The sequence below is a fragment of the Cryptomeria japonica genome, chromosome 9 (assembly GCF_030272615.1).
Source record: "Cryptomeria japonica chromosome 9, Sugi_1.0, whole genome shotgun sequence".
Classification (NCBI taxonomy): domain Eukaryota; kingdom Viridiplantae; phylum Streptophyta; class Pinopsida; order Cupressales; family Cupressaceae; genus Cryptomeria; species Cryptomeria japonica.
In genome coordinates, this window is record NC_081413.1 from 323,064,931 (window position 1) to 323,209,109 (window position 144,179).

Genomic DNA, 144,179 nt, shown 5'->3' on the forward strand with positions numbered 1-144,179 from the left:
TTCAAAATCAATTCATCACGCATCCACATTTTCCTTTACCATCTTGTGTGCACAGTAGATACAAGAACTAGAAATAGAGTTCAATTGGTTGGATTGAGTTACCTTGTATCGGATCACCATGCTTGCGAATTGAACATCTTTATCCTTAATGGTTCTAATCCGCATCGACCAGTTGTCAAAGGTGGCACCGGTTAGCTTGTTCACTTCATTATTTGGAATCTTCCTCTTGCCCGGTGTTTTTCCAACCTGGGGTAAACCGGTGATAGCATGAATTGCCTCCTTGGTAATTTTGTAGGGCCGGTCAAGCCACATGAACTCGCCATGGACTCGGCTCAACACATACCGAATCATCTCATCCTCAAACTCAGGCATCTCTAGAATATCGGTGAAACCCTGATCCTTCAGAATTTGAAATTCTGATTTGATCAATCCATCCTTGTTCAGAAAAGTGGACAAGTACATTGACTTAATATCTAATGATCAGAGATCCTCCAGAGTATAGCGACTATATGCTCTCACATCTTCCACATAGATAACTTCGTCATGAACCCTAGAAAATGTGTCGATTGAATCATTGACCTTTGCAATTTGAGGGCATTGCTTGAATTCCGAATGTGGAAATGTCCACAACAATAGGGGTATCCACATCTGCCAGAGCGGGAGCAGATCCAAAAGCCATCATGATTTCAAAAAAGTAGTATGAAAATAGAGAAAATGCCTCTCAACCTAAGCCGATGAAAACCTTTGAAAATTCACTCAAAAAAAATTAGAAATCGCTGGAAAATGCTCTTAATCGCATTGATCACCTTAAACTCGCTCTTCTTCACTTTGAGTGTTGTGTGATCAAAAATGAAGCAACTTTTCCCTTTTATCCTGTGAAACCCTAATTTCTTATTGACGTTAATGCATGTCAACATATCATACTGGATTCAAAATCCAATATCTCAGCGCGGGTTATCCTCCAAACTGACTTCGCCAAGATTTGAAACAAGCTTATAGACCTCTACCAAGGGTAATGCAAAATCTGTCATTAATTTGCCTCCCCCTAAGGCTAATGCCTTAGTTAGCGGATGTGTTTCCTGTCGGTGCAAGAACATTCTACTCTACCTGTTGAGTAACCGAGGAATTTGCCTTTGTCGATTGATCTTCAGACTTCCTAACCCACTGTTTAGCATGAGCTTGTTGGATTTCATCAATCTTTTTCTTTCCCTTCTTATTGGATGTGTCATTCCCTTCTAGTGTATTCTTTCTTCTGCAATATTTGGCAATGTGTCCTATTTTATTACATGCATAGCAAGTAACATTGTTCTTTTGAATTGCCTTGTTATATCCTTGACCATTCTTTGACCTACATTGATTAGCCATATGTCCAAACTTTCTACATGCATGAAATCTCACATTCATTCTACAATCTTTTGTCCTATGACCATACTTTTTACAATCTGAACACTGACTGGGAACTGCATTATTATTCTAATTTGCTCCATTCCTACATTGACTTTCTCTATGACCAAACTTATTATAAACAAAGCATATACCATTAAATCTATGTGCATTGGGTTGTCTTACCAGTAATTTCCGATTCTGGTTGTCTGGTAGATTCCCCTGATTTGCAGTACCGAAGCTTTCTCCATGCTAAAATCCAAGACCTCTAGTGTCTCCAGTGTCTCTTTCATCCTTTAGTAATTCATCAAGCCTTGTAGAACTAACCTTGAAATTTTCTTTGTATTCATTTGCAACATCCAGATCACTTCTTAGGACTGTCACCATTCTTTCCAACTCTTGCTCATTGTTCTATGATTGCACCAATTCAGTTCTCAACACATCATTCTCATGCGCCAACCTAATGCATTCCTCAAATCTATCTTTTAGAGATATAGTAAGATTTTCTTCATTCTTCTTTTGGTCTTCAATCTCCTTGGACATCCTCATGGTCATGGCTTGCATTTCATTCTTCATGACATTGTTCTCCTGACTCAGCTTCTGACATAATTCCTTAAGTGCATTCTTCTCTCCATCATCCGGATTTTATAAGATTTCCTTTCTTTTAGCTTGAGCAGATGATAATCTCTCCTGCAGGGTAAGGATGAATTCCTTTGCAGAATTTAACTCATCTTGCAGCTTCAAATTCTTCAACCTTTCAGCATCATAGTCTTCAAGTTCCTTCTGTAGAATCATCTCCATGGATTATGAATTCAGGATCTTCCTCAAGTTGTTAGACTTGTTAAGAGGCACCAATCTCTAATACCAATCATTGGAATCCAAGAACACTGAGAGAGGGGGTGAATCAGTGTTCTACTGGTTATAATAATTTTAACCTTATTAACAAATCCACTTATTACCCTATAGATGATAACCTCTCCTACGGGGTAGGGATGAATTCCTTTGCAGAATTTAACTCATCTTCCAGCTTCAAGTTCTTCAACCTTTCAGCATCATAGTGTTCAAGTTCTACTTCAAGTTCCTTTTGTAGACTCATCTCCATGGATTCCAGGTTGAGGATCTTCCTCAAGTTGTTAGACTTACTCTGAGGCACCAAGCTCTAATACCAATTGTTGGAATCCAAGAACACTGAGAGGGGGGGGTGAATCAATGTTCTATCGGTTATAATATTTTTAACCTTATAAACAAATCTACTTATTAATCGATATGCATAAAAGAAAGTAACATCAAGTAATATTAATGCAACCACATGAATCAACACCGTAACACAGAGATTTATATGTGGAAAACCTCAAAGAGGAAAAACCACGGTGGGATTGGTGACCCACAAAATCTATCCACTGGCCAACTGAATAAATATTACAAGAGGGGTTTGCACATGTAGGAAGGCACATTGCTCATCACAAAAGGAGCCTCACTAAGTACAGATCCAATGTACTCGATTACAAAAAAAACTGAACTCAAAATGTGCATCTGCTATGCTGAATGAGTTCTGGTTTAAGCATTGTCTGTATCAGTTTATACTGTAACCTCCCTTACGGGTAACTTAGATCACTTCCCAAAACTCTAGACAAATAATCAAGACCAATTGTAATTCTTTGCATTCGCATTCTATCGATCAATATCTTGCTCGCATAACATCACATAACCTATTGCATCTCTTATCTGTCATATCTCCAAAATGATCTAACACGGACTAACTTATATACCCATTTACATGAATAAACACAAATGCCTTATGTTGGCTTATAATCATATTACAAAATATATGAGAGCATGAAACAATATGACCGTTGTCGCTTCCATGCTTGTCGGATCAATCTCCTATGTCGGCCTTAGAATACTGGTCCAAGTTTGCCAGTTACATGCCTGTCAGTTTCCTGAATGTTGGTGAAGTGAATGTCGGTTACAATGATTGTCAGATCTACCATGAAGTGTGTTGCCATCAATGAAAACACCTATAACCTAGATGAGTGTCAATTGCCAACAATTCATACCCATTGATATTGCAATGTTGGAGGTATTGGTATTCCTATATTAGTAGAAATGGAGAGAGATTAGACACAAACATCCTAATAGATTCTCAAAGGGGTGAAAATTTATGGGCCATAGAGAAGCATACCAAGATGATTCTATGTTATGATGATAATGAATATTGTATTGATGGCACATATAGGCATATTCATTGCAAGAGGGCTTCTAAGACAGAGATCCCATTTGAATCATTGACATGCAGCTTTTGTAAGATGATTCTAGAACGTGATGATTTTAGGATGCATTTATATCTTGACTCAAAATGTGCCAATAAAAGACATGAGAGGGATACAGGGAAAGGGAGAAGATTGGACTATTTGACTCAAAATGAATTTAGAATAGTTGCTAGGGTTTCAAATGCTAATAAAAGATCAACAATGCGAGCTCTTTGGTGGAAAAAGACAAAGGTTTCTATACTCTCTATTAGAATGAGATCACTAAAGGAGAATTTGTTTGGATCAACTGAAAGGAAGGATGTCTTTAGGTTTTACAATAATATGTGTGAGGCACATAAACAAGGAGAATTACAAGGTAAAGATGCAATTTGGGATTTTGTCAAGGATATCATTCACAACTTGATTCATCCAAAGGCAGAGAGAAGATATAGTACATCCACTAAATCACTTTATGAGATGATCAAGTTATGGGGAGGTCCTAGATTGCATAGCTTTATTAGCTTGAATCTGGATGGTCCTTCAATTTCTATAACTTTGAGGAAAGTTAGAAATTCATTGGCATACATCCTGGGGGAGCACAACTACATTTTTGAGGCAGTAGGAAAAGTGTATGCTTCTTATAAAACCAAACATGGTATAGATGGTCCAATTCCTATCTACCTTGCTGAATATGAAACTGTTGTGAGAAAGTATATTAGGTGGGTAGTAAAAATTGATACATTGGTGGGTTTTTGTGGTAATAAAGATGAACATCAATGCTAATCGCATTTCTTGGTGATAGTTGGTGAGGGAGTTGCGGGCTTTGATATCATAACAGATTGTTTTAAGAATAATGTTATTGGCCACTATGCACGTGTTATTATTGAAAAGCCATTACATGAAAATCTTCCTCATTTGGTTGTGGTTGCTCATCTAACATGCAATAGGTTCAATGCAAATTTTTTTCATCAACAATGGGAAAGAATAGAATTTTTATGGAAGAGACATGTGGAAAATAATTTGGGACCTATTGTTGGTCATTCCTCATATGGGAATAGTAGAAGAAGACAACTTATGTTGATGGACTATTGTTCAATAGAAGGTATTCGATATCAAATTCCTTGGGAAGGGCAAAGACTAAATGGGTTGTCCAATGGTTACAATGTAATAGGATTGCATGACCAGGACTATATCCACAGCAGTAAAAAGCTAGTGAATCCTTTATTTAGTGATTGATGAGATTTGATTTTAGGAGAAGAGTTGATAAGTATCATGTTAGGATGGTTTATAACACTTTTAAAGTGGATGATCCCAAGCTTGAAAGTGAAGATATAGAGAGAATAGAATGACAGAATTGGGGTTTGGCACAACGAATTGATTCGAGGCATGTTCAGAACTATTTCAAAGAGATGAGAATCACATCCACTTGAAGGGTAGAGAGGACACTAGGTAAAGAGACATATCTAATGATTGTTGCCAACCACATTGACATTTTTATGTCTCAGAGTTTGACTCTTTGGGAAAGAGTGTGAAACACTTCATGAGTTAATCATTTCTTCATGTTATGGTTATGTTAGCTACAAAAAGAATCTAATAATAATGTCAAAATAAATTTCATCAGCAAAGAGGCATATCAAGACGTGAAAATTTCTTGCCACTTTGTAGTTTTGTTGTTGAGATTGTTTCAAGATCAATACTCTCACTTGCCATGTGTTTTGCCTCTGACTGGGTCAGATGTATGTGAGAACTTCTTTAGAAAATTTGGTGGGATGGTTGGAGCACAAAGGGCCTATGATTTCATCGACTTGCTTCATGTCATTGGAACCCTAAATAGAGTTGCAGAAGAAGAATAAAATCCCCAAGGGCTTCATTTTAATAAATCTCATAAGAAGCAAGAAAGTATCTAGAATAGATTGCACCAAGAAAGTATACTAAACATTAACATATTACCATAGTATGATTCAATATCTACAAATGATAAAATTATAGAAGCCCTAAAGATAGGATTGAAGGATGCACGAGATATTTTATCATCTCTTGGCATGCGATTGGAGAATCCCACATAATCTTCTTGGTGGGTTAAACCATGGACAGAGGATCAAAATTATCCAAAATTCCAAGTTGTGGATGAATTAGCTGATGACTCTACACCAACTCATTCCAGCTCTCTATTCCAATCTATGTCTTCAATGGCACACAATCATGGTGAATTGCAAGTAATGGAAAGTGAGTGGAGGCATGAGTTAGATGAAATTTTAGATTCCATTGATGAAAATGTAAGAAAAAACTATAAAACTAGTGGTAGAGATTGATGGTAAGGATATGTTCAAAGCTTGCTTGGTTAGTCAGTTGAATAGAAATCCGACGTTATCCAAAGATAGGTTGACTAAAGTAAGGAATGGGGTCTACCTTAGGCAAGATGAGAGGGCCACAGTAAAAGGGTGTTTCAATTAGCTTTGTAATTGGATCAGATTGTGGGGTGTTGTTTTAGAGAAATTCAATACCTCCCACTGAGCGTGCTACAAGAAAAGGTGTTTCTTGTGGAACTTGGTATATTGGAAGGGTTCAAATATTATGAAGGAAGGATGGTAATAGGGTGTTTGATTACCATAATGACATTGACCTTTTCGATAGGCTAGAAGGCTTCGAGCTTCAATTATGTTGGTACAATAGAATAAAGGGGCAATGCATGTACAAGTATGATTTGATAGATCATGCTTTTGTGGAACTTGATTATGTCATAGCAACAACCAACTTATCTTACAATGCTAGGAATGATACATACAAATTAGAAGAAAGAGATCACAAAAAAATTTCAGATTTTATTAAAAATATGAACAAGGTGTATTTTCAAAACATTCTACTTTCTTCTTCACTATGTAATCCCATATGTTAGATTGTTTAAAAAAAAAATTATCAAATCTAGTATCAGTTTTATACTTTTTGACTTCAGGTGCAATGAATATTCTTGATGGTGAATGTTCAGGATAACTCAACCAATTTGTTGCTACCTCCTTCTTGGTGTAAGTTTCTTTCACCAGCCATTAATATTTTGCAGTGAAATGAAATTGGAGAAAAGATCAAATATGTTCTAAATGAAATTTCAAAAAAAAAATTCGGGTCTCACATGGTGATCCAAATGTGCAGGTACATGGGTTGATGAAAAATTCATGGCATTCATGATGTCAATGGGGTTATAAAATCAAATTTAAAGGTGCTAGAAGGTCATCAATCAAGTAGCTTGTCACAGTGCATGCTCTATACAACTATATAGGCATTATATTTGTATTATTTAAATCAGGGCAATGCCTTCTATGAACTTGAATGAGACCAATTAGGTTGTCCCATTACAAGTGGATTGTTGGTGTTAATTGTTGAAGATAGACAAGAGTTTGTCTAGCCCTCTATTACACCATTAATTTGTATCTTATTTCAACTTTCCATAATAATAAAGAAATTGATAAATTGTAGAAGCTTCCTCGTGGATTTGTTGTCTTTACTTAAGAATCACTATAAGTTTTGTCTACCTTGCTACAATATATTTACAGAATTCATTTGTTTTCCTTGAAACAAATATGCAATTTGTTTGTGTTTCCAACTAATTGCTCAAACAAATCTCTATCAGGTAGATATGATGCTACAACAGACGTGTTCTCAAACTACTATGTGAATCAATGATCTTTAAACTCTATAGGATGTGGCCTTCATCCATATGTAATTCTAATTACAATGAGAACTAAATTTTCTTAAAAAACTTAAAAGTAAAAGAACTTATGAAATACAATGATTATTTGAAGTGTTTTGATGAATTTTTTACCTCTATTATAGTTAGCAGCACAATAGTATGACTAGTGCCTTGTCCATTGGGCTATGCATTAAATGAACCATTATCACAATGAAAAAATATGTATTTTCTATAGTGCCTTGGGCCTAGTGTGGTTAATACTTGGTATTATTCACAACAAATGATGAATTTCTCAATTGCAACTCAATACTTGCTCTCTACATAGAATCCTTTTGAACAGAAATTAGCAAATTTTAATATCCTACTTTAGAAGAAACCAATATCCACTCAAAACTCATTCAACATAGTGAAGAGATATGAATTTAAAATCCTTGATTCTATTAAATCATATAAGATTTTGGATCACAAGTGAAGAGAAACAACTTTGAAATTATTAAGTTGGATTTCAAGATGTTTTATATATGAAAATCTCATATATATGATCCTTTAGAAGATTTACTGCAAATAGGACACATATGGTCATAGTACTATATTGCAAAAAACTCCTAAAACATATTGCAGACTATTCACCCTTGGTGAAAATGAGCATACAAGCTTCTCACAGAATTAGTGTTCTATATTTATTGTTTGCTCGAAGAAGAAGAAAAACAAGGCCTTGAGTATCCTTTTATAAAACAACGATGCAACAAGCTTCGGGCCTTTTACAACTTCAAAATGTAGGTAACCGACTGACAAGAAAAAGACAAAAAACCTTTAGCTCTCTGATAGGAACAGACATTCCTTTATCCTCTTCCTCAAGTAGTATATGCTAGAGATGATATGGAATCCTTCTTTTCTATGTGCAAGCTCCCTTATCAAGTTGGAAGATGTGATATCCCAGCAGACTTATTTAATACCTAGTGACAGAGAGAAGCTTGTGAGCCTTTTCCCAAAGATATGCAATAAATATGCAAGACATGATTAAATATTTGAAATAAAAGAAAATACTAGTGATTAAATCAAAGATACATGATCAGATACTTTGCCACCGAGAAAAAGAAAGAGAAACTTGAGATAACAAAAAAGAGCGGGAAACTATGAATTCAAAATTTTAAAATTTTAAAATTCAAAAAAACATAGAAAGAAGAAGACGAAGGGATTAGAATTCTCCAAATCCATGCTTCTTGAGGTACTGAAGAGACTTGAGGTATTGTTGATACTCTTTGTCTGCAATTTCTGATCTAGCAACCTCCATTCTTCGTACCACTATCAAGTCTTGAGAGGGCATCCATGTATGACCCTAGATTTTTTCTAAGTAGTGCATCATCAGAAGTAGCATCAGGAAACATCTAACTTTGGAGTGTTCTGATGTCAGCTACCCATTCTATTTTAGACCTTAAGATCTTCTCTCCCTCTACCCTGCTTCTTTCTCTATCAAACAAGGTGGGCATATGGCTAGTGACTAGGCAATGGAAGCCTTTGAGTTCATTGTTGATCTTCTATGTGTACATCCTATGAATGGTGAAGATTTTTTCTGTCACTTCAAACTTGGCCTTAAAATTCTCCACTATAATATGTAGAAAATATGGAAAAGGTCTAATCAATGAAATTTCCAATACTGCAATCATCTTGCTCATGTGTGATAATGAGAAAGCTATAAAGTGTTTCCACATCAAATGCTCCTGAGAAAAACTTAACAACTCCCTATGCTCATCCCATGTTGCATCAGCATGATCCAATATTTCATTGATTTTTTATTACAGTAGTGTTCTTGCCATATTCACCTTCACTTTCCTTTTTGTCTACAAAGAATCTACCAACAGATTATTTCTTTTATTTATGAGATCAACAATTTCCAATCTACCTTGAGCTAGATCATCTCTCAGTCCAATTCTTTCATCAAATACATGCTCAATTCTACCCGAGGGTGTGTATGTAGGTACTATTTTTAATTGTTCTTCTAGAGCAATTACCTTTTCTCTCAAAAGTGTGACTTCTTCTTCTATCTTCAGGAATACCTTATGAGAAAACTTTGCCACGTTCAAATTGAGGCATGTTGCCTCTGTGATGGAAGTGTCAGCCACTCTCTTGACTAACAGACCTCCAAATAATTGATCACGCTTTTCTCATGCTAGGCTTCTTTGTGACCCTGTGCAGGCACCAAATGACAAGTTGATCAAGATGATCATCAAATAATACTCTTGAAAGTATCGTATCCCTTTGTGTTGGATCCATTGAATCCAAATCTATGTCATGTCTCCTTCTCAATTCATCAAAGACAATGGTAGAGGAGATGTCACATCCTCCAAAAGGAGTACTCCACTTTTCTTTACAATTTATCTACGTATCTTTGGGGTCATAATAGTAAGTTGTTGATTTGTAGCCCTAGGGACCTCATCTTTTAACCTTGTCCTTTCTTCATACCCTAGTTCATCAAAATTGATGCCTCTAGTCCTTTCAATCCTATCTATCAAATTTTTGATAACAAACCGTTTGAACTCCCTTGTATGGATGAAATCATCATCACTCATAAATTGTTCACAAGCAGTTAATCTTACATCTTCACTCAAATCTCCTCCAAGTTTGAATGCCTCTAGGGCCCATTCTTTAGAAGGTTCCTAAATAGTGACCCTTGTTCTAGTGTCAAACATGTGAGCAGGTAGCTACTCATCCCCTTGGAACTCAAAACCCTGATATGACTAATAAGGGATTTCTCTTCCTGGTGATAATGTGTGCAAAGGAGTAACAGCTCTAAGGCTCTCTGGTATTTGGTAGAGAGGGCCACTGGAGGATGAGGCATCCATGGTCTTCTTCTTGGCTTCTTCTACAAGCAATCTCTCTAAAGGGGAGGGGTGTGATGATTCAGGGTCAATAACACCTACAGGGGGAGGCACTTGAGGACTCAATGGAGGAAAAGCAAGGCCAATGGGGGAATCAATTGATTCAGGGGATTGAGGTATTTCTTCCTCCACCTGCACCAGAGGTACAACATCCTAGCAGAGGCTTTCATGAGGTAGAGGCATTATATCAACATCTATGTAGGTGGAAAAGATTACTCTCATCCTGACCTCTACAATTAGTAGTGCTTCCCAAGAAGGAGAATATGAGTTGTCCTATTCCTTTGTATTCTCATAATGAATTTTGCATCACCTTTCTTTTCTCTTCAACACCTCCTAATAATTTGTTGCATTTCTTATGAGGTCTTCATCATCTTCTTCATCCCATTGATGCTCTTGTGCCTTGGCTTTTCCAAGGCCCTTGACAAACCATTCTTAATCATAGTACCTATACTTAGCCCAAGGAAGCCTATACATATTTAGCATTAAGTCTAAGATGTCATATACTTTCCTATTTAGAAAGTGATACATCCCAATCATAACTTATGATGGGATCATGGACCCTTTCTTGTGTGACCCCCCTACCAAAGACTTATCTACCTCTACCAATTCATGCATAATTTCAAGGAAAGCCACCTTATCCTGAATAGTAATGGGCAAACACCTAGGAGTAACTAGACTACCAAAAATTCTTATGATAGTATGGTCCTTGAAATAAAACCATGACCTCCAATTATGAGTGATTCCCAGTTCAGGCCTAAGAAACTCTTTAGCCTCCTGGGTTAATCCTCACCTAAACTTCTTCTGCAAAATGCTAAGAAGCTTCCTTACACAAATATTTTCAAAAGTCAAATAAATAGACTTATCACTGTGTGAATTCCAAATATAGGTTCACTCCTAAACCAGAAGAGGTTCCCCTCTAATCTTAGTAATAACCTTCAAATCGGGATACCATACTTTAAGACCTTTGTACAAGAATATATGCATCAAAAGAGAGTAATACCTTAAAATATTTGATTTTGCAATCTTGAAATCGAACAGGGCATTGTGTAAACTCTCAGCCACGAAAGAAGCATAATCAAAGGGTATGTTGATATCCTTGTTTTGGATATCCATGCAAACCATCAGCATCTAGGTTGTTATCAAGTTTCTGGCATCCGCAGCACATACTTGACAAAGGGCATAGTATGTGTCCACAATTTGGCTAGCAAACAGTTCCACACTATAAGGGGTTGTTTGTTTTGGTGTTAACTACATATCTTCCCCTTCAATCTTGGATGCAATAATCACACCAACTTTCTTGTGTATATGTGCTCATTCTTCTCATACTCCAATTTCAATTCCTCTAGATTGATAGCCCAATCAGTATTGGGGTTGAGCATAAATACTTCGTTGATTACATCTGTATTGATCTCTATTAGTCTTCCACCTTCACTGGCCAAAATCTCCCTAGTAGCAGGCTTATAGTTCACTTCAATTGCAGGAATCAATTTTGTATTCATATATACATTTGGTACAACAAGCCTCCTCAAATTATAATTTTGGATATTGGATACTGGAACTCTTTATTTCTTCTTGTTGTATCCCTTCTTCCAAAGACTAAAACCCCTTGGTGGGATTAGTGCATCTCTAATGCATGTAGTTTAGTTGACAATGAATTCATCTGGCCTTGATCCAAGCTTCAACCTTTTTTGAGTCTCAGTTGACCTAGAAAGTTGGATTATAATCTCCTCAGAGAATTTTCTCTTTCCTAGACTAGAGGGTTCTGCCATTTTCAGGGTTAGGGTTTTTACGAGCGAAGTGAATGAAATGGTAACAAAAACTTGAAAATTTAGCACAGGCTAAATTTTATGTGTTTAGATGACTGCTAGAAACTAAGAATTTCACATGAAAGAGTACAAAACTAAGGCGAGTGCAATTAAAAATGCAATTGACAATCATTTTCAGAAACCCTAATTATGAAAGTAGAAGCATGAAAGAAAATTAAGAGCATGTACAGAGCACTATAAGAATGAATTGGAGAAATATTGGTGCTAAAATAGACAAATAAATTGGATCATAATGGGCAAATTTATGAAATTAATTGCAGGCACGTATACTAGTGTGATGGCAGGAGATAGTCGTTGCATTTCATATTTGAGCATTGGGGCCCCAACAACAAGTTCTCGGTCAGTCGATGATGAATCAGAGCTTGACACATCAGTAGTTTTATTCTATTTTATTTTTCATCATCGTTAGTCAGGAAAAACCCATCATGTTGCATAGTCATCAATGTTACGTGGCTCACTTATCCACATATATGTGCTTTTATTGTCTAGAGTATTCACCATTGTCGCTTGCAGATCCTAAATGCCACATCTGCTGCGGTATTGTGGAATTAGCCTGTGGGCGCACTTTGAAACAATCGCGCAATCACATAGTAACCAAAACCATTGATTTGATCAAAGGTGAGTGCATATTACCTATGTTGGGTCCATTTAAGAGGTGAGTCATCTTTGTGGGAGCCTCGTGTCAGGTCATCGGCAGAGTTGCAGATTTCACTTCTGCCTACATCTTTATTTAGTCATGTAGTTACGCATTCATCCTGTACCATTTATCTTGATCAAAATGATCATCATTTACCTCCCCTTTATGAGACAGGGTGTTGGGCCCGTGTCATTGCTTCGTGGCATATGATCCACATGGAAACCATTCATAAGTCTACCTAGGGCATGACTCACTCAGGTGGGACCCTTCTTTCTTCATCAGCATTTGACTCTTTCAAATAGGGTCGACTGACATGTGAATTCCAGCTCAAACCATTCAATGACCTCCAGCTTTGTGTTTTAGAACCTTGTCACCTCTTTACACGTCCGCAGTGGCATTGTGGAGCTAGCTTTGTCGTGCATGTTGAAGCAATCATGTGGCTCTTACGATCGTTGATCTAGGCAGAGGTGCTTGGTGAATATGGAGCCCAAGGGGAAAGATAATCTAGATTGTTAATGTCAAGGGGACAGTAACCGACACGAGGTAAAAGGCTTAAGAGATAACTTAAGCGATCGGAAACGAGAAATCAATAGTCACCATCAAAATAGAACAAAAACAAAACAAAACAAATAGGACTCAGGGTTTACAGTTTTAGACCTAAAAGCCTACAAGATGCAGCAGATAAACCCTAAAGCTATTAGCCAAAAAAAATCAAAAAAGCACTCCAACACATTGGGCTATGCACTAGATGAACCATTATTACAATAGAAAGATATGTATTCTCTATAGTGCCTTGGGCCTGGTGTGGTTAATACTTGGTATTATTCATAGCAAAAGATGAATTTCTAAATTGCAACTCAATACTTTCTTTCTACATAGAATCCTTTTGAACATAAATTAGCAAATTTTAATCTCCTACTTTAGAAGAAGCCAATATCCACTCAATCTCTTTCAACACAGTGAAGAGATATGAATTTAAAATCCTTGATTCTATTAACTCATATAAGATTCTGGATCACATGCAAGATATTATAAAATCTTTGAGATAGAAGAAAAGACTAATGATTTAATCAAGAAATACATCATCAGATATTTTTTAACCAAGAAGAAGAAAAAGAAAATTAAGATTACAAAAAAAGGGCGGGAAGCTGAGAATTCAAAAATTCAAAATTTCAAGTTTGGAAAGACACAAAAAGGAAGAAGAATGGATTAGAATTCTCCAAATCCATGCACCGTAGACACATCCATTCATATAAGTAAACACATAAAATAGGAGACAATCTGAATTTGCTTGTAGTCATTTCATTCAACTCAATTGTGTATGCAATTTCGTAAAGCAGTAAAGAGTCTGCAACTATCTTCTATTATCAAAAATCTCAAACATAATACATACTACCCGCCCAAGTGAATTTCCAAAACAATTTGCAGATGGCCTTGAATTCCTTTTTATAATAGAAAAGGAGCCAAAGAGGCTTCAGGCCATCTGCACCTATTTCAAAATCTCATTAGCCTCAACCAGAATATGGTCTTTATGAGAAATTACTTCTCCTTTTGCAAGAATTTAGTGCAAGTCTTTATATGCTTTTCCTAAGCTTCAGCAGCCACCGAAGCATTTTTTTATTCAATAACCTCACACTAAACTCCATTTATGACATTCCTTCTAGCTACTTATGAAGGTTTTCTTCTACTTTGTCAGCATCATCAAACAATTCATTCATTGTGTCATGCAGAAATACTTTCCCAAGATCTTCTTTCCACTCAGCTTCATTAATATCTTCTCTTGTGTCCTTCAAAAATGTTGGTGGTTGTGTTCCTTGCAGTTTATTGAAATTTTTCAAAGCTTACCCTAGGTGCCCATGATATTTATGATGTTCATTCAACAATAGATCGACCTCTGACAATATAGTCTTTGTCACATCCATTGTAGTTACTAATTGCAATTGAACATCATTATCAAAATGACTTCCATTTTGCTCAAAAAATTGTAACAATTATTGTTTTCTCTTTATGTATATCTCAGTCAATTTCAATCCAAACTCTACCTTCCTCTATCTTTTGATAAGACCAGCAATATCTTGGCACCTATTCCACATTCTTTGGAAATGAGGTAGCAACTGCACAAATTTACCTTCGATCAACTTTTGAGCCATTTTGAACTTATAAATTACAAGATCATTACTAAGCCTTTAAGTTTCCTCTTGAGCCTTGGCCAGTTGTCTTTTTGCTTCAATCCTCTTTTCCTTCTCAATGGCTAGGTCAATCTTCAATTGAGTAGCATGATGCTCTGCAGATAATAGAAGACCTTGTTGTGTAGAGCTACTTAATCTCTCATTTAGATCATGATTCTTCTAATCCAGCTCCTTGTTCTTAGTTGTGAGCTTCTCTACTACATCCCTGGTAAATAATGCAGTATTTACATTCAAATCTGCAGGCTATTTTGTAGTGGTATCTTACACCCTGTGCCCCAAAATATGTTGTGGATCTGCAATGGTGATAGGCCTCTTTCCAGGTGGATACAAACACTTTGTCACTAGACCTAAAATATGAACCATAGCACAACTTATCTATTCCTTCATCACTTAACTTCAGATCCAAACCGTCATATCTCCTAAGATTGTCAAATGCAATGGAAGAGGAAATATCTATCCCTGGAAGGAGCATACATCTCGCTTCTTTTAGCAATTGTCTTCCCTTCTCTGGGGTCATGTCCTTGGTTTCTTCATGGACCTCTGCCCAAAATTGTTTGACAACCTCATCTATATTCTCTGAGGGTGTATCATGAGTTCTTTCATTCAATTTACTTCCCATGAATTTATTAATAAAAACTTCGAACTCACTTGTATTGATGAAATCATCATCAAATACAAACTTCTTGGAAGACAGATCTCTAACTTCATCTATTAAGAAAACGGCAATTTCAACAATGTTGTCATCTTGATCATTTGGGGACTAGTAAGTTGGCACATGCACTTGCATTTGTTGCATAACCTCTTCCTCTTCTTCATGGGGTGTTGCACTTTCTCCCACATCTTCTGATACTTCCAATCCTTTTCATGGAGTGGGAGACATTTGAGCGAAAAGAGAAACATCCCTATATCATTGCACCATGATGGATGAGATAGTGAATGAAGATGGGGAAATGATTGGAACATTTGATGTCAACCTAGATTCATGTTGGAGTAACAACTCCAATCTTTTGACTTTATCATCGACATCTGCAAATGCACCCTTGTATGTAGCATCAGCCAGCTTTCTTGCTTTCTCGGCTTGTCAGATTCTTATCTATGCTTTAACCCTTTCCACAGTGGCTTCATAAGTGGGGAAACTCCTTGTTAATTCCTCTTTGAGCACAAATGTGTGATTGTATGCACCCAAACTTACACAAATTCTTGAAAATGTGGTGTATCCTTCTGGATCAAATTTTCGGCCCTCTAAATGTAGGGGTAGCTTATAGCTATCCAAGAGATTGATGGCTTTTGCAAAGCCAGATGATGAAGAAACCTGAAAATCTCCAATATGAAGATAAGAAGGGAGAAAAGAGGCCTTATGTGACTTATCAAAAAGAATATCTGCCCAACACATTTGTCCCTCAAATCCATAGATTCTTATGTAAGTATGCTTCTCTATGATGTACCAATCACCCCAATATGGTTTATTTTAACCTTTATCTCATGTTCCCTTCCTTTAGGCCTTAAGAACTTCATGATCTTATCTGACAGCCTTGGAGGGTTATGACCAAATAAACCATACTTTTTTTGAACAAAATGCTCCTCAAAACATAAATATTGGGTAGGCATAAAACCATGGTCCCAAATAGATGTCCACAACTGTACGAGATGGGGTGCCTTGTTCCATCATCATCAAATTCCTTAATGTATAAATCATTACTCTAGAATATATTTGTCTGTCCAAAAAATAGCAGCATATGCATCAATAAGGAATACCATTTGAATGTGACAGTTGAACTATCTCTTGGATGCAGATTAGGGCATTGTGAATCCCTTCTGCCTCAAAGCAAGGAAAGTCAAAAGGTCTATTTTCAACACTGCTTTGGACATCACAAATCAAACACTGTAAATACCTCAGGCATGTGTAACTATCCCTCAAAACTAAGCACTTGACACATAGCATAATAATTCATCTAAAAATATGTGTGAAATAACTCAACACTATAAGGCGGTAGGTATGTTTTGTCAAACTTTTGAAAAAATTTACCCAACTTGGGCCTGTGAAGTGGTAGCCACTTTCTCCTATAAATCCACTCGACACTCTGGTATTCTACTTTAAAGCTACCTAGGTTGATAACCATGTCATTACCTACTACATCCTCCATGCCAAACACTTTACAAATAGTGGCTTTACTGATTTCAATCAAGTTCCCGTAAATTGATTGAATGCAGCTTGTATTGGGATTGTATTGATTTGCAGCTACTCTAATCAAGTCCACATTTACAAAGACATTTGGGACTACAAATTGAACCAACCCTAGCCTCCAAGGATTACACTGAAGCACTTCTCTATTTGATTTCATGTAGACATATTTGAAAATGTTATGGCCTCTAAATGACATATAAGCTTCTCTACAATTCCTCTGAGTCATGAAATCTATTTTCATGCCTTGCAATTCTTGGTCTTTGAGAAGACCCTGGCAATTGAGCAATTAGGTCATCGCAGAGGTTCTTCTCCTTCTTTTGTCTTTTGGGTTTAGGTCCCTCTACCCTATAGGCTTTGGATGAGGTTGACATGTTTTCTGGTTTCTTAATTTTACAAAAGAACCCTAAAGATTGTTTTCTGGTTTTCTGCTTCCTATGGCTATGGTTTCTAATTTTTTTAGCCTCTAAAATTTCGCAAATTATAGAGTAATACAAGAAAATGGGAAAGAAGGAAACTCACTGTCCAAATTCCCTTGTCTACAACTCTTCTTTAGCTTCTCTGTAACACAATCTCCAAAACTTGATCTTGCATTTTCTTTCACCTTCAATCAAGTTTTTTCTCAAAATTCAAAAAAATCTCTCGAATCGGTGCTTTCATTCCTTGCAACGAGCAGTTGGGCAACTTTAAAACTTCATTGTTAATTTGATTTGATCGATGTTCGTCAACAAATTTTAAATCGATGGTCAGTTTTGCAACACTTGGCATCATTGGGTAGTTGAAACATTTTAAAACCATCACCAATGAGTTTTGATTGTACCGAAAACCAATCCGTTGCACCCTGAACTTTCCCATATGTGTCATCATCTCCCTCTCGGTATCATTTTCTTGATTGCACTATCTAATGACGTGGACACCACATATCTATCATGGTTTAGCACCCTCCTCCATCGCAAAGTCATTGGGATGTGTAAGAAGATTCTATCGATGGTCATTTCTTCTTATGTGTACATCCATGTATGCATTAGCGAGTCGGCAAGATGATATTTAAATGTCACCGGGACATACAATCTCACCAACAAGATTTATCTTTTTGCATGTCCATCCACATGTGCATAGGTGAGTCGGCAAGATAGAATCAGAGCCTCTCCTAACCACAAGATCTCACCAATCTATCCACATTGGTATCGTCAAGTCGCTAGGACTGATGATCTCTTGGTGGGACCATGACAGGAGTGACTTAAAGCACATGCAACCGAGTGGCTAGCAAGAATAGGCCTGTCACAAAAATGATGTGAAAGTCTTATGTTATGACTTAAGTGACTAAAAACTAGCTACAAGAAGTCACTGCGAGATTATAACAAAAAGAGACAAGGATTGCATGGGTAACTTTAGGGTTTATAGGGAGGTCTTTGAGCTTAAACCAAAAAGATGATGACTCTGATCTCTCCTCAAAATTCATTTTTTCTCATTTAATAGTGACTTAATATTTGGTTGAACTCATTGCATTCTTACCTTCCCCTCACACATGTTGATGGACAAATGATGTATGGCATGATTGAGAATATTTTGCAATGGATATGTTTTCGAATTTTTAGGACCTCTACTCATATCACATTTATTCTGCATTTATGATCTCCCTCTCTCTCGATTATTTAGTTTTCTAGATATATTTAAGTATTTGCAACTTCTCTTTTTGGTGTCTTTTTGCATTCCATTTAAATCCATGTTTCAATTCCTTCATTTGCCTATGATTTGCCCATCATTTGCCTTGTTGCTTTTTTTGAGCTTTGCATCTATGGATTGTCTTATCTGATTAATTTCTACTAGACAACAAATGGATTTTCTTGGGGAAATTTCAGATAGGTGTCTCCTAGGAGTTTTAAATTATTCTAGCCCCCTCATCATTCATTCAGTCAACAAAATCCTAGAGGAGGATTTCATCACGGCTTGTCATAGGTATAGAGTGAATACAGACATCCATGTTGTATTCCTAGCTTCGATTATCAGGGCAGGAGAAGCAAAGGTGACAGCCATGTGCTTGTGTCGGAAGTTTTTCGACAGTGCTTTTTTGGGAGAAATTAAAATAGTCGATGATAATATTGACAATTGTTTCACCATTCCACTCCCAAAGGACTATAATGCAACTCGTCGTGGGAATTGGAAAGTTCGCAGGATGCCTATTCTTTATGGGCTATTGGTGGTTGTGTTTGTAGAAAGAATAGAATAAATTCTCAAGCATGTGAAATTTGTGCAGAGAGCTTTAGGTCTAAAGTTCAACAAAGGCAGGGATTAGTTCAAGGAATACATCAATGAGGAAGGGTTTAGCACAAACTATGAACCAGAGCATCATGGACTGGTTATTCAAGATGAAGTTAGGCCTTCTAGTTCTGATGATAAACCATAGTTGGGACTCCAGGTGTGGCAGGGGTAGACATTCCAGGACCAATCCATTTCGGGTCTAAGGATTGCTTTGCCCATTCATTTCTTCTTCTTGCATGTCACTGCTCCAACAATTTCAAGATTTGATTTTTTATTCTATAATTTGAACAATGTATAAGCCTGTGGGCTATATTTTGTAAGAGACTTTTCTTGTTTTGCTTTTCTTTTATAATCTGAAGAATGTATATGGGTTTTACAATGATTCTACTAAATTGTTGTTTTTGACATGATAGTTTGGATTCCTGAGGTCTTTCCAGAATCCTTACAAATTTTGTAATACTTTTAAATCATTAGTAATATATATCTTTTCGATCAAAAATAAGTGAAAAATTACAGAGATTTGAATACTTTTTTTTTACTTCGACAATTCAGCCCTAAAATTATTGTTGACGACGTCAATTTTATTAAAATTATTTAAATGTTTAAAAAAATGGAAACTATAGGAATACTAGAGTAATGAAAAAATTATCTACAATAACCGGTTGATTGAAAAATAAAATCTATTGATGGTCATTCATTCTGATGTTTCCATCCACATGTGCATCAGTGAGTAAGCAAGATGAATTTTTAACGTTTTGGGGACATAGAATTTCACCAACATGTGGACATGTGGATGGACACGTGGACACCATCGGGTCGTTGAAGCTTCAAGAAAGGTATCACTGAAAAGCTACTTCTATTACAAATTGCCTATGCAGCACCCAAACTGTACCATTGACCGTAATTTTTAATTAATTAAAAATTCAAATATAACAAGTTTTGGTTTTTCAATTATTTATTAAGCATAGCCAATGGTACAGTTTGTTGGCAAAATGGTCAGTGCTCCCCTCGGAATTCATGACAAGGGACTAACCGCCTCTCGTGTGATCCATATATCTACAGTTTGTATTGGACATTGATAGATCGTTCTTTTGACGCAACAACAAACTGGGCCAACAAATGGTATCAGAGTATTGGGTCACGGGTTTGAATCCCCTTGGGTAACCCTAAGGGGGAGATTGTTGGCAAAATGATCAGCACTCCCCTCAGGATTAGTGACAAGGGACTAACCGCTTCCCGTGCGATCCATATCTCTACAGTTTGTATCGAGCATTGATAGATTGGTCTTTTGATGCAACGACAAACTAGGCCAACACAGTTTGGGTGCTAGATAGCCTATATCGTGGACTTCCACATCAATTTGGTGGATCGGATGAACGTGATATAGACTTCAACGACAACCCAATGACTCCCAAGTGGGACCATCACGTAAGAGTGACTTAAAGCACGTGCTTTAAATACGAAGTTACTAGGACATATGAGGGGACTTACAAGCACTAACACATGACTTAGCCAAATAAAAACGTGTGTGAAGACTAAGGAAAAAATATATCAATCGATAAAATAACAAAAGCCTAAGCACGGGGCCGGTTAACGCAATGAGATAAAACCCTTAGAGACAACTTAAGAGGAGATTTTACTAGTTGAATCGGTCAACTGAAAATTAAAACAAAAGCCTACCTAAAGTTATTTGAAAATTTTAACCCAAAACATTTTATGCAACCCATCAATTAATATTAGTACCTTCTACAAAATCTAGGATTATGCTTAAAACCCAACCAGCTCTTTATCATAACATAAGATAGAAATATAAAGGGGCGTGGAAAATGTTAAAGAAAAAATTGATACATACAATATCTGGTGAAAATAAGGGGGGGGGGGGGTTAATTTGGGCTATGTATTGGGAGGGGTTGACAACAAAGGAGTTAAGGGCAATATTTTTTGAAAATAGGGGGATTCTTTAATATGCCATGAACACACGTGATATAACCCAAGTTCATTGAGTGAATCCCCTGTGGTATAAATGTGCCGTCCAACTCGAATTCCAAGGTTGGAGAGTGATTGAATTGAAAAAAACTTCATTTTGGCATGTTAAACTTGTTTGTTTTTAGTGCAGCAGTCTGAAATTCACTTTCTACATACTTGTACGGATATATACATGCATGAAACCAATGGGAAAAATTGGGGAAAATTTTTTAGGTTCAAATTCTTTTTGTTTGAGTTGATTTTATTGTGTTTTGCAAAATTTATGGCAATTTTACTAAGTGCAACCCTGTTATTGACTTAGGGTTACCAGTTTTGGAAACAAATCCATAACTTTCTTTTCCACTGTTGGATCTCTAATGAATTATTGATGAAAAGCCTGTATCTATGTTATCTTCAATCTCACCGAAGCGATTGGCTTATTTATTTGTTGTGTGAAAGTTATTAATGATTGTTCTTTGCATTTCACAGTGGGACGGCCTTAAAAACCTAGTTTCATGTGGGTTTGATGAAATAATGCATTGTTTTGAATTGTCCAATAGGAGTAATGGTTAGGGAACCTTCAAATTGCTTGAGAAAGGTCTTGGAAAGCCATCATTTGCATAATATTGATCAAGATGAATGATTGTGCATCTATTAGGCTCAAGGAGTATTGTGCCTAGAATGATGAACTAGGCTTGAATGTGTGGATCCATTGTGATAGAACTTGATTATTTTCTTTCTCTACATCAGCTTCACATGTAAAAGGCAAGAAACTAAAACACAAGAATTTTGAGTCACATGAGCAACCCAAAGACACACAATCACATGATTCTTCTGTTTCTTCTTCCTCTTCCAAGAGGTGATCATCAAAGAAGAATAAACTGAAGTGTGCATATTTCACTAATCTAGGACATAATGAGCATCAATGTTATGCAAACAAGATTGATGAGCTAACGCATCTTCTACAAAAGCACAATTTTCAACCACCTTCATCTAGTACATCTTCTTCTACCACTTCAAGATCTGGACATTATGGATCTTCTTCTATGCACGTGGTGAAGACAAGATGAAGGGCCATGCTCTCTTTGCGTCGACACATTCTTAGTTCTCTAGGTGGCTTCTTGATTCAAGAGCCTCGTATCATATGGGATCATTAGAGGGCATGTTCTCTTCTTTTGAGCATCATTCATTTCCACATATATTGATGGGCAATAACACTTACATGAGTGTTAATGGGAGTGGTTCTATTGAGGTTGATGGTGGTACATTCAATAATGTTCTTTGTGTCCATGTACTATCTTCTGATTTACCAGGTTGCTCACAGTGAGACAGGCAAGACATTTGAGTTCACCCCTGATTCAATGCTCATCAAAGACCTTCATAGTGGAGAGCTTGTTGCAATTGGTGGTGTTGATCATGCATCTCAATTGTATGAGTTCTCTCATTTTGCTTCCATTGAGAATCCATCTAGTCCTATCTCTCATGCATCGAGAGTGAATCAGAAATTTGAAGAGTGGTTTGGTCACTTGAACCTATGTGTGCTTCAGTCATCCACAATGGTTCCTGGGACTTGTGTTTATCCTCCTCCACCTCTTGCTTCTTCTAAGATTTGTTCAATCCAGCAAGTTGATTGTTCCATTTCAATTTCAATAGAGTGGGATGCGAACTTGCCAAACATTGTAGCATTGTTTGATACATCACACACTCCAGACATTGGGGACATGATTGAGGATATTCTAGTCCTCTTTGATGGCAGCTTGAGCATTCTTGTCATCTCATCTTCAGTGCCTTCAGAGGTTGTTTATCAGGTATATTCACAATTGGTTGGATTTTATTTAGTTGATATGGTACATCATGATTCAAATAGTTGGACAGTTGAACAATCTTCCATGACACACATCATGAGACTTTTCCTTCCATCTCCTTTCATGGAGTTACTTCAGCCTTGGCCACTTGATTTATTTCTTCCCAAGGGGAGAAATTTGATTGGCCGCTCTTGGATCTTCATTAGCATTCATCCTCGAGCCTACATCTTCGACATTGGGGCTTCTTCATTATGGGGGGATGCAACATCTCTTATTTTCTCTCTTAAGGGAGAAATATTCATTGTACTTATGTGACCAATTCAATACTTGGGGGGTACATCTTGAGTCCTTCATTCTTGTCACATGTATTTTCTTTTTCATTTATTTTTCTCTCTTTTGGAGGGGTATTTAAGCACTGGATTTTTCTCTTTTCCTCTGTTGCGAGAGTTACAATTGGTGTGAGTTGCATTGATTTGCATAGGTTTGTATATGAGTACCTTATCAAACCTAGTTGTCAGGATTCATTCATGCATTTGCATTCCTATTAGCTCTTTAGTTTATCTCTAACTTAATCTTAAGGGGAGTGCGGTGTTGGAGTAATTAGGACATTTATCTAATTATTTATTAATTGGGTCCTTTATTACTTTTTCACTTAAGCTAAACTTAGATGCTTTTTGTTACCTAGAATTTGTTTTTCTAGTTGTAATTTAGCTTAATTTAGCTCCTCTTTGTATTGCTTTAGTTCTCCTAATTTTAGCATTAGGGTTTTTACCTAGTGTTTCACTCATCCTTTATAAGGATTCATTCATTTATTGTAATTGTATCTCCAATATTTTTGTGCAATAATACAGAATACTATGATTGTTATAGAGCATAAAATCTTTGCTTGATCTCTTTTGTATGATAGCTATTTTGCTTGAAGATGATTCTTAGCTCCTGCGATTGATAATCAACTCATATAACCTTCACTTTGTTTTTAGCATGTTAAGAATTTCACTTTTCTTTTCAAGATCAAATTTAACTTAACTAGAAGAGATAAAGCTACCACTTGAAATGCTCCTTCCTCTTTCCACAATTTTAAGATATTTTGCTTCATACTAAACCATTAGGAATAAGGTGTCTCAACCTTTGCAAATCCTAGCATTGATTATTGCAATATTTGATATATTCATTTATTATTTTGTTAAATTGATTACTTACAAATGTCTAGTCATCTAGCAGGACTCGCGGATTTGGTGGTATCCTACTCGGTGATGATTGTAAGACACATATGTTGGACATGTGGAAGCGTCTCATTTTGAGAATCTTGTATTTAGTATATATAGGTGACAAGTGACATGTTATATGATCTATGACACTTACATATGACAGATTCTATGACAAAATAGACAAAGTGATAGGAGATACCATTGCATGCAAAAGGTAGGCGCCCAAGTTGGGATTGGACAAGTTGTAAGAGAATGTTCTATTTATCATCAATTATGACAGATTCTCTTATAGTTGTAAGTTAATGACAATATTTATGACAGTTGTAAGATGTGTACGAGCATCTCGAGATAGTAGATTTTGGGCACCCAACTTAGGAGGTACAAATGGTGAGTCATTTGGAGATGTACATGTGTTATTTGCATGCTTTTAGGTGGCTAGAATATTATGCCAAGTGTTTTGCACGATCCCATCTTCTTGCTTCATCTAGAAGCTTCCTTCTTTATTGTATTTTTCTATATAGCATAGCCTTAGAAAATATTAGTCATGTTTTGCAAATGAATGCTATGCTGCCAAAATCGATTCGAAGTGTGGTTGGATTGATTGTTGAAGACTCTTGTTGAAGAAATAGTGTATCGCTAATGTATTGTAACTATTGTTTTAATAATACAAAGTATTGTACTTTTGGAATGTAGGGTTCTTCTCTTGAAAGGGTTTTCCCCACAATATATCTTGTGCTTATTGTGTTTATCTATTTGCATGTTGTATATCTCCTTTTGTATGTATTTCTTATTATGTAGCTATTTAATATTTGTAAGAAAAATTGTATTACCTCCCCCACTAGATTAGCGTTAAAAAGTGTTTTCTACATCTTATTATCAATGCATAAATGGATTACATTACAATTATATTGCCAAGTCCTACCAAACAAATAACATGCATCTATTAACACATTGCAAAGTACTTCATCGACATATGGACCAATTTTGAAGGCTACAAGGAAAGCTAACTCTTTTTAAAGTAATAAATCTCATAGTTGTTAGCTTTTGGAATACAAACAAGTTGTAATTTAACAAGCATTTATGTAGTCACCACATTGTCAATAGATCCATCGTCTCACCAAACACACCTTGTCCTTACATTTGCATTTTATTTGGAAGACGCTCTTCCTCTACCAACCAACTTTGGGGGTTTCTTTATCCCCAAATATTAAGGTTCTTCTCAACATCAAGTTCTTCCTTAACTTAGCTTCAACTTCTTCCAAACAAAGATTTTCTTCTTTTTAATCTCTTATTACCCTTTCAAGACTTTGAGGGCAATCGATGGCCTTATGGGCTTCATCACAAATAAAACACTTCAAGGGTTTTCACTCTCTAGAAGGCAATCATCCTTGTCTTCCACATTTGAAGCCTCCCCTTCCTCTAAAGTCAAACTTCACATTCTTGCCTTCTTCCAACTATTTATTCATGATAGGTTCTAAAGAAACCTTTATCCTTTTATTTTGATTTCTATCACTCCTTTTACTCACTATTTTAATTTTCAAAGTCAACTTCTCCTTTGCCTTTAAGGCGTATTCATAAGCCTTATTTATAGCAAGAACTTTGAACAATAGAAGTCTTGAAGTTGAAACTTTAGTCCACATTGATTGATACATTTGTATTAAATTTTGAATTCTTTAAACAAATTTTGTTGCCGACTTGAGGGCAAAAATAGATCTCTTTGATGTTTTAACATCTTAGGCCAATGTTTAAGTTTTATTTTCCCTATCTTCTTCTCAAACTCTGCACATACCCATCATAGTGCTTCATGCAACTTTATCTTGGTATCAACAATTTTCTCTTTTTGGATCACCTTCATCCATGTCTTCCCTCTCAAAGAACTTATCCAACTTCTAGATCCAATCTAATAATAAAACAAGATTGATTTCACCTTTGAAATCTAAAATATCCACCTTCACTTTGAAACTTTTGTTTAGCAGACTTTTGTTTAGTCAATGCTTCAATAAGCCTCTTCATTGAGTCTAATAACCTAGCAACATTTACTTTGGTTCCTCGTATAACTCATTCAATTGTAATCTAGCCTCAAGGGCCTCTAACCTTCTAAGAAGTGTTTCTTAAAGGCCTACATTCCTCCTACCCCTCCCTTTGGGCAATTCATGCAGACTCTAATACCAAAAAGTAATGCAGGTAATGCTCCTGCAAATCAGCATTTACAAAATAAACAAGAACTTATTACAAATATGAATTCAGAAATATAAACTGAATAATGAATAAAGCCATTTTTTTCATAGTAGAGAACTGAAAACAAATGAAAGGTAAAACTGTCAAACAATAATTTTATTATTGTTCAAAACAAAATATAATAAACTATCACAAAATTTGTATAGTCAATTTCTTTGAGTTGGTCTAGTGGTTGAGTTGGTCTAGTGGTGGAGAACTTGTGCTCTTGAAAGAGAGGTCACAAATTCAAATCCCACAAGGAGGTAAGGTATGTACGCCTCGTTTGTGATGCAGTTAGGTACCTCTTACAAGGAGTACAAGGTAGTCTCATACTGCTCTAACCCATCTGTAGACCCATACACAGATGACTGGCATCGTGGACTATAAAAGCCCCTTTCCTTTCTTTTTTTTCCATCTCCAACCCCTCCCCACCAATCACCTCTAAATCCACCAGGACTAATAAAAAAAAAAAAAACTGACAGCCAACAAGTGGCATCCACAACACTGCGAAAACGGGTCTTGCTGGAAACTAAATCTAATTTGCAATAAAGGCTAACCACCATCTCACCATAAATAATAGCAGCAGCAGCAAAACACCTATTATCAATTAGATTGGTTTGTAACTGCCAAACACTTAAGGGGGCAAAAATAGTAAAACACCAGATCGAAGCGGTTCACATCAATTTTCTACTCTAGAATAACACTTAACCGAAAGGAACTGATGAAACATACAAAGATTTGCATGTTCATGCAATGTACTTTATTCAAAATAAATACAAAGCAAATAACTTAAGTTAAAAAATTAAAAAGGCAATCCAAGCAAGCTCTAAATATAAAATTTGTTTAAAACAAAACATGAAAGAGAAGAAATCTTCAAACAGATTTCGTCTAAATATAGCCTAATATAGATCTTCCCAAAGGTTGTTTGAAAGCACATATCCTCTAAAAATAGGAATTACTGTCAGGGGGCCTTTCAGTGAATCTAATGTAGGAGGAGCAACTTTCTTGATTTGAAAATGATTTGCCATCAGAGGAAGCAACTCACTGTAATGGCACGTTCTTTAATTACACCTGACAGCTTTTACATAGACAATGCTTTTGACATCTTTTTGTCATAGCGTGTGCTTTTCGGATGTTTGAACATTTATATATTTTGCCTTTTGCGTGTGCTTTTCGGATTTTTGAACATTTATATATTTTGCCTTTTGCCAACTTTTGAAATCCCTAGGAATAAGACACGTACTTTTGGAGTCTTGGCGTTTTACATTTAAAGCTTAATTTGACAGCCTAATGGAAGGGCACACGCATCACCATTAGATTGTCATTTACAATACCTTTGACAACTTTTGTCTTATTACTTGCACCCAAGCTCCAACGTTAGTCTTGTTTAACACATCCGAACGCATTTTCTATTTGGTTATGCAATGGCATCGATTAGAGCTTAAAAGCAAGGACATTCGTCAACTTGTGAGAAAAGGATTCTACAAAGACTCAACATACAAGAAGTGACTTCCGTAAACTTATTTGGTAGTACAACACTTCACAGGCCAATCATGTACTATCTTTATCATATATATTATAAATAAACCTGCATAGCGACAAGCCACTTTGTACAATTTTGATCAAAACAAAATTAAAATTTCTTACCCAGATTCAAATTAAGGTCGACCATTGGGAACAGGCCTTAAGCAAAATCTTCAAAACAAGTATTTAGATAGCGAATTCACATTTCAGGGACCCCAAGGTATCAAAATTCAGGGATCCTGCCAGACAACTAATTTAAAAATCCAAGGTTTGCAATACAGAAAAACAATGGGAATCTAGACAAAATGATGACTAAAGCAAGGTCGGTCACATATGCATTCTGCTATCGTGTTAAATATACATGCAAATTTAAGGGAGATGGCAGTTAGCATTTTAATACAAAATATAAATTAAATTGAACAATCTAATGCAGTATGAAAAATGAGTTCGGCTTCCCAATAAATCAATAAGGGTATATGCTACAAGTACAGATGGGAGGACCACTTTCTGAATCTAGGTGTCATCTCTGACAAGACAACTCATTTAACCAGTCCTGTGAAAACACCAATAGCACTGGCGTTTACAGATTTAGTTTTTGTTCCAATCCCAAGAATTAAAAATAACATTTAAAATACATCCTTTAAATTTTATCTCGATTTGCATCAGCCAAGACTACATAGATATGAGATTGTAATTATGCAAAAACAGTTGAATCAGCATTGCGATTGTATTTCAACACAAAAAATCAGTGCATTGAATGAAAAGAAACTCTAAACTTTACGTTTGAAAAAAATCCTCTCCAGGCAAACATCCTAGAAGAGCATAAAAATAATATATATTGTTTAAAAGAAAAATTGGACACATGGATTCAGAAAAATGCAGAACCAAGGGTTAGAAATTTGCTCCAGTCAAAAGAATTACATATGATATTTTTACCTTGTGTTTCTGCAACTTATCCCTAGCAAGGAACAACCCAAGTTCAGTCTGTTGAACATTTTTAAGAATATTGTCTATCTTTGAAGGAAAGAAAATCTTGTACCAGATATAAGAATCTGTACACCAGCCAAAAAAAAAGATGCTCACCCATAAACCATGTTTCACTGGAGTAGAGCAATAAAAGAAAAAAGTGACTCGCAAAACTATTTTAGTAGATCCCAAGCTACTCAACCCATATCAAACAAAATTAATCCCTGTTTTATTATTAAATTAAAAAAATTATAATACATAGGCAGGAGGTTTAATCTGCCCTTGTATAGATTATTATCTCTAGCTATAAGGATTTATCAAATCAATTTGGGCAGAGTTGCTGAATCAAGCAGGAGCTGGTGCTGATTCAGGAGGAGAGGGTAGTGGTGGAAGAGCCTTCAGAGGATTCATAATGACAGAATCAACAAGACCATATTCTTTTGCTTCCTTTGGACTCATAAAGTAGTCACGGTCAGTATCAGTGTTAATCCTCTCAATTGTCTGCCCCGAAAAGTAAGCTAGATAACCAGCTAGATTAGCCTTGTGATACAATATTTCATTTGCCTGCAACCTCCAAGCATTATTTGGTTACTAACAAGCACCGTCTCAAAAGAAATTGCAGCTTCTATGCCTAGGACTTCAACATAACAAGCTTTTAAGAAACATAATCCAAAAACTGTCAATCATCACCTGAATCTCCACATCCGTTTGCTGACCCTGTGTACCTCCAAGAGGTTGATGAATCATTATCCTGGAATTTGGCAAACTATATCTTTTACCTTCAACAATCAAATGACAAACTCATCAGATTCATAAGACCACAGCTAATTAGAAAAACTCAAACAAAAGCATCCATTTCAAAGGAGAAACCGATGAAATTTCTGAGTCAAATAAATTGAGTATATAAAATATCTACCTTTTGTCCCAGCTGCAAGAAGAAATGCACCCATACTGCCAGAAAGCAAAAACCAGCTTGGATGTTAGTGACAATTGCAACTATTATCTTCACCTTCAAGGTCTACACAGCAGGCCTCTAGAATTAAGCAGTCTACTTTTCTACCAGGTATCTTTGAAAAGCCTAAAATACTAGACTACAAAAATCAATTTATCAGTAAACCATCCATGCAACAAGATAATATAGGTTTATAAAGCTGCGGAATGAAATGTACAAAAATGGGCTGAATCCAAACCTTAGAATCTCTCTTTCACTGAAAATGTTAATATTAACAAACAGCACTAATAACAGCATGCAAGTTCAACATATTTTGTCTCCGAATAAAAACCATTAATGATCTTTATGTACATCCAAATAGAGGGCTCATAGTACAGACTGTGACAACCTTTTTATGCACAGATTTCAATGTAAGCTTGAAAACAGAGCATCTTCACAATAAACAACTAGCATATCCTCCTCCTTTGACATGAACAAAATGACTCTCAACAGAATCTAGATTATTCCTCAAAGAGATGCTTGTAATTTTTTTCTCAACTTGTTCTCTAGGTTTATAGTTTGATCTTTATAATGTCAATTTACACAACCACAACCACTCACTTCAAATCATATTCCTCCAAATTCAATTCTATAAAAGATACAAGATTTTGGCCGATGTTGGAATTAACTAAGTACCTTTGGGAAGACTGATGGTGCCATGGGAACACTTCTACTACATTATAAATTAAGATTAGTTGAATGCAAACTATGATTCAACTCCTTGCAACCATTCACGGTACTCCGTTATCAATATATATTTAGCTTTTGCAGTCCTTTCTTAGGATAATTGATAATCCATACTGAAGAAAACTACAAGCTTATGTTTCAATGAATTCTATGCACAATACCTTTTCCAGAGAATACTCAATATTGGTCTGGTTTTTTACTGGTGTCAGAACCCATTTAAAGTCTGTTTAGCCCAAGCCAATGAAGGTTGAGTTGAATCCCATGTATCTACAAAAAATATGAAAGTAGGTAGTGCTGGAAACAGAAGCATTCACTAATTCAGGTAGAAACTGCTGTAACCATCGACAATAATTGACCAAAATACCACCAATCCAGCAGGTTGAAGGAGATGTTCCTTCACTTTTTCATAAAACAAGAAAACAAGTCATATTTGTTCCATCAGTTATTCATCCACCAATATAGAACCATTGCAGCCACAATCAATTTGAGAATTGGAAGGCCACACCAAAAGTACAAAACCAAAGTTCAATATTACTCTGAGAAACCTACCAAAGTACCAATTTAAAAACAGTGGAAAACATCCATATGAAAATTTCTTTGCTAATGAACTATCTACTAGACTTCAGTCCGATAAACTATAATTACCCTCAAATATGAAATTAAAAACTTAAGTCATGTGGCTTTTCTCCTTGGGACAGCACCAAATCTTTCATTAGAAAGCATGTACTTCATGAGACTGAATTTTCTTGGTAGGTTCTAATTGGTGATTTCCATTACAATAAACAGTCAACACTTCTCAGGCAGTGATCTCATCCATAGAATATTTCCCCAGATGGCTTACCTATTGACTGTTGGCATTTTTCTATTCAACAATGAATAGATCATTTTTTTGTCAGTCCATTACAGGAAATGGTGTGCGCTTGTTATGTCAGCAACAGATTTCATTGTCAATCGGGCGGTAATCTCATCCATAGAATATTTCTCCAGAATCACTTAGCTGATGACTGTCAGAATTTTTTCTAGTCAACACTTTCTCAATCGACTTTTTGCCAGATTATTTGCCTATGACAAATTTCTTTGAAGAAATATTATCTTTCTGTAAGAAAAACAGATCTTGCTATCTCATCTCATTGCTATGATAACAATGGACTAAGAGATATGGAGCCTGCTGTTCTGAGATCTGAGTGTTATCTTCAAAAAAATGACTATAAGTAGAGTATGGACAAACGTTTCCTTTGAGAAACAAGCCATGGAGAGTTTTGCTCCTGACCCAGACATTTTATAGTATTTCTTTTTGGATGGTTGTCTTGTAGTATTGTCATTCTTTTGTCTGCAATCTCCTTTTGACTGTTGGCATTTTTCTAGTCAACACTGACTAGATCAATTTTTTGTCAGTCCATTACGGAAAATGGTGTGTGCTTGTTCTCTCAGTAACAGATTTCATCGTCGACATCTTCTCAGGCAGTAATCTCATCCATAGAATATTTTCCAGAAACACTTAGCTAATGACTGTCAGAATTTTTTCTAGTCAACACTTTCTCGATCGACTTAATATCAGATTATTTGCCTATGACAAATTTCTTTGAAGAAATATTTCTTTCTGTAAGAAAAACAGATATTGCTATCTAATCTCATTGCTATGGAAACAATGGACTAAGAGATGTGGAGCCTGCTATTCTGGGATCTGAGTGTGATCTTTAAAAAATGAATATAATTAGAGTATGGACAAACGTTTCCTTTGACAAACAAGCTGTGGAAAGTTTTGCTCCTGACCCAGATATTTTAAAGTATTTCTTTTTGGATGGTTGTCTTGTAGTATTGTCATTCTTTTGTCTGCAATGTCCTTCAAATGTGATTTTTGCAATGAGCATAGATTCTAAAGGGCTGAAATCTTTTTAATTTGTCTATTCGAGTCTATCCAAATCTCACAACCTTAAATATAGTTACTCTGTAGTGACCCAGAGAGAATGTTGAAGACAAAGAATCTTTCAAAACTGAGTGTTAATATTAACAAATAGATTCTGGCATCATCATATCTATAAACAAATTATCAGGTGTGCAGTGCTTCAAAAACCTTTAGGCTAAGTGATGAAGTACATGTTGGCATTCTTGTCATTGATGTCAACTGATACGTAGTATTGTTTAGAAACACTTTGTTCCGTATTGTCTGGAAATACATTGTTCAGTATTGTTTAATGGAAACACAAAGTATTTGTTCAATCTGGAAACACAAAGTATATTAGACAAGAACAGAATTAAATCTGGAAACAGAATGAAGTCTGAAATAATTCAATAAAGTCATACCAAAATAATATTCTGGAATCATATTGATATCATATCTGCAATACTGTGGAGAGAAGGTTGTGATCAGAATTTGTTTTGTGTTTTGTTCAAGCATGCATTCGAACTTGTGTTGTGTTTTTAAAGACATCGTACAGTTGTTGTGGAGTGCAGTTGTAGCTGTCCTTGAAAACTGAAAGATAACATAAGTTTTAAATGCAGATATTAATTGGAAACAAAGTTAAAAATATTTTGAAAGCTTTTAATGAAGCATATAGATTGGTTATTGAATTAGAGATTAGTTATTAGTTAAGACAATAACTGATAATTTATTCTAACCCATTTGCAACTGAAGATGCTTTATTTTAAAAGCATTCAAGTCGATATTCTTTTGAGAAGTGTGTTGCACATGTTTTGAAAATGGTGTATTGTATATGAATTTTTTGAGGAGTCTGGGAAACCTCGAACAGGAAAATAGAAGATAGTTTGTAACGTGTGTTGCTTAAATTTGATCACAGTCTGTAGTATTTCGAAGGTGGTGATTTAAGGGTTCGAAGATTTGATGTCTTTTGTGTTATGAGAGGGTAATGTGAGACATAATGAATTGATTATATTTTCAGATGTTCAAAGATTCAAAGAGAGTACAAACTGAATGTTAAATGCTGCTAGTATTTTACTCCACATGAAGAGTACAGTGATCTTGCCACGTGAGTTTCCAGATACAATAATTATTCCAGATTTAGATGATAAGAGGTATTACTTGTGATGTGTTTCAGGTATAAATGCACATAAGTAGTTTTTGACACTTCAATCTCTGCGATTCACATCTATCTTTACTCTTGGGTTGTGACAAATTTAATGATGATTTGAATTCACTGTGAGTTTTTATTTCTGATCTGTTGGGTTTTATGCATACTGTGATTCAAAATACCAGAATAAGGAGTGTTCCAGATACATAATGTTCACTTAATTTAACAAGTCAATCTCAGACTTTTATGTAGCAGATTTGATTCAGTTTCAGAACATTCTATTGTGCAGATTTGTTTCAGAGATACAGAGACATCTGACTGTGTTAATTCATCAGCATACTTTGTAACTAAAATATAAACTTTCTGTATGTTGTAATGCTGCGATTCAGTAGGAGTTGGTTTTCAGATTTGACAAAAACTTTCAGTTAATTTGACTTCAAGAAAAGGATATTGGTTATCATTCAATTTGTAATTATTTTGAGTTTATATTTGACTTGGTGCTCAAAAGAGGAGTTGATTTGTTGTAAGAGTTGGTGCTATTATAGATAGGGGTTTGGTGACACCTTAGGGTTGGTGCCCTTATAGCTTGTAATTGGAGTTTCAATTGTCAGACCAGATTAGGACGGTAAATCCTAGCGGCATTTCTCACCGTGGTTTTCCCACATTGGGTTTCCATGTAAAATCTTGTGTGGTGTGTTTATATTGTTGCATCTTTTAAATCTTTCAATTTTAGATAAAAGATTGGTAAAAGGTTAAAAGGTGTGTTTTTTAGCTTTATTTAGTTTTTTAAGTTGTTTAGCTTTTTAGTTATTCACTTAAACGATTTGTTTTTTTATAGAACATTGTCTTGTAAACTCTATATATACAGTTGTATATCGATGAATAAACTATCCAATTATTTTTCATGGTATCAGAGCATGAAAATTAAAAAAATTCGAAAGGTTTCTTAAGTGAAAAAATTCGAAAGTTTTTTTAAGAGATTTTTCGAATTCTCTTTTCCTGGGCAAAATTTCTTTTGCAGGTCAAGGGTTCGGCTAGGGTTTTCGCGGGTCTGGCACAGAGTATATTCTTGGGAGGTTTTAAGTTTTTTTTTCAGGGTTTCGCCAAGAGACTGTGTGGAAATTTCGCGTCACTTTTAGCACCCCTTCTGCGATTTTCGCAACTAGAAAAAATCGTGAATTCTTGCAGTGGTCGCAAATTCTGGCTCAAGGGTTTCGGTTTTTGGCTGGCCGCGTTTTTTTCATGCCCGTATTCTCGCGATTTTTCGGGTCTGCTAAAAACGCAAAAGTTTTTTTTGCAACGCATCTACACATTTCGATTTTCGCAGTTTTTCTGTGTTCTCCCGGCGGCGCGATTTTTTCCTGCATAGCGACAACGGCGGGAATTTTCCCTGGAAGCCCTCGATTTTCTGGGTCAAGGTTGTGCTAGGATTTTCGGGGCGGCGGCTAGGGTTTTTACCCTAATTTCCTTTTACGATTTTTTATCTAAAAAAATCTCTATTTCCTGTGGATTATCTTTCTGTTCTTTTACAGAACGTTAAGGTTTTGCAGATTTTTACCAGAAAAATCAGATTTTTTTCTCTACAGAATTTAATTTTTTTGCAGATTATTATATTCTGATTTTTTTCAGGGTTCAAATTTGCAGAAAATTTCAATTTCTGGTTTTTCAACAAACCTCAAAATTTGTGCATTGGGATTCGTGCCTCGAATTCCACTCCAGGGTTTCACATTCATTTCGTAGCTGCTTCTATTCTGATTTTTTAATTAGATTCTTCTGTCTCCTGCCTTCACTAGGTTGACCACATTCGACCTCGATTTCCGTGATGGCATCTTTGATCAACATCGTGTTGGAATACAATCAGAAGTTCAACGGCCGCAACTACAACGCCTGGAAACAGCGCATGCTTTACCATTTTTTAGTACCGTTGCTTTGATCACATTATTTTGGGCAAGGCTACTCGACCTACAGCAGCAGGCCCAGACCAAGATAAATATGATAAGCACACTCGAGAGGAGATTTGGTAACTCTTGAAAGATCTTCATGAAACGTCTGACGATAGCCGAGCTTTCTTTCTGAAGAATATGTTGTTTTCTATCATGATGGATGAAAAGACATCTATCCAGGCACATATTTCGAAGATCAAGGACATCCGTGACCAGTTGGAAGCTATAGGCCGAACCATAGTGGAAGAGGATATGGTAGTGATCACGCTGAAAAGCCTTCCTAGATCCTACGATCATTTCATTGATACGCTCAATATCTCTTCTACTAGTGTTGATCTGAAATTTCCAGATCTTTGCACCAAGCTTCTACAACAGGATCGATGGAAGCAGCAGTTTGGAAGCAATGCTAGTTCATCCACTGAACAGGCCTTCACAACCACAGCTTCAAATAAGAACAAGGGTAAAGCTCCATCCTTTCAGCAGAAAGGACAAGGTCAAGGTCAACCTCGGCAGTCTTCGAAGAAGATGAGCTTACAGTGTAACTATTGTCATATGTTTGGCCATTTGGTGAAATTTTGCAGGAAGTTGATAGCATCCCAGCAATCCAAACAGGGAGGGTCCAAGCAGAAAGACAACTCTGCCACACATCCTGATCAAAAGGAATATGCCTTCTATGCGTCCATGGACCAAACCCCATCTAATGATGTTCAATCATCAGCCTGGTACATTGACTCTGGAGCCTCTCGGCATTTCACACATCGTCGGGATTGGTTTACATATTACATGCCTTTCACTGATTTAGTGATCTTTGGAGGAGGCGAAGAGTATACTATTGTCGGCAAGGGCAACATTTAGATTTCATCTGGTGAGAGGGATTTGCTATTCCTCAAAGTATACTTTGTACCTGGTATGAAGCTCAATCTACTGTTAGTCAGTCAGATTATGGAGCATTCTCCACAGTTGGATGTCGTCTTCGGGTTGCACAAGTGCAGCGTTGTTGACAAGGAGACTCGCACTATAGTTCCAGTTGGCAATGAGGATCATGGTCTTTATAGACTTGTTGATACTAGTAATTCTCAGAAGCTCGCCATGGCAGCTAAGAGTACTTCCATCAGCACTCTTTGGCATCAGCGATATGGGCACCTGAATATCCACTATCTCTCTCAGTTAGTTCGAGACGATCTAGTTGTAGGATTACCTGAGATTCAAACTCAGAATCATGGAGTTTGCGGAGCGTGTCAAGCTGGAAAGCAGCATAAGACTTCATTTTCAGATGGAGACACTTGGAGAGCATCCAAGGTCTCGCAACTCGTTCATGCGGATATCTGTGGTCCCATGAACACTCCATCAGTCACTAGATGCAAGTATTTTCAATTGTTTGTTGATGATTTCAACAGACGCATGTGGGTGTATTTTCTCAAGCAGAAATCAAAGGTGTTCACCATGTTTCAGAAGTTTAAGGCCTTAGTGGAGAAAGAGTCTGGCTGTCCGATAGACACTCTTCGATCCAACAATGGAGGGGAATTTTGTTCTACAAAGTTCACCAACTTTTGTGCATCACATGGAATTAAGCATCAGCTTACCACACCTTACCCACCTTAGCAAAACAGTGTTGTTGAGGGCGGGAACCGTAGTCACTGAGATGGCTCAATCTATGTTGGAGCATAGAAGTGTTCCAAAGCAGTTTTGGGCAAAAGCAACCTTCACTACAGTCTACCTTCTGAACTTGTCTCCCTCAAAGGCCATTAAGAAGATGACTCCAGAAGAAGCTTGGTCTCGTAGGAAGCCCAAAATCAGTCATTTGAAAGTTTTTGGCTCTACAACTTATGTTTGGATACCAAACTGGATTCCAAGAGTCAGAAACCAATGTTCACTGGCTACAGTGACAACCATAAGGCTTATCGGCCGATTGATGTAGACACTGCTCGTCTCATATTCAATCGAGATGTAGTATTTGATGAAGAACGAGGGCCTTGAAATCTCAGAATAAACATCAAATCCAGCAGTAACCAAGATAAATATTATCTTACATTCTATTTTCAAGAGGAACAATGTCAAGGACAACCCTTTGCACCTGAATGGGAATTCACTATGTGAAGCAAGCTACAAAAGATGGATAGGCATTGATTCATTAATAAGGATATGTCAAAAAACCTGAGTTACCAGGTTCGGCACTCTTGTACCCCATTCCCAGACAACGTCCGCCAGGGTTTAGGTTCACAACTGGGTCAGGGTCGGGTTCACCATTCGCCAAATATAATATATAAAAAAAAAATTATAGATTTGGTGAAAGTTTTCGGTTAAGTTTTTTAATTAATTCATTAATTATTATATATATTATTATTATATAATGTAAAAGATATTATATTATATTATATAATAACATTGTATATTAATATATAATACTATTAATTTATTATATTATATTATATTATATAATAGGCATTATATTATATTATATAGTAACAAATATAATATTATTAATTTATTTATTTTTTGGTACTTTCAACACTTTTTTGACTTGGAGCGATTAACCAATGAGGCCACAAACGGGGGACCTCATCCCTGGCATTAATGAAACAACAGCAGCCAAGACCTGCGAGCGCCCAACAGGGGACTTGGCATAGGCCTTAACACCTGTCAACTGGAATTAATGCAGCTAGGGTTCACAATCAGACCAGAGAGGATTTGAACCTTGGTGGCACCATTAACAATGCCACAATTAACCATCACATTGCGGGATCAAACAATGCAGCGCATAAAAGACGTTGCACCCTACTCCCTGATTGAATGGAAACCCATATGATCTATAAAAATTGCACACAAAAATAGTAGTCAAAGCTACATTGCTGAAAACTCTCCTTCCCAACTTGCCCCATTATTTCCAAGGGCCACAGAGATCGAAAAAATCCAAGTACACCCTGCAACCTAACCAGAAATGTGTACTGTTTAACAGGCCATTAACTTCTACAAGAATGAAAAGTGAATATGAATAAAAGAAAATGGCAGGAAGAAATAACAATCTGAAATCGGAACAAAAATTACCATAAACCAATGGAAAAACATAGCATACCTTTGTCGCTTCATTTTTCATATACTAGCCTTGCTTGGTCACTGAATTCGGCATAGTAAGAAGACTACACGGAAATTTCAGTCTTACTGCATGCATACTCATAGTAATGATGAAAAAGGGACCATCTAGAAGAAAGAAGGGCATCCGTTCAATAAATATGGAGAGGGCATTTATGCACAACAAATATGGAGAGAGCATTTATGCACTCGAGTCGAGAGATCAAGAGAGAAGAAGTGCAAGGAGAAATAGTGAATATATTTAACTCACTCTTGATTTGCATAAATAAGAAGCAACAAGGATTTTGCACAGAGCAAGGACGCCATTCTTTATCAAGTACTAAGGTAATTGAAATGATTTTCTTCAGCAAGAAGAACAATCTTCATCCAAAGCTTCGATTTATCTTTCATAAGCTGCTCTAACTTCAACTCCATCAAGATCCACATCCAAAAATATTAATAGTGAATAATATCCTTTGTAGATGCATAAAGAGAAAAAGAACATTCATGGATGCTAGGAAACTTTTTACCCCAAATGTACATAAGTATGAAAAGGCTGTGTAAATTGAGAAAATGACAAAAGGGATTAATAATTATTGAATCCTATAATTTGCAATTTGTTATGAACATGTGTCTTGGTTGTTCTCAAGCTCTCAAACACCTTGGAAAACCATATATGGCATTGCATTTGGAAATCATGGAATAAGAATCTCTTGCATGATAGTAAAAGGCAGGCAGTGAGCATTGGAGAAGCACACAATGTATGTCCAATCAAGAATACAACGTATACCTTGGACAGTTCTTGGCCACGGCTTAGAAAGGTTGTTCTCAAGCTCTCAACCACCTTGGAAAACCATATATGGCATAGCATTTAGAAATCTTGGCATAAGAATCTCTTGCATGATAGTAAAAGGCAGGCAGTGAGCATTGGAGAAGAAGCACACAATGCATGCCCAATCAAGAATACAATGTATACCTTGGACAGTTCTTGGCTGCAGCTCAGAAGGTTATACATGATATTTTCCTCCTTGCAGTCAATTAGCTTAAGGGCCTCTCTGGTTGATCACCAAGAGAGGGGAGCCAATTTCCAATTTTCATATATATATATATATATATATATATATATATATATTCAAACCTTTGGAATAAAATAGATATTTTTCAATAATTATTTCAATTACTTCATTTTTATTCTGGAAAGTAATTTTTCATGGATTCATTTCCATGCTACTCATAAAATTAAAAACTATGTATGAAAATATGGACAATTGGTTGTTGAGGATACGGTTGAATCAGTATAACAACAAACTTTTACTTTTTCATACTTAATATCATAAGCATATAACTTAATCTCGAAGCATACTCATTGCATATTAACATTTGCATGAGATCTAACTATTCTAGAACACAAGATATATGCGATAACCCTAACAGGAGAAAACCATGGCAAATTACTGCTTTTATATCAAATCTTCTTTTACAAAGTGCATAGGCTCGACCTACTAGAGGCACCAACCCCTCATTCTATTCATGAGCACCAACTCACTAGAGGCACCAAACCCTCATTCAAATTTCCACCTTATCAATGTTGCTTCTTCAAAGGATGATGTATGGTCTTTTCTCCGCAACTTTCCTTCTTCAAACTGCTATTATGGTGACAATAACTTTGCCACACAACTGATCACAATCTCTCATAAGACTCATTATAAATCTGCCATACTACACCTCAAAAAACTCTCTTTAATATGCTTCACGGTCTTCTTTAACTTTGCATGGAACCCTCTTCAAAAGTCTTTACTAATGGCTCTTCATCAACTTGTATATATGCTTGATTCTCTTCTTTTAATTTGCTATAATTTCCTAACTCAAATCTGATATAGTCTTATCTTCAAACTACTATAGTTTCCCTCTCAATTCTGTGTTAAGTCTGATCATAGATCTCTCACAAATGATCTTAACTTGCTCTTCAAAATCTAAATTTTGTCTTCACATATTCCTCTTACCAAATCTGATACAATCTTCTTATATACTGCCTTGGGTGCATATCTGATTTGTATATTTAAGGGACATATCTTTTAAATGAAACATGTCTTTAAGACATCGCACATCTTGAGAAGAAAAACATTAATCACATCTCTTCTAAATCGTACCTTTTGAAGAAAACTTTCTTTAACACAATTTTCTTATTTTCTTTATGAACCGCACAATTTGGAGATGCAAATTGATTAGCATAATGACCACGTCCTTTCACTATCTAAATCTCTATTTCTTTTAATTAATGTTATTTAACATAGAACATAGTCCTCCTTTATGAATAGTCATGTTTCCTCCTTCACAAGTTCATTGCCTTTTATGTTTATAAAAAACACTAGTTTTATCTTTTTTATAGTCAATCTAATCGCTGTCTTAAGCATATTAATTGTTTCTTATTAAATGTTATCTAATACACTCATATCCTTTAATCACTGTTTTGAACCAAGTGACGTTATTTCTTAAGTCATTGTTGCCATAATATTTGCTGTGCATTCTTAAGTCGCTGCTCTTCAGGCTTGATTTATCACTACCTTTATTTGTCTTAACTATAATAAGTCACTAACTTGTCCTTTCAACCGCTGCATACAAATACATGGATCGATACAGATGCTATTTGATATTATCCATGTTACCCGAGTTTCCGGGATGGGGATGGGGACGGGGACAATGGGGCAAGTTTCCGGGACAGCAATTTTTTTTGCCAATTTTGGGGACGGCCGGAGTACGACAAAGGGGACGGCCATATAAAATATAAGGAAAATTAAAAATATATAGGGAAATTTTAAATGTTGGTATGAAAAATAGATAAAGCATGTATATATACATTATATTCATATGAAAACATGGATATAGCAGCTAATATGTACATTATAGAACATTAACATACCACATTTGTGTTCAGAATTCATTGTCAATACTCAATATGCATTCATAATTCAGAATTCATTGTCAATAATCAATTTGCATTCATAATTGAAAAATCATTGTAAATATGCCAGCACTCGTTTGCATGTAGTTCATTGTTTCTTTCTGGTTGGAGGATATTTTGATAGTCTTCCATTACTATTATGACCTACAACCACTTCTTTATGCACTACAAAGTTTTGGGTGTTTGTGAAATTCATTACCAAGCTGTTATTCATATTTCTGAGTGCTTTTGGCTATGATTCAGACCTGTTTACCTTCCACATCAGTGAAAAGTCCAATATTGCAGACCTGCAACCACTTTTTTACGCATTACCGAGTTCTAAGTGTTTGTGAAATTTATTACCAGGCTGCTGCTCATTATTTCTAAGTGCTTTTGGAAGTGATTCAGACATGTTTACCCATCATATTAGTGAAAATCCAATTTTACAAACCTATAATGAAATTAAAAAATGTTTTTCTGGGGCGTTTGAGTCTTTTTTCTTAAATGTGCTGGGAAAAGGGGGACGGCTGGCCATCTCCGGGATGGTTAGGGGGCGTCACAAACATCCCCAACCATATAGGGGACGAGGGGACGTCCCCATTGAGAATCAGTGCTATCCCCAAGTTTCCGGAACGTTTCCCACATGCTGTTTTGGGGACAGCGGGGGGGCATCAAAGTCTCCGAAATGTCCCCAGTATGGGGACGGGGGATTTTAGCCCGGGGACGCGTCCCCGGTTAACATAGGATATTATGGATCGCTGCATACATGGAGATCGGCTGTCTTTGTCATTATGTATTCGTTGTCTAAAACTCTTTGTAATTGCTTCACTGCTGCACATTATGATGCTGTCTTTAGAGATATTAGTATTGTTGTTTACAATTTTTGTCTTGTCTAACATGATCGCTACCAAGTATATTGCTACGACATGAAGTAGGATTTATCATGAATATGCAGAGTCTTATTGGTGTGTCTTACAAAACGATCAGCATCTCTTAATGTTTACTAACATTTTGATCATGTTCTAATACTGGATTCCAACAACTTGTAACATAGTCATTGTGCATGTGACCTAAATCGAATTGCATTCAATCAAATATATTAGAAATTTGGCTGCCTCCGTACTGATTATATTCCCTCAAGTCACTGCTCCACATATGTCTCCATTGACTTCAAATGCCACCTCTTGATTGCTTTCTTGTCCTTGTGACTTGTTCCATGATTTAGTGGTTTTTGGCCTTAACAAGATATATATCACTTTTCCTTTGACATTGACGATACTTAATCTAACAATCTTGTCCATCCTTGTTTGAAATTACTGACAAGAATGAATCCAATGGTCAATATACCTTTGACATCAAACTCAAACAACAAATTCCTTCCACAATGGCTTTGACATCAATGACAACTTGTCTATGACATTGTCTTTTTACCTACTTGACATCAATGACAACATTTCCAATGTCAGTTTCTACAATTAAGGTTGGCTCTAAAAAAAAACAAGGTACTAATTATAATACAGTGGTCAGTTATTAGAAGCATAGTTAGAAGGTTCGCACATCTGGATTCATATAGAAAGGAAAAGAAAGCTTAAAGTTCAGAACTCCTATAAAATCAGGAAGTCCAGTCAAGCAAAAATGTGTGTATATTTAAATAGATATGTGCATCCAAGCAGAGTCCACAGATAGTTCAAAGACAAATTACACTGTAAAATGTTCAGCTTATTATAATCTCATTCGATGCCATCTCTTTTCCTCTAAGCAGCTTCCAGGATTTCAGGCTTGATAGATTAATCATTATTGAGTAAACTGTGGACAAGTCTGAGGTTTTAGGGTTGTTCCCAGCTACGAGGACATCCTGTGTGTGGAAGGGCAATTACAGACATCCCCTATCACATCTCGTCTTTTTGCTCGCTTTAATAATGCAATCAACTGGATGAGACTATTGGTCAATTATCTTATGATTGTTTGATTTATAAGTAAATGTGTTTGAAATTAGATGTTATTCTAAAATGAATGAAATTGAAGTGATGATGAAATATTATGTTGCACATGCTTCAGCTATGGTTTTATGGACTAACCTATTGATGAGAATTTGAGTTATTATTTATTTTTGTGATATAATTAAAGGGTTGGGAACCTTACATCCCCCCACCATCCCTAACATCTAGGTTCTGTTGTGACCATTTCACACATCGCCCCATTAGAATGGGGACCCCCTCTTTTCGCTTCGTTTTTTGCTTTCTCTCTGCTTGTTCTTCTCTCTGTTTTAGGGTTTTGAGTGAGTGAGTTGTCTGCCTGGGCTAGGGCTAAACCTTAGGGGTTCTTTTGGATGTTATTCAGGCTGAGTCCAGTCAAATTTTGAAGAATTGTTAAGTGTCCTCCCGAAGAAGAGGATGATTGAAATAAGGTAAGCCTTTCAGGGGAGTCAAATAGGTCTTAGGTCAAGTCTAATCAGGGTTTTTAGGGTGAAATCCAATTTTGACTAGGTGTTAGCATTTTTGAAGGAGAAATTGTGTGTTCTTGCCTGGGTAAGTTTTGATCCATTTTTTGAAGTGAGATGATGCCTGAAACAGAGAAGTCGCTCCTGACCCTTGCTGAGGGCCCAGGGCAAATTTTATCCTAAGTGCAATTTCTTATTTTTGATGGACTTGCTAACTGGTTCCTGGCCTTGAAAATGACCTGATTTTGCCTTGTGAAGTGATTTGAGGCTTAAGTTTGAAGCAGTTTGGCCTAAAGAGGTAAAATCGCTCCTGACCCTTGCTGAGGGTCCAGGGCGAAAATATTGTTTAAGTCAGTCATATTTGTCACTGACTTTTCTAATGTGTTTTGTGCAGGGTCTCCCGGAAGGATGATTGAACGTCACTGAAGGTGATTGAAGTTTTGAAGGCAAGAAAAGTGATGATTTTTGGCCTAAGAGGGAAAAATCGCTCCTAACCCTCAGAGAGGGCCCAGGGCGAGATTTTGATTTCCTTCATTTTGCAATGGAAAGAGACCAAGTTTTGATCATGAATGGAAAATAAATGACTTTCTCCAGCCACCTGAAGAATTTTTGACTTGAAATGATGAAGGACCTTGTTGAAAACAGAAAAATCGCTCCTGACCCTCAAAGAGGGCCCAGAGCGAAAAATCTTATAGGGGTCATTGCCAACCTTATTTGGTCGATTTGAGATGTCAAAGGCATGGTGGAGGATGAAGTGAGCATGATAAAGTATCCAGACTCGATTAAAGAGGATGAGATGAAGGAGTTTTGCCCAGGAAAGGTAAAATCGCTCCTGACCCTCAGAGAGGGCCCAGAGCAATTTTCTTTATGTGCACATTTTTTGACCTTTCTTGGACATGAGAACTTATTCATAGCATGAAGCAAGGCGACATCTTCCTTGGCAAAGAAATTTCGAGATGAAAAGTGAAGCATTTTGGTCCAGGTAGCAAAAATCGCTCCTGACCCTCAGAGAGGGTCCAGAGCGAGATTTTCAAAAGTGCACTATTCTTGCAAGATCAAAATGATTTTTATGATTGGAAGGGATGAGGGAAAGCATGTTCTACCCGTTGAATATAATTTGGATGATCAACAAAAGAGGAAATCAACCCAAAATCAAAAAATCGCTCCTGACCTTCAGAGAGGGTCCAGGGCGAAAAACCTAATATAGGAACTTTTCATCCAAGTTTGAGAAAAGACAAGTCTAGACATAAGCTCGAAATGATGTTTAAATTGCCTTGAAGTGAAAAGAGATTGTTGAGAGTTAGTATTTTGAAGGTAATTACAAAAATCGCTCCTGACCCTCAGAGAGGGCCCATAGCGATTTTCTAGGATTCTCTCCTTTGTTTGAGGAATTGAGACAAAATCTTGTGTGGATAGGAAGAGGAGATGATGTTTTATGCCTTAGAAGCAATTTGGAGTCCAAAGGATGGAGAAATATGCCTAAAACCAAAAAGTTGCTCCTGACCCTTGCTGAGGGTCCACGGCGAAAATCACAAAAACTGCATGTTTTCTTCAAAAGGGTGCTAAGGCAAGGTTAGGCTAAGGTGAAGAGACCTCCAAAAGCATGATGAATGAGGTTTTGCTTTTGAAACTTGATGATTTTGGTCAGAAAGTGAAAAATCGCTCCTAACCCTCAGAGAGGGCCCAGATCGAAAATGTTGGAAATCCTCATTTTTCCTTACAACAACGAAGCAAATTTGGATGGAGTGGATAAAGGAAGGATGTTGCTTAATGACGAATGAAGTTTCAATGAAAAATGATAGAGAATCAAGCCCAGTTTGCAAAAATCGCTCCTGACCCTCAGAGAGGGTCCAGGGCGAAAAACCTCAAAATCACACCTTTTCCCCAAAATTTGATAATGCTAAGTTTGCAAGTCAGTGAGAAGGCCTAGTTGAAATGTCTTGAAGAGGTTTTGGACGTTGAAAAATGCTAATCTTGAGTAGAAAATGAAAAATCGCTCCTGACCCTCAGTAGAAAATGAAAAATCGCTCCTGACCCTTGCTGAGGGTCCAGAGCGAAATTGACATTTCCACCTATTTTTCCTCACACAAAATGCCAAATTTGAAGTGCAACACGTTAACTGGATATCAATTTACCCTCCAGGAGATTTTCAAGTCAAGATGCTAAGTATTCAAGGCTAAAATTCAAAAAAGGCTCCTGACCCTTAGAGAGGGTCCAGGGCGAAATCATCATGAAGTTTAATCAAGCCTTGTTTTAAAAATTAACATTCTCCAATTTGCATTAGATCGCCAAAATTGCTAATTTTGAGGCATTTGGAAAATTAAAATTAAATTAGCATTAAATTAAAGGCATTTTGGCATTTAATAATTTGATTTTTAGCCTTAGAAAATCAAACTTTTATTTTGAAGGCATTTAAAATTAATTTTTATTAAATTAAAATTAAATATAAAGCGCTCAAGGCACTATTTTGATTTATTTTGCCAAGTCAGCCCCCCTTTTTTGGAATTTTATTTATTTTTAACCTCCATTTTGCCAAGTCGGCCTAGAGGGAGCAAAGGGGTGAGTGCTCTATATATTGGAGGAGTTTTTTCACATTTCAAATCATTCAATCATTGCCTTAAGTGCGAAATTGGAGAGCTAATTGGAGGTGCGAAATCTGGTTTGCTTGGAGCGAATTTCTTTGAAGTGTTGAAGACTAGAAGGAGGTGGAGTTTATTCTTTTCCAAACTAGAGGAGGCGCAATTCATTCAAGAGAAGGCTTTGATCTACACTTTGCCTAGCGAAATTCATCTATTTTTGCATCATTTCTTAGAGTTTAATACTCAAGAGGAGGTATGGCGAAATCATCTTAACACCATTGTTGAAGATTTGAATTTTGAACATTTGTTTTGAGAAATCTAAGTATTGCATAGTTAATTAGGAAATGATAACTCAAGATTTATCATGAAGTTTCCTAATTAAAATCTTAAATCTTCTTTTTTAGTCTATATTTCTACACTTCAAGATATATTACTAATTGTGAAATGTTGTGTAGGTGTCAAGATGGCGACTCCAAAGGCAGGAGCATCCACTAGTCGTCCAGCTCTCATCAAAGAAGATCAGAAGAACGACGAATTGGAGACCAGGATCGTGTCCAAATGGAGTAATATCGGAGATACCAACTTGGGAAACTTCAGTGTGAAGAAGTTTCGAGAGGTCCCCTACATTGGCAAGCCATCACTTGTTGCGAAGAAGATAATTGAAAGTGGCATCATCAAGGCGGCAGGGTTCCCTCCAGCAGTCAAGTATCATGAGCTAATGATCGAGTGTGCCCGCCATTATGACTCACAATCAAGATCGATCGTATCCAAGGAGGGGAACACCTTAGCTTACCTTTCAGAGGAGGCTATAAGTGAGACTCTTCATCTTCCAGAGCATAAAGATATGATTTACAAAAGTTTAGAAGGAGCCAAGTCAATGTATGAAGATGATCCTGACACCTGTCTGAACCTCATCAACAAGAATTGGTTGCTCAAAAGTCGTCCTCGCCTGAACAAGATTCCCAACACACCGCATAGGATCGACTTCCAGGAGGAGTACAGAGATTTGATAACTTTGCTCAATCGAGTTACAGGGGCTCCTCAAGCCTTCTACTTCGAAAAGTGGATGTTCTTCTTCATTCAAGTGATAGTCCAAGGAAAAGGAATGCTTCATTGGGCCAGAATTATTAGCAATAGCCTGGATGTGCAGTTGAGAAGACTAAGGCCTACCAAATCATTTCATATGAGCTCATATGTTATATACGCCTTGATCAGGAGTTTCGAGTATGCAGGGCTACCTCACAGAGGAGTGATCGGAAGAGGACCCGGAGAAGTGAGAGTTTGTGACTCTTATGTTCATCTACATCATCCACCTGGAAGTGACTACAAGTTAGTCAATGATACCTTCACGATGAACATCACTAGGATATTGCAAGGCGGGATTCACAATCGACTATCTCTGGATGCACAAGAGCTTGTGAAGAAGTATGGTGCATGGTTCATCCAGTTTCAAAAGTTTACATACATCAAAGTTCATGGGTGTCCTTCACCTCCCTACATGTTGCCGAGATATCCGACAGACAAGATAGTGCTACTTGAGGTAACCAGACAGTTGGCAGCTTGTGCAAAGGTATCCAGACACAAGCATGGAAATGGAGTTCCCGTACCTATCATATTGGGGAATTCAGTTGAGGTATGTCCTAATACTCAAGCTTCGGAGGATGCAGAGAAGGAATTAGCCTTGTATTCATTCACCTTCTTTGCCCCGTGAGAGAATTTTGATCTGTATGGCTATATAGAGGAGACAATTGCTAGGAAGTACGGACATGAGTTTCAGGTGGAAGACTTTTGGATGAATCTCTCAAGTGATTTAGAGGTTAAAAGGAAGATGCATTCCAGATTGCCTTTAGATTTCATCAGGAAATGCAAGGTTACAGAGTAGCCGATCAGGCCCAGGACAATGGCAAATACCTCCAGTCATCCTATGACAAAGAAGACAAAAGAGTGAAGATAGATTGGAACGAGCCTGAGATTTTAGACTTGAGAGCTTTAATGGCTTCGGTTTTATCATATACTCGCAGATGGGTGGATGTACAACATCAGAAGTTGAGAGAGCAGAACGTACCAATGACTTTTACTTTGGAGGCAAGACCAGAGGAAGGAGAAGCAAGCGTGAGTGAAGACACTTCTCATCCTAGAGGCGCAAAGAGGAAAGAAAGACCTGAGAAAAGAGAATCCTCCAAGAAGAAGCAAGAGGCCAATCGAGATCGCCCATCAAGCACATCTTCTCGACATGGAAAGAAGGCAAGTCAGGCTGAAGGTCAAGAGAAGATGGTACTTGAGGTTGATGAATCTATGGAATCCATGGTGCAAAATGATAAGCCAGACAAGGGACAGACACCTCAGCATTCATCAAGTCAATCTCCCCGAATTAATGAGCTACAAGAAGATCAGGGAAATGATGATGAAGTGACATCTCCCCTCCGAGAGGATGAACCACTGCCGAAGGAAATACAAGTTAGAGAAACAAGATCCGCCATCCCAGATTGGTTGAAAGAGAGACTGACAAGGGTGATTGTGATTGAAGAAGAAGAAAATGTAATTGATTTGGAGAGCCTTATAGGAAATTCTCAAGAGATAACAGAAAAGAGGAAGGCCATCAAGATGTCCAAGGTGATAAGAGATGAAGCAGGATCAAGGAAATTGCAAATAGCTACACCAGTGGTGGACAAGTATGAAGGTGAAATTCTTGCAGATGAGTATGACGTAGAAACATTTGAGCTTGGTCCACTCACTACTGAACAGGCAATGGATGAGGCAACCGATTCATTTGAAGCACTTAAGGACAAACTCAAGGAAGAAGTGGAAAAGAATAGGAAGCTTGAGAGAGAGAGAGGTGCTTGAAGAGGCTACTTTAGTCATCTCAATCAGCCCTTGAGACGTCAGGATCCAGCAGTGTATCCTTTACAAGCACTTCCTATTGAATCGGTTGGCGAAGCAAAAAGGGTCAAAAGCTTGGTTCAACTTATGAGTTCCTAGATTGATAAATCCCACACGGTAGCCGTTGAATTTGCAACAAGAATGATGAAGACAATTCATCGAGCTATCCAGGTCCTTGAGATTATTCATAATCTAATGATAACAGTAGCCGCTTTTGCTCACACTAGAGATGTTATCATTCCTGTCTTGCAAGTAATAAGGCAAACACCAAGACGGACCCTAGCACAAGAAAAGATAATGGATAGAGGAACTCATAACCTCCTACAGTGGTCAGCCCTGCTCCAGATGAAAGAGGTCCTTTTTGAAGACATCAGCACCAAATGCGGTCAAGTTGAAGGTATCATCCATCCAATTCAGGATAAGATGTTCGAAGTATTGTGTACCATCCTTGGTCGACGGATCGAGATTGAGACAGATGTGGACATCCAAGAGTTGGAGGATAGAGTCAAGGTCATCTTTTGCAAAGAGGAGAATGTCATCACAGATGAGCAACGAGACCTGATGTTCACTACCATGCCCCTGATTGAGAAGATCAAAGAACTTGAACCTGGATGGGAAACAGCTCTTCTCACTGCTTTTGATCATGTTATTCACTTGGAGGAACGAATGAAGAATCTTCCGGAGATTCCTATTGCTGAGATTGAAGGAATTGTGTCCAGATTAGTTGGATATGCTAAGAAAGAGCATAGGAAAGGGAACAAGGTTCTAGAAGAAAGGTTGTTATAGGATGATGTGGCATCTTAATTATCATTGGTCTATGTTTCCTCGACTTTTGTGCCAATTAAATATTTGACTATGCATTTAATAATGTTCATCTAAAAGGGGAACTTTTTGTAACCAACCCTAATTAGGGTTTAGGTGTCAAAATCTCAGCCATTGATCTTCTTTCGATCTGGGACGTTCATTGTAATTGAGGATGCTATATATACCCTCACTCATTTTCATTTTGTCATTAGATCAGATTAGAAAATTAGAAGAAGATATGAGAGATTAGAAGAGCTTAGAGAGAAAGTTATTGTGTAGCAAGATTGAGTAGTGAAGAAAGAATTTTGAACAATTGTTGTCCATTTGGCTTTGAGATCAATAAAATATTGAAGTTCTAGTGTTTTATTGCAATACTTGTGGCTATCTTCATGGTTGTTTATCTTCTTGAATCATTCTCAGTCGAAGTAGTATTTAAGTTTGAAGGACTAAGTGTTGTGCTTGATCTTAGGTGAGATTCGTATCCAAACCACTAGCTTCTTACTGATTGTAAGGACGCCTTGTGTGGTCAACTGGAGATATTGAAATTGCTTGAACATTCAGTTATCATTGAAATATTGATATGTATCTTTATGATAGTATCTATAATCCTTGATGATTTGAAAATCACTAATCACCTTAGAAGATCGCATCAATTCCAGTAGAGTTGTAATTCATTGGCAATACTGAAATTGGTAGAATCCTACCAAGTCTAGCCTACATTGAGTCATTCTTAGGATTAGAGTAGAATTCATCTCTTGAAACCCTTATCTTTTGATCTTTTTTGAGAATTGATTAGTATTAGGAAAAATCTTGTTACTACAATCGAGTGAGAGCAACACAGACCAGCTTTCAAAGTGCGTAAGACCCCTTGAAGAAACAGCATTCACAACGACCACTGGTGCTTATCCACACGTAGAGATCCTACAGCGAAGAACCTTGAAGTCACCCTGATTGATCCTTTTCGCGATATCTTCAGCATTCAAAGGCTTTACTCAAGAGAGGATAAGGTACCCTTGGGTATTTTATTCTGTGTTTGATAGTGTACAAAATACACGTCAACAGGTTCCCATAAGGAGGAGTTCCTAAGATGCCCCTATACAAAAAGGGGCATTCTACTATCCCACGGATGGCAAGACATACTCTATAGCCACAAAATAAAACAAACATTTAAACATTAAAAAAACTTAAAAACAAAAAAAAGATTTGGAGCTTACAATAAAAGGCTAAAAGCGATAAAATTATGAAAGTGGGCATCCACCATGAAGATCCCTATGACTTTGAATCCTTAATTTGGACTTGGTGCCAGTGACTAGAACCCTCACCCACCCACCCCCACTCTCCCCCCTCGCCCCATATATAATAACAGTGAGTGTGCAAGGGATGCTGCCTCTAAACACCCTTGGGAACTGCTGCAACTAGGCCGCTGCTCTGGTTCTAAAAAGCAAAAAAAAATTAAAAATTAAAATTGGGCTCTACCAAATAGAAAAGCAGCTTTCTTCCCTGTCTTTATATATATTTCAACATTTTTTAGTTTTCCAAATCTTTTAGCATTAAATCTCAATTGACTTCCATTCATGCTTGCCAAGTCAAGCCTGATTCTATGTAATCCTACTATGTTGCAACTTACAATCAAATGATTCAGGAAGTAATTATAATGATCTAAGTGAAGATGCTTATAATTCTGACATGTGCATTGGAACTGCAACTTGTGGACCTTCTTGTCAACTTCTATTCTCTAATGAATCCCTTAGGAACATGCTGAAGATCATAACTGATATTATAAAAGGCCCATTCAAAATTTAGCTTATTTACTTTTATTTATTTTATGAATAATACTGAAGCTTGGCACTCTTTCTTCAAATGACTAGTGGCAACAAAATTGGTCATCTTTGAAAACATAACTACAGAAATAGTGCTAGAATTTGCACAGATTGTTTAAAGCATGGCTGACTGAGACATCAATCAGTGCAAAATATGATCCTGCAAAGTTAACAGTGGAGTCTTGGTCAATAGCAAATTTTTACTCAAGGTGATTAAGATGGGGGATAACATATTAAGACTCATTGTCTCTAATCCAAAATGGCATACACTGATACAAATTTGTGTAAATTTCGACTTCTTTTACTCATTGTTTACATAAATTATAAATTGCAACTTCTTTTATTATTTTTTTAACTAAGTTCTCAAATATTGTTTTGTATAGATTATAATTTATTTTAATAGTTGTCCCCACTGCCGTCCTGAAAATCTCTTAAAAGAATTGATGTCCCTGAAACCCATCCCTGTATAGTCCTCAAAATCCAGAAAAAAAATTGTCATACCATGAACCTATCTACCCATCCCCAAAACTCAGATAAAAGCGGATCTTTTAAGTGGTCATTAAGGAAATTATTCGTGGAAATCACATTCCGAACAATCAATGCCTAACCAAAAACTTTAAACATAACTAACATTCAAACCTATGCGACCAGTTCGGGGCCGGGCCCCTAGACCTGCCAAATTCAGGTCCAATTTGGCCCAGACACAGGTCCTGGTTTTGTATGCAGGGGGGGCTTCAGGGTTCTACTCCTGCATTGTGGTTCTGTCCAAGACAAACTCAGGTGAACCCATGACAAATTTAAAGCCCGCCAGTCCTGCCGCAACAAACCCCTCAAGCTTTTTGAGCTTTTTTAACTTATTTTATTCTAATTTGACATTTACCTTTGACTACATACCTAAAAATGCCCCACCCAACCCTAAAAAGTGGATTCCAATACATTTTGAAGAGAAAAACAAACTGATTTCCCTTACTGTTAATGCAAAACAAAAATATCATTCATCCTTACTCAAGTTTCATTGTTGCTTGCCATTGCACGAATAGAGAAGACTGATCAAAGAATGTTCCAAAGTATTTGGTTTGTTATTCCTATGCATTTGCAAAAGCCTATTTGTTGCCAAGGAGATTGTAGAGGGAGATTTTGCAAAAGAGGTGATTTTTACTTAAGTTTTTTTTTTCAACATTTCTTTTTTTAACAAATGAACTCTTTTGTTCTATTTTGCAATTCTTCGATGAATTTATAGCACACGCTTAATTTATTAAAAGAGGTAAGTTTTATATATTTTTTTTGCTTACATTTTTTTCAAATGTGTTGCTTATTGAGCTTGTTCTCATAGAAATTAAAATGGCAACCAGTTCTAACTCCATGGGCCAACCTTTCTTCAAAACAAACCCAAATTCTCCCCTTTGGAAGTATATTGATAGTGGGGGTTATATTTGGATTGGCAATGAGTATGATGTCAAGTATTAAAACTCGTACAATCCAAAGAAAGCCAATGTGTGCTGGACTGAGCATCAAAGTTTGCTTCGGAAAAAATGGTGCATCCATTCTAGAAGCGCAAATCATAGCTTATATTAATGAGCAAGAAAAAGTATCAAGCAACAATCTACAAATTAAATCACCTTTTTTTCAAGAAACAATCTCAAGAAATGAAGCCCCCTCCACCACCATCTAATCTTCAACCTCTAGAAAGCCAGCCATTTTTTGCCACACTTGAAGAAAAACCCACAGCCTTTACACATATGAGATCAATGGGACCATTCAAAATGGCATTTTAGAACAAGTCTCAAAGATTGTCAATCAACACATAGCGAGATGTCTCTATGCAAATTGATTGGCTTTCAATGTTGTTCACTCACCATATCAACAAATGGTGAAAACAATTAATAAAGCTCCAAAAGGGTACAAGTGCTTAGGTTTTGAGAAAGTGCATAGCACCTTATTGAAAAAAAAAGGTGAAGTTCATAGAGGAGTCATTGAAGCCCATTAGAGATTCATGGGCCAAGACAAGGGTGTCCATCATTTCTGATGGATAGAGCATCAGCAATAAATTGGCCATTGATCAATATTATTGCAATGTCCCCTAACAAAGAAATGTTTTTGAGAGAAATAAATTGTAAGGGGAGGTGAAAGATGGTGCATTTATTGCTAACATTCTCATGACAGCCGTTGAGTAAGTGGGGCCTCGAAATATTGTTCAAATCATTACAAACAATGTCAAAAATTGTAGAGCAGTTGGTTTATTGATTGAAGAGTGTTATTCACACATCTTTTGGACAGCAACTACTTTCCACTCCCTCAACCTTACGCTCCAAAAAATTGGCACCAAAATTGATTGGATCAAACAAGGGTATGCCAAGGCCAAAGAGATTCAGATGTTCATTATTGTAATGTCCCCTTCCGGGGACTAGTCGGTGGTGGCCACTTGGCCTATTTTATTCACATAGGCTAAAATCCGACTGTAAGAGAATAAATTACATTAAAAATTTAATGTTATCCAATAAAGCACATTTTACGGGTGACTAATTAATTCAATAAAGTGACATAAAGGGACTAAAGTGAAAACTTAAAAGGAGATATTAAAGTCACTTTATTAAATGGGCTTTAGTGAATTATTTAAAAGTGAGAAATTAAGAATTTTAGGAAAGTTCTATAGGTTTTTATAGAAGGAGATTTTGGAGCTCATTTCTTCATGCTTGGTTTATTTTCTAAGTCGTCGATTCGGGTACAGATACAGATACAGGTTTCAAGTACGTCGATATGGGAAATTAAAAAATAAAAAAATGCACTTAATACCGATAATAAAATATTTATATAAATAGTAAAATAATATAATATATTAAAAATTTAATTTAAAATATTATTAATATATAATAATATAAAGAATAACCGATCAAAAAAAATAATATAAAGAATAGATATATTATAATATAAGTTTAAACTTTAATTTAATTATAAAAAAAAATTTAAATAAGGGGTAAACGCTTTTGACCTGGAGCTATGAACCAATGAGGCCACAAACGGCGGACCTCATCCCCACACTTCACTTGTTCAAATCCGCAAGCACAACGACCCAACGAAGGCACAAGGCCTTGCGAGCACAAAGGCCCAGCATGGATTTGAACCATGGTGGCCGCTTCACCAACAAAGTGTTTTAACCGCGGCACTACATGTCCGAAGACAGCTTTAATTTAATAAATTTAAAATATTACTAAACTTTAATATGTAGACATTAAACTATATACATTTATAAATCCCATAAATTTAATAAATTATAAATTTGAACCAGATTCAATTGCTTCCCAAAGCATGCTACATCTCCTCTATCGAATACGGATGGAATAGGTTTAACAAGACACAGAGGCTTTGGTGATGGCAGAGGCACTGACAGAGGCAAGAAAGACAAGTGAAATATAAACTGCAAATTTTTGTTGAATCTGTCAAACCTAGTATCAAAGTTTACTTTCTTATTTCTGGATTTTGGAGTGCCTATGGAGCAAAAACCCTAAGACAAAAACCCGGGCAATCGATTTCAGTGGTAAAAGATCTACCCTAGCTGGTTAATGGTGGAGCCACTCAAGTTTCATAGGTGGATTCAACGATTAAAGTTTATGAAAATTGTGAAGTCTTGTTCAAAGACAAATTTTACAGTTTGCAGAAAAAATGTTTGTAGGAAATCATGGACGCCGTGTTAGATTGAAGGGCTGAGTTTGGGTGATTCTGAACTTGTTTTGTGGTGATAGTATTGCTTGGGGTGGTGTGAGTATGAGAGATTGACAAGAGGTGTTGGGGTGAAAAGTATTTCATTGTTATTTCCTTTGTAACCTTGGCGTATGGAAGAGTAAGTTGGACAACAGAAAAATATATGTGCTGGGAGAACATAAAGGACATTAGCATCCAGATTTATAGTTGCTGACCAAGGAATAAGGACTCTAATCGAAGGGGTGGACTCATATGAATGCTGGATGTGAAGGAGCAGGAGCTGGGTGTGGGTTATTGCCATCATTAAATTGGCCATCCTTGAGTGAACTCACCTCATACCTTGGCATGAAGTTTTGAGTTTGCTGGAAGTGGGGTTTAGAGGACAGTTTCCAAGCATAGGAAGATCTTCAAGCAAGTCAATTTCCTTGAGGAGAGAGGTGTGGGAAGCTGGCAGTGACATGCACACTTTGGGCAGCGATTTCGGTTATTTTTGTGAAGAGTAAAAACTTGTTGAGTCTTCTTAGAGTCATCACTCATTCAAGCTTCAGTCAAGTTGCTGCTATTGCTGACTCCTTGGCAGCCAGTCTTGAGGTTAGAAATCAGTAAACCTGTCTATGTAATTGTATAGCTGAATAATATTCAAACATCTCCATAATCAGATTTACATCAGCAAGCCTCATTGGAAATAGATTTAATTTTCAGTTGGATAAAATATTGTAATTTATTTTGTATATGAGTACCATGCATTGTGTCTATTGTATGAAACTGATGCAAACTCAAAACACACAAATGTGCTAACAAACCTTATCAGAAGCCAGGAAACTGTTTGACAAAATGAACATTGGAAAAAGCTGCACATTTTTTATGAAAAATTTGTGAGGAATTTTACAATTACCAACCACCATATGTCACAAGGCATATTCAAAACATTCTCAAAATTGGATCTGTTGAAGGTAAGTGAAGCAATAAGATTGATTTTAATAAACATGTTTCACTTTACAGTAAATTTTTTAATTTTAATTTTAATAAATTTTTCATTTTCAAAAAGGTTGTGGAGACCCATTTTGCCTCCAACACAATTGTCTTGAAACACCTTGTAAAAGTTCAGGAAGCAATTTCTAACATGATCATCTGCCAAAATTGGTCCATATGGAGGCAGTCTAGCACTAAAAGGATAACAAATATTAAGCCAATTATCCTAGATGACATTTGGTGGGATCATGTTGAATATCTCCTCAGTTTACCGGATCCATAATAAGTATGATTAGTTATAACAACATGGATAGGCCTTGTTGGGAGAGATATATGATGGCCTTAACTCAATGATTGAGAAAATGAAGACCATCAGAAATAAGAAAGAGCAAGATCTTGAAGAAACTTTCTTCAAACAACTACATAAAATTATTAAAGAGAGATAGATGGAACAAAATGACCACATGATATAAAGACTTGCATTTGCATTGAGTCTGAAATATTATAGTGCTGAGATCCTGTTTGTGTCAACAAGGATTGCCCCATATAGAAATGTTGAAGCTATAGCCATGGGTACATAGCATCACTTTGTAGACTAGTCATTGACCCTGACATACAAGATGTAGTTAGAATTGAGCTCATGGATTTTGTATGCTCCAAAGACTTTAGTATTAATGCTCTTTGTAACAAGTTTAAGGTTGATGCTCACAATTAAAATCACACACCTACAACCTCTTGGAATTAAAATTGTATTCCAAGTTTTATAAACACAATCTTTTATCTTTTAAGTTTCATTTATAATTTAATTTTTTCAATTTTAAAACTTTTGAACTCTTTAATTTTGTCTTAATAGGTTGTTAGTACATTTACATCTAAGAAATTGGAGCACAAACTCCATCCACTCAATAAACTCAAAGAAGGTAGGACTTAGTGTATTTGCATTCCAACTTGTGTCTCCTTTCACACAAACAAAGTGGCTACGAGGAAGGGAATACAACGAAATGGGATATCGAGCGACAAAATACTAACTTGGATGCTTTCAATTCCCATCTTGCTAAACTTGATGCTAAGTTTCCATACTTGGTATTGATTCAAGTTCGGGTTTGGGGATATGACTTGCAAGTTCAATAAAAAAAATTGGGGGTTTGGTTTGCTTTGGGTTCATCCATATAAAAATAAAAAATATATACATATTTGCAACAATAATTAACTTCAAAATACCACATAGCATCATATGTTGTATTATAATCAAACCCACCATTAAAATTAAAAACATTACAATGTCAATTAGTCAAGTGTCAACATGCAGCAATCACTGATCAAACGACAACATTATATGGGTCTTCAAAAATTTCATCATCACCATCCATATTTGATGATGTAGGTAATGGTATATTTGAATTACCACAAAAAGTGCCAATAGCACTAATACTAGCACTGACACTCTCATACTCGCTAGCTCATCTTCCAAATCAAGTGCAACAATTTGGGAAATAGAAGCATCCAAGTCAATATACTCTCACTCAATATCTCACTTCCTTGTGTCCCCTTGTAGCCACTTTGTTTGTGTGCAAGAAGATGCAAGTTTGAATGCACATATGCTCAATCCTCTACCTTTTTTGAGTGTAGTCAATTGCACTTATCTAAGTAGATGGAGTATGTGCTCCAATTTCTCTTAGATGTAGATGAACTAGCAACCTATTAAGACAAAATTAGAGAGTTAAAGAGTTTAAAATTTACTTGAAGTTAAAAGATAAATTATTTTTTCTATTAAACATGATAAAATTTTGATTGCAAAAGGTTGTAGTTATGCAAATGATTGAGCATCGACCTTAGACTTGTCGCATAGAGCATCAATACTAAAGTCTTTGGAACATACAATATCCATTAACTCAATCCTAACTACATCCCACATGTAAAGATCAATTAAGAGTCTACTAAGTGCTAACTTGTCTTCAACATCTCTATATGGGGCAATCCTTGTCAACATAAAAAGGATTTCAACACTATAATATTTCGGACTCAATGCAAAGGCAAGAATATCTAGTAGGATAGTCATTTTGTTCCATCTCTCTTCAATAATTTCATGTAGTTGTTTAATGAAAGTTTCTTCAAGACCTTGCTCTTTCTCATTTATGATGTTCTTCATCCTCTCAGCCATTAATTCAACGCCATCATATCTCTCTTCCAAACAAAGCCTATCCATGTCAACATAACAAATCATATTCAATATTGGCTTAGTGAAACTAACAAGACATTCAACAATATCTCACCAAATGTCATCTACGATCATCAACTTAACATTTGCTACCCTTGCAATGCTAGATTGCCTCCATATGGACTAATTTTGGTTGATGGCCATGTTAGAAAGTACATCACAAACCTTCACAAGTCATCTCAAAACAATTGTGTTGGAAGCAAAATGGGTCTCAGCAACCTATTTGAAAATGAAAAATTAAAAAATTAAAATTTAATAAAATTAAAATATAAACATTTACTAAAGTGAAACATATTAAAATAAATCTTATCGCTTCACTTAACTTCAATAGGTCCAATTTCGAGAATGTTTTGAACATGCCTTGTGACATATATAGGTTGGTGATGAATAATTGGAGCTCTTCGGCCTCAACATACCCTTGTTTGTTCCAATCAATTTTGATGCCAATTTATTGTAGCATAAGGTTGAGGGAGTGGACAACACAAGGTGTCCAAAAGATGTGCGAATAACACTCCTCAACCAATAAACCAACTGTTATGACTTAAACAACATTTCAAGGCCCCACTTCCTCAATGGTTGTTATCAAAATGTTAGCACTAAATGCACCTTCACCTTCCCTTCACAATCTGCTAATCTCAAATATATTACCCCTTTAGGGGACAAAGCAATAACATTAAATCAATGGCTAATTTCTTTCTTCCTTCCATCCATCAAAAATGATAAACACCCCTATCTTGACCCATAAATCCCTCCCTAATGAGCTTCAATTACTTCTCTCTAAACTTTATCTCTTTTTCCAATTAGACGCTATGCACTTTCTCAAAATCCAAGGGCTTGTACCCTCTTGGAGCCTCATTAATTGCTTTCACCATTTGTTGTCAATATGGTGAGCGAACAACAAAGCCATTCCATTTGTGTAAAGACATCTCACTCTATGTTGACCAACAATTTCTCAAGACTTATTCTGAAATGTCGTTTCCAGCAGTTCTTTTAATCTCTTATGTGTAAATCCATATGTTTTTTCTTCACATGTGGCCAAGAGTGGGTGCCTCTCTACAAGTTGAATATTAGGTGGTGGTGGAGGGGGCTTCATTTGTAAAAATCCTCTCTTTAACAAAAGATGATTTCTGCTTTGCATTCGCAATAAGAGAAATCATTTTGATCTTGTCTTCAAAATGTCTTGGAATCACGTTTTAGAGTTAGGGGGATAATTTTAAGCATGTAGTCAAAGTCAAATTCTAAATTAGAAAAATATTATAAAAGCACTAAAATCCTGACTGGTGCAATGCAACAGAACCGGCTAGGCATGAAACTTGCCCCAGGCTCGCCTAAGTTCATCCCTTTCAAAACCACAAGGCTTGAGCAGTACCCTGGATGTTCCCTCTTGCATACCAAAGCCAAACGCAAATAAACAACATCAGGGTCCCGAACTAATAATAGACTTGACATTGAAGGCAAGCCAGCTAGTGCCAATGCCACTGGCCATTTTTGTAGGTTCTTCTAATATACCAATACCTACATCATCTAGCATACATGGTTATGATGATATTTTTGAAGACCCATATGACAATTTTGATCAATGATGGTTGACTATTGACACTAGACATTATTATTTTTTAATTTTAATATATATCATGACATTCAAGTTTGACTAATTGACATAGAAACATTTTTTAACTATAGTCGGCATAGAATGCGTATCATTATGTTTGATAATTTTGGTTACCCGACAGTGTATTAATTAATTGTATTAAGTGGGTTGTCACTCTCGGGTAGTTATGTGTCGGTTGGTTGACGGTTGTGTACCTCTCGGCAACTGTCAGATCCTTTAAATATGTCGTGTACCGCCAAGGAAGTAGTACGGTATTGTCGGGTCTATTGTAATCCTTGGCCAACCATCTCTGGTCTTCTTCTCTGTAATAATTGCATGTGTGAATAAAGTTATATTTTACTGCCGTGTCTGGTATGCATTGTCATGTACATTATTGTTTCCTGTATTTAATTATCAGTTGTAGCGGTAAACATTAACTTTTTATGGTGATTTTTTAATTATATAATATATTATGCTGTGCTACTCTGAACTTAATTACTGCTACAAACATTTCTGATTTTTATATGTTTTTGTATCGAAACACACAACAACCAAATTTTTTTGACTAAACCAACAAATCAAACCCTTAAACCCAAACTCAACCAGTACTAGGACCAGTAACTTAGATTCAAACTATAAAGACCACCCAAATGTATCTCCATTACCAATTATCAAAAGAATAAAGGCCAACCGATACCACCCAGGGTTTTGCCATGTCTTTAAATAAATTATTCAAAAAAATGAGACTGACAAATTTTAAAATTTTCCTATCCTCCTCAAACAAGATATATAAATGTGGGATCATACTTGGAGTTGTTCACCAAGATTCCCAATAAATTACAGACAAGAAATTACAGAATCACACAATTCATGATCTATATTAGTATTTTAACTGGTAAAATGAATGTGTAACAATCCTTTAAAAAAAATTGATCAAAAAAACTTGCTAAGAACGATTAACAAGGTATACAGTTTTGCTCTAATTAATTGTAAACTAAAAGCAAGAAAACTAGAATGATGCTCATTACAAATCATTAATAAACAATTTAAAATTCTTTGATATCAAAGCCTCATTTTTAAAAGAAGGCACTACCTTGCTGCAAGCCCAACACAAACTGTAGCTACATCTGGGCGAACATGCCTCATGGTGTCAAATATGGCCATACCTGACATAAATTACGAAAAAACAAAGGCAGAACACCCTAGAATAAGTAAGAGAAAGAGTAATACAAATAAAAAGCAATTCATAGAACTCAGCACTTCGGAATGTGATGCACAATTTCTGACACTCTAAAAATGCTCTCAAATTCAGTCAATTAACTCATCTGTACATACCAGCAGTAACTGACCCTCCAGGTGAATTGATATACATTATGATATCCTGTGGGAAAATGTAACAGCTCAAAATTAGTCCAGTTTTCAATTTAGGTGCTCATGTTTGAAAAGCATAAATGCTCATCAGGCAGCCCTAACTGCTTATGGTCAAACACTATTTTGTGCAATAAATATCATCACAGATTCAAAGATTTTCCCTCAGAAGCTATAAATCAAAAGATTCATATGATTTAAGCATTACATTCTTAAGTAAATGCAAACAAATGATAAAGTTCAATGATTCCATGCCAAAATCACTTAAGAGCATAGTATTCGTCACTAAAATATCTTCTTGTAGATATTTCTTTTGTTCATAGCATCTCCTCCCTCAAAATGGTGAGAGTTTCAATAAGCCCATCTACATCAAAAATAACTGGACAGAACAATTCTCCAAGAATTCATCATTAAACAAGTATAAACAAATAATACAAATTATTCCCATGGAAACCCTTCTCTACAACGAATTTCTTTAGCCAAAAAAATGTAAATTTGACAGCAAATACTAAAGAGAAATTAGTTTAGTAAGCCAGGAAACAATATCATTAAATTTTGATCCTGAACCAAAGACACTTTGAGCCTAAAGAAATCTGAAAGCAAGCAGAGAATTCAAATGAGTCTTTGAAAAAAGAGAGCAGCACAGGAAATGAAATGGAACAGATATTTCCAATATTCAAAGGATTTTACTTTTTAAATCAATATGACTCAAAAGTGCACAAAATTCCAACAGAAAAAGTACTAGAACCTTTAAAAGTAATTAATTACTAAATCAATAAAAACATAATTAGAGGAGATTGACTCCTACCATGTCTGTTGAGTACAAGTACAAATAGCCATGTCAGGGATTGCTGGAGTGGGTTGAAAGATGGATATATTCAAGGAAACAAGAAGCAAATGAAAGCCAAAGCTGGAGAACAGTGCCATCACATGTAAGATCGGTGAATTGCTGAAGGTAGGGAAAAAACTAGTCATATATGACAGACGACAGAGATATCCTACTAGCAGCACACGGCAAATTGTCTCACTAAATTAGCACCATTTATTTGAAACAACTGCATCCAAATGATGCTTAGCATCCCCAACATTTGCAGTGGCATGAAAATAACTAATAAGTAATCTTTCCAGTACCCCAAGAGATAATACCTTACATCTAAGAGTAAAAAATGCCCAAAGGAAAAAAGGTAACCATAACTGGTAAGACTAAGGACAATGAAACAGCTGAAAAGAGAACTTCTTGAATCTCATTACAAACAGTAACAACTACCCTCCCACCAAACCTCATGGCAGTTGGGACATGAGAAATATTTATAAAGATGAAAATCAATTATGTTATTTGAAACTCAAACTGAATTCAAAGAATGTTAACAAATGATTAAGGATCAAAATGAGACTAAAAGATGATCTGAACAAAGTGATTGTGTCTGAATAAATATTCTCAAGAAGAATAGACTTCATGATGAGGTAAAGGAAGCTATTTCTTCTATGCGCCTTTAAAATCTTGTTGGTATTTTTCAACCGGTTTCTCCTAAAACCCTCTAAAGATTAGCCATTTCTTATTCTTGAGGATTTTTAAGCCAGTTGCCAACAAACAAGGTTTAATTCTAAGGCTAACACCTTCTACACTTTTGGTCCTGCAAAACCAAGGGGGGTAGCTCTACCACAATGCCTCCTGATCCTAACACTTGAAGTGGTATTGTCTTAGCAGAAATATTCTCTAAACTTAACCAAGATTTGACAATATAATCCATATTTGGCTAGATTCTTGGATTATTAAACTTTTTAAATTTGAGAATATTGAAAGCCTAACTACACTAGCAAATAGAAAGTAAATTTTGTTCTTTTTTATTTAAAATTTTCTAAAACCCTAACTTCAGAGGTTCAATTAGATCAATGCCTCATCAGGGCCATAGAGTCAGATTAGATCTTAACATTCACACTTGCTTAGCAAATATTTCTCAAAACCCTTGGGCTAAATGAAATTAATGCATTACATTAATCTCCCCTCCACTGATTTATTGTAGTTCTTTTTGAGATCCTTGAAACCATATTCAAACCCTTATATTCTGATTAAAGCAGTTTAAGCTTCCCCTTAGAAAGAAGCGTGAACCAGAACACACACCATGATAACTCACAGAAATGAAATACAAAAAGTTGTTCATTATATTTCAAAGAGATCTAAACGCAATCCCATGGAGAAAACTACAGAAAATAGATTTCAAACTCCATTGTATTATCTGGTTTTAGATACTTACTTTACAATTGCAAAATGCTTATTTTGTCTTTCAACTATAAACACCTAACCATGAAACAATACAAAATTGTTCTCCAAAATTCAAAAGTTGCAAAAGAAGGTACAATGGCTCTAATTTCCCTTTTATAAGAACAAGGGAGCAAACAAGCTTCAAGCCAATTGCACAAGTAACATATTTTCATTTGAAAATCAATTCTTACAAATTATCCTAAAAGATAGGATATCAGAAATTAGAAGAGAAGAAAAATAGAAAGATGGAAGAAAAAGAGAAAAATCAATTACCGCCCCAATACATCCGAAGTTTTGCTAACAAAACTCCACCTTTTAGGGATTATCAGAAATCATGAAGCAAACAAAATGGAGTTGATGTTGCTGCAAGGAAGGCATTAGAATCTGCTCATCTTCAAAACAAAATCACTTAACTAAACTCTGATTGACCAACTTAAAAGACACAAGTGCCTTTAATCTTCTCCATATTTTGTCTCCCATACTCCAAAAATTATGTTACTGGGCCATGGTTATTTCAATATTTTAGCAGCATTTTCATTAAATTCTATCACTTTGAATCCAGGACTGCCCTTGAGTCCTTCTGATAGCTTTCACAAATTACATCGAAAGTATGCATCTCATCCAGCAATTGATTCGACTGACTTGCATTCAACTCTCCATCCTTATACACCTAAGTTGCCAATTTGGGTGCAGCAATTATATATATATATATATATATAAGGATATTATTTTAAAAATGAGTAATAAAATAAGATTTATATACTAATATGTTTGAATATTTAATAAACTAAACACAAAACTTTATTTTATAATATAAGTTAAATTTAAATATACAAAATGAGTGATATTTTAAAATAGTTTAGTATAAGCTTAATTTAAATATTTTAAAATATTAAATTTTAACATTGAATAAAGAACAAAATTAAATACCAAATGACTGATTTAAAACATATAGTGTAAATAATAAAATTTTATTTGGAAAGAAAAAAATTAAATTAAAAACAACACTTCAAAAATAGTTTTTGAAGGCAGAAGCTTTTGCAAACGGAGGCAAGATCGTGGATGGAAGCTAATTTAATTTTCTTTTCAAAAATTCATGCACACAAAGTCTGCCGATTCCAAGGCAAGCCGAGGGCTGCACCGAGACCGGACCCAAACCCGGATTGAACCCAGCTCAACACCCGAGTCCCAAACCCGTAGTCGGTATCAGAGTTATACACCAGGGAAATGACCTTTGAAATTGAATAACTAAACTCAAATTTCCATTCATCAAGTATTTTTGGTTTCTCTAGCTCATCCTTAATACTTGATAACACTTTACACTCCATTTAATCAATGATCTTCAATTTTTGCTCAAGTTGTTTTTCTAACTTCATACAAGAAACCATTTCCTCAATCTATACAACATTATCAAATACAACTTGAAGCTCAGATGGCTTATTATAATCAAATTTCAATCTCTTTATCATATCTCTCAAATTTGTGTCCTGGTAAGCCACCTTTGTTTTATAGGCTTCAAACTTTCTGCATCCTGCTCATACTTCATCCTTGCAGCTCCAAGTTCACGATAACCCTTATATGCTTCATCAATCCTCAAATTGGTCTTAGTTAATCTAGGATCAACTAAGCTAATGGCAATTCCATTTGTAGCCTGCATTTTAGAATCCTTTTCTTTTTGAAGCTCTGCTTTCAAATTCTCAATTTCACTTAACAATGCATCTTTGTCAAAGAAACTCTAGAACTAAAGCTGAGGTGGAAGGAGTTGACACAATTGGCACTAGAACACTTTTCAAAACTTCAATCTAATTGTTCAGCTCCTTATTTTCTACCACTAACTGCATATACTTCTCTTTTAAGGCCCCGTGATCTTCATAAAGTTTATCAGTAGTGGCCTTACTAAGCATTGCAGTATTAACAGCTAGATCTACAACCTCTGGAGCAGGAGTATCTGAGACTCTTATTATTAATGCAGTTCCCTTTAAATCTTCAAAATTTTGCACCACATCTGGCTTATCAGTATTTAGTGCTAAACCCCACATAGCAAAAATTTCATAGCTAGGACTAAAACAAATCCAAAGAAATCTTTCTATACCTCTTCCTTTGATGCATAAATTTGTTTCTTCTGCTTCCTTGCTGTATGAAAGGCCAAAGCAGTGCAAATATCCCACTGTGGCGACAGGAGAATTCTAGCATCTTTTCCCATTTGCCTTCCCTCATCTGGTGTCATATTATCAACTCTAAAATCAAACTCGCTTACGAGTTCTTTACCAATCCTATCCCATTGTAAAGTCAAAGTTTTATTCCTCTCCTCTGTTACCCTTCTTTGATACTCATCCCTTCTCCTAGACAAAGCAAAATCTTTGAATTCTTTTGACTTCAAAAAATTATCATCATCAATAAATTGATTGCAAGCCAATGCTCTAACATCACCAGTTTGATCATCTGCAATCTTCAAACTATCCAAAGTTCTACTCAATGGCAATGTAGGAATTATCATTCTTGATGTTGAACCTGGTGGTGAAGGAGGAGGTGAAGGAGGATATGGAATAAGGGGAGATGATGGAGACTGTTGTACCTCTAGCTCAACCTTTTGAGCTTCTTCCTCCAAGTCAATGATTTTCACTCATTTTCCCTTCCCTTGTTGTTCAATGGCCACTTTCATGGTTCACCTTTTTCACAGGTAGCTCTTCTTGCCTTATTTCTTCACCAACAACCTGATGTTCCTTTCCTTGTTTAACAATTTGCCTTTTGGGCAAAGCCTCAGCACTCTCTATCAACTTTTCAATTCTTGCAAAATGATTCTGCTCATCACTAAAGAAAATAGGAAAATTTGGTTTCATTTGTTTTCTCAATTCCTCTGCCTTCATTGCCATGTTCCATCTTCTTCTATCATTGATCTCTTCAATAGTGGTACAAAATCTAATCACGTCGTCTTCATAAACCATGACATGATTAAATCCTTTCTTTCCATATGCCATAAAACCCTCTGGATCAAAATCTCTCTCTCTTCCATACCTCATTCTATATGATTGCAATATAAAATAGATTCTGTCAACACCATCTTTGTTTGCAGCAATGAAGTCTGCAAATTTAACTTTAGTAGGAAAAAATCACCCTTTCCTATTCTTCTTAAAATGTATCTTATCAGCTTCATTCAATTGCCAAATTATCTCCATATAAGCTAACCTCCTTCACACACACTTTGGTAGCACAAAGGGCTGCACAAATGTCCCTTAGACTCTAATTGTTGTAGTATTTGTATGGAGAAACCAATCTCCCCAATAATGTGAAATCCCAAGATACTTTCTTCTAGTAGCTGGTCTAAGAAAATCCATCACATCTCTGGGGATTCCCACCTCAGGTTCACCAAAGTAACTCAAAATCTTTTGAAAAAAATATTGCTCAAAGATAACAAAATCTGCATTTTCAGAGTTCCTATCACAGATCTTGTCCAACGCTGGACTGGAAGCCACTTTCCTTCATTATCATGCATTCTGACTTGCAATTTATTATCTCACAACCCCTTCCCTCTCCATAGAAACATGTGACAAAATAGGGAGTACCACTTGAACTCAAATCTCTTAGGGTGTGCTTTAGCTTTCACAAGCTGTTCATACATTCCTTCTTCCAAAAACATTGCAAAATCAAATTTTGTGTTGACCATTGGATCCTGAATGTCAACAGCCATAAACATTACAGGAATTCGCATCCAATGCATAGCATCATGGCCAAGAAATTGGCAGAGAGTAAAATAAGTTTTCACAAAATAATCCTAAAAGTATGCAAGGCAAAAGGCTCTGTTTCAAACTTAGAAATTGGGATAATTTGCTTCCTTGGTCTCTTAATTCTGAACCTAGGGATTACCGCACCCCTGTATGGATGAATGTGTTTTATAATTATCCTCAAACTTCTGCAAAATTATTGGTTTTGAGGCTTCTCTATTCAAACCAAAAACTTCAGCAATACCTAATCTAGATACATTAGTCATGTCTTTGCCAGTGGCTATCAACACATCTCTCTTCCCAACATCATATCACTACACTACTGCTCTCAAGAAACCAGCATCTACAAACACATTAGGGACTGCTACCTTTCCCATATCCAATATTCATGCATTACTCATGGGAATCTTTGCCTCTCTCTTGTGATACCAGTGCTCAAACAAATTCCTACAGCGGAGCAGCCAGCAGATATTCTCACCAAGCCCCTCAGTCCAGATAAGTTTGTAAAATTCAGGGGGTCTATTGGTGTAGTTGATAGATTGAGCATTAAGGGAGGGTATTAGAATAATACTTTATTATTTATTTAATTCTCAATTATGTAATATTATGTAAATATTTCTAATAAGATCTTTCTGATCTTATTCGCAGTTTCTTTTTAGAAACTTGCTGTTTTGTACATTTTGTAAATCTTTTTATTGAGCGTATTTGCTCATTGTTAATACAACAATCATTTTTTACCAATTATGTGTTTACATAATATCATTCTCGTGCATGTGATGGCAAAACCATCAGCTAGCGTCACTTTGAAACCATCAACATCTTCAATCTTGAGCCCTCCACAAGTAACCACTCCACCAATAAAATTATGTGTAGCTCCAGTATCAATTAAAGCAACTACTCGCTGCCCACAAAGGACTCCATGAACTCTGAAAGCCTCATTTTTTTTAAACTAAAAAGTTGGGCAATTCACTTTCCTTCTCTTCCTTTTCCTATGAATCACATCGTTGTTCTCATTTTTCTGATGCTGACTAATCAGCTAAATAGATCTCCAATGATGAGCTTTGCCTTTCTTGAAGCACTTATGGCTTGAGGCCAATGGCTCCTTGCAAGTGAAGCACAATTTCTTTCTTAGCTCATCGCGAAGGTCATTGTCCGTTCTTGATGGGAACTTCTTGCACTGATTTGAATCTTTATGGAAATGGTTCTTGTCCTTCTTATGCTGAAAGGTCCTAGACTAAAATTTGTTTCTTGGGGCAGCAAGGTTCATACTCCAGGCCTTCCTTATAGCTTCCTATAGAGTTCGTGACTCAAAGGCCTTTACCCATCCTTTAATTGGCTCCATTAGTCCTTCACTAAAAAGGAGCAGAAGTCTGTGTAAATTTGGAGCCATAACTGAAAGTCATTGGAATTCTAAGATATAGGTATCAAGGGTACCATGTTGTCTTAATTGTGCAAGCTCTGTTAACTACATTTCAAGCTCCTTCTTGTCAAATATTTCTATGAGCTTGTTTCCAAACTCATCATAGGTGGTGATCAAATTGTGGCCTAGTGTCACTGAGCCATAGTATGACCACTTCTGCATAGCTCCATCCAAATGCAACGTAGCAAGCTTAGTTGCATCCTCCTCTGGCATGGGTCTTAGAGACAGCTAATTATCCAACTTTTGAAACCAAGCACGAATTGTGCACTGATCACTACCATCATAATATTCCAAAGTCACCTTCACAAGGCTTGTTGGTAGTCCCTCTGCACAACAAGACCTTTGTTCTCAACTCTTTTGCCACCCCTCTCTTCCTCTAATTCAGGAATCGATCCAGGGTGAATATGTCTCGGATCTCAACTGGAAGTGTTGCATACTCAACATAGCCAACCCTCACTTCATCTGCCAAAGGAATTTGGGCTTCTAGAACAACATGAGCCTCCTCCCTATGTGGGAGTGTAAGCTGAAGTGGTCTAGGAACAGACCCAGAAGCTACACCAACAATGCACCCATTAGTGTTCTGCTGATGTTGGTGTCAGAGGAACTAGTTTCACCATTCTGAGTTTAAATAACTTGGGGTATATTCTACTTGAATTTAACCAACATCTAAGACATCATATCCAACATAGCATCAAACTTCCTCTATGCTCTGGAATTAGGACTCTCTGAATGGGCTACTCCCTTATCCCTTTCTGCCATGATTCTAGGTGGGTTTTGGCTTGTGGACTCTAATAAACTGTCACTGTCACTAGTAACACCCCACTGCACTTTTTGAACTTCTATAAAAGGATCTTCAACTGGGATTTGTGGGTTTTGAGGATTTATCTTTTTCTATTCTCCGATGTATATCTGAGCTCTCTATCACTCGGAGATAATTGCAGCTGCAAAAAGGATTAAGGAACAAGTTGACAAGATCTCTAGCTTTGATACCACTCTAATAACCACCTGTTGTGACCATTTCACACATCGCCCCATTAAAATGGGGGCCCCCTCTTTTTGCTCATTTTTGCTCGCCTTTCGCTTTGCTTTTTAGGGTTTTGGTTTTGTATGCCAGTTGTCTGGACTAGGGTCAAGCCTTAGGGTTTCTGTTACTGTGTTTTCAGGCCAGAGTCCAGTCCAATTTTGAATTTTTTGAGCTTCCTCTCGTAGGATGCAATTTTGAATAAAGTGAATTCGCCAGAGGCTAAGTGAGTTGGTCTAGTTTCAGTCGGAATTTTGAATGCAGAAACCAATTTTTTGTCTAAGTATTGGTGATGAGATTTTGATTTTTGCCCGATTGAGTAATTTTGACCAAATTTTGAAAATTTTGATAATTGATCCCGGGCATTGGAAATGACTTGTTTTCGCCTTGTGAAGTGATTAAAATCCTAGAATCTTGATATTTTGGCCTGTGGAAGCAAAATCGCTCCTGTCCCTCAGTGAAGGACCGGAGCTTGTTTCTCAAAATTTTACTATCTCTGCAGGATCAAGATGAATTTCGGATTGGAAATGATAAAGGGAGGCATGTTCTTTCCGTTGAATATAATTTGAAGAATTTTACAAACACGGAAATGTGCCAGGAGCAAAAATCGCTCCTGTCCCTCAGTGAAGGACCGGAGCTCAAAATCAAACATTGCCTTGTCCTTGCAGGATTTGAACAATTTGACGATTTGAGGTGATCAAAGGAGATATGTTTCATCAGTTGAATATAATTTGGAAGTGCCTTCGTGAAGAAAATTGGACCTAGAAGCTAAATCGCTCCTGTCCTTCAGTCAGGGACCAGGGCGAAATTCAGTGGTAGCTCCTGTCCCTCTCCCAGGGACCAGAGCGATTTTCCTTGTAAGGCAAAAGTTGAGCAAAGAGCAAGTAAGTTTTAAGTTTGAGGTAAGCAAAGAAGGTGTAATGAACCCGTTGAAGACGAATTGAAGATTACAAGACATCAAAGTGAACCCCATATTGGCCTGGGCGCTCCTGTCCCTCAGCCAGGGACCAAAGCGATTTTTGCCTTAGACCAATTTCTCACCAAGTTAGAACAAACTCCAGGCCAAGGATGAATGAAAGGGGGTACAACGAGTCCATTGAATATAATTTTGGAAGTTGGCAAAGTGTGATTGAGCTTGAAAATGAAAATTCGCTCCTGTCCTTCAGCCAGGGACCAGGGCGAAATATTGGTTATGTTGCCTTCCTCCCAAGTTTAAATCACTCCAAGTCAAAAGTACAAAGTGGCAATGACGTTTGAGGTGTCTCGACAAAGAATGAAGTTGCAAAGATCGCCAAGGATGAAGGATTTGCACTAAATGCCCAGATTCGCTCCTGTCCCTCTCCAAGGGACAAGAGCGAAATATTCAAATATGTCCAAATTTAGGTTGCCGCTCACGTCTCAAGTGTTCGAAAGGGAGTAAAGAACATCATTTTGCACCTTGGAGACAATTGCAAGTCAATATGATGAAGGATTTACACTATATGCTCAAATTCGCTCCTGTCCCTCAGTCAAGGACCAGAGCGAAATCTCTATAAAGGCTTAAGTTTTGGATGTTGATCACGTTTCAAGTGTTCAAGAAGGACCAAAGGACATCGTTTTATATTGTGAAGGCAATTGCAAGTTGATAAGAACAAGGATGCGCCCAAGACACCAAAGTTCGCTCCTGTCCTTCAGGCAAGGACCAGGGCGATATTCACTATATTGGCCATTTCTTTCGAAACTTACGACAAACCAAGGTCGTACAAGGTTGCAAAGTGTCAAAGTGTTCTTAAGAAGATGATATACGAGGAAGTCAAACATCAAAAAGTGAGCAACTAGAGCATGGAGACAAAATCGCTCTTGTCCTTCAGGCAAGGACCAGGGCGATTTTCACAAAAACACTCATTTTCCTTCGAAGATCATGTCAAAGCAAGATTATATAAGATCGAAAACATCATTTGGAACGCAACAAGTAAGAAGCTAAGATTAAAAGATGATGAATTTTGGCTAGAGCATAAAATTCGCTCCTGTCCCTCACCAAGGGACCAGGGCGAAAACCATTCAAACATCAAAATGCCTTGTTAAGGACGAATAAAGTAAGCGTGGAACCAAGGGATAACGTCATTGCTTGCCACATGATGAAGATTGGTAATCGAAGAAGTTAGGATCAAGGAGAAAACACAAGGTTCGCTCCTGTCCCTCACCAAGGGACCAGGGCGATAATGGTCACAAAGGGCATTCGTCTACGAAATCAAATCAATCAAGCACAAGGTTCTTGTCAGAAATGCCAGTTTCAACGTAAAGATGAAGATTTTGAACGTAAAAGGTAAAAGAATCAAGGCTAAGATGATAATTCGCTCCTGTCCCTCTCCCAGGGACCAGAGCGATATGGTTTGTATCTTTCCACCTCTCCAAATTTTGGCGCTAAAACATTTTCTTTGAACTTTATTAAATGCTAAAAATCGATAAATATCCAATCAAGTTAGCATTTAAAAAATAGCGCAAAACATTTATTAATTAATTTTGCCTATTAAAAAATCGAAAAAAATTAATTATAAAGGCATTAAATTAATTAATTATTAATAAAAAGTGGGGCGCTTGGGGTTTATTTGTTTTATTTTACAAAAGTCGGCCTTTAAATTTATTTAAAATTTGCTTTTAATTACCAAGTCGGCCTAGAGTTAATGAAGAGGGTGAGCGCCTATAAAAAGGAAGTGGTTTATTTCATTTTCAAATCATCATTTAAACCTTCATTCATATGCGATTTTGGAGAAGTGCGAATTGTGTTCAAAGTGGAGCGAATTTCCATTCCAAGCAAGGTGCGAACATCATCCAAAGGAGTGCGAGTTTGAGTTGAGCGAACTTGCCAAAGACCACGTCAAAGACCCCCAAAGGTGGCGAAATTGCTAAGGAGGACATTCGCTAAAGGAAGATCACGTGGAAAAGTTTCAAATTCTAAATTTTGCCTAGGCAAATTTCCTTGTTTTGCATTTTAGAGTTAAACTCTCAAGTAAGGTATGGCGATGTGATCCCTTGCCTTAATTTTGAATTTTGATCGTCATAGCCTTAAATTTTGAATTTTCAGTAGCTCGATCATATTTAGGAAATGATAACTCAAAGACTTATCATGAAGTTTCCTAAATTTAATCTCTAATCTATAGTTATACCTTGCAAAATCTAGTTACTTATTGTGAAATGTTGTGTAGGTGTTACAATGGCGACTCCCACGCTCGAAAGATCTACAAGTCGAAAAACTCTTCTCAAGGAAAGTCAAGCCAGATCAAGGACGGTCTCATCAAGGACGATCAAGCATCGACAAGGGCAACCTCCTCCAGTCTAACGTTGACAAGACGACCTCTTCCAATCCAGCATTCCAAGGCGAGGTACATCAATCATCCTGCAAATCAAGGACAGAAGGAGTTAGAACAAGAGTTAATTAAAGATAGCTTCTCAACGACATCAAATTGAATATCTACCAAGCTGCAAGTGTCAGACGAGGTGGCATCCTAGTCATCACTCCTCCAATCGGATTGGTCCACCTCCACAATGTCCAGGTTCAATGTACCTAATTCATAGAAGGTGGCACAAACTCCGATGTACCTACCCTAGCTATCCATTGGTGGAAATTTCTAGAGAGGACATGTGTCCAAGCAATACAAATTTATCATTGGTCAAGCATTAAATGTTATGTAATGGTTGTAACAAACCCTAATTAGGGTTTAGGTGTCATGATCCAGACCATTGATCTTCTTTTCGATCTGGACCATTCATTGTAATTGAGGATGCTATTTATACCCTCATTTCATTTCATTTTGAAATTAGAAGAAGGAGATTAGAAATAAGAGAGTAACTAGAAATTAGAGAGAGTTAGAAATTATTGATGCATTAGAGATTAGAGTTTAGAAGCAATTTACTTTTGTAGCAAGATTGAGTTTTGAGAAAGGAATTCAAACAATTGTTGTACATGATGGCTTTGAGATCAATGAAATATTGAAGTTATGGTGTTTTGTTGCAATTCTCTTGGTTATCTTCATGGTTGTTCATTTTTCTTGAATCACTCTCAATCAAAGTAGTGTGTTAATTCGAAGGACAAAGTGTTGGACTTGATCTTTGGTAGGATTCGCTTTCCAAACCACTAGCTTCTTGCTGATTGTAGGAACGCCTTGCGTGGTCGACTGGAGATATTGGAATCACTCAAACCTTCAATCATTGTTGTATCTTGGATATGTACCTTCGTGGTAGTGTCTTTGATCTTTGATGTATTGAAAAATCATTTGTTACCTTAGAAGATCGCATCAATTTCAATTGAGTTGTTAATTTATGGCAAAATTGAAGTTGGTAGAATCTCACCAAGTCTTGTCCACATTAAGTCATTCTTAGGGTTAGACTAGATTAGACCTCTTGCCAACCCTATCCTTTTGTTATTTTTTGAAAAAGCTTGTTTAGTTTAGCAAAATCTTCGGCGACGTAAGGCCCCTTGATGACACAGCAATCACAACGACCACTGGTGCTTATCCACACGTAGAGACCCTACTAAAAAGAACATTGGAGTCATCCTAACTGATCCTTCTTGCGATATCTTCAGCAGTTAGCGACTTTATTCAAGAGAGGATAAGATGCCTTTGGGTATTTTATTCTGTGTATGATTGTGTACAAAATACACGTCAACACCACCCTAAAAGAAATTTAAATTTTGGGTTAGTTTCCAACTAAAATGAAAAGATAACAACTTCCTTTCCACTTTCTGATGACCCAGATTTCACGAAAGGAAAGATGAGAGCATATAGTATTCCAAAATACTACTAAATTGAAAGCAACTGCTGAAATGAAAGCATCAGGCGGCAAGCCGACCAAACCTTCAATGGGGAATCTTAGGATCACATCCAATTCTGACCATACCATGAAGAAGACAAAGCAGTGGGAAGATGATCGGAGCCAATTCAGAGACTTACTAAAAGTGGACATGATGTCCAAGAAATTTAAAGAACTGCCCAGGAATCCAAAAACACTTCTCAAAGTGTCATTGTGATCCTTACTACAAATTGGGCTCAAGGCTACAAAGAAAACCAAAGACTACCATTTAGCCTACAGGAACTCAGGAAATAGGCTAATTGTCACCAAACTGACTAGGCTTGAAGAGCGGACATTATATTGTTAGCCCTTATCTAAAATTTGCAAGTTTAACAAACTTTTGTCGAGCTATCATTGTTTTTGACTTTCAAGAACTCCTCTCTTACATGTGCAAACTCCTTTTTGGATGTACTTATTTTTTAAATGCACGACTTTTCATTTACTTCACATTGGTGCTCATATTGTGCTCTAATTTTGCTTCAAAATGTATTTTCAGTCTCTTGCTTTGATTTGCAAATTATAATATCCAAGATCAAAATCACCTGTCTATAAGAAGTTGATTTGAAAGCACATAACCCTATAACACGTCATGTTTTGTGAGGTGCATCATTAAGCCCATTCTGAGTGACTTTCGTTTTGTGTGCAAAACACCAAACACACCATGTTACTAATTTAAGCATGCATTAGTATTTCCATGTGATATATCGTTTCCTACAATCCAACCAGATGGAACTAACTATCACTCCCAAACAATAAATTTGGAGCAATTAAAAAGGTCCTTATCCCTATCTTTTGGGACAAATTTCACCACCACCCAGTTCAAGTAAGAAGTAAGAACACTATGTAGCTCATAAAGTCTAACAATGTTAATAGTTACCTATGTTTGTCGCATTAAATCAAATTAAGAACACTAAGTGCCTTTATATCTTTTGTGTTGAATTTTTGGCTTGTATCGAAACTTCCACAAAAATTCATTATGAATGTGTTGGAAGTGCTTAAAGTGGTTCAAGTTACTCTATTTAGCAGTTCACTCTTACGGATTAAAGTGAAAGACTTTTATTTAGCTAGTTAATTCTAATAAAGTGTAGATATACATTAATGTTTAGAATTATCTTCCAACTCATCTCTTGAAAGAGAAAATGTTTTTTGGAAGATTAGATTTTTAGCTGAATAGTATAAAAATAGAAGCAAGATAAAAGAAAGTGATACACAATAAAATTCTCTGCAGCTATTAGATGAACAGTTTGTAGAGATTTCCTTGTAAGCTTTTTGAAGGAATGAAAAACTAATTTGAAGGTGTAAATTTTCTGTGTATTTGTTATATGCTTCCACATTTGAAGTTTCAACAGTGATTGATACAATGTTCAAAGAACAATTTTGGTTACTAAACATTAGGAATTCAAACATCTTGCTTGAAACTTTACATGGAATTTCAAGGGTTTTCTTTCTGAAAATTATGCAAGCTTTTCTTTATGAAATCACAAGCGGATTTAATAAAATATTGTGCAGGTTTTCTTTTGAAATCACTTTTAATGAGAAAATTATGAGCTGATTTTTTATGAAATCACGGACATTTATTTGCAAGAGATTTGTGGCTTTTGTTTTATGAAATCATGACGACTTTGAAGCAAAAACAGGCAGATTTACAGGATAATTGTGTCCCAAAAAAAGGGCTTAGAATCACACCCATTTTTTCCTCGAAACTGAAAACTAAAGGCTTTCTAATTTGTAAAGGCGACAAAAGCTAGGTTAGAAACATGACCATAGTTTTAGGGCAATGGCTAGGGTTTATCAAATCGTGATGGCAAGGGTTCAAACTGGTGGCTAGGGTAATGAACTAGGGTTTTATCACCCACATGGCTAGAATTTGTAACAAGTATTTATTAGAAAAAAATTGAGCAATTTATTATTTCCAAATATAGGAATTTTTTTGTGAAAGGAAAAAAAATTAATGACCTCAACTAGCCTCAAATTCAAGGATAGATTAGAAGGTGTATTTAATTTCCTACTCTGGAAAGTCATAAACACTTTGTTGTTGGAAAAAATAATCTTTGGGAAATTATCAAGGATGTGGTGCCTACACCCACAAATGCTCGACAATTGGAACCTCACAAGAAGAAAGAGATAAAGGCCAAGTAGATGATCATGGATACAATAAAAGATCATTTAGTAGAAAAAAGAACAACCAAGGAGATGTTTGATGCTCCAGTTAGTCTTTACTAAAGTGAAAACATAAACAAAACGATTATATTCCAATACAAACATAGATCCATAGAAATGAATAAATCAGATTCGGTTACTAGTTACCTAATGAAGGTCACACAACTTCATCACCAACTTGCAGCAATTAGGGGGAAGGTTGAAGATGCAAAGCTTGAGAATTTTACATTGAATGGGTTCCAATCTTCATAGAAAGATTTTGTTCAAAACATTTGTGCCCAAGAGAATCCTCCTTCTTTTGAAAGGCAAGGGGTGACTACAGGAGGAAACTTGAATAGAGTCAAAAGCCAACAAGAAGGGTGGTGATGATAATTTAACCTTCTTTAGACAAATGAAGGGAAATAAAGGAAAAGGGAACAACAAGGGTAGGGGAAAAGATGAGGATCCATCCTTGTAGCCAAGGAAGGACTTGAGTCAAATCAAGTGCTTTCTTTATCATATGTTTGGTCTGTTAGATTATTTGTCATTGATGTCAAAGATTGGAGCAAGGCTGCATCTTGAAGATGCAGGCCGATCATGTTCTATAGAACTGTGTCATTAGTGTCTAATAAAAAGCCTGATTGACATATAATTAAGAAGATTAATACAGACAGAAATAATTGTTATTAACTAATAGGAAGCAATCAGTTTATGAGAAGATAAATAATAACAAAAATAGTGCTTATATGGAGGCAGTGATTTTATTAAAGACCTTTACTTGTTAAAACAAGGCAATCAGCATAAAGCATCAATTGGGATTTATTAGACAATAAAAAAGACAAAACATTTGTTAGTGATAAACAATAAGACAGCGACAATTAACTTATAAAGAATAGCAAGTTTAATTATAAACAATGGCAGCACTTTGTTTAACAAAAGACAAGCAGTGATTAGACAAAGACAAAAGGCAGTGCTTATAAGGTAATCAACAAAGGATGCCTCCCTTGACAAAGATGACTCCTTGGAAGATTGGCCCCCTTCATGAAAAGGCATAAGGAAAGATGTGTAGAGTGTGCAAGATAAGAAGACGTACCTGATATACACCAGCAGGCTGATGAGAAGGTGCATTGTGGAGTAAAAGACAATAAACATACCGTATACACCGGCAAACAAAGAGCAAGTTTTAAGAGAATTGTTGGCATATTTGTAAGGAGATAGTAATCCGTTTTATGGGAGATTTATGATCAGCATAATAGCTGATCGGATAAAAAAGAGAGTGAGAAATCAATCTCATAGGAGATTTGTGATCAGACTTTTGCCCAGATTTGTAATCAGTTTGTGGCAGATTTGTAATCAGAATTATTGCAGATTGGTGATCAAAGTCATAGCAGATTTTAGACGAGTGCTTCATATTGGTGAGGTTGGTGACTCACAGTGTAGGGGTTGGTGCCTCTAGTAGGTTGGTTGTGATGTCCCCACTTCAAAATATAATTTAATAATAAATATGATAATAAAATTAAAATTACAAATGTATATTGGAAGACCACCATTCAAGTGTGGTGCTTAGCAGGAACCATCCTTCAGGAACACTAATGGTATTGTCAACAATCATAATTAATGATCATATTGGGCAATCTAAGGGGTTCACACAGGGACATAAGGATGGAAATCAGACCAGTAAATAGGCAGAGACATATCTATTCATCCACCCATCACATGATAAAGAGAGATCACTCAGACATAGCAATCTGATTATTAAAGAATTAAAGGCACATCTTGTATCAACCTCAAAGGGAGTAAACAAGATATAGTTAGATGTCAAGCCATCAATAAAGGGACATTACAAGATGAGGCGAAGATCATTTGCAAAGTTATAAGGAGAACGCAAGGAGTTCTACAGCAGATTCGTAAGGGGATTATAATCAGTTTTGGGGAAGATTTACGATCAGCATTAGTTCCATTATCAAATCAGACAAAACAATCAAGATAAGTTCTATCTTCTCAATTGTTCCTAGAATTTTAAGACAAATATTGTAATGAAATGTCTATGGATTTGATAAAATTATGTGACATTCTCACCTTAAGTTGGGTTTGTTATCCCAGGTCTAAATTAATGGAATCCCCACGTGGGGACATTACATTGGTGCCTACAAATTCAGAAGTGGGAGTTGGTGCTTCCAGTGGTTTGGTGCTCACAAATTGAATGAGGGGTTAGTGCCTACAAAATTTGTAAAACAAAGACTAATAAAGCAATATTTTTGCCATAGTTTTCTCCCGCAAGGGTTTCCACGTAAATTGTGTTGTTATTGTGTTGCACAATATTTGATTTATATGTGCTAATTTTGATTAAATCTTAAAGTGATTAAAATAAGTTTTAAAAAGAAAAAGAATATTGTTAAACTGATTCACCAACCCCCTCTCCCCCTCCCCTCCCCTCTCAATATAGCTGTGTACTCATCATGGTCATTATGCCCAATAAGAAGGACAAATGGAAGCAGCAACAAGAGGAAGTAGCAACTATGCAAAAATTCAGATGAACCAAATTGCTACCAAGTTTGTATGGATTTCTCATTCAAACTTGTCTTTCTACAAGCACAACTTCGAGGAATGCTAGATATGTCAACAATGGGGCATCTAGGCATATGACATCAGCCCAATAGTGTTTTACCACCTTAAGAGAATACAAATTTGGAGTTCTGATTAAGCTTGGTAATGATGCCAAGTATCCAATAGTAGGGGTTGGTACAATTCCCCTTTGACTATATATAGTCAGGTAACTCTTCAGAGTTTGATGATGTTTTGTTTGTTCCTAGCTTCGAGAAGAATTTGCTTTCAACTTCAGTTATGGAAGATAAGGGCTATACAATCAAGATTTTTTTATATTAGAGTTCAAGAACCAAAGATAACCAAAGAATGGTTACAATCTATGGTGCATATAAACCAGCCATCAGACAGTTTCAGACCAAGTAGACTTACATAGCTTGCATAAACAACAAATTACAAACTAGAGATCACTATAAACAACATATAAAACGACAGAGATGACTATCATTTAACATCGCTGCTATCAAAAATGACAACACAGTTTCTGACTTGTGACAAAACATTTTAATTCCAACAATCTTTCTGGTTGTTGTCGTCTTCATAATAGTCCATCTCATAGGTGCCAATAACAGTACCAGCTTTGTCTACTTCATTCAGGTCTTTGACTATTGGCTCAAACATTATTGGTTTCTTGGAGTTTCTAATAAGAAACATCTCTTTTTCATATTTAGGCACATTGTTGTTCTTCATGTAATCTTTCAACAACTGCAACTCTTTGTCATCAATGTTATTTCTATCCTATGGCCAAAAGTGAGCACTAACAATATCTTTCTTGTAAACTATACAATAGAATTCATGAATCAACAAATTCTTATTATGCCAAAAAGCTCTAGCCCAAATACAACACAAGTTATAGGGGCTAGAGAAAGCAGTCCATATAGGTTACAAGGTGAAACACTTCTAGCTCTATTTCATAATAGTGAGTCTATGTGAGGTATGCCACAACAGGATGGGGCCTCTACATCATAGAGTGTTGTCTGTTCTAAAGGAGATTGTCACAGGTGTTCAAAGTTTAGCATTGCACAACAGGGAGTACATAGAAGATGCACAGTTGGCAAGCATGTCAAGGCTACTTTCCCAAGCAACGAGCGTAGGTTTAAGGAGATTCTATTCTTAGCGCATTCAGATGTTTGTGGACCAATGTCAGTAGCATCCATTGTAGGAAGCATGTATTATGCTTCCTTTATTGATGACTTCTCTTGGGAGACTTGGATCTACTTCTTAAAGACCAAGGATGAGGTCTTTAGTAAGTTTTAGATGTTCAAATCTCTAGTTGAGAATCAGACAGAGGAAGAAGATCAAGGTCTCAAGATTAGACAATGGGAGTGAGTATACCTCCAAGGAGTTCAAGGGTGTCTATAAGGAGGCGAGGATTAAGAGGGAGTCAACGGTTCCATACAACCCATAGTAGAGTAGGGTTAAAAAGCTGAATTATCAATCCATTATAGTGGCTGCTAAGGCCATGATTCATGACCAGGAATTGCCGACGTTTCCTCGGGTAGAAGCATGTCTTACACAAGTCTACATCCAAAACAAGTGTCCTCACAAGATCTTGGAGGACAAGACAAAGAGGTTCACAAGTGTGAAGCCAAAGGTGAGTCATTTCTACATCTTTAATTGTCTAGTTTATATTCATATACTTGTAAAGAAGAGGACAAAGTTGGAGCCTTCCAACATGAGGTGTTTATTTGTGGGTTATATTGAAACTTTAAAAACCTACAAGGTCTATATTCCAGAGCAGAGGAAGGTAGTAATCGATATGGATGTTAAGTTTGAGGAAGACTTTACATCCAAGAAAACTCATGGGATTGTTCCAGTAATAGAGGATGAGGAGCAGAAAGCTCCAAAGGTTGAACCTAGGTATCTAAAGACATCAATGGTTCCTATTTCAGATCAACAGCCTTCAAGTGGGGAGAAACAGACTTTACCCCTTCCAGTTCTATTAGGTGACCTTGATGGTTCGCACAAACTTTGAAGGATGCTCTAGAGAATGTTGAGGCTCCTAAGAGCACATTCAAGGAAAGAAAGACTCCAAAGAAGCTTCCAAACTACATTGCCTTGATAAGTAGCATCACAGAGTCTCCCAGTTTCCAAGAAGCAGTAGACCAGCAAGCTTAGCGGGATGCCATCGTGAAGCTTCGGCATATTTCCACACATTACCAAGTAGCTGATAATCTGACCAAGCCCTTAGAAGAATGGAAGTTTGAACCTTCAAAGACAAACTTGGATTGGAGCAGAATTCCTTCCTCACTGAGAGGGAATATTGAGTTTTTAGGTCAGATAGGAACTTCTGCACCGGTTCAATGTGAACGTGTTGGTGTGGTTCGAGTTATTCTATTTTGTGTTTCACTTTCAAGGATTAAATTGAAAGTCTTTTATTTAGCTAATTAAGTCTAATAAAGTGTAGATAAACATTAATTATTTTGACTAAGGATGCTTTTAGATAATTAGATTTTTAGCTGAATAGTATTAAGATAGGCACAAGATAGAAGAATAATATACAATAAAATTCTGTGCAGCTGTTAGATGAACAGTTTGTAGAGGTTTCCTTGTAATTTTTTCAAAGAAATGAGAAACGAATTTAAAGGTGTAAATTATTTGTGTGTTTGATATATGCTTCCACATTTAAGTTTCAATAGTTGTGTCATCAATGCAATGTTAGAAGAATTTTGTTTATTAAACATTAGGACTTCAATAAACTTGTATGAAACTTTAAATTTTGCAGTTATTTGATGATATCATGCATGACGTTTCCATGGATGACCCAATATTGATGACACTAATGGTCGGATGAAATATTAGAGGACAATGTCTGACACACAACTTCATCAAAGATGTTAGCTAGTGATGCAATTGATGATGCATCTATTGGCATTTCTTTGCAAGATCTTCCCCTCGTGAGAGAGTCACCTTTTGGGGATTCCTACTTGTATGTAATTCATCATTTGTTTGTAGAATCTCAACTTGATGATTGCCTTCACTTCTTGTTCTTTTGTTTTATGAGAGCTCCTACATAGATGTTTATGGATTTCTTTCATCAACTACTTACACTACAAGAATTACCTCGTCCTTTGAATCCTCCTCTTTCCATGGATAAATCAAGAGTACTTGTTGCAAACCCTTCTATTACGGTGGAACTTCTTCTTTTGAATGATCCATCTCCATTTACCACCTTTTTAATGGCAATTTTTTTATAAATTGTGTTCAAGAAGTCATTGTGAACATATTAACAGTAACTTGAACCAAATTCAGACACTTCCTTATTTCTTCCCTTATACCCTCCTATACAATGGGAAGACTTTTGCCATGCACCTTCAACCATATCTCTTTTGAAGGGAAGGAAAATTGTTTGATACATGTAGACCTTCAGCATCCAATTTTGTCCAACTTCATCCGATTTTGGTGCAGATTGTTGTGGATTTACAAGACTGCTCTTGGTCTTTCCTCTCTTTCTGCTCTCTTCTTTGGGGACAGTTGGGGGGCCTATCTCTCATTCTTTTCGAATATTCTTTTTTCATACAAGGAACTATTTTATCGAGAACTATTCTACTCAACAAAGATGCACTTAAGGGGATCATTAGAGTAGTTATGAATTTACCACACATTAGTTTACACTTAAGTAATTTATTTACTTAGCTTTACTTATATTTTTCCTTTTTTGGAGTGTTAGGTTGTTGATTTTAGTCCTTTAGATTAATACAATACTCAGAAAATAGAATTTATCTTTAATTTCCAGATTACTATTAATTGCTGTTAGTGTTTAGGAATTTCCAGAATTAAGCAAAAGTAGAGAAATGAACAAGATGAACACACAACACACAAGTACCCTGGGAAAACCTCCTAGGAGGAAAAACCCAGCCAGAAAAGATCCTCAGATCTAATTATGGATTATGAGTAGTAATGTGATTACAATACTTATCTCAGTTTACCCTTAGGGCTAATGGCATCTTCAAGTGGTTTCAGATCTGCCCCTTAACCAGTTTCGGATCTGCCTTTTGTTGTATCAACCAGCAACCAAGGATTTGATCTTGAAATGACTTGTATGTCTCCAGCTGATGACTGTAATCAAGTTCAGAACAGCAGGTCCTTCAATTGGCAGATCGCTTGATGAAGGCCACTCCCTTAGCAGCAGAGATGGATCGCTTTATGCCCAGCAGATAAAAGACTAAGTTCGCTGTCCTTCAGGTCAGATTTGCATATGAGAGAGTAGATGAATGAATGTACAAATGAAGTCAAGTTGTCCTTTATTTATACGAGGCGAAGGACCCATTTAGGTCGGCTTTGACATTAATTCTTTTTATCCTTTTATTTCTTTTGTGCGAATTGTCTTTTGAATATAGGGTCCGCCCTATTTAGAGGGAACACGTTTCCCTTAGGGTGGCATGAGGAATAGGTTAGGGAGTGGCATGTGAGAGAGGGCCCAGCCCTATATGTTAAGGAGGGGCCAGCCCTTTGGATGGATTCCAATGTTGCCTAAAGCAATTGGAATCCGCCCCTCCTACCTAATTACAATCAACACTCCCTCTTAATTAGGAAGGAGAAAACATAATCAGAATATCATAATCTTACATCTTGCACACAAGCAAAGAATGGATTACATAATCAGAATATTGTAGTCTTTCATCTTGCACACAAGCATATAATGGAACTACATAATATAATCTTCCAGCTCGAACACAAGCATAGACTGGATCCACCTTACATTGCCTGCAGAGGGTGGAGAGGATCTTTTCTACCATCTTACATTGCCCGCAGAGGATGGTAATAATTACTCTCCTCCCTGAGAAGATTACAATACCACCTTACATTGCCCTCAGACGGTGGTTTGATACAACACAATGTATCACTGAGGTTGAGACTCCCTCTCAACCAGGGTTTCATTTTCCAAAACATCGAGTTTGTCTCTGAAGTACACAAACTTCACTTTGGACAGAGGCTTGGTAAGAATATTTGCAACATGCTCATCAGTGTTGACATACTTCAGCTGAATGGCGCCTCTTTGCACCATATCTCGAATGAAGTGATAATGAGTTTCCACATGTTTTGACCGGTCATGAAACACTGGATTGACGAACATTTTGATACAACTCTGATTATCACAATGAATAACTGTAGGTTCCCAAGGTTGTCCAAACAGCCCAGCAAGAAGCTTACGAAGCCACACTGCTTCTCTAGAAGCAACACTTGCTGCAATATACTCAGCTTCAGCAGTACTTAGTGCAACTGAGGATTGTTTTCTGCAAGCCCAAGAGATCACTGCGGATCCTAAGTTGAAACAAATGCCAGAAGTGTTTTTCTTGTCTTTGACATTTCCAGCCCAATCTGCATTTGAATAACCTTCCAAGGTTATTGAAGTGTTAAGTGGATACTTCGGCCCATAACCAATTGTGCCTCGCAAGTATCTTAGGATGTGCTTGGCTGCAACAAGATGAACATGTTTGGGCATGCTCATGAACTGGCTGAGAGCATTCATTGCATAGCATATTTCTGGTCTAGTGTTAACTAGATACATCAATGATCCAATCAACTGCCTATACTCCGATGGATCTACAAAATCAGAGTTAGCTGCAGAAACACTTAACTTCTTTAAGTTAGATTCCATAGGAGTAGACATAGGTTTACAATCCATCATTCTAAATCTTTTCAAAATATCAATCGTATACTTTCCTTGACTTAGAAAATTTTCATTAGATCTTTGCCATACTTCTAGAACTAGAAAATAATGCATTAGACCTAAGTCCTTCATTTCAAATTCTGAAGCTAATTCTTTCTTACATCTAATGATAAGTTCATATTTACCAGTAAAAAATTAATCATCCACATATAGAACTAGAATTAGCATTTCATCATTAGATATCTTAAAGTAGATGTTAGAGTCAACATCATTTTTACAAAATCCTAAACTTAACAAGTACTTATCAATTCTTTTGTAGCGTCGTAAATTGTACGCACTTGCTCGGGTGGTACAATTTCACACCTAGTTTAGCACCTGCCTTGGCGCATTTTGCATTTTGCATTGCATTTCCCCTTTAGCACTTAATTAATTAAATTAATTAGGTCTAAGGTTCTATTTTATCATCTCCCATATCATAAAGTTGGGCCCTTTCATTAAAGTGTGCCCCTTTCATTTTATTCTTCCAATACATCATTTAATCAAAAACCCTAATTAGGTCCTATTTTGAACTTGGGGGCTTGATTTCGGGGGTCAAAACATCTCGAAATCACATGTAACTTCGGGATTCTCTCCAAAATCATCATATCCGACGGCCCTGAAAATTTGGTGAAAAGTTGTCGGGACCATGGCGCCCGGAGAGGACCATGGTGCCCGGAGTGCACATGGTCCCGGACATTTTTCCCAAAATTTTAGGAGCACAATCCAATCATAAAATAAAGATTAACCCCAAGAAATTGGTGGGAGATTCAATCTCTAAGTCGGCCTAAAGTGAAATTAAGACCTAGGGTTTCATATATAAGAGCTCTCTTTCTTCATTTGAAAGGATACGAATTTTGGTTTCAAGGACCTTCTATGCAGCGAAAGAGCAGATCTTTGAAGACTTCAACAACATTCAACATCCATCCATCAAGCATCTATCAATTTCATTCATCCATTTAGGGCTTTGAAGGCATTGAAGAAAAATAAGGGATCACCGACTGAAGATTGGCTTGTACCCCTCCCTTGGGGTTGGGTATGATTTCATGTTGTTTTCATGTCTTTGCATAAGCCTCATTATATCATTTGTATTCATGCTTTAGATCACTTTGCATCGTGATTTGGAGCATTTACATTATCATTTGCAAGCAATTAGGGTTTACTTTCTAGGTTGCTCTAGTTTGCTTACTTGCATTTTAGGATCTTGCACACACACAAGGTCTGCACACACACTACTTTTACAATACAACTTGGCTATTCATGGAGGTGGAAATCACCAAAGCGGGGGTTTGACTAAGGCAAAACCCTATATAGCCGCCCACCATACCTTTTCAGATATAAGTGCAGGTTTCGAGATTCGGACGACGCCGCAAGTTGCAGATCCGACGAAAGCAGACTGAGACGGAACAACACACCAAATTGCAGAGAAAAAGACCAGGACAGGGGCGTGGGGCGCCCTGGTCCCTGGGACAGGGGCGCTGGGCGCCCTGGTCCTTCTGTCAGACAGCAGTTTCAGCATTTTTTTGACAGCTTTTCAGGTTGCAAAACAACAGTTTCAGGTGCAAAATCAGGACAGTGGCGCCTACGCCCCCGTCCCGAACATTTCCAGTCAGATTTTAACCTCAGGTACACATCTGCATTCTCCTTTTATCCTTGTGCTTACAGCTTTTCATCACTTAATCTCAATCTTGCAATCTTGTTACTAGTTCATACTTGCACTCTAGGGCTAGTAGCTGAACTTGCATCATTTTATCTATCATTTGCAACAAAGGAATAGAAATCCTAATAGGTAGCCCGTGGCTCTCTCTTCCATAGAAAGAACTAGCCAATTGTGTGATAACTCTAGGCTCTTTCGTATTCCACAAGTGTGTGATTGAAAGTGAGATTAGGGCATGTTTGCTTGGTGTCACTTTTTCCCCCACACATCTTTCATACCAAGCACGAGGGCCCTGTTTGAGGCCATATAGAGCTTTCTTCAATCTGCACACATGAGTTTCTCTATCCTGAATCTCATAACCCTCAAGTTGTTCAATATAGACTTCTTCCTCAATGACACCATTAAGGAAGGCAGTCTTAACATCCATTTGATGTAGCTTCAAACCTCTAGCTGCAGCAATAGCTATTATAGTTCTAATAGAGATATATCTAGCAACATGAACAAATGTTTCTTCATAGTCTATGCCTTCCTTTTAAGAAAAACCACGAGCTACAAATCTAGCCTTATATTTTTCAATACTACCATCAACATTATGTTTAATTTTGAATAACCATTTAAAGGAAACAACAGATTTACCTTTGGGTCTAGGCACAATGTCCCAAACATCATTCTTGATGATTGACTGATACTCTTCATCCATAGAAAGCTTCCAGGCATGATGGTTCAAGGCTTCTTCAACATTGCATGGCTCAGACTCAATGAGATTGCACATCAATGCAACGTAGTTGGAGAATACTTGAGGTCTCTTGGCTTCTCGGAAAGTGCCACTGGGAGCTGCAAATCTTTCAGCTTCTTGGATGGTGTTTCTTATCCAAAGTGGCCTCTTTTTGCTAACAACAATGTCACTAGGTATATCAGCGGGATTCATAGGCTCCGGTGGATCATTATGCTCTTCTTGAGGTGGAGGTTCAACAGGCTCCCTCTGAATCTCAAGGTTAGTATCAACATTCATATCTTGTTTGTCATTAACTTCATCAATAACAAGAGAACCTTTTGATTTCTTAAAGGTAATATCTTCTTCAAAAGTAACATCCCTACTTACCTCAACATACCTTTGACCTGGAATATAGATCATGAAGACCTTGGAGGATTCACTGTATCCAACTAGCATGCCTTTCTTCCCGGAAGGTTCCAACTTGGTTCGCTTTTCTTTGGGCACATGAACATAAACAAAACTTCCAAAATTCTTAAGTGACTGATGTCAGGTTTGGATCCTGTGAAGGCTTCTTCAGGAGTCATATTCTTTAGAACACGGTGAGGACATCTATTCTAAATATATACCGTTGTTCTAGAAGCCTCAGCCCATAGAAAGGTCTGCAAATCTTGGTCATGAATCATAGCCTTTGCAGTCTCAACAATTGTTCTATTCTTCCTTTCAGCAACTCCATTTTGCTGAGGATTGTATGGAACACGGAACTCCCTCTTAATTCTTGTCTCAAAACAAAAATCATAAAAGGTACCGGAGGTATACTCACCTCCATTGTCAGATCTTAAAAAATTTAATTCTTTTACCAGAGGTGTTTTCAGCCAATGCCTTAAACTCTTTAAATCTACTTAAGACTTCATCAAATTTTTTAATTTCAAGAAGTAGATCCAAGTTTTCCTAGAGAAATTATCTATAAAGATTACATAATAAAGAAATCCACTAGGAGATGCTATAGACATAGGACCACATAAATCAAAGTGAACAAGTTCTAGTTTATCTTTAGCTCTACTTTCACTTTTATGAAAAGGGCTTTTAACATTTTTACCTATAGCACAACCTTTGCATGTATCGTCATGAATTTGACTGAGTTTAGGCATACCTTTGACTAATTTTCCGAGGGAGGGAAGTGTTTGATAGTGTAAGTGTCCAAGTCTTCTATGCCATAGCTCACAGGATTCGAGAGCCTCATTAATGAGGGCTTGAACAGGGTTAGTAGAGAGCTTATATAAACTATCATATCTATTACCAATTACACGAGCAGATTTAAAACTAGATTTCTTAGGCCAAGCAAGTACTTTTCCCTCAGAAAATGCAATTTGATAGCCTTTATCTTCTAGAGCAGAAATGGAAATTAAGTTTCTTTTAATTCTAGGAACAAATAAGATATCACTAAGGTGAAGTGAAATACCAGTGTCTAAATTTAAAGAAGTAGTGTCAGAACCTCTTACCAAATATAGAGCATCGTCACCAATTACCACATGTAGACTGGTATCTTTTTCTACTAAGTCTGAAAGGTGATCATGATAGCCTGTGATGTGTCTGGAAGCACCACTGTCAATCAACCATGTGTTACTGTCTGTGGGTATGCTGCTTGACAGGGCAGAGATGAATAAGAAGTTATCATTTTGTTCTAAGACTTCATTTAGATTGGCTTCTCTTTGCGTAGCATCATTCTGACATTCTTTAGCATAGTGACCAAATTTGTCACATCTGAAACATTGAACACGAGAGATATCTCTTGGCTTCTTCCAAGAATGCTGAAAACTAGGTGGTCTGAAATCTCTATTCCTCTTGGGCTAATACTTTTTCAAATTTCCACCTTTCTTACATTGGGCTGCAAGCATGTGTTGATCATCTACATGAGAACTTTTGAGTTGCCCCCTTGTGATAAGACATGACTCTTTTTTAATGCAATCATTCTTAAGGCGATCAAGGGTAGGTAACTCAGTTCTACCACTTATGGTTTGAATAAAGGACTCCCATGAGTGTGGTAGACCATTTAGGGCAATCATAACAATATCCTTGTCTTCCATGTTATGTCCAATTGTACCTAGCTGATTTTTTAGTTCTGAAATCCTCATAAAATAAGACATAACAGAATCTTCTTTTGACATTTTGATATTAAGTAATTGCTGCCTTAAAGTAATTGCCCTACTGAGATTGTTAATTTCATAGGTACCTTGTAGATGACTGAATATTTCTCTTGCAGTAGTGAATGAGGCAATGGAGGTGACTAGATGGTCTTTAACTGAATCAATAAGGAGTTTTCTGGCCTTGACAGCATCCCTTTTGAATTGCTTTAGCTTAGCTGCATCCGTAGGTTTAGTTAGCTCTTTCGCTTCTATGAAGTGAAGAAGATCTTCTTCCTCTAGAGCAGCCATGATTCGAACCTTCCATGCAGCAAAGTTGAGATTTCCATCAAGCCTATCTTCAACTTTCAGCCCCATTGACCTGACCTGTGAATGAGACAACAATCTGGAAATAAAAGAGTACTAAATTCTGAAAATCTGAAAGTTGATCTAGCCTATAGCTCTGATACCATGTTGATTCTAGTCCTTTAGATTAATACAATACTTAGAAAATAGAATTCATCTTTAATTTCCAGATTACTATTAATTGCTGTTAGTGTTTAGGAATTTCCAGAATTAAGCAAAAGTAGAGAAATGAACAAAATGAACACACAACACACAAGTACCCTAGGAAAACCTCCTAGGAGGAAAAACCCAGCCAGAAAAGATCCTCAGATCTAATTATGGATTATGAGTAGTAATCTGATTACAATACTTATCTCAGTTTACCCTTAAGGCTAATGGCATCTTCAAGTGGTTTCAGATCTGCCCCTTAACCAGTTTCGGATCTGCCTTTTGTTGTATCAACCAGCAACCAAGGATTTGATCTTGAAATGACTCGTATGTCTCCAATTGATGACTGTAATCAAGTTCAGAACAGCAGGTCCTTCAATTGGCAGATCGCTTGATGAAGGCCACTCCCTTAGCAGCAGAGATGGATCGCTTTATGCCCAGCAGATAAAAAACTAAGTTCGCTGTCCTTCAGATCAGATTCGCATATGAGAGAGTAGATGAATGAATGTAAAATGAAGTCAAGTTGTCCTTTATTTATATGAGACGAAGGACCTATTTAGGTCGGCTTTGACATTAATTCTTTTTATCCTTTTATTTCTTTTGTGCGAATTGTCTTTTGAATATAGGGTCGGCCCTATTTAGAGGGAACACATTTCCCTTAGGGTGGCGTGAGGAATAGGTTAGGGAGTGGCGTGTGAGAGAGGGCCCAGCCCTATACGTTAAGGAGGGGCCAGCCCTTTGGGCAGATTCCAATGTTGCCTAAGGCAATTGGAATCCGCCCCTCCTACCTAATTACAATCAACATAGGTGTCATCCTAATCCTTAGGAATACCATTTCCTTTCTAGAAAGTGAGTTATTGCCTCATTCCTTCGTAGATATACTTCTTGGAGAGGATGTCATCATCCTCTTCTCCTTGCATTTCAAAATTTCTCAAGTTTTTGGGCTAAGGGGATGTGAGGATGTGGAAATGAAATTTAAGGGATGCTAATTTGGGGAACAGTGGAACGGCAAGGGGACAACTATTAAAAACAACTTAAATAAACTACAAGTAGCTGAAATTTAAAAAAGCAAATACAATGTGATGTATTTGCAGTAACAATCCTCTTATCTTTTAGGTTTTTGGGGGTTTTTAGCATTTTTTTCCCTTGAAAACTCCTTTTTTAAGCATGAAATGAAGCTGCTTTCCAGTCCTTTAAAAAGAGGACACCCACTACAAGTTCCTCAGATGACACCTGAACCTATAGGGATGTGTCCCCATAGAACACTGTTGCATTTTCTGTAAATGCAACACCATTGCATTTATTGTACACACTTCATGAATGGAATAGCTGAGTTTTGTTCATACTCCTAGCATTTTGAGTATATGTCATTTCTTTGAGAAACTAGATTATTGTAAATAGCTTTAAAAGGTTTTCATTCTTGGGTAGAGATTTCATGCGATCATCTGAAAACTTTTAATTCTACAATTGTAAACTGATAATGTACAGTCATCTGAAAACTTTGAATTCTACAATTGTAAACTGATAACGTGCAATCATCTAAAACTTATATTATTCAATTGTAAACTGATAATGTACAATCATCTAACACTTATATTATTCAAGACGGCATAATATATAGTATAATTTCCTATTTTTAAATGCATGCACGGTGATCTGTTAGCATAACGATGTTATGAAGATCAACAAAAAGTATGTCAATGTTTAAAGAAAAGGGATTAAAAAAAACCCGAGTGGGATCAGCTGCATCAAGATAAAGAAGTTGAGCAACAAGAAAATTTGCCATCTCATCATCCACCGGTCCACCGCAGCGAATAATTCTCTGATAGTAAAATTTAGTGAATCAATAATTAAGATCATCCAGCTTATGACCCATACTTCTCAATAGATTCTGAATGTGAACTTCCAACCCCATGATATATAATTCAAGAAAGATATTCAAAATTTAGAAGACTGATTAGATAATTACATGCTGAAAAAGCTGGCTAATAACACTTTGAAAGCGCTCATACAACATGGGTGGTGGACCCTGTGATCCTTGTGCATCAGCATTACAGTATGGTGAAGAAGGAACCTTTAAATCTCCCCTGAATTCAAATGAAAATTTTTATTAGAAAGATTAATGACTGTAAAATGTGGTAGAACAAACAAAACATCAATAAAATTAAGTAACAGCAGAAATGGCTGACCTTATAGACCAAATAGCAGGGCTAACAGAGTACTGTGAACTCAGGGGATATTCTGACCGTATGCCAGAGAAAGACAAATGATTATTATTTGTAGCACTGCAAACTGATTTTAGTTTTCTGCAATAAATTTTCTACAACATTGGTTAGAGCAATGAAATAATAAGAAATAGAAAACAGCTCATATCTTGGAAATTGAGAATGCAAATCTCAAACCAGAAACATTCAACTAAGACTATTCTTAACACAAAACAAATTCATGAGAACTCTAGAGCTCGCTTGAAATCACAATAAAAACTAATATTGACAATTTTAGTGTTGATTGTTTTTGATGTTGCTTGGCTGATGTTCTCCTACAGCTAGGTGCAGAAAATCAGTCCTAATATTAGTGTTGAATCTCCTACAGCTGAGCACAGAAGTCAAAACAAGATTTATAGTTGTTTTTGCTTTATCTTGTTTGTTCTTATTTTTGTTTTGTTCTTCTACTTCAAGCTGGGTGCTGGGGTTTCCTATTTTCAATGTTCATATGTTTAGCAGATTTTTAATTTATTAAAGACATTACTGTTTCCAGAATAAAGTGCTTTCCTATTCTGTTTATTGTTTTTGTCCTATTTCTGATTTAGTTTATAAGTTTAGCACTCCAGTTGATTGGAAGTGTGTAAGAGCCTAGAAGTCTAGTTAAGAGACCTTGGGAACTCAAAGTGGTGTATGCAGAAAAACACAGAATAAAAAACAGTGATATCAGTTTAAACTTCAAAAAAAAAAGAAAAATATCTTTCAACAGTGTTTGCAGTTTTATGTATTCAGGATTGCAGTTTAGATCAAAATTTCAGTTAAGTGGTTTAGGTCAATTCTCCAAGTGCAGAATCTGCATAGCATATTCTAAATTTACCAGAGAGCACGGCAAGGGAATCTCATGCAAAACGATTAAATTTTGGAAGGTGCTTGTAATATATTTGGTTTTTATATAAAACTCATCCACCTTAAATGTAATGGATAAAAACTCTTGATTGGGTAAGTAAATAGCCACTCTCTGGACCTCGTGCTGGATGCCAAGTCTCAACGAAAATCTAAGATCTCTCTGGCCAAAAAGCAAATGCAGTAATATCTGATCTAGGGGCTATTTGTTGTGGGAGGAACACCAAAACAGCACCTAAGACCATTGTCATGGATGTTCCTCACCTTTGGAGAAGGAAGCCCTTTTAATCAGAATCAATTCATTAACTCTGCATGTGGAAGTGATTAATCATTTTGAAAGTACTTATCATTCTCTCGATGAATTATTTTTGTAGCAGAATAAAGCATGCAAAAAATCACCTAGGACATTGGGCATTGTTAAATATACTGGAATACTGAGAAGGGAGGGGTGAATCAGTATTCAATCAAACGTAAACCTTTCAGCATAAACCTAAAACCCTTATTTATAAACAGATCAGCAGCAATGAAACACAATACCACAATTGCACAAGAGAAACAAGATTTACGTGAAAAACCCAACAAGGGAAAAACCATGCTGAACAAACTGCTTGGACCTACTGTCCAAATCCAACCTCACAATAATAAAAACAAGATTACAACTTTGTTTTAAGGCTACATCCCAAGGAAGCAACAACTCCCTGAATAATAGTTTTATGGCTTCAACCAAAGGAAGTTCACTACTCCCTGATGAATACAACAGTTACATAAGGAGGCTTCAACCTTAGATTGACATGAATAATTAATTGACTTCCACCGCAAGAACTCCGTATGACAACATCAGCTACTTTTGGCTCACTACCTCTAGCACACTTCTAGGTCTACTCAAATGTAACTACCTTTGGCTCGATGCCTTAAGTAAGCATTAGACATTTCTTCACACACTCCCACACAACACATAACCACTACACCACTTGCCATGACTTGGTCTTTCATTTATATCCTCCACAAGCCTTCAAAACATTGATTAGGTCGGCCTCAAAATAGCCTATAAATAAAACGTGTAGCATAACACCAGTTGGCCACAAAACACACAAGCCAATAAGGATAGCATGTTGCAAATCAATGCAAGGTTCAACTAGGCCCAAAAGATATCACAATACATCTTCCAAAGTAGTACGAACAAATAGAACCATGGTGCAAACTCAAACAACCTTCACCCAGTCGGCCATGTTGAAACATGTGGAAATGAAACGTGCAATAGCCAAAAGGTCATCCCAATAACTTCCACGGTGGAGGGGAAGTAAATGCGGCGCAAACCAGATGATAAACAAGACCCAAATCACTTTAGCATGCATCTCCATGCAAGCGCAAACCACAAAGCATAGGTGCAAATATTCTAGGTCGAACAGACAACCATTTAACCTTTCATACATTAACTGTTGTCAACAAAAAGTACTAGAAAGGCCAAAAACCAATGTGCAAAGCGCATACAAGTATCATATGAGCTTCAGAAACTTTCTTGTAACCTTCTTTCACATTATCATGATCAATAGATCTAGCACAAACACACTAAAACTGAACACAATAGCACAGTCAAACTAGAAAACATAGTCTTGAGATATAACAATTAGGTTCATACTGGCGGTAATCCTGAAACCCTGAAACGTGAGAAGTAAAGTGCAGACATAATGATCAAGTCCCCAAAACCATTAGAGAAGATATTGAATTGCAAACAAGTGTGAAGCAATCCTCTAGCCCATTGTAATGTCCCTTTCCACCCAGCTCAATAATATATACCATTGCCAACCTATTTTATTCCCATAGGCTAAGGCATATAATAATAAAGGGAATAAATTAATAATTAATAAAGGGTGGTCTTTGAATTTTAAGTTTATAGGATATTCCTAATTAATTATAACTAGGGGACCACTTCATTAATAAGCCAGGTGGCTAAGCTTTTTGGGTAATTTAATTATTATATGCCTAAGTCAAGACTTTAATGAAAAGGGCGATTTACTTATCTTGAGCAGCTAATGAACACTTACATGGACCGTCATAAATGAACAATTTTCAGACTTCTGAAGACTCAAGGACTGCAACTACACTTATGCATTCACACTGAGAATTTACAATGAACGCTACTCGTAAATGAACCTGATAATGATGCCTTGAAGAAGAAAGCAATATCCAATGTCCAAGACCCTCTAATGTGCCAAATCGGTCTTCTTCCAAAATCGCCCTTACTGTTGCAATGTGAAGTCTGAGATCTCAATGAATGGCAGCCAAAAGCACTTCAAACCTCCACCAATAGGATCGCCTTCAATGCTGGGATGTATCGCTACTTTCGATGTAGAGTTTGGAAGACAAATCGACAAGCTAGAGGCAAATACGATGGGCTATGGCAGCCTAGGTTCGGTTCTGATTTTAATTCATAAGGGGCCGATTCCTCACCAATCCTCCTTTAAATTGTCATAAAAAGAATCGTCTAAGTCTCTTATTAAAATCGCTGACCTCCATATGAAACTTCAATGCTTTAATGATGCACAATGAGCAAAATCAGAGGTTAGGAGTTTGCGGATCGGTCTTGGTAAACAACAATGGCGCTCTTCCTGATTTTGCTCTTCATGTATATGCAACCAGTTTATGCCAATGGCACTTGCTCACTTGAGCGGTCCAATAAGGATGTAAATAAAATAAGAAGTAATCTCCTGCCCCAGAGAGAATGGATTTGATATCCATTATATATCTTGCAATATTGAAGGGATTGCATCTCTTGAGGGTCTAAGGGGCATATCTCTTCCGAATCGCACCTCTTCCTAGCATAAATAGATTGGTTTGTTATACAAATCGCATCCCTTCATGATACCAATTAGTTTATTATGCAAAACACTTTTCATTTGTATAATCGCCGCCCTCCATGATTAATCATTGCTTGTTAGTTCTTGTCTTAATCGATATTCTTTGGTTGTTACTTAGCATTCTATGGGTCGATCCTTACTATGCAGCGATAATTGATCCAAAGCAATCGGATGCTTATAATATCTTCCTTTATCGGATATCTACTTAATGCTTATTGGTTGCTCATTTATGTTTATCATGTCAATACCAATGATGTTTATTATTATATTAACCAATTCATATATATTAAGCATTATATAAGATCGATTCATATTAATTAACTCATAGAATCGAATCATATAATAGTTGATTCATATACATAATACAATGTATATTAATTAGTGAACTAAGTTGACTCGGTTAGTGTAATATATTCAATATATCTATTTTATGTTATAATGGTAAAACTTCTTTAATAGTTAATATAATATTAATAATTTAAATATGAACGTTACATTAAAATAAAACAATAATAATAAATAATAATCATAACAAATAATAAATATTAATAATCATATATTAAAGGAAAATCATGAAGTCTCATAAATGAGACGATTTTCCAATATCATTAAATGTTAATTTATAAATGTTTTAATTATCATATTTATTTAATCCAATGTCCAAAGAGGGGTTATGACACCCATCCTGATAAGAAGCAAAATTGTCTTTACTCTGCATGCCCTGGAAATAACTATATTGACTTTAGTGACGTGACATGAGAAACATGCAGACAACACATCCTCCTTGTCCATCTTTAGCCCGTCCTTGGACACCACAAAGCCCAAGTAAATTGGTTCGGTCTGCAAAAATACACACTTCTTGAGATTTATTTGCAACTTCTCCTCATGTAGCCTCCTCCATACTTGCCTCAAATGCTCCAAGTGCTCCTTCTTAGACCTGCTAAACACCAAAATGTCAACCAAATATACAATCACGAATTTCCCTAGGAAGGGTTTCAAAATCTCATTCATCAGTCTCATAAAGGTGCTAGATGCATTAGACAATCCAAAAGGCATAACCAGCCATTCATATAAAAACCATCACTAGTCTTAAACATTGTTTTCCATTCATCCCCAAGTCTGATTCTTATTTGGTGGTAGCCACTTTTCAAGTCTATCTTAGAAAAATACATGGAACCACTTAAACAATCCATTAAGTCTTCAATTCTAGGAATGGGAAAACCTATATTTTATAGTACGTGGGAACAACACAAGGGGTGAGGCTTTCCCTTATCAAACCCTTCTTTAAAAGATCCTCCACCTACTTCCTTATCTCTTCATTTTCCATAGGCGTCAACCTATAGGCAAGTCAGATACAACAATATCTAAATATTCATTCAAAATACCTTGCACTTCAGGAGGCAAATCATCAAGTTTTGTAGAAATAAACACATGCCTAGGTTTAAGAACCAAAGAAAATCATATTTCCTCATTCTTCATATCATGTATGAATTCCTTACCACTTACCAACATTACCTTACTGCTGCTACTACTACTGTCCTCTTCTTGCCCTTGGAGAGGCATCAAGGTATGCTTAACTCCATCCTTCTCTATGGTATATGTCTTCTCCCTTCTGTTATACACCGCATTCCTGTCAAATTGTCACGGTCTTCCAAGCAATACATGGCGAACACACATGGGCATCACATCACATAACAAATTATCTTTATAACTTCCAATCTGAAAATCAACATAGGCTTGCTCATTTACTAACAATTGATGTCCTTTTCGTAACTACGATACCTTATAAGGAGATGGATGCTTGATCCTTGTGAGGCCTAACTTATCTACCATCTTTGTTGCAACAATATTGTTTGTACTACCACTATCAATGATTAATTTGCAACATTTACCTTTGGACTTACATTTGGTTTTGAACAAGGCTCTCCTTTGGATTGGTTCTTGATTTTCTTTTTGGGGCTTCAACAAGACCCACTTTAGTAACAACGATAATCCTGATTCAAGTTCCTACTTGTGGTGAACAGGTGATCCTACACTCTCTTGGTCAACATGAACTATTTGATTACTTCTCTCAAACTTTGAATGTTCTCCATGAGATGATTCAGAGCATTCCCAACTTTTGTGTCCATATTGGTTGCACTTAAAACACTTTCCAACAAACCCTCTACATCTACATTGAGAACCACCTCTACTATAGGATCTTCCACCTTTGTTTCGGTAACCTCCTCTATCATTGTTGGCTGTTCCACTAGAGCTTCCAGCCTCTTCTCCTTGATGAGGTTGTTGTCCTCTACCAATTTGCTGTCCCCTTCCTCTAAAACCTCTTCCCCTCTTCTTCTCTTCCTGACTTTGCTTCCTCTATAACTTCTCTTCTGCCTTAATGGCCAGTTGATAAGCCTCTTCTAGACTTCTAGGGGACACAAGACTTAATTCATCTTGTAGACTACACTCCAGCCCATTCATGTATCTTGCCACTTTCCCTAAGTCGTCCTCACTATGCCCTGATCTAATCACCAGTTTATAGAATTCCCCCATATACTCCTTCACAAACATTTCCTTTTGTTTTAAGTTCTGCAATCTCTTGAAGAGATTAGTTTGATAATCACTTGAAAGGAACTTAGCCTTCAACTTTGCGACCATCTGATCCCAAGAATTTATCTTGTCTTTATTTTTCCTCCTCCTCTTTGTTTGGACAAAGTCCCACCACATAGCAGTGTGGCCTTTCAATCTGGTGCAAGCAAATTTAACTCTCCTTTCCTATGCCACTCCCTCATACTCAAAATACTTGTCTAAATCATTGATCCAATCAATTAGATCTTCACCATTAAGGCTTCCCAAATAAGTAGGAACCACTATCTTGGGTTTGGAACCCACATTCAATACAGTCCTCAAAAACCTTTCAGGCTCTTCATGTTCTTCCTCTTCATCATTGCTCACACCCTCATAAGGTGTTCCTCTTCTCTGGGCCCTTTCTAAGGCATCCATTCGTGCAATCAAATGCTGCAACATCTCAGAAACTCCTTCACCATGTTCCCTTCTGCCTCTTCCTCAGGGTCCTCCTCTGCCCATTCTCCTTGGAGGCATTCTAACCACTCAACTAAAGCCCGATCTCTTTTAGGCTTTGATACCACTATGATGGCACGCCTTGCTGATCACCGAAATGCATATAACAGACAGGAACTTCAATCAAATAGAAGCAATAATGATGGGAAGTTCAGGGCATTTAACCAATGTTGGAGTAAATAACAATTCTACTTCAATTGTAACAGGGAACAAGTTTCAAGTCACACAAACTTCAAAGAACTACAACAAGAGAATCTGCACCAAACAGAATTCACCAGTCATTACACCATGATTCAACTTCTACAGGAATCGGACTGTCTAACATTTTCAATCATTATACACCCCATAGTCTTCTACGGCCTTCTTCCTTACAGGCCTCATCGACCAATTATGATCAGCTTCTTCACTAACGGCCTTCTCTTGTATATTCCTATGTTCTTCTTCCGTGGAGACTGACCAACCCGGATACACTAGCAATCCCCCTTTAAATAGGAGAGCAGTCAGTTATATTAACGTCAAACTGGCAACGAGGTCATTTGTAACTATCGGGTTGTTGCTTCCCATCTTCCTATCGCCAATTAGACAGAAAGCCCTTTGAAAGGAAGTTCAAAACCAAAACTAACTAACCTGCAGAAACAAACTCAACAAAAAAAAAAAAAAAATTGCAAGGGAGGACACAAAAAGGAACAGAAAGGAGATGCCCCTGCATCACATAAGAATTTTGATTCTACTTCACACTCTTATCACTGTTTTCTTCTAAGTAATACTTCTAGCCTTTGCCACAATCATATTGATTTTGCAAATGTTGATAGCTTTGGAACTCTACTATAGCCATATGTCTTGATGGTTCTAGTAATTGGGAATTGCATATTTCCCTATGATTTCCTAATTTCTTTTCACCTATTTATTATTTCTTTTAAAATATCTAATCTGCCATAATATTTTAAAACATACATTTTCCTATATAGATTTTTATATACATTGAAGCCTAAGATCCTGTGAAATTCCCAAAATTCAAGGGCACACTCTAGCCAATTCTAAAACACATCCGTCCACACAACAGAAACTTGGTTTAAAACTGAAAAATAAATACAAAACAACAGATAATGACTTTACAAATAGTAGGAAGTGGTATTAAAAAATTCAGCTGAAAACAAAATTAAAATGCAAGGCTACCACACAAGTATATTACAAATCTGAGTTCCCTCCATATACTGTTTTAACCACTGCCCTAATGTTTTCCCTAAAACCTCTACTCCAATGTGGTGTGGCCTAGTGGTAAGGTATTGAAAACACTCCTGCTCAAATCCCAGCAGATTTGCCACAACTTAGCCACTCCCACAGTCCCACTATTGTATCAGTGTGGTCAGCATGCCCTTTGGACACGTGAGACCCCCAACTAGAAACAAGGTAACTTTCCTACCTTAAATATGGTTCAGATTTTGTATCACTCAGTTTTTAACCTCACGACCAAGCTTGCGAACAAACCAAGCCTTGTCCATCAAACTCTTATATTCTACCATACATTTGCCAATCGACTTTATATATCATACAATATATTTGTAAAATATTATATTATTTTGAGCTTGGATAAATGGTCGAGTCTTGATTTATTATGATCTTTTACAACAAGTTGAATGAATGAATGAATGTTTTTAATCACATCCACGAGGCCAAGCAACCTATGGGACCCATGGGTAGCCAGCAAAGAAAAACATGCATAGCACAAAACACCCCGCTTAAATCTCATTTTCCTTCTGCATCTTGGATCTTCTACTGTGTATCTTGAAACTCAGAGTTCAAAATCTGAACAATAAATCAAATAGCAAGTAAAGTTATGTTCATCCCTAGTTTAGAGTTCGGCTCTTTTCCCCAACCCAAAGACTTACGGTGCACATTCTACTGAAACATTAAATAAAAGATGTTCATTGAGATGAGCTTAAGTGGTAAATAATGGCAGCATTGATATTGAAGAAAACATGTTGAATGGAATGAGATTAAGTGGTAGATTGTGAGCACTTTCATAGCAAGGCCCTAGGTTCAACTCTCCAAGAAACAAGTTAAATGTTAAATGTTAAAATTGGATATTATACAACATCTAACTCTGGGTTTGTCATACCCTAATCAACATCTTCGGGTACAAATCTCAGGTGACTAATAGAAAAGATATCCTTGATTGTGATATTTAGATTGAAGGAAGCATTTTAGCATAGCCAATATATTTTCAATGGAAGTCCTAGGTTAATTTGACAGAAGAAATATACCTCCGTTATGTTGATGTGTCTTTTATACACAATCAAACACAGAATAAAATACCCAAAGGTACCTTATCCTCTCTTGAACAAAGTTTCCCCGAATGCTGAAGATTTCGCCTAAGGATCGATCGAGGCAACTCCAAGGTTCTGTTATGTAGGGTCTCTACGTGTGGATAAGCACCAGTGTTTGTTGTGTTTGTTGTTTCATCAAGGGGCCTTACATACTTTCTATTAAAGCTGGTTCTTGCAACTACTTAACCAATGAGGAACTCGATTTCTCTAATACTAACTGATGTTTCAAAAAAAGGACAAAAGAAAAGGGATTAGAGAGGGCTATGATAAACTAGGCCTATGAATGACTAAATGAAGGGCAATCTTAGTGAAACTCTACCAATCTCGGTATTGCCATAGAACAACAACTCTACTGGAATCGGTGCAATCTTCTAAGGGAATTCAAAGATTTTCAAATCATTCATGAACATAGATACGATTAATAGGATACATATCAATATTCAAGTAATGATTGAACCCTAAACAATTTCAATATCTCCAGTTGACCACACAGGGCACACTTACAATCAGTAAGAGGCTAGTGGTTTGGACTATGAGCTTCACTAAAAGATCAAGCACAGCATTTATCACTCAATCTAACTCTAACATCTAAATACTATCTTCAATAAAAGTGATTCAAGAAGATAAACAACCATGTAAGAAGCCACAAAGATTGCAATAAAACACCATAACTTCAAAGTTTCATTAATCTCATAGCAAAATATAACAGCAATTGCTCAACTTTCTCTTTTCATCAAATTTGTATTCTCTATGAATAACTAGTACTTTTCTTCTGCTAATAAACCTTACAAATGAAATGAGTGAGAGCTTATATAGCATTCTCAAATACAATGAATGGCCCAGATTTAAAGAAGATCAAAGGCTAAGATTTTGACACCTAAACCCTAATTAGGGTTTGCTACACAAATAACCCTATTTGGATAAGCATTACATAACATAGCCAATGGAAATTGGCATGAATAACGAGGAAGCATCCTCCAATAGGGATTGAATCACCACATCATTTCATAACAACTTTTCATCTAGAATTTTGTTCCCTTTTCCTTGTTCCTTTCTGGCATATTCAATCAATTTGGACGTAATCCCTTCAATCTCTGCAGTGGGAATCTCAGGCAGGTTCTTCATTCGTTCCTCCAAGTGAAGGACCTCATCAAAGGCCGCGAGAAGAGTCATCTCCCATCCATGTCCCAACTCTTTTGTTTTCTCAATCAGAAACATGGTAGTATACATCTGATCTCACTGCTCTTATGTGATTACGCTATCTTCTCTACAAAAAATGACCTTGATCCTGTCCTCCAACTCTTGGATATCCACATATGTTTCAATCTCTATCCTTCTATCAAGGATTGCACATAGTAGATCAAACACCTTATCCTGAATAGGATGGATAGTGTCCTCAACTCAGCTGCACCTACTATTGATGTCCTTGAATAGAACCTCCTTCATTTGGAGCAAGGTTGACCATTGTAGGAGATTACAGGTTCCACCATCAACTATCTTTTCTTGTGCTAAAACCTGTCTTGATGTCTTCCTTACCACTTGCAATACTGGGATGGTAATATCTCTAGTGTGAGTGAATGCATCGACAGTTACCACTAGATTATGAATGATCTCAAGGACTTGGATGGCCCTGTGGACTGTTTTCATCATTCTTCCGGCAAATTCCTTGGCTACCATGTAGGATCTATCAATCAATGTATCCATGAGTCGGGATGAGTTCTTCATCTTTTCTACCTGATTTATTGACTCAAGAGGGATTGCCTACAAGGGTGAGACTACTGGATCCTGTCGCCCTAATGGCTCATTAAGCTGGCTAAAATAATTCCTCCAAACATTAATCTCCCTTTCCAACTTTTTATTCTTTTCTATCTCCCCTTTTTGCTTCTCATTGACTGCCCTCACTGAATCAATCGCATCTTCCATGGCTTGCTCAGAGGTAAGTGGACCAAAATCAAATGTCTCCAAATCATATTCTTCTGCCATGATCTCATCATCATACTTGTCCACCGCTAGTGTAGCTATCTGTATCTTTCTGGAGCCTATATCATCTCTGATCACTTTAGATATCTTCGTAGCTTTCTTCTTTTCAATCCCCTCTTGAGACTTGCTTAGAAGACTTTCCAAATCAAATACTTGCTCCTCTTCTTCAACTACAACTTCCCTTGTAAGCCTCTCTCTAAGCCAATCTGGAATGGAAAATTTTCTTTCTTTTACCTGCACTTCCTCAGGTAATGGCCGCTCGCCTCTAAAAGGAGATCTCGCTTCATCATCATTTCTTTCTTCTTGCTGATCATTATCACAAACTTGGAGAGGAAGAGACTGACTTGATGATTGCTAAGGTGTCCTTCCTTTGTCTTGTTTATCATTCTGTATTGTGGAATCCATGGACTCGTCTATCTCATACACCTTCTCTCTTTGATCCTCTCCTTGACTTATCTCCTTTTCATGTCTAGAAGAAGTACTATAGTGATGATCAAGATTCACCTTTTGTTTCTTCTCGAACGATTCTATCTTTTCAGGTCCCTCCTTTCTCTTCGACCCCTTAAAGTGAGAAGTGTTCTCACCTGCACTCGCCTCTCCTTTCGTTCTTGTTTCTAAGCTGAATGTCATAGCTATGTTTTGTTCCTTCAACTTTTGATGCTGGATATCCACCCATCTGCGAGTACAACTCAAGACTAGATCCATCAATGCTCTCAAGTCCGCGACCTCTTGTTCATCCCAATCGATCTTCACTTCATTTGTCTTTTTTCTCATAGGAAGATCGAAGATATTTGCCACTGTGTTGTGCTTGATCTGCTACTCTATAAACTTTGCATCTCCTGATAAGATCCAAGGGCAATAGAGAGTGCATCCTCTTCTTTATTTCCAAATCATCTTGAGCATTTATCCAAAAATCCTCTACTTGGGACACATGCTTGTACTTCTTCCCGACTGTTTCTTCCATATGACCACTAGGATCAAAATTATCTCTCGAAGCAAAAGATGTGAATGAGTAGACAGATAGCTCCTTTTCTGCATCTTCAGCTGCTTGAGAATTAGGACAAACTTCGATTGAATTTCCAAGTGAAATAGGCATAGGGATACCATTCCCATGCTTATGTCTTGATGCCTTAGCACAAGTTGCCAACTATCTAGTCACTTCAAGTAGTACTACTCTATTTGTAGGATACCTTGGCAACATATAAGGAGGTGAAGGACATCCATGAATTCTGATGTAGGTGAATTTAGGAAATTGAATGAACCACGCACCATGTTTCTTCACAAGCTCTTGTGCTTCTAGAGACAATCGTTGGTGAATTCCTCCTTGTAGTGTCCTAGTGATATGCATTGTGAAAGTATTGTTGACTAGCTTGTAATAATTCTTAGGTGGATGATGCAATTGGGCATAAGAATCACATACTCTTATCTCTTCGGGCCCTTTCCCAACAACTCCTCAGCATGGTAGTCCTGCATACTCGAAACATCTGGCAAGAAAATATATAGCATATGAGCTCATGTGGAATGACTTAGTAGGGACTAACCTCCTCAACTGCACATCTAGGTTGCTACTGATAATCCTGGCCCAATTGAACATCCCTTTCCCTCGAACGATCACTTGTATAAAGAAGAACATCCACTTGTCAAAAAAGAACGCTTGAGAGGCACCTATAATTCGATTAAGCATGGTTATCAAGTCTCTAAATTCTTCTTGGAAATCAATTCTGTAAGGGGTATTAGGTATCTTATTTAGGCGAGGCCTACTCTTGAGCAACCAATTCTTATTGACGAAATTTAGACAAGTATCGGGATCATCTTCATAGATAGACTTGGCTCCTTCTAGGCTCTTGTAGATCATATCCCTCTGCTCTGGAAGATGAAAAGCTTCACTTAGAGCTCCCTCTGAGAGATAGGCGAGGATAGTCCCATTTTTGGGCACAATTGTCCTTGAATGCAAATCATAGTGCCTAGCACATTCGATCATTAGCTCATGACATCTGACTGCGGGAGGGAAACCTGCCGCCTTGATGATTCCACTCTCAATTATCTTCTTGGCTAGGGGTGATGGCTTGCCGATGTAGGGTGCTTCTCGAAACTTCTTCACATTGAAGTTTCCTAAGTTGGTGTCTCCAATATTGCTCCACTTGGATGTGATCCTCGTCTCCAAGTCGTCACTCGTTTGATCTTCCTTAATGAGGGCTTGCCGAGTAGAGGATCCACTTGCCTTGGGGGTCGCCATTTGTCACCTATATTACCTTAAGTTAGGGTTTTAAAGGGATAGGTCACAAAGATGATTAAATCAAGACCTAAAAAAAAAAGCAGCTATGCCTATACTATGAACTTCAATTTGAAAATGAAAATGATAAGCCTTTAAAATTATGAATTTTCAAATTGATATCACATATGAATCAAGCTAAATCATGAAGACCTAACTTTACAAAATAATCTTTATTGAACTAAATCAGATCTTCATTCAAATTCCTTAAATAAATCAGATTGCACATACCTTAACCTTGATTTTAAAGATAGCAACCTGAAAAGATGGATAAATAGTGAGTGGCTGCTGAATTCACCTCCCTTCCCAGCGCTGCTTTCACAAGATAGCTGTCTTAGACCTGCATCTCAAACATGTTAGAGCCTTCTTAGAAGAATCGGCATTTTCTTAATTCACCCTCTCAAATCTGAATTTTATACCCATTGTTCCTTGAATTCGTACATTTGGAGAATTAGGTGTAGGTTTGAAGATTATTAAATTTGCATTGACCTGCCCTATGAAGCTCTGAAATTCGCCTACAAATCAGCTGCTAAAATTCGGCTCATGAAGATTATAAGCTTCCTTCTTAGGGTCTACAATGAAATCTGCTGATGAAGTTTCACCTCCCAAGTCTGCTTTTTTAAATTCGCTCTAAGGAAGAATCCGCTTGAATGAATGATGAGTGATCAAGAATCAACTCTCCTTTATAGGCGCCTTCACCTCTCCCTTAAAAAGACGACTTATTGACAAAAAAAATATTATTAAACCTTCTCCAAGCTAGCCAACTTTGTTCTAAAATTTGAAAATTGCTTTGGCGCCAAAAGTGCATATTTAAAATTTTGAATCTAGCAAGTGTTTAATTTAGGCGAATTTGCTTCCTTAGTTGCTCAAAATAAGGTTTGATTATCGATTTGAGTGAGGAATAAAGTGTTTTGAGGAAATTCGCTCTTGTACCTTTGAAAGGGACAAGAGCGAACTAGGGATATGAGGCTTGGACAAGCATTAAAACACTTTAACATCACCTTCATCCATGTCGTTCTACCCTTGAGGCTTGCTAGGAAGGTATCTTGGAGGTTTCCTTGAGCAAATTTTGATGTTCAAAGGCAACTATAAGCAAACTTATTTTTGTATCCTTGGAGGGTACATGCCTCCAATGCAATTCGCTCTGGACCCTTTGAGAGGGTCAAGAGAGAAATTTTCCTATGCTCAATTCATTTTCCATTTCCTTCATTTAGCCTTAGATTTGTCTTTAATCTTGTTCAACATGTTATTCTTTCAATGCTTTAGGCGAAGTATGAAGTTTTTCAAAGAAGTTCGCTTTGGTACCCTTAGAAGGACAGGACCTATTGAGAGAATTTCGCACTAGACCCTTTGGAAGGGTCAGGAGCGAAATAGTTATTTGCACCCAACCTCTCACCATTTCCTTCAACTTTGCTCTTAGGCTTGGCTTCTTGGTCTTCTCTCCATCTCTATCAAGCCCATATGCCTTCAAAGTGATGTCCACTCAATGCATTTGGTGGGAAATTAGGCTATTCTAAGGATTTCGCTCTAGACCCTTTGGAAGGGTCAGGAGCGAATTTGCTCCTTTAGACTCCAATCTTCCACTTTCTCATCCTTCAATTGCTTCCAAGGCATGATAACGTCCTAGCTAAGGCTCCAAGGCATAAAATTAGTCCAAATTTGAAGCAAAAGGGAGGATCCTATGAAAATTCGCTCTGGACCCTTTGGAAGGTCAGGAGCGATTTTTGTCATTTAGCCTCAGTTCATCATTGCCTTCACTTCAATTCACTTCTTAAGGCAAGTATACATCAATCCTCCCTCAACCATGCCCTAGGAACAAAAACTTTGGTTTAAACAAGGAAGAAATATGTGTTTTTAGGAGCATTCGCTCTGGACCCTTTGGAACGGTCAGGAGTGAAATTCTTCCTAGGCTCAATCCATCTTCCATTCATCCTTTCCTTTGCCTTGAATTTAACTTTATCAAACCTCCTTCTATCACCATCAAGTCAATTCGCTATCAAAACAAGGTTCTTTTAGTGCACTAGGCGAAATTGAGAGTCCATCTAAGGATTTCGCTTTGGACCCTTTGGAAGGGTCAGGAGCGAAATGAAATTTTGCCCTGGACCCTTTGAGAGGGTCAAGAGCGAATTTTGCTTTTCTAAACTCAATTTACACTCAACTTGCCTTGGTCTTGTCTTTTCACCCTTACCTTATCAAGATCAAGTCAATTCGCCTTCAAAAACTCTTGAGAATGAATTAGTTCAAAGGTTTGAGCAAAGAATAATGCTTTATGAAGAAATTCGCTCTGGACCCTTTGAGAGGGTCAGGAGCGAAATTGCTCTTTTAGGCTTAATTCATATCCCTTTTCACTTAGGTTTGTTTTAAACTTGACTTTTGAATCTTTTCCTTGCCATGCATGACCACCATTCAATGTCTCTAGTAAAGAATTAGGTCTTTTGGAGGATTTCGCTCTGGACCCTTTGGAAGGGTCAGGAGCGAAATTTAGGGATAAGTCTTGGTCATCAACCAAACATTCAAACTTCATCCTCGTTCACATTGTCCTCACCTTAGGACATGCTAACAAATTATCTCAAGGAGGTGCCCAGCTCAAAATGATGGATCAAAAGGACATCTTAACAATTTCGCTTAAGTACCTTTGGAAGGTACATGACTTCAAAAGGAATTTCACTCTGGACCCTTTGAGAGGGTCAGGAGCGGAAGTTGCTTTTTGGCTCAAATTCCTCATTCAATATTGTTGCAACTCATTCCAATGGCATGGATCGATCATTCTTCATTCAATTGAAGCCTGGAAGCAAGAGTTATAGCCCATGTTAGGACCAAGAGAGGTTCTTAAGAGAATTTGCTCTGGACCCTTTTGGAAGGGTTAGGAGCAATTTCTTCTTTAAGCTCAAATTCTCTCTCAAATCTATCTCTCACAATTACATTCCTCCAAACTTGCCCTTGCTAGCCTTCATCGTTCACGCCCACACTTCGATTACTTGCTTCATCACATCAACTCAGACTCCACGGGATACCCTTGACAAAAACTCTGGCCTAGCCACTTCACAACTTGACCCATACCCTTGACTCATCTGGACTCAAACTCTCAAGACTTCCTCTACAAAATATACATTCTCCAACTTTCTAAGGCAAGGTCTTGTTAATATTCAAATCAAGATTCTAGGCATAGAACAATGACTTCCCCAAGCTTAGGCCAGACTTGGCCCTAAAAGGAACCCAAGGCAAGCTCTACGAAGGAAACCCTAACTTACCAAACCTAGGCCACCACTAACTCACTCAAAACACCTAACAAGCAGAGAAAAGCTAAGCAAAGAGAAAGCAAGACCCAAAAAAGAGAGGGGGTCCCCATTTTGATGGGGCGAGGTGTGAAATGGTCACAACAAGTTATAGAACTTAAGTTGCACACATCCTAACTAAGGATCCCTTGCACTTGTTGCAAAGTGTGCACCCTTGGTCTCCTAGTGTTGTGCAGCACAACGCTTGGGTTTGTGACATGGCTTAGCCGCCTCTTGTGGATTCTATAAGTGTAATGGTTGTATTGGGTATTAACAGGTCAATCTTTTGGTGCAACAACAATTGTACTTCTAACAAGTGGTATCAAAGCCTAGGTCATAGGTTCAAACCCCCTTGCTTACGCTGGAGGGGGATTGTTGCAAGGTGTGCACCCTTGGTCTCCTTGTGTTGTGTAGTGGAACACTCAGGTTTGTGGCATGGCTTAACCACCTCCTGTGGATTCTATAAGTCTAGGGGTTGTATCGGACATTAACAAGTCGATCTTTTGGTGCAATGGCAACCATACTTCTAACAACACTCCACCAAATGAGGGAAGGTACAAGCCCCAGCTAACTTTGACAGTTGGGATAATCCTCAATTGTGGCTTTTGAGCTCTAGAAATTTGACAATGCGTTCAGACTATTGCAAAGCATAGCACCAGCTACAAGACCTGGAGTGATCTTCATAGATGAGATACTCTCTCAGTTGTTGCATTGACAAAATTTACAATGCAAGGGAAATCTCCCAAATATATATAAATAAATAAATAAATATATATATATATGTGTGTGTGTGTGTGTGTGTGTATAAATACATACATACATATGCATATATATATATATACACTCCTGAAGTCTAAAATTCCGTCTTATCTAACCAACATTGCATTTAATAAGAGAACACAGTTAATCATTCAATTATTTTGTGAATTGGTGGAATATTTTAGAAAATAATGAAAACTAGGTCTCATAGCTCCAATAGAATTTTTTTGTTAAACATTTTTCTTTTCTCAATTTCCCTAAAGTCTAAAAATTAAATCTGATCCTGCCATATGAATGTATTGAAAAAGTCTCTCGCAAATTTTTGCACAACAGATACCCCTCAGTCCTTAGCAGTAAACTAAAGGCAGTCAATAATTCATGAATTAGATGCCCATGGAGGAAAAAAAAAAAGTGATGTGGATGTTCATCCTCCCAGCAAAAAGAAAGAAAAGACACCAGGGTCTTGTAGCTCTCCGAGAGTGAAATTAAACTTTACCATTTGCCCCACTGAAACAAAACTAAAAATTCAAAATGGCCACTACTCTTCAATAATAAAAAATAGTTTTTTTTTATATTTTTAAGGGGAAGAGAAAATGTCCATAAAATGGCTATTACAAAAAACTTCATATTATCTAAAGTCTAAAAATTACTTCACTAACCCTGCCATACTATGACACACAGGGAAAGCAGGGGGCATCCCCTGTCGTCTAGGTAAATCAGGAATGAGACCCGTATTTTAATTGTTTTTAAGAGCAGTAATATTTTTTTCAAATAAATTATATACAGTCAGTTTCTGCAACTATGAGACTGTACCCCTATCGAATGACAACAAACAGTCGTTACCCTTTTAATCAATGGGCAATTCTATGACTACATAAAGCCATAGGAGAGAAAACAATTATAAAATCAGAGTCTACAGGTTCGGAATGAGTAAAAGCATAATTGCATACAGCTGTAAAGTGAAATCATGAATATCTCCAATGAGAGCATACAGTTGTAAGAAACTCATCTTATCATTACAATTCCATTTAGGATTTTGTATCCTTCGGACTTTTTGTGAGTGAAAAAATTGAACAGTGAAATTATATATTTATATTTTTTAATTGCCGAAATACCTACACACACACAAACGTCCCCTTATCTGCAAAACGACATGGTACATAGCTGCAATATGAATATATACGAAACCCTGACGACGCTTATTGAGTGTTTTCAGGTTTACGTTATTTATCTTTAGGGCATTTATAATCGTAGTAAACATATTTGATAGGAAACTAACTAGTTAGAGAAAAATAAAATCCCAGGCAAGGGTAAAACCAAACATAAAAACACTTACATGAAACGCGAAGGGAGGGAAGAAATGCGGCATTTTCTATTAAACGCTTTGTGCAGTGTACGGGGCGAAGAAGGATTTACAGCAGGAGTAACTGATAACAGTGATTGAGCCATTTTCTTCTTTACCTCCTCCTGCTTGCACTTCTCTTGGCAAGGACAAAGGAAACTAATCAGTTGTAATTCTGCTTATGCAATGCCCTCTCCCTATGGGTTCAAGCAAGTTATGGTGTGGCCACCAAAGTGATAAAATGGGTGTGATAAGGGTGGAATAATCCGATTGATGGAAGTCCTACTCGGGTAATGAAAGGTGGAGTTTCCTCTGGAACATTGGAGATAGAAGTCAAAACGGAATGGTGTGGAGACGGTAGAAGCATTAGGGGTAACAACAATAGTTGACGGAGAAATTATGCAAGAGGTAGGAGTGATAAAAATATATTTGTCAATCATTATGGCATTGAGTTTTTGGTAATTTGTCTATTGAAAACTTGTTGTATAACATTAATGTTTTATTTGGAAAAAAAATGATGTGCATCATGATTGGGTTGGACAATTATTTTAGGGTTTAAGTGAGCACTTCTTAATGGAAGATTAGAATCACATGTAGCTCTTAGCATAAACAATAATACGATAAGGAGAAAGCAATTTTGCATTAACAATATCAAGATAAATCAAATTCAAAAACAAGTGGAAATGCAAATCTTAGAACCAATACAGGGGTGGATAGTTTAAGAGATAGATAGGGAATGCAAATAAACAACAAAGCCTAAGAAAAAGATATATTAATGAAACATAAAGATATATAAGAAAGTTCATATACGAAGATAGGACATAAACTCAAAAACTTGTAAATTTATAATCTCTAATTTGATGAAATACTTTAGGAGGAAACTACGTTTTGTAGGATCAAAGGAGTTTACCAAAAAGATAAAGAAAAATGCTTCCTAGATTATCACAAATCACTACCAAAGCTTCGACTACAAAATCAGAGACTCTATATGATGTCATGATCAATGTCTCCTCCAAAGAATATTATATGTCCCAAATGAACATATTTTCTCCTATAAGTATATGTATTATGACAAAACTCTAATGCATAATCAAGAGTCCACCATAGCACAATAACATCCATCTTGTAAACAAGGTCATCTGACAAACCAACAATTAATAATTAGCACCTCAAGAAAGCCTCCTAGAGTCATCCATGCTACTAGGATGTCAACATCTCCAAATCACATGAAGATAACCATCTCCTATTAGTAGAACTCAAGATAACAGATAACTCTCACTACATGCAAGAATAGGATCCAAGAGCTCCTATGTGACACCAATGACCACTATAGAAGATCATTCATCACCAAGTGATTAACCTACATCATTACTAAAGCTCCCACTAAATTATGATATTGAGTTACTTATGGCATTATGATAACCATCTCCTACATGAAATCACTCATGATCCACATGCACTCAACTACAACATCAACAACTATAGAAGATAAAGTAGAACCAATGTCTCTAAACTAAGAAGATAAACCACCACCTATAATTAGAAGCTAATCCAACACCATCAATACTATATTTGCATAAACAACCATGTCATTTCAAAGCTCTGAGCATATAGAGAACCTCCACAACACTGTGATCACCATCTAATGCATCAACATCAAATCTTCACTAAGTCTATACGTCTTGCCCCATGGCAAAGAATTTTAGGTCTAATAAAATAACTATTCTAGATAGCATTGTCTTTTTGCCTCGTAATGACAACCAAACCAATGAACCAAGTGATCAAAATAGGGCAACCAGATAAAATTTGTATTCACACTAAAATATCTATGGGTATAGATGACCCACAACTGAGTTATCAATGTAATTTGTAATTATGGATAAACAACAAAACTACACAAGTCGTAAATCTCACAACATAATGTACAAAGTCAAGCATACACCAGGAACCATGTCAAATATAGACAACCAAAGATAAACATGTAAGTTTTTTATAACTCAAATACTAAATCACCTCTAGATTCAATTTACCGCAAACTCACAAATTACTACAACCAAAGGAGCCAACAAATAGATCAAATGGAAATATAAGTGAACTAATCATATATAAACATCTCCAAGCATAATCCACCATAAAGTTCTTACAAAATGTTTTTTTTGCCTATAGGAAGTCCAAAATTATACATTGTGGGCACAATATATGACATGCCAAATCAAGAAAAGTAAGTCATCTTTTAACAAATATTTTCTATCCAAAATAAAATTAATTTTTATACCATAGCATATTACTCAAAAAAATATTTTCGTTAATGATAAGAACATGAAAATATTATTCTATAGGTGAAAGTTATGACTAAAAAAATAGCTCTGTTAGTACACATTTCATAAAACTACCTGGTGGTTGAGCACTAACAACGAGTCATCGAGTGACAACAAGATGGCGAGAATTGACAATAATGACAAGGTAGCGGTGAACAAGGGACAACAATGCTTAACTAGTTTAGCCCTTGAAAGATGGGCCCCATGACCATGAGTAGAATGATGGTGATTAGTCCATGTGATTGGGGAATAACTATTAAACACACCACGAGATTGAGAAGGGGGTGGGGTGAATCAATTCAAGCACCTAAACTTTATTCCACAAATCAATGTCAAATCAACCTTAACCTTAACAACAACAATGAAAGATAAAACAATGAACACCATGCACGAGAGAACACCAAATTTACGTGGAAAACCCAAACAGGGAAAAAGCATGGTCAAAGTCAACTCACAATACATAAATAAGAGTACAATATTGTTTTAGTCTCAATGCTCCCTAAAGGACTTGTTGACTGAGGTGCACCACCCCAGGGCAAGATACAAGTGACTTGTAGGTTGAGACTCGCTGCCTCAAGGCAAGATACAAAGAAATTGTTAGGGAGACTCACTATCTATGAGCGAGGTTCATGAATATATGAATCAAGATGAATAAGCTTTCAATTTACTTCCTCGAGCAATCTCCAATTCTGAAGCTACTCTTGAATCTCTGTCTCAAGCAACCAACTTTAAATCAATCACCATACACTTCTTTTGCCTCCGGTTTGCATTACTAATTCTACAAATGATGTATTCATATAAGTATGACACACACGCTAATACACACACACATGGATTCATTCAAATTAAATTAATGTTATATACATACCATCATCTTCATCATAAACCTCAATCAAGTTGGCCAAAATAGGGGACAAGCCTAAGTCTTAAAAATTCAGACACCAAAGCATAATTGTGGTGAACTCGATCCAATCCAAGAGATAGAGAGGACCTAAAAGAATCATATCACATCTTTCTAAGCTACCTCAACCATTTCATACAATATCACACATCCTCCAAAGTTTGCAACAAGGTAACGTGTAAATAAACCATGTAGCACATAACTAGTAGACTAAAAAACAAATATTCAAAATGAATAAACCCAATGTAGATCCCCACATGCCAAATTAGGACCCAAATATAGTACAACACAACATTAAATGCAAGCAAAGATGCCCAAGGATACACTGCTGTAGCGTCGTAAATTGTACGCACTTGCTAGGGTGGTACAATTTCACACCTAGTTTAGCACCCGCCTTGGCGCATTTTGCATTTTGCATTGCATTTCCCCTTTAGCACTTAATTAATTAAATTAATTAGGTATAAGGTTCTATTTTATCATCTCCCATATCATAAAGTTGGGCCCTTTTCATTAAAGTGTGCCCCTTTCATTTTATTCCTCCAATACATCATTTAATCAAAAACCCTAATTAGGTCCTATTTTGAACTTGGGGGCTTGATTTCGGGGGTCAAAACATCTCGAAATCACCTATAACTTCGGAATTCTCTCTAAAATCATCATATCCGACGGCCCTGAAAATTTGGTGAAAAGTTGTCGGGACCATGGCGCCCGGAGTGCACACGGTCCCGGACATTTTTCCCGAAATTTCAGGAGCACGATCCAATCATAAAATAAAGCTTAACCCCAAGAAATTGGTGGGAGATTCAATCTCTAGGTCGGCCTAAAGTTGAAATTAAGACCTAGGGTTTCATATATAAGAGCTCTCTTTCTTCATTTGAAAGGATCCGAATTTTTGGTTTCAAGGACCTTCTACGCAGCGAAAGAGCAGATCTTTGAAGACTTCAACAACATTCAACATCCATCCATCAAGCATTCATCAATTTCATTCATCCATTTAGGGCTTTGAAGACATTGAAGAGCAATAAGGGATTACCGACTGAAGATTGGCTTGTACCCCTCCCTTGGGGTTGGGTATGATTTCATGTTGTTTTCATGTCTTTGCATAAGCCTCATTATATCATTTGTATTCATGCTTTAGATCACTTTGCATCTTGATTTGGAGCATTTACATTATCATTTACAAGCAATTAGGGTTTACTTTCTAGGTTGCTCTAGTTTGCTTACTTGCATTTTAGGATCTTGCACACACACAAGGTCTGCACACACACTACTTTTACAATACAACTTGGCTATTCGTGGAGGTGGAAATCACCAAAGCGGGGGTTTGACTAAGGCAAAACCCTATATAGCCGCCCACCATACCTTTTCAGATATAAGTGCAGGTTTCGGGATTCGGACGACGCCGCAAGTTGCAGATCCGACGGAAGCAGACGGAGACTGAACTTCACACCAAATTTCAGGGCAAAAGACCAGGACAGGGGCGTGGAGCGCCCTGGTCCTGCCAGGACAAGGGCGCTGGGTGCCCTGGTCCCTCTGTCAGACAGCAAGTTTCAGACAGGTTTTCAAGTTGCAGAACAACAGTTTCAGGAGCAGTTTCAGGGGCAGTATCAGGACAGTGGCGCCCGCACCCCCGTCCCGAACATTTTCACTCAGATTTTAACTCTGGGTACGCATCTGCATTCTTGTCTTATCCTTGTGTTTGCAGCTTTCCATTGTTTAACATCAATTCTGCAATTTTGTTATTAGTTCATACTTGCACTCTAGGGCTAGTAGTTGAACTTGCATCATTTTATCTATCATTTGCAACAAAGGAATAGAGATCCTAATAGGTAGCCCGTGGCTCTCTCTTCCACAAAAAGAAGTAGCCAGTTGTGTGATACCTCTAGGCTCTTTCGTATTCCACAAGTGTGTAATTGAAAGTGAGATTAGGGCATGTTTGCTTAGTGTCACTTTTTCCCCCACACATTTTGGTGAGCCTGACGTGAATTCCAATCTTCTCTAATTCCAATTTATGTTTTCAAATTTGAGTGTTTATGCTATTTCAAAATCAAATTTGTATTTACAAGTTTTAATTTCTTGCAAGATTCAAAAAATTCAAGAGGAAATTTTTGCTAAAACCCTAATTTTTCAATTCAAAGTTGAACTTGTGGATAGCTTAATTGGGATCAATAATTTCAAATCTGATTTAGGAACTCATTTGAATCATAAATTTCATTTTCTAAATCTACATTCTAAGTGCTTTCATTGGTTAAAATTAAACATTTCCTTCTATTTTGCATGTGTTATCATTTGAAAGAGGAAAATTGTTGTCATGATGCATTCATTTCATAGATGTGATAATGGGTTAGCTTCCCTTGTTTCAATTTTTCCTTCTCCTAAAGAACCTCCCCCCATCTATAACAACATTTTAGTGCCTAAAAGAGTTGCTTCCGATCCCTTTGAGACTCTCCCATGCTCTAAGGATGAAGACTTTAAGAGTGATCTTGACAATTCTCCTAAAATGTGCCCTTCCTATTTAGCTATCCTAGAGGAAGAGAATGATATCATAAATGCCTGTCTTAATGTTACTTTACCTTCCCTACATGATGCCTCTCTAAGTGAAAAGGTATTGATGGACATTGACTTATTTTCTCCTAAATTTGGTCCTTCCAATGGGGGCATGTTAGTGCAACAAGAGGTTATGAACACTTCTTTCAAAGATCTCCTTCCTAAGCATGAATCTTTGGAGAAATATGTTCATGTTCCTCCTAAAAAACACTCCCTTCATGAGGATCCTTTTGTGCAAGAAGATGACATTATCCCTGCATTTCCTAGTGATGGCATTTCCTTTTCCAACAAAATTCTCACTAGAGATGATGAATTAATGATAAATGCTTATCCTTCTCCTAAAGTTTGTCTTACCCATAAGCATCCCTTAGAGAAAGAAGATGAAATAATAAGCAATTTCCTTAATTCTCTCTCCCCTAAAGATCATATTGAACATATTTTGAGGAAAGAGGATGAGTTTAACACATCTATTGATGCTCTCCCTCCTAAGGATGAGGAATTAATAAACAATGTTATCTCCTCTCCCGAAATTGACAATACTTCAAACATTCCTTTCAACAACCTCACTATTTGGGATGAACCATTAGAAGAAGGTATAGATTATTCTCTACCCCTAGCAAAAGGGGATGAAATCAAGATTGAAAACTCCCTTGATAGTTTCTCACCTTCCTTGAATCTCAATTATTCTCCCTCTAAAAACAAAGCAGCTCCCTCTCCTCAACTTGGTTCTACTCATAAGGAAACCCTAGTTCAAAACAAGATGGTTAACATCTCTTTCAAAGATCTCCATCTCAAAAGTGAGACTTTAGAGGGTAATGTTGATCCTTCTCCTAGAGAGTTTATTCCCCATGTAGATCCTTTGATGATAGAGGATGATATGACCTTTCCTAGTATTACTCTGCCTACTAGAACATCAATGCCTACCCCTTGTCTCTCTCCTAAAATTGATTTAATCCATAATGAGATTTTAGTGCAAGAGAAGACTATCAACAATTCTTCCAACACTTTTGTTCATTCCTCTAAACCATCCTCAATCAATTTGATACATGTTAATGAAACACCTAACAAACCTCTCTTCATTGTCCAAGGTGCTTGTCCTTCTCAAAATTCTCAACCTTTAAATAAGCCTATCTTAGTGGTTCAAGGTGGTTATGCTAATGATTCTTTTTGCACTCCTAAGAAACCTATTATTACTGTGCAAGGAGGTTATTCTACTAAGAGCCCTTATGAGTATGCTAAGCAACTGACTAGAGAGAGTTATAATGCGGTTGCTCATACCTATAACACAAGAAACAATAGGCAACCTAATCCTCCTTCAGTTATCCCAACTTCACTTCCTCCTTCCCAACCTATTCTTCCTCAAGCTCCTCGTATTTCACAAATGCTTAGTAAGGAATATGATGTCATAGAACAACTTAAGGCTACCCCTACTAAGATATCCCTTTGGGATTTGATCCAAGCTTCTTCCGCTCATCATGGAATGTTACAAGATGCCTCGAAAGATGTGAATGTTCCTCCACCTAATACATCTAGTAATATAGTGTCTTTGGTTAATTCTGTGATGAATCCTAAAGCTCAAATTGTGTTTACTCAAGATGAGTTGCCTACTAGTGAAATTCAACATCAATATGATCCCTTGATGATTGTGGTTATCATAAATGACACTGCTATAAGACGAACACTGGTAGATAATGGTTCTGGCCTTAATGTGTGTAGCATTAATCTATTGCATAAGATGAATGTGGATACATCCCTTATTGAGCCTGACTCTCGTCCCATTCGAGGCTTTGATAATGTGGCTAAGTCTTCATTAGGTATTATCACCTTACCCATCACAGTGGGACCTGTTACTTTGCCTACTCCTATCCATGTTATGTCGGGAAATCTAACATACAACTTGTTATTAGGGAGACCTTGGATTCACAGTATGCAAGCTGTCCCCTCTACATTGCATAGACAAGTTAAATTTATTTATAATAATAAGACATATACCTTGATAGGTGATACTAATTTTCAAGCTTGTTTGCAAACATCTACTTCCAAAGGGAGTTCTTCTAAGCCTTCCTCTTCTAGTGATGACTCGTTAAACAAAATACCTATGGATGAATAATTACCCTCTGATAATCAAAATTCTTTGGATGAGTCTGAAGTTCCTGAAGAAGATTCTTCTCAACTGGAACCTACACATGAAAAGGCTTTTGATCTTGAGAAGGTTCTCGCAGAAGACGATTGGGGATCTCTTGATTTCAACCCCACCTTCGTAGGTGAGTATAGGGTTCCTCCTAGAGAGCTTAAATTTAAAAAGAAGGAAGAAACTAGAGATCAATCAGTCTTACCTGAACCTATGAGCAATAATTTTGTGGCCGCTTCTCAAACTTCTTCTCCTCACACCTCTAATTCTGAAGAATTTGATTCTTTGTCTTATGAAAAACCACCTTTTCTTTCTGAAATGGCTAATCGTTATGGTCGTGGTTTTCACATTCTGGCTAAGAGTGGCTATAGTGGAAATGGTTGTGGCACAAATGAAAAAGGAATTAAAGTTCCTTTAGAATATAACATGCATGAATATTCATCTGGACTTGGATATAATCTTTCTAAGCCCACCAAAGCATCTAAAAGACCATCTCTCAATGTGAATGCTATATTTGGTAGTGATGATGATCTCACTTCAACTAAATCATCTTCTACTTCTATCAACTCTCATTCCCCTCATAAGGAAATCTTGGCGATGAACAAATCTCTTTATGAATCCCCTCAAGTTTCTAAATCCACTTATGAATCTTTATCTCCTATTCATCATAAAGTCCATTCCTCCAAGGATAAGGCTCTAATAAATTACACTCATCCCTCTTCTAAGATTTCTTGTGACTTTTCTTCTTCAATTTTTATCATTTTATACATGTTTTTGATCTCACTTATAGTTGAGCATTTAGCATGTCATATTCAAATACCTCATTCAATCTATCATGTCTTTAAATAACATTAATGGCTATTATGTTGCTCATCATTATGTGACATTGGTGGCTCATTTACTGGGGGCTCATTGTCATTCATGATGGTACAATTTTAAGTGCAATCATATTTTTGAAGCAACATAATAGCCTAATTTTTCTATGTTATCTCTTGTTCCTATGGGGTAATAGTGTGGAAATATTGATCATCTTTGCTTTAGAATTCTCTTTTCCTAGATATGGGAGAAGATGTGTATTCTCTTTCTTATCCTACCCACTTCTTGTGAGGATCATTTTACATACACTAATGTCTTGCTTGCATGAACTCATGTCAGTATGTAGTACATTTTGCTTATGTCTAAATCTCTCCCTAGAAGATTGTGTAAGTCCTTCTCATTGTCCTTATCCTTGGGAAGCAATGATCTTGCCTTATTTTTATCTAAGGATCCACTTTTTCCTATTTCGTGGATGGTGTGAACTTTATTACTTGATGTTATTCCTTGTATGCATTTGTTGTTGTTTGTTCAAGGATTCTCTCTTGCACTACAACCTCTTTTGCACTTGGTAAAATACATCCATAATGAATTCACCCTCCCGATTGGGTTAAAAACAACATCATCCTTCATTAAGAATCACTTTCACCTCGCAAAAGAAGGAAGTATTGCATTCTTATTCTCTTCTTTGTCTTATTCTAGAAGATGTTATATTTGTCTAAGACAATTCCTCTCGGGGATAGGTGTCTCTTGTACAAAGATCTCTTCTCCTCTAAGGATCTCCTTTACACATACTACAGGATATCCCTTTTCAACTATCTTATCTTTTATTCTCTTTGCATTTTGTTTCCATTTACATCCTTCATCTTGTGTTTGAGAACTCTCAAATCCTCACACTCTTTGTTGTGTTGGAATTGAGATTTAGTCCTCTTTCTTACCAAATGATTCTCCATTAGTTTCTGATCTCATATCAAATCTTCTTGTGAGCATTTGTCATCAATATTCTTTAACAATTCGAAGTGGTAAACATGATACCCTGTTTCAACTCACTAAAATTAGCAAGCCGAAACAGGGGGGGCATATAGCTACCCTCGAATTTTCATCACCTTCCTTAGTAAGCATTAGGTGATTTTGTGATCTAACATGTGGTTTTGTAGGTTGTGGTTCTTAACTGAGTACTGCAGATGCCGCTGGGGGCTTCATCCGACAACTTATGGATATATCCTTTTTCAAATAATGTTTACTTTTCTGTACTTTAGCTTGCATATGCACGTAGTGTTCATATGACCGCTAAAGTGGGGGCTAAATGTAGTGTCGTAAATTGTACGCACTTGCTAGGGTGGTACAATTTCACACCTAGTTTAGCACCCGCCTTGGCGCATTTTGCATTTTGCATTGCATTTCCCCTTTAGCACTTAATTAATAAATTAATTAGGTCTAAGGTTCTATTTTATCATCTCCCATATCATAAAGTTGGGCCCTTTTCATTAAAGTGTGCCCCTTTCATTTTATTCCTCCAATACATCATTTAATCAAAAACCCTAATTAGGTCCTATTTTGAACTTGGGGGCTTGATTTCGGGGGTCAAAACATCTCGAAATCACCTGTAACTTCGGAATTCTCTCTAAAATCATCAAATCCGACGGCCCTGAAAATTTGGTGAAAAGTTGTCGGGACCATGGCGCCCGGAGTGCACACGGTCCCGGACATTTTTCCCGAAATTTTAGGAGCACGATCCAATCATAAAATAAAGCTTAACCCCAAGAAATTGGTGGGAGATTCAATCTCTAGGTTGGCCTAAAGTTGAAATTAAGACCTAGGGTTTCATATATAAGAGCTCTCTTTCTTCATTTGAAAGGATCCGAATTTTTGGTTTCAAGGACCTTCTACGCAGCGAAAGAGCAGATCTTTGAAGACTTCAACAACATTCAACATCCATCCATCAAGCATTCATCAATTTCATTCATCCATTTAGGGCTTTGAAGACATTGAAGAGCAATAAGGGATCACTGACTGAAGATTGGCTTGTACCCCCCCCTTGGGGTTGGGTATGATTTCATGTTGTTTTCATGTCTTTGCATAAGCCTCAGTATATCATTTGTATTCATGCTTTAGATCACTTTGCATCTTGATTTGGAGCATTTACATTATCATTTACAAGCAATTAGGGTTTACTTTCTAGGTTGCTCTAGTTTGCTTACTTGCATTTTAGGATCTTGCACACACACAAGGTCTGCACACACACTACTTTTACAATACAACTTGGCTATTCGTGGAGGTGGAAATCACCAAAGCGGGGGTTTGACTAAGGCAAAACCCTATATAGCTGCCCACCATACCTTTTCAGATATAAGTGCAGGTTTCGGGATTTGGACGATGCCGCAAGTTGCAGATCCGACGGAAGCAGACGGAGACTGAACTTCACACCAAATTTCAGGGCAAAAGACCAGGACAAGGGCATGGGGCGCCCTGGTCCTGCCAGGACAGGGGCGTTGGGCACCCTGGTCCTTCTGTCAGACAGCAAGTTTCAGACAGCTTTTCAGGTTGCAGAACAGCAGTTTCAGGAGCAGTTTCAGGGGCAGTATCAGGACAGTGGCGCCCGCGCCCCCGTCCCGAACATTTTCACTCAAATTTTAACTCCGGGTATGCATCTGCATACTTGTCTTATCCTTGTGTTTGCAGCTTTCCATTGTTTAACATCAATTCTGCAATTTTGTTATTAGTTCATACTTGCACTCTAGGGCTAGTAGTTGAACTTGCATCATTTTATCTATCATTTGCAACAAAGGAATAGAAATCCTAATAGGTAGCCCGTGGCTCTCTCTTCCACAAAAAGAAGTAGCCAATTGTGTGATACCTCTAGGCTCTTTCGTATTCCACAAGTGTGTAATTGAAAGTGAGATTAGGGCATGTTTGCTTAGTGTCACTTTTTCCCCCACACAACTGCAAGCAATAGAACAAATTTTATCAGTCGTACCAAAGTAGTTACCTTGAAATACAAATACCAGATTCAATGCAACAACAAACATATCTTCTAGCATCATGTGCAACATGCAAGGAAAATCCTCGAATATCCAACAACATTCCCAAATACTTATTTCCCACCATCACATCAAAAACATGTCGGCCCAACACAATTGATATAGAACACTTCATTCTAGAGGTCGAGAAGAAACAATCATGAACTGAACACCATTATCAACTCTCGTAGACAACAAAAGCACCCAAAACTTGGAATGGGACATAGCACAAATATTATAAAGTTGTCCTCAAAGACTTGGCACCTCAAAAATAAATGCAAATAAATGTGGAGTATTTTCTAGACTAATCTTGATAGAGAGCTAGATTATTAGTAAATAGCAATCACTAAACATATTAGTTGTAACACTATGGACCTGAAAAGATAGGAGTGCAATGTCCACAGAGCATACACATTATGTCCAAATTCACAAGACCATGTCATCAAATGTGGAGAAATACAGAGAATTATTCCAAATAGACTTCAACATACTTTCCTACGACAACTTACTTCATCAAACTTTCAACAACAAGAATGTTTGAAAAACATAACCACCGTCATGTAGCATTCACAAGATCAACACAAACATTTGTATTCTTATTTTCATGCTTCTAATCCTCGTCTCAATATTTGTCAATGCATATAATCATCATCATACTTCAATACGTCGTAGCATAAACATCAGTCACTAAACTAAGTGTAGACATCAAACACCAAGAAGGTGGACATTCACAACATAAAAAAAATTTGTAACCAACTTTTATCAATTTTCCTATCATACTAGACATATAATCAATGACAACACAACAACTACCAACAATCAAAGGCAACACATACTGTCAAACATCAGGTAATGTCAATGACAACACATATTGCTAAACTTATCCACTTTTGTCATTGATGGCAACACTTATCAATGTTTACATAATGCAATGTTCTCTCCTTCCATATCTGCATTCTCTTCCCCTTTCACTAGTATCCTCCAGTAAAATACTATCCAACATCTACCCCCTTTTGACAAAAGCAATCAGCATTTGATAGTATTCTCCATGTACCTCTCCTCCTATATCTCTCCCCTTTGACATCAAGTATAAAGGGCACATGTCTTCACTTGATTTTGCATTAATATTCTTCTAAACTATCTCTCTCTTTCTAATTTGCATTCTTTCTCTTTTCATATTTCCACATTCTTCCCTTTCAATAGCAACTAGCCTACTACCTCCTTCCCCTAAGAGCAACAACTTCAAAAATCTAGGAGACTAAAGAGATGCCTTGAATTCCCCCCCCTAGATAGATGCACCAACTTCTGCATCTAGTTAGAATAAGGGTGGGGTAGTAACACCTAATTTATATATGAGATACTCAAAAGTATCCTTTGAAAGTGCCCTAGTGAAGATATTTTCAATTCAATCCTTAGTGGGCACATACTCCAATCTAACTTCCTTCTCTACAACTTTCTCTCTTAGGAAATGATACAAGATATAAATGTGTTTAGTTCTTGAATGCATCATTGAATTCTTTGGAATTTTTCCAACGCTTGTATTATCACACATAATAGGAATGGGATCATCATGCATCACCTGAATATTTTTCAGTGTTTACTTCATCCACATCACTTGAGTGTAGCAGGATTTTGTAGCAATATACTTAGCCTCTGTTGTTGATAAAGATACTAAATCTTGTTTCTTACTTAACAAGGAAACCAATTTGTCTCCCAAGAAAAATGCCCTTCCATCAGTACTTCTTTTGTCATCCATACAACCAAGCCAATCAACATTAGTATAAGCCTTCAAAGAGAAATAATTGTCCTTCCTATACCACAAACCACTATCTGGGGTTCCTTTCAAGTATTTGAATATTCTTTTAACAACCTTGTCATGAGATTAGTTAGGATTAGCTTCATACCTGGCAACTAAATGTATTGCATGCATGATATCAAGTTCTATAAGTGGTCAACTATAACACTCCTCCAATGATAGACCTGTAAAGTGTCTAATCCACTCCCAGAGACTTATCATCCTTACTCAAATGACAACCAATAGCCATGGGAGTACTCGTTGGTTTAGAATTTTTTATACCAAACTTCTTTAAAATTTCCTTAATATACTTAGCTTGAGAAGTAAACATACCATCATCCAGTTGAGCAACTTGAAGTCTAAGAAAGAAAGACAACTTACCAAGCATTAACATCTTAAATTCTCCACTAAAGATAATATCATCAATATACACAACTATTAAAAAACCCATCTTTGTCAACCTTAGAATAAAGATTGCCATCATCAATACCTTTATTGAAACCTTGTTGAAGTAAAAGCTATCCAACCTTGCATACCAGGCCCTAGGGGCTTGCTTGAGTTCATATAATACCTTTTTTAGTCTATGTACCATGTTTGAATCTTCTATCAACTAAAAACCATCAAGTTGGTCTATGTAAACATCTTCTAAATTTCCATTGAAGAATGTTGACTCGACATCCATCTAATACGCCCTAAAGTTTTTGTCAGCTGCAAATGCAAGAAACATCCTAATTGCTTCCATCCTAAGCATCAAAGCACGATTCTCCTCAAAGTCGATATCTTTTACTTGAGAATATTCTTTACAGACCAATCTAGTTTTCTTCCTTGTCACTTCTTCTTCATTTATTTTATTTTGAAACACCCACTTTGCTCCTATAACATTTATATATCTTGGTCTAGGGAGTAGTTTCCATGTTTGATTTTTCTCAATTTGATAAAGTTATTCATTGTCTTTAACCATCCTTCATCCTTGCTAGCATAAAAAAAAAATAGGTTCTATCTTTGATTAAAAAAACAAATATTCACATTCTCACTAGCCTTGGCAAGTCTTATCCCAGTATGCACTTCTTCATTCCTATCACTAATTATTTGATCCTTTGAGTGATTATTTTGATTATACTTTCTCAAAGTCTTAGGGGCCTTCTTTGATTCCTTATCCTTTGTTTTCTTGTCTTCTTTCTCTTCATCTTCTTCTTCTGCAATGCAAGGAGCACCTTCTGATTCACAATTCTCAGGTTCTTCTATGGTTTGATTCCAATTTTCATCTACTCTTATATTTGTGCTTTCAACTATCTTCTCGAGTCTCTTGTTGTAACATGTGTACACCTTGCTAATTTATGAGACACCAAGGAATATTTCTTCATTAGTTCTTGAATCAAACTTTCCAAGAACTTATTTATCTCCTTTGATGTAAAATTTGCTTCTAAAGATTTTGAAATACTCAACAATGCAGTTTTTCCACGTGATTTATATCTCGTAAGTGGTCTTAGAATCATTGACCCACGCCTACACTTGGTTAAGAATTTAAACAACAATATGCAAAACTTCTTTTTAGTATACATTAGGAAAATTGGCATCTTTTAACATTGTCTTGGCCATATCTTGAACTTTTCTATTTTTCCTTTCTACTACCCCATTCAGGTGAGGGGTCTTAGGAGCGGATAGATGTCTCCTAATACCATGATCTTCACAAAATGTATTGAACTCATTTGATGTAAATTCACCTCCTCCATCAAACCTCGAGCATTTAGTCTTAGTATCTATTTCATTCTCAACCATAGACTTGAAATCTTCAAACTTGTATAGGGCTTTATATTTTTCTCTTAGAAAAGTAACCCAATTCATTCTAGAATAATTATCAGCAAGCAACATAAAATACCTTTCATCATTTAGTCCTCTTGAACTTGTAGGTCCACATAGATCAACATGTATCAACTCCAAGGGTTTGTAGTAGAATACTCCTTGCCCTTGAATCTTGTTTTTGTCTACTTTCCCATCTAACATTTTGTGCACAATGTATTCGTAGGCTCGACAATCTTTGGCATATCTCTTACTGCTTATGTGGAGCTGATCTTCACCATGTTTTCAAAATTTATGTGTCTCATCTTCTTGTGCCAAAGCCAATATTCACTACTCCGAGCTATCAGACAACTTCCTCCCTTAGCTTCCTTTAGATGATAGATATTTCCATCAATCCTTTTTCCTTCTACAATCACTCTTCCTAAGCTACCCTTTCTAATTTCACATCCGCTATCATGAATTATAAGTTTGTATCCTTTGTTGTACATTTGATTGACACTGAAAAGATTATGTCTCAATCCCTTAGCATGGAGAACATCATCTATCTTTTTCTTCCCATCGATGGTTATGGTTCGTTTGCTACAAATCTGAGTAGACTCTTCACCACCAAACTTTATGGATCCTCCATTCAACTTTTCAATACTAATGAACTTTCTTCTATCATCGGTCTTGTGATTAGAACACCCGCTATCAATCACCCAAGCATTTAGTTATTCTTTTGCATGAAGAGTAGTCCACATAATTACATTATTTTCATCACTAAATAGGGTACCAAACTCCTTACATTCATCAACATTATCAACTTTCACAGTCATTACTCTTTAGATTAGTGACTAGTTTTTTTGGAATAAATAAGTTCTTTTAGGCTTGTCTCCTTTGTCTTCTCCTCTTTTGTTTCTATCATCTCCCCTTCTATTATTATCTTCCTTAAAAGTGCATTTATATGTGCAATGACCAATTCTTCCATAATTAAAATATTTGAAAGGTAACTTACCATTGTATTTTTTGATGCCTTTCTTTAGTCTTCTCACAAAGTTAGCTTCTCCATCATTAAGGCCATTTTCCTAATCAACGCCATCTTCCACTTTCTTTCCAGCTTTGAATGCAACTTCCTCCTTAGGATTGTCTAATTCAAATTATATCATTTCAAAGGTAGTGAGAGCACCATATAGTTGATTCATTGTGTATTTGTCCAAATCCTTGCTTTCCTCAATAGCAGATACTTTTGAACTAAAAGACTTGGGAATGGATTTTAGTACTTTCTTCACTACATCTTCATCTAGCTTTCCACCAATGCCTCTAATTCCATTTACTACTTTTGTTTCCCGATTTATATAACCATCAATGTTTTCTTCCTCTAACGCCTTTAGATCTAAAATTTGCATTCGAAGTTATGCATCTTAATTTGTCTTATTTTGTCATCTCCTTCATAGATACTGTCGAGCTTCTCCCATACATCTTTAACAAACTTACAATTCACCACCTTCATAAGTTCTACATATTTCAAATCACTCATTATTGCATTACTTGCCTTTCTATTATTCTCGTGCATTCTGATCTCATCTAGAGTAGTTGGAGAAGCGGGAGCAATATAACTATCTATAACCAAATGCCAGATTCTATATATCATAGAGTTCAAGCATGAATCCATCATTAGCTTCCAAAAGGTGTAGTTCATTCCATCAAACTTAGGTATTTTGCAAGATTCATCTTCTGTTATTCTGAACCTTCCTCGAGTGGTTAAGCTTATTCTAGAGGAACTCAACTATGATTCCAATTGTTAAATACACCACAATACTGAGAGGGGGTGTGAATCTATCTTGATAAAGCACTTAAATCTTATTCACAAATCAATGTTAAATCAACCTTAACCTTGTCAACAACAATGAAAGATAAAACAATGAACATCATGCACAAGAGAACATTGAGTTTACATGGAAAACCCACAATGAGAGTCAATGCACAAATAAATAACAATACAATATTGTTTTAGTCTCACTACCAAGACATATCACTGCTCATTGAATGACTTGTAGGCTGAGGTGCACTACCTGAGGACAAGATACAAGTGACTTGCAGGCTAAGACTTGCTACCTCAAGTTAAGATACAAATAACTTGCTAGGGAGATTTTCTATCTATAAGAAAGGTACATGAATAAATGAATCGAGATGAATAATTTTTCAGCTTACTACCTCGAACAATCTCCAATATGAAGCTTCCCTTGAATCTCTGCCTCAAGCGATCTTCAAAACAATTACTACACACTTATTTTGCCTCAACTTTGCATTACTAACTCTGTAAATGATTATCCATCTAAGAACAATACACACATTGATCACACACACATGGATTCATTCATACTGAATTGATCTTTTATATATATACCATCCTCTTCATCATAAACATCAATTAAGTTGACCAAAATAGCAGACAAGCATAAGTCCTCGCAAGTCAGTCTCCAAAGCGTAATTGTGGTGAAAGTGGTCCAATATAGGAGATATAGAAGACCTAAAAGCATCATATCACATTTTTCTAAGCTACCTCAACCATTTCACATGCTACAACACATCCTTCAAACTCGACAACAAGGTAACGTGTAGATAAACCATGTAGCATAGAACTAGTCAACTCAAAACATATTTTCCAAATGAATAAGCCTAATTTGGATCCCCACATTCCAAAGTAGGACCCAAATACAATGTAACACAACCTTGAATGCAAGAAGAGACACCCAACCATACACTGCAATGAAGAGAACAAATTTTGTCGACCAAACGAGATTAGTTATCTTGAAACAAAAATACCAAACTCAATGCAACAAGAAAAAATCTTCTAGCATCATGCAAAGCATGGAAGAAGATTCTTTGAACATCCGACAACATCACAAATATTTGTTTCCTACTGTCACATTACAAACATATTGGTGCAATACAACTGATACAAAACACTTCATTCTAGAGGGCTGGAAGAAATAATCATGAATAAAACACCATTATCAACTCCTCTAGACAATAAAAGCACCTAAAACTTGAAGAGAGACATTAAAAACATTATAAAAATGTCCTCCAAATTGTAGAGCCTAAAACATCATTGCAAAGAAATGGAGAGCATTTTCTGGACTAATCCTAACAAACAACTAAACTATGAACAAACTGCAATCACTAAACATATCAACGGCATCACCATGGACATGAAAATATATGAGTGCAATATCTATAGAGCCTAAAAATGCGCAAATCTATAATACCATATCATTAGATGCGGAGGAATGCAGAGCATTCTTCCCACAACCCTATAGCGTGCGCGAGATCAACACAAACACCTTTATTCTTACTGCCATGATTTTAATCGTCATCTTAATACTTATCAATGCATATAATCCTCATATGAATATGATATCATTATCATAGTCGAATACATCATATCATAGACATCAATCACCAAATTGAGTGTAGACATCAAACACCAAGAAGGTGGACATCCACAATACAAAAGAATTGCAAGCAGTGACTTGCATCAATTTCTCTATCATACTAGACATATCATCAATGACAACAAAACAATTGCCAACAATCAGAGACAACACATATAATCAGACATCAATGGCAACACATATTTCCAACACTAACCTAACAAACCTTAAACCTACTCTACAACCCAAACATATTATTAACATCATCGCTATTAAAAACATATCTACTAGACAATAAAAGTATGTTTGAAATTTTATATAGTCTTCATGCATTACATGTAAGGAATAGTTTTATCCTTTCATATGAATGTATGGTGTGGATTTTTTTACCTACAAATTCCTTCATTAGCATAGAGATGAGATTAAATTGATCCCAAATGTAGTAATATTTAATATGGACCAATAAGTTTTCATGCCTTCAAGACTCAATGGTGATATTTTTTTATCTTGGAGATTTCCAACAAAAGCTCACCCATAAAAGCCTCACAAAAAAGAGCATAAATAAAAATACACTTGCCAAATCTTCATCAAACCCTAGATCTGAAACAACCCAAATCTATGAACATACTTGTAACCTTGAATATGTCTTCATTATTTTTGTACAAGACTATGAATTAAACTATACATAACAATGTATCGTCTAATGGTTAACAACCAAAGAGATATCCCAAAATCTAATAAATAGCCTATGATACCAAATGAAATAAATTGTGTAACTATGGTAATTTACTTCCACATAACACCAAGAGAAAAAAATGAAAACTAGTATTTAGAATCCATAATGTAAAATAATAAATGAATATATCATTAAGGTGACACAAGATGTGGCATGTTAATGGGTAACGTTAAGTTGTTCCGAGCTCTGAGGAGGAGGAAGTAGTTTTGTGGGAGAAATCGAGAGATGGATGATATAAACTAAACTTTGATAGGGCTTCCAAAGGAAACCCTCGTCTATTGGGAGTTGGATTAGTGGTGCATGATTGGGAGGGCAATTTGATTACTTTTCGGGCTATGAAGTTGGATGATAGAATGAACAATATGGCCAAAGCAAAGACAACAATTGAAGTTTTAAAGTTTGGTAAAAGGCTTGGCCTTTCAAGAGTTTCCATTGAGGGAGACTATTTAATTATTATTAACACCATAAAGCAAGGCGACATTAAGGTGTGACATTTAATAAATTACATTACGGTGGCCAAGAAATTGCTCTCGTCCTTTGAAGTTTTTGAAATTAGCCACATATGCAGGGGAGGAAATGCTACTGTTGACAGGTTGTCCAAATGGGCAACTTCCTTTAATAATGGTACGACTGAAGTGTATGAAGATTTAAGGGGATTATAATTTGATTTTTCGTGAGTTTGTGTGTCATCATTCATGTCGAACCATAATTATTTAGAATGGTATTTATTGATTGGAACAAGTTCCTATCTATTTATTCAGATGGTGGGTTAGCAAACTGTTCACTGGATGGGTGGCAGTGGTTTTAGAGATAGAGATCACTTTCTCTCTGATCATGCCACGCCAACAATTGGCTTTTAGAGGGTAAATTAGTGAGAAGAGACTAAGGAGCATTTTTCTCTTTGATGATGTGGTTTTTTCTGCAGATTGTCGAGATGTTGTTGGGAGAGGATTTCATGGCGGTCGATCATCATTACTGCATAAACATAGACATTGTTTCTATGGTTGTTGTGTGGGCTCTAGAGGTTGGTAAAAGAGAGGAAGTGGAGGATGTTTCGAAAGGGCGTGTTGTTGAGGATTGGTTGTATGGTTTGCAATCAATTTTGGCCAGAGCTGAGGCATGGATGGGTTTTCAGATGGAGGATGAGGGTAGGGCTTCACAGGATATGCCTCGTTGGTGTTCGCTCCTTTCATTCGATGGTCGAGTGGTTTGGATCGTGATTTGCATTAGGTGGAGGCTTTCTTAGGTTGGGACACTTTGAAGACATTTCTGCATGAAAAGGAATTGGAACGATAGGTGGGCAAGCACAAGGTTGGGTGTAACGGACCTGCATTGGGCAGATATCTTGCACATCATTTTGGGTCAGACCTTTCCTTAGTGGGGTTCTATTTTGCATCGGAGATTTACCCTTCCGCGTGGCCGACATAGAGTTAGCCTTTTTGCGCAGGCGACATGAAACTTGCCGATGGATTTCTTTTGGCGCGGATTTAAGCACTTAAGTCCGGACCTATTTGGGCGCCGAATTCTCATTGGCGGATTTCATTTGGGACCGGTCCTATTTGGGTAACGGCTCCTTTGTTTGGGTCCGAGCCCTTGCCTATAAGAGCTGAGCGCAAAGCTCATTTCATAAAGCAGCGATAGGCAGTTGGCTTGCGAGTTTTGCAGACAGACATGCGAGCTTTCGGTGACGCAGTTCTGGATGCGAGATTGCAGTGAAGGATTTCTGTGCGAAGGCACGCATTGGAGTCCTGAGCAATTAGGTACTTCGGCGATCTAGCAGGTTCGAGGAGCAAACTGGTTCTCCTCTTGAGCGAGCCGATCCCGACCTGAGCCAAGGGGCTCTTTTGTATATTTGTTCTGAGCCAGGTTGGCTGGCTAGACATTCATTCAGGGGTGACCAATATTTCTCAATACTATGTTCTATCCGACATTGTAATATTGGATTCATAATGAAGGATTTGGGCATCTCGCCCCACCTTTAGATCTCTTGTGCATTCTATCTTTATGGTCCGCATTCTGTATTCTTATGCATTCATTTCTGGGAGGAGTTCGATCTGCTTTGTATTGCGCATTTCCGCTTTAGCGTAATTTGGAGAAGGGACAAGGCGTAGGCCGAAGGCCTCAGTCCGCGGACTTATTCCAAGTCGAGATGGGACTTATCGGTGCCGCACAGGCTTAGCTCCCAAAGCCCGTGACAGTTGATATCAGAGCTTCGGAACGGTTTCGGAGTTGTGCAGATTGAGCGATGGCAGATGCAGATAGTTAGCATGAAGTGGAGGTCGCACAACCTGGAGATGGAAGTAGGGTTGCGAAGGTGTCTTCGAAGGGGAAAGATCCGAAGCACCGCAATTGGCTCCAAGACCATGAAAATCGACTCGAGGAGTTGGAATAGTCCGACCTCGAGGAGCGCATGACGGCGGAATGGTCGAAGCTGACGGACCAGATAGAGACTTTGAGGGAAGAGATCCTCTTCCTCAAAGAGGGTCAACAAATCTTCCACTCGTTGTTGCAGGGAGGAACGCAGGGTTCTAAGGCAACGCGAGTTGGAACCTATGATGGTGAGCGCGACGACAAGGCACTCGATAACTTTTTTTGGGATGTCGAGGAGTACTTGTTGTGCATCCCGAAGACGTCTGATGAAGCACAGGTTAAGGATATTGCAACATACCTAACCGGAAGTGCGAAGCTATGGTGGTGAACGCATCAGGTGGATGAGCGCGCTGGGAAGATGGTTAAACCGATCAAGTCATGGGCAGACTTGAAGGCGGCTCTTCATGATCAGTTCCGACTTGGGAACTCGAATTGGATCATCCGATCCAGGTTTGACGAACTCAAGCATACTGGAACCATACGTGAGTATGTGAAGGCATTCCAGGTATTGGACTTAGAATGCACGAAGTTGAGCGACTTCGAGAAGCTATTCCTTTTCACCAAAGGTCTGCAACCTTGGGCGAAGGACGAGCTGAGGCAACAGAAAGTTCAGACTTTGGCCGAGGCGATCACCGTTGTAGATGGGCTGCTCGACTATAAGGGCGATGCAGCTAAGGGCTTTGGTGGAGCCCGAGGGGACTACAAAAAGAACTTCCGTCGAAAGGATAGGAAGGGAGGTGGAGCCCCTTCAGATCAGAACAGTGAGCACAAAAACAAGAAGGCTAAGAAGTTGAATGGAGAAGGCAACCCAAGAAAGAAAGATCATGCCCAGCCCGAGAAGAAGAAGGAACGGGATCCGGGTTGCTTCATCTATGGAAAAGATGATCACTGGGCACGGAGCTGTCCAGACAGAAGTAGGATCAACGCCTTGCTGTTTGAAGAGAAGAAGTTGCCCGCAATGAGCACCTTGCAACTCGTCAACATAGTGAGGCATCCTACCGAAGTGGCCGATAAGCATGAGCTATGTTTTGTGGAGACTTTCCTTGGTGGAAAGAAGGTGTTGGCTATGGTAGACTCAGGCGCAATGCACAATTACATCTCCGCATGCCGAGCGAAGAAGCCTGGACTCAAGATCGAGCCAACTTCTAATCAGTTCAAGGCAGTGACCGCACCCGCGCAGCAGGTGAGCGGCGAGATCCATAAGGAAGTCATCCGAGTTGGATCGTGGCAGGGTGCGCTCGACTTAATTGCTATTGGGATGAATGAGTTCGACCTCATACTTGGGCAAGAGTTCTTGAGGACGGCATCAGCGGCAGTAGTGCCACACTTGGGCTGCATTCTGATATTGGATCCGAACAGACCGAGTTTGATTCTGACGATGAAAAGCATGGAGCAGGATCTCCTTTTGAATGCACTAAGTGCTAAACAGGTCGGCAGAGGAAGGCGGGAAGAGTTGTTCTTGGCCGCACTGATTGGAGATTGGGATGAAGGAGAGTCTTCGGGACCCTCCAACACCTCGGCGATCTAGGAAGTGTTGTCTGAGTTTGCGGATGTAATGCCAGACAGTCTCCCAGCAGTTTTGCCACCGCGGAGGCATGTAGATCACCAGATCGAACTTGAGACAGGAGCAAGACCACCAGCAAAGGCTCCCTACCGCCTCTCTGGACCAGAGATGGGGGAGTTGAAGAAGCAGTTGATAGAACTCGTGGAGGTGGGTTACTTGCGTCCGTCCAGGTCTCCTTATGCTGCCCCAGTATTGTTCCAGCGCAAGAAACATGGAAGTCTTCGGATGTGCGTGGACTATCAGGCTTTGAACAAGCTCACAATAAAAAACAAGTATCCGTTACCCCTCATAGCGGATAGCTTTGACCGATTGGTTGATGCAAGAGTGTTCAGTAAGTTGGATTTGAGGCAGGGTTACTACCAGATTAGGATCGCGCCAGGTGATGAAGAAAAGACCGCGATTACGACGAGGTATGGTAGCTATGAATTTTTGGTTATGCCCTTCGGCCTCACTAATGCTCCTACCACCTTTAGCACTTTGATGAACCATGTGTTTCGCTCATTGTTGGACAAGTGCGTAGTTGTGTCCTTGGATGATATTCTGGTGTACAGTCGGGACTTGGAGGAACACCAGAGACACCTTCAGGAGGTGTTCGCTTTGTTGAGAGAACATCAGCTATTCGCAAAGAAGGAGAAGTGCGCCTTTGCACAGGATGAAGTACTGTTTTTGGGTCATATCCTTGGACATGGCCAGATCCGACCAGACCCGGAGAAGCTTGAGGCGATCCGAGACTGGGAGCCACTCCGCAATGTGCACGAGGTAAGACAATTTCTTGGGTTAGCTAACTACTACCAGAAATTTGTAGCAGGCTACTCCCGAATTGTGAGCCCTTTGACGGACCTGCTGAAGAAGGACCGTGGATGGAAATGGGGCGACAAGCAGCAGTCAGCATTCCAGATGTTGAAAGATAAATTGACTGAGGAACCAGTCTTAGCCTTGCTGAAATATGGCAAACCATTTGAAGTCCAAACCGATGCGTCCGATTATGCCATGGGCGGAGTTTTGATGCAGGATGGGCATCCAGTGGCCTATGAATCCCGGAAACTCAATGACAGGGAAAGAAACTATTCGGTGCATGAAAAAGAAATGACTGCAATTGTGCACTGTTTGAGGACTTGGAGGCACTACCTGTTGGGTGTGTCATTCATAGTGAAGACAGACAACGTCAGCTCCACATACTTTAAGACCCAGTCCAAGCTCACCCCGAAACAGGCAAGGTGGCAAGAATTCTTGGCAGAATTCGATTTCGAGCTGGTATACAACCCGGGCCGACACAATGTGGTAGCCGATGCACTTAGCAGGAAAGCACAACTTGGTGCTTTAGAACTCTTGGGCCAGAGTCAAGTCGTGCTGAACGAAGACATGATCGAAAAGATCAAGGAGGGTCTAGAAAATGACTCGCAAGCGTGGCTGATTGTCTTGCAGGTGCGAGCTGGGCGAACACGAAAGTTCACAATTCAGGATGGGCTTCTGTATTATGCCACCAACCAAGTTTACCTTCCGAAGTGGAGAGAAGTTCGCAAGGAAGTTTTGCAGGAGTGTCATGACTTCGTCTGGGCAGGACATCCGGGACAGAAGCAAACGATGGCCTTATTGGAAAGAGGCTTTTACTGGCCTAATATGCGGGATGATGTTGAGAGGTACGTGAGAACTTGTCTCACTTGTCAGCAAGACAAAGCTCCGAAGTTGCAGCCAGCGGGCTTGTTGCAGCCTCTCCCCGTTCCAGTGCGACCTTGGGCAAGTGTGAGTATGGACTTCATCACACAATTGTCGGAAGTGGATGGACTTTCTAGCATAATGGTTGTGGTAGACAGGTTCAACAAATATGCGGTGTTTGTTGCATGCAAGACTTCGTGTCCAGCCAAGGAGGCGGCCGAACTCTTCTTTAAGAATGTGGTCAAGAACTGGGGAATCCCTCTGAACATCGTGAGTGATCGAGATCCATGATTTACTTCGAGCTTCTGGCAGGAACTGTTCAAGATAGTTGGGACCTGACTTCTGATGAGTTCTGGGTTCCACCCCCAGACCGATGGACAGACAGAGCGTATAAATGGCATACTGGAGGACTACTTGAGGCATTTCGTAGTCTCAGACCAGAAGAACTGGCCGAGGTTGTTGGACGTGGCTCAGTTCTCCTACAATCTGCAAAAGAGTGAATCTTCGAAGTTTAGTCCATTTGAGTTGGCGACGGGCCAGCAACTACTTTCACCTCATACAGTCATGGCAGGCTACAAGGGTGTGAATGTCGATGCGACAGAGCACTTGAAGAGCTGGAATGAGAAGGTAGACTTGGCTCGGTACCATCTCACCCAGGCTTCGGACAGAATGAAGAAATTTGCTGACAGGCACAGGCGTCAATTGGAGTTCAACGTTGGAGACAAAGTTTTGGTTCGAATGGATCAGGACCGATTCAAAGTTCCAAGGGGGTTGAGTGCTTCTTTGGTTAGGCGATTTGATGGGCCCTTCGAAGTGGTTCGGAAGATCAATCCCGTCGCCTACCAACTCAACCTACCCCTCCATCTTAAGACACATCCTGTTTTTCATGTTTCTCAGTTAAGGCCGCACCACCCAGATAAGGAAGACCTGACAAGGAACATTCCGCACAGGGGCCCGACGAATGTATTGGACAATCCAGACCGCAGAGTCAGCCAAGTTCTTGCGATGAGAACTCGGGGAGGAGGCAGAAATGGCATCCGAGAGTTCTTGGTAGTTTTCGAAGGTTAGGAACGTGACTCGGCTTCATGGGTGCGCAGCGAGGCGCTTTGGCGCGATGAAGAGATCATCATGGAGTTCCTCTCCAAGAGGAGCTCTCCCAGACAGGAGTAGCTTTCTGGAAATTGGCCTCCCAGTGCTTTGTGCAGGGGCGCTAGCGTCGAGGGCGCCGCCACTAGTTTAGTGGGGGAGGATGTAACGGACCTGCATTGGGCAGATAACTTGCAGATCATTTTGGGCCGACCTTTCCTTAGTGGGGTTCTATTTTGCATCAGAGATTTACCCTTCTGCGTGGCCGACATGGAGTTAGCCTTTTTACGCGACCGACATGAATTTATTCATTGGCGGGGCCGACATGAAACTTGCCGATGGATTTCTTTTGGCGCGGATTTAAGCACTTAAGTCCGGACCTATTTGGGCGCCGAATTCTCATTGGCAGATTTCATTTGGGACCGGTCCTATTTGTGTAATGGCTCCTTTTTTTGGGTCCGAGCCCTTGCCTATGAGAGCTAAGCGCAAAGCTCATTTCATAAAGCAGTGATAGGCAGTTGGCTTGCGAGTTTTGCAGACAGACATGCGAGCTTTCGGTGATGCAGTTCTGGATGCGAGATTGCAGCGAAGGATTTCTGTGCGAAGGCACGCATTGGAGTCTTGAGCGATTAGGTACTTCGATGATCTGGCAGGTTCGAGGAGCAAACTGGTTCTCCTCTTGAGCGAGTCGATCCCGACCTGAGCCAAGGGGCTCTTTTGTATATTTGTTCTGAGCCAGGTTGGCTGGCTAGACATTCATTCGGGGGTGACCAGTATTTCTCAATACTGTGTTCTATCCAACATTGTAATATTGGATTCATAATGAAGGATTTGGGCATCTCGCCCCACCTTTAGATCTCTTGTGCATTCTATCTTTATGGTCCGCATTCTGTATTCTTATGCATTCATTTCTGGGAGGAGTTCGATCTGCTTTGTATTGCGCATTTCCGCTTTAGCGTAATTTGGAGAAGGGACAAGGCGTAGGCCGAAGGCCTCAATCCGCGGACTTATTTCGAGTCGGGACGGGACTTATTGGTGCCGCACAGGTTTAGCTCCCAAAGCCCGTGACATTGGGACTAATGCAGTTTTGGCATCACAATTTAATGCAAACAATTATTAGGTCAATGGACCCATGAATATTGCCAAGAAGGGCAATTCGTGTGTTTGAGTCCCATGGTGTCCTGTTCTTGATGTTGGATGTTAATGTTTGTCCATTTTGTCTATAAATTTTATCGTTCAATGATTATTCGGTCTTTTTGTAAGTATAATCGAAGGGTGGTAGGATTTGTTCTTGGTGAGGGTGGTTTTTGGTTTGGGGGTGGCTTTGTATTGTCTATCGTATATTAATAATAAAAAAATTATTATAAATAAAAAAAAGGTGACATGAGATGTACCCTAAAAAAATCTTCATAAGGGAAAAAACGTAGCCTCCAAAAGCACTCAGACACTCAACATATTATCTCATGAACAAAGATTACAATATACTTGTAGAATCCTTGTGGAAGCCTTTTAAAACATTAAGCTTCCCAATTTCACTCCATGCAAATTAGAAAAATGTAACCCTAAACCTTACTAAAGATGAGGAAATTCAATAGAAGAGTGAGGTGGGCATTGACATAAATCATATATTTAACTAATAATATGAAACCCAAGGGTCAAATCACTAGTGGATGGAGTGGGTGGAAGTAAGGTCACTCTATGAGCTAAAAACCATAGAAAGAGATACATACATGAAATAAAAAATGAAATAAAATCCTAACCAAATCTTGGAGTGAAGGTAAAGAAGAAATTAATAAATATAAAACCCTAATGTAGAATAAATAAACCTTAGGGCGAAAGCCTATGTGGTGACATATGACATATTAGGTTCATCAATTTATGTAAGAAAATAGAATTAATTATATTGAATCATACAAGATAATTAAATAAATACAATCTAGAATCACAATTAATCTAGATTTATTAGTTGGGTTCATTACACAAGCAGAGCAAACAAAGCTATGTTTATCCAAGGCAAAGATTTTTAAAGCACTAAGATAAAAATATAAGTTTTTGTAAATTTTCTATTTAATGAAAGAGGAAATAAAACTCTAACCAAATCTTATAGAGAAGATAAAGATGAAGTAAACTCTAGTATAAACAATCAACTCTAATATAATAATGCATCAATTATTAGAGTAACCCAAAAAATGCCCAATATATTAAAAAAAATACATTCTTTTGTTTTTAAGTTCATTTGAGGCAAACATACTCAAAACACTAAGATAAAAAGAAGTTTTTTTGAAATATAATATTTATATTTATTTTATTGTAAAAATATTTGATTCACAAATGTTTTATTTAAAATATTTGAAATTTGATTTTTTATTCAATATATACATTAAATAATAATAATAATAACAATTTCTATACTCTATATCTACTCCAAAATTATAAAAAATTTAAAATTTGTTTACCATATTGTATATATACTGATGCTCTGCAAAAAGGATTAGAAAATCTGTTTGATGGCAACACACACAAGAGCACAAAAAACAAACATTAGTGTTAGCAACAAAAGATTATCCTAAACAGGCATATCAAGAGAGATATTAAGCATGAAATAGAAAGCATATAAACATAGAATGAAATAGCTAATCAAGATGCTCATAGTTGCTCCTCCCTTGTTCCTCTCCTCTCCAAGTCCCAAATGAGTGTAGCTCTCAGCAGCTTTTTGCACTATGGATGCTTATGGAGGATTGAGATTTAATATTAAGTTTCAAATATGAAATGAAAAGCTAAATACTATGCTATTGATGCTAAAATGATTGATTTTACCAAAAAGACAAGATTTTAGTTATGCTATGCTAAATGCTCTCTAAAAATGTCTATAGCCTAAATGCATACAAGTTTTCAGGATCTGGATTATGAAGGAATGGGCTCTATTTATAGGAAAAATGGAGCAATGGATGGCCAGGATTGAAAGGTTTAATCAAGGGTCAAGCTTGAAAGTTGGGGATCCATGTGCACAATTTGCACCAATGAAATGGTGACAAGTGTCAACATAAGATTGGGTTGAGAGAAGAGGTTGGAGGCATTAAATGCCTGAGGAGACCTCATGGTTATCTAGAAGGTAAGGGTCAAGCCTAAATTAGGATTACCCACTGGATTAGGAGTTAATGCAAGGATAAACCTTTGTGCAAATGATTAAGAGATAATCATGGTCAAAGCATTAAAGGCTTGATGAGACCCTTGGGTTGGGTAGAGGTTGAGTCAAAACAAATGTTTTAAACATGTAGGAGGGTTTGGGTTAACTATTAATGGTTTTTGAAGACTTTGTGGATTAAGTGGTTGAAGGTTGGAAGCTTTCAAAGGTTATCCAAGACTTTGAGACATTTAGTGGTTGAAGGTTGAAAGCCTTTAATGGTTATCAAAGACTTTTAGGCTTTGAGAAGTGACTCCATTTTGCTTAGGAATGTGACAATAATTAGGGGATGGATTAGGCTAATTAGGAAGGGGTTAGAAGAATCTAGAAGGGGATTAGATTTTGCAAGTGGATTTGGTGGGTGAGGGAAAATAGGATTTTATTTAAAATAAAAATTCATTTATTTCAATAAATGTGTGCAAGTTGTATTTGGATAAATATTCAAATAAATACTAATTTATTTAAATAAAAAAAAAGGAAGATAAAGCATTAAAATGCTTGAAGACTTTGAGGGGAACCATTAAAGGCTTGAAGACTTTAAGGGAAGACATTAAGTTTGAAGACTTCAAAGCCATCAAGTTTGAAGACTTTAAGGGAAACCATTAAAGGCTTAAGAAGATTATAGAAGGAAGCCATCAAGTTTGAAGACTTTAAAGCCATCAAGTTTGAAGACTTTAAGGGAAACCATCAAAGGTTTCAAGTGGGTGAGGATAAATAGGATTTTAAATAAATAATTTATTTAAAATAGTTGTGCAACTTGCATTTGTAGGAAAATGCAAGTGGGTGGAGGATAAAGGTGATTTAAATAAATGATTTATTTAAAATAGTTGCGCAACTTGCTTTTGTAGGAAAATACAAGTGGGTGGAGGATAAAGGTGATTTAAATAAATGATTTATTTATTTAAATGTGAGAGAAGATTTAATTAAACAAATATGATTTATTTATTTAATTAATGGTATGAATTTGGTTAAGTGAATTAAATCAAATAAATTGAATAATTTATTTAATTAATAGGAGAAGAGGGTTAAGATGAATTAATTAAATATTAATTTAATTAATTATTAATTGATGGTTAAATAATCAAATAAATACTAAGTATTCATTTAATTAAGTGGACAGATTTATGTGACTACATATACAAAAAAATATTTATTTCTAAAAATAATTTTGATACAATTTTTTTCTTGGTAATGTAATAGTTGGGTTGGGCCAGCACCCTTTGTATTGAATTCAAAAAAAAAGAAAAAAGTTTGCATATCTTCTTCTGCTTACATATTGTATTTTGTATCTACCTTGTCATATTTTTGCATACCTACTTACAATTGCAGTTACAGTGTAACAAAATTACAACCATATATTCAAACTATGCCCATACCTATCCTTCTAACTATTCTTGTACTGCTAAGGTTAGATTCACCCCACATTCTGTTACTGTACATCTATACCTGTATGTATCACTTTGAAAAACAAAATGTCATACTAGCAACTAGCAAAGAACTTCATCTGTCCTCACCGCCTTCTTGCATTAGTTCCTCCTCCAGTCATCAGGGGCCGTTTGCCTTCATTGTCGCATCCTCTCTGGCCATTTCTCTTCACATTTTCTTGGCATGTATAGCATGAACAATCAATGGGCAGTTAGTCCCACATTGCACATGAGACAGGCTATTGGCTACGTCCTCCACATCTCTAGGGTCCTCTTCTATCCATTCTTCACCATACCCTGGCAGCACAAGCAACTCACTCTCCTCTTCATTGTCACTATCAACCCACATGCATTCCCTTTCCATGTATACTTTGACCCATACCTCCTCAAGGGAAGGAAGGATATTAGTCGTTGAACGAATTCCAAATTCCCATCTATGACCCCCTGCCACTCATGCAGCTCATCCGCTTCCACTGTCACAATTATGGGAAATTTTGGAATTTCCCATCCACAAGCCCAAGCTAGGTAATAATGTTGTGGTATAGGCACCGTGAGGTCCCTGTCCACATTGTCAAGCATAACCTCAATTTCTCAAGGAATGCATGCTTGAACAACATTTGCCAAAGTTTCTTTGCCATCGACTTCAAAACTCCTTGGCTCAGTGCGAAAGCAAAGAACATTATTGTAATATCAGTGTTTACATGATATCTGTGGTAAGACCACAAAAAATCATGTCCCAAGACTTCTTTGACAACATGCAAGACCAGGGGATGACTTACTGAAAGCACCGACAATAGATGCTTATCTGAGACTTCTCCTAGATGGACATCATTTGCTTCGGTGACTTCAAGTTTATCGGTGTCCATCTCTCTCTTACTTAGCTGCAAACCGCTTCCCAAAACAATGACTTATGCTTCATCATTTTGAGATATTTGTAGCCTCTCTTCATTTGTTGTTGTATCTTAAAATCCCTTAATATCGGTCACACATTTTAATCATTAATGGAAAGATATGGCAAACCTGTTTACGTAATGTAAAATAAATCTCTACATTGTTTAATAATGACTTTGTCATGACTGACGATCAAACTCAACTGACATGCCATAAGCTGCTATCCTCATCTTTCGTGCCTTCTGTACATGCCTCTATGCACAATACTACATTATTTATGCTCTCATTTATGATCATGTAGGTATATGCCATAAGTCAGTCCATTTACAGTTGAAGGGGATATTATGATCACTCTTGTATTTCACCTCTTATTTTTAACTTGTGAACCCATACTCATACGTCCTGGAGCTAGTTTATATGTTATTTCATTCCCTTCTCTGTATATGTGGGAGATTTTGAGATCTTCCGATTTGGAGATAATTCTCAGACTGGTCTCAACCACTGCACCAATTTCCAGCTAGGGATGTTGTTTTGTTTGATTGCATTGATTGTAATAAGGGAGTCCCCTTCTAAGTGCACCCTCCTATCATTGATACTAAAACCCAATTGCAGTCCAACAAGCCCATCCTTGAATTTAGCCTCATTATTGGTTGTTTCCTCGATGAATGTGGCCTTCTCTGCAATTATCTATCCCTCCTAGTCTTGAGCTACACATCTAATTCCTCTAGGACCAGGGTTACCCCTAGATGCTCCATTGAATTTGACTTTGATCCAGTTCCTCTCAGACAACATCCATTTTGTGCCTTCCTTTGGACTTGCAGCTTTTGACTTCAATCCTACATCATCATTTTTTAGAATTTGAAGACCCTTGAAAACCTTGTGCATTTA

General features: G+C 37.2%; 1 protein-coding gene across 1 annotated transcript; it reads right to left on the reverse strand.

The window, feature by feature from the left end:
• Positions 1-29,184: 29,184 nt before the first annotated feature.
• On the reverse strand, positions 29,185-112,007 carry LOC131029747 (ATP-dependent Clp protease proteolytic subunit 5, chloroplastic). Its single transcript, XM_057960390.2, has 9 exons — positions 111,637-112,007; positions 92,852-92,968; positions 92,632-92,749; positions 92,392-92,484; positions 61,976-62,021; positions 61,734-61,806; positions 29,894-29,928; positions 29,668-29,756; positions 29,185-29,541 (listed from the first exon to the last, which is right to left on the reverse strand). Exons 1-9 carry the CDS (start codon positions 111,747-111,749, stop codon positions 29,323-29,325), a joined length of 903 nt encoding a protein of 300 aa, XP_057816373.2. The 5' UTR covers positions 111,750-112,007; the 3' UTR covers positions 29,185-29,322.
• Between the last annotated feature and the right edge of the window lie 32,172 nt (positions 112,008-144,179).

What these genes read in the sequence shown, in the direction of transcription:
- LOC131029747 (XM_057960390.2), bottom strand. Translation starts at nt 111,749, where the DNA reads ATGGCTCAATCACTGTTATCAGTTACTCCTGCTGTAAATCCTTCTTCG. An exon ending in TTAGCCAGCTTTTTCAGCAT is followed by an intron (nt 92,485 to 92,631) that starts GTAATTATCTAA and finishes TTTTACTATCAG; the next exon opens with AGAATTATTCGCTGCGGTGG. An exon ending in TGGAGGGTCAGTTACTGCTG is followed by an intron (nt 61,807 to 61,975) that starts GTATGTACAGAT and finishes AATTTATGTCAG; the next exon opens with GTATGGCCATATTTGACACC.